Raw genomic sequence first — 136,268 nt, forward strand, 5'->3', positions numbered from 1 at the left:
TGTATTGGTACCAACACAATTATCGAGCATCAACATATGCATCATCCTCTTTCTCCTTTCCCTTTGCCTCACCTCTCGTTGTTACTCTTCCTCTTCATTCACAACAACTACTCACGACCCCCAACAACATCACTATCTACCACTATCGAAAACGTAATTGAGACATTACAATTATTATTTTGCTCATCATTTTCATACTTCCATCAGTAAAATCAAGAATAAATAAAATTAGATATTTCACTTTGATAACTATAGATATTTTAATATAAAATTTTTAACTCCAGAAATTAATATACTAAACAAATCTAACTATAAAGAATAATATATAAGTAACCCCTCTTTGTACCATCACATTCACATGCTGCTCCAGCTGTGAACAACTCTCGCTTGTTATCCGCAAGTAGCATAGCAATTCTAAGTCGAGGAATCTTCAGCCAGGCCGACATGTTAACAGTCATAAGATCTCTCTCTCTCTCTCTCTCTGCATATATATGTCCACATGAAAACCACCTCCTGTTCCAATAGGTTTCGCAAACACCAAATGCCCCAATTCACCAGAACTTGTTAAGGATGACATGCAGGAAATAAGACCACGAATGGCTACACTGGTTACAGGAATAAGCTGTATACATCTAAATGTTACATTGGGTTTCAGATGGACTAGAAATATGAGAGCCAATGGCTGGGCAAAGAAAGAAACATTGGGTATGCATGTAAGAGGAAGAAAGTTGGGGTCCGGTACATATATACACATTTTTTATGTCAAAAGCCACTAGAATTAAGTTTAAAAAACAGTTGACGTATGCACCAAATTGCTGGTTAGGGTAGTCTTTGGACTCATGACAAACAGCAACCTGCACGAGAAAGGGAAATATCAAATTGGTGGCGAAAACTTGCTCAGATGGAAACAAGGAAGGCAGTCGAAATTACAAATCACAATAATTACTTGAACTCCTATCCTACCAAATTCTGTGGTTGCTGATACTGAAGTTGCATTTGAAGCGACTCTGGAAATGATAAGAGTTATAGTTCAAGTGACTGATGTAAGTGCTTAATCTAAGCTATCCTATTAAACCAGCGGTAATCCCATACTTCTAAGAAGGGATGACAGATTAGTGACAAACAGGAAACGATGCTAAGAAAAAATAACCTTATCAGTTCTCTTTTGGCATGACGCCTTAGGATCTGGCTAAGAAGCGATAAAATCGATGTATTTTTGCATCATGTACTTGTGAAGGTTGCACTTGATCACCAAAGATGGTCCCTCCACATGAACATCGCCTTTTCTTTTTCACTCGGAACAAGAAATCTTCAGTGTCTAGCACATAAGACACCTGAGAAGAAAACAATAAAATTATGTAAGATATACACAACTTACAAATCCAGAATTGAGCAAGGACTGGGACTTCTAGTAGAACTTTCAATCAAGCACCTTAGAAGAACTGCAAGATATCTTGCATTCTAAACCATTGATAACTTGAAACCCATTCATTGCCTTGCAAGTAGCAGAGTACTCATCAGCACCTCCATTTTTGCGTTTATTCCTACCGATCGTCAGCCATTTAAAACATTGAGTTCTGGAAGAACATATAATAAACCACCATGATCCTTACCTTCCAAGGAAGACGCCTTGTACTCCTTTCCTATCTGAGACACTTGACAAAAGATCATTGTATAGATATGCCGAAAAGTTGGGATCTATTGAGATAGCAGTGAGTTCGGGCTTTTCATGTCCATATTCCATGAGCTGAATTGATAGTCGGGCCACATGTGAAGACTGAGAAACCTGAAAAAGCCAAAATATTTGAGGACAGATAAACTATTTCAAATATCCATATTTCGTAAGTGTTTAATTACAGATATTACACTCAACAGGGTGGAATGATGGGAAAAAGGTCCATGTAGCAGACCCTGATTAGTTGGGACATTTATGACCTATTGCTGCATATTCTGTAAGTGCTAATCTATTTCTGCTCAGATATTTGAAACAGGACTTCCCTATTACATTTTTCTAATTGCATACCCCTTTTGGCCTGCTAAAGCAAGATCAATATATGGAATACTACAAAAAGTAGCTTCTAGTACTGACTCTTAGCAGCAATTCCTTGGCAATCAACTGTCCGATGGTGAATCCACATCAGAAAGACATGAATGATGCAACTGGAAATTTATTTCCCTAAACATGCAAGGGAGGAGGAAAGAAGATTGGGAAACTCACACATTCAAATCTGTATATGCTCTCATCATGTAAAAGCACTCGAGCATTCTCGTGATAAACTATATCAAAAGATCCGCCAGCTAGCCTTGATTTTTCATAAGAGTAGAGTTGGAGAATCTTATTATCCATCTCATCTGAGGCTATTGCTTGAAGCTAAAAAATTAAAGGTAAGTGCATGCTTACGGAAATAGGAGGATACAATTCTTCATGAACCATCTAATAGTTTATGTCCATAACTACCTGTTTAACAACTTTATAGATTAGCTTGTCCAATGTAAATAGTACGTAGGACTGAGTTCCAATTATAGCACGGCAATCATCTTCAAACTTCATATTGTCAGCAGAACCATCAAGTAGATTGTATAAAGCACTCATAAACCTGCAAAGTCATATTAGAGACTTTCACACATGGGAATACACAAAAAGGGAGATAAAAGGTCGGAGACATAATTGTCATTAAATGGTACTTGGCATATAAATCAGGAGGGCTTGTATCTTTGAAGCTTCTCTGTTTCTTTTCGGCAGCTAATGAATTTGTCTTGGCTGAGAGTATCCTTTCATACAAAGCCTGCAAAGAATATAACAAAGCTATAAACTACTTTTTTAAATATGGTCCAAAATTAACCAAATGGGAAAAAAAAAAAACAACTGACCTGATGGAGCCGTAACAGCACATAGAAGGAATCATTTCCATAGAAGACACGGGAAGAACTATCTTTTTTATCATGTAATGCTGCAGGCACGTGCCTTGCCAGAGGTTTCACTGTGTGAAGAAAACGTTCTGAGAAAGGTAATGACATAATTTCCCCTTCAACGTCCTGCACATCAGTCATTCCTTCAGCCTCACCCTCACTTTCAGCCTTTGCATCCTGATCATCATGCACAACATCATCTTCTTCCTGCTCATGAACATCATGGGAGCATTCCTCACCATTACCAGATTCACTGACAGAAACATCCTCACCAGCCTCCGATGCATTTTCACTCACCTCTGTAGACCGTTGAGCACTTTCTTCACCCTCATCATCATCATCAGCATCATTCTCTCCTGCAGCCTCACCACAGGAAACCTCAACTTCTCCAGGTTTGATTTGGTACTGTGTGCTGGCACAATTATCCCCCCCTTTAGGAGCTACACTTATAGCAGCATCTTCAAAAGCCGCAAAATTATCCTCTTCAGTATCTCCATTCGGCGACAATTCACCTTCTTCTCTTTCAACCTTGAGGTTGTTAAGGCAAGTGGAACCTTCATTAGGTCCGTCACCTTTGTTGCATTCAGCAGTGCCACCACAATTCACCGATATAATTGACCTTCCAGTTTGTCCAACCTGGATAGACATCAAGTTTTAGATGAGATTGTCAATTCTAAGATAAAACATAAAAATTTTCTTAAAGGGCAAACAGCAATTGGGTTCGTGTATGCATGTATATATATATATATATATATATATATATATATATATATATATATATATATATATATATATATATATATATATATATAATAGTCCTTGAACCTGTAGCCCTTGAACATTAATCATAAGCCATGTACCTGAGCTGGAAAACTCAAAACAAAACTTGCAAATTTATACCTCTAAATAAGCTCGAGGTTCAACCAGCATCTCTGTTCCACAGTGGCTGGTCTGTAAAGATGCACCACCAACCCCTTCCAAAGAAAGTAAAAGAAGTAAGCTTAAGGGGAAACAAAACGGTTATGAGTGTAAATTAAATTTAAAAAAACTGTAGCCCTTGAACCTGATACAGTCTCCAGGTTTGTTCTACTGTGACTTTCTTCAGCTCTGCCAACAAAAGAAGTGTTATCTGACAAATGTTCTGCAGACACATTTTGCACAGTTATTCCAGAGCTTTCATCAGCCTTGGGAGCACTACCCTGTACCCTTCTCTGAAGTGGATTGTTACAAAGATTTCCAACACGATGACTGGCTCGACCCACATCATGAAAACAATTCCCAGCAACTGTTGTGTCTCCATTTGCTAACTTGGTCCTGCATGAAGCCACTTGTTCAGATTGAATATTCTCACCACCATTACTTTGCTTGGTAGCACCTGTGCCATCAGCATCAGGACTCCCATTGCTTTTAACCAAACCAGCAATACTGGATTTGCCAGAATGACTATTAGGTTTTACATCTCGCATGCCTTCTGCACCTCGGTTTTGAGGTTGAAAACCCATTAGGGGCTCCAGAAATGTAGTCCAAAACTTAATGACTTTGTCCACCTGATCCAAAGATGTGCAAACTTCTCCACATGAATATCTAATGATCCGATATAGATCCTCATGGATATCTAGATCTATATACTCAAATTCCATATTGGGAACTATAGGCTGCCTATTTTTGGCTGCAATGGAAAGAACAATGTCATCTTCCTTCTTCATCTTGTCATTAATTTCTTTAATCTCAGCCAGCAAAGCTGCTCAGACAACATATGCAAGATATTATACAGGGCTACATCAATAGAATGAATTATAAAACCCAAATTTAGAACTTATCACCTTAAAAAAAATATTTTTATATTATACCAAAACAGTTATTAAAAGATAACATACATACCTTTTGTGCTCAAGCTCTTTGCATCCTGTTGCTTGAAATAGAAACTACGGTGGTCAAGTGATTTGTGATAGTTCTTAGCATATATTTCTGCCCAAACTTTATTAAAATCTGAACGGCACCTAGTCCATTCCTCTTGCTTTTGCTTCAGGCGTGTTAGTATGACTGGCAATGAAAGACTAGAATTCTTGCGAAGTACATCCATGACATCAAGACCATGGTCTCCATATAATCGTTCAATGCATCTCGAATTCAAAGCTATTTGAGGAGAGAAACAAACAAGAAAATCCAAAACAAAGTGATTAAAAGCAGAAAATTCAGAACAACATAACTATATGTTGAAAGAAACCTAATACACTTGACAAGAAATACGTCATCAATTAAATATCAAATATACTAACAAGTAAGAGTGTCTTCAATGTGAATTGGATTCTCTGATTTTACTGGGTCTTGCATCATCTCTAGCAATTCCTCCACTTGTTTAGTTGTCGCATTCACCGATTCCAACAACATATCCAGCTCAAATCTGAAAACATCTCATGGAGAAAATGGAAGTCATTGATAGGTGACGTAGTCGTTAACTATCACAAGACTGGTATGAAGTAAACCAGCTGAAATAAAGAACAATATACAGTAAAATAGCAAATCATCAACAAACATTTGGTAAAAAGCATTCTTGTCATGAATGACTGAACTCTTGTCTATCAATATTTGGCTGCGAAAGAAGGGACAATAGATTTGAAGTGTCTAAGCTAGTACCTATCATCTTCGCATCTAAATAAGCTTTCTTCATATTGGTTTTTGCGCATGTGCTTAAAAGAGTAGTCCTCACTTCCTGAAGTCACTGATACCCATACATCATTTAATACTGACTCTCCAAGTTCAGTCCTTTGGCTAGCAGGAGGTATTGAATACTGACAAGCAACAATCAAAACAATGAACATGAAAAGTGAAGACAAGTGAAACATATAAAATTGCAAAAGAAAAATAAAGTGCAACAATTACATTTTTTGGCAGAAGACAGTAACTTGGGCTACAACGTTGACAATTTGAAAGGTCAAGCTCTGAAATAGGTTTCCATAAATTATATTTTTCTTTGTTTGAAATTAAAGGAGCCTTGTGAGCGGCACCTTTATCACCTCTTTCTCTTTCAAAGTTTCTCTCTCTTTCAAGATCTTTCTCCCGATCATTTATTTCATGGTCCCTTTCTCTGTCTCTATCCTCTATCTTAATCGGCGTAGCCATGTGTCCTTCATTGCACAGGAATTCTGTTAGTATTAAGCAACAACATACTATTTAATGAACTGAACAGAAATCATATATTTAAAATTCTTGAACTTCTTAAGTAGACAGAGAACAGCTTTCTTCTCCAGAAAAAAGAAGTCAACCAACTTTAACTACAAACATAAGGGAGAAATAAGTTCTGCAGACATACTTTTGTTGATTACACCTTTAAGAAATCCATCTGCAGAAAAGGTTTCATTTAGAAAACTATGAAGGCCTACAATGACTAACAATATCATAAAAAAACATGTAAAAAATAGATGGACTCCCAACAACAGGAAGATGTATAAACCCACCTATATTCTCACAATGGGCCAAAAATTCATTGAAACCTTCCATGAGATCTGGATACTTTCCAAGGATGTCACTTACCTGTAACAGAAGGCATGAAATTTCAGAAGCAATAAAAAATCCTACATTTTCAAGTGCTAAGGGTCTATGATAAAGAAGTTAACACAGAAAGGCACAATTTAAGCAGAACTTTTTAAAGCATTAAATATTAATGGCAATCATCATCAGATTCTCTCATTTTAAAAACAGAAACTATCAGGTGCGGCTACAATTATTGCATTTCACAGAGAAAAGAAATTGAGTCTTATGTATGCATATCTTAATGTCTGTATATATATAACACTAGTTAAAGTTTGTGTCTAACACTATGCATATATGCGATCCATTAATAAAATGACAGAACTAACAGAAGCTTCATTCATGATTTTTAATATACCCTGTTATCAAAATTTTAAGAATTGCAACTGATTATAACATGTCATGATACAGTATACACAATTGATTTTTACACAAAAATGTATCTCAAAAAGTTTAGTCGTATGCAAAAACAGAATGTAGGTATGAAAGAGTTACTAGCTTCACAGCCAAAGATACATACAATTAGAGATAAAATGATAAAAGAACCAATAGAAACTTGACTATATCTCTACAGATACATGGAGTTTATCATAAACACAAAAAGTACGTCAAAAGTATATCTTTCATGAAAAAGAAATTGCACCTGATTCAGCCACCATTATCAAAATGTCACAAATATCAAGTAAATGATGCAATGAATTGTAAGCAGTTAGACAAGCCTTGTGTTGCTAGGTCAGGTATGTACTAAATTAACCTCTAGATGCTATCATCTCATCTCATGTAGCAGCTTAAGAAAATACTTCTAAATTTCCACTGAACATATGCAATAGCTCATCCCAGAATAAGACCATCATTTGTGATCAATATTTTTAACATAAGACAACCTAAAGTATCCTCTGTACATCTAATCATAATGTGCTTCGAATATGAGGCCTCAACATATGTTTCTGTCAGGCATGCCAACAGGGTCCGTGTTGTCTGTCTAATTTTTCCTACTACAGTATTGCTCCACATTCAACCTTGAGTCCAATAAGGGTGTTGTAAGATAGTTCAGCAGACAGTTCTACTTGGAATGCTACAAATGTTCATGGGCATATTTACATATTTTCTATGGTCATTCAACATACTATCTCTGAAAAATATTCTGGGGCAGTCTCTTCGGGATCAGTAATCACATTTTGTAATACATGCACAGCATTGAGAAAGTGCATACACTGGCCTTATTAGAAAACAGTTGCTTGAATTGTTGCTTAAAAGATTAATTTTATGGTTTTGTTTGTTTCACATCTTAATCATCATTTTCATGGTGATAAATTTTAGCCGTTTGTTTGTTTCACATCTTAATCATCAATTTTATGGTCATTAAGCATGTTTCAAGCAGAAAGGAACTCCGTGTAACAAAGGCACATCAACCACTGGGCCATGAGCCACACATATTGCCCACCATGGAATGACTCTATACAGTTCTGGCTCTTGACGAGGGCATTAAAGTTTTTCATGGGGGTGATTGTGATACCCAATAGTCCACATTGAGAGTTGATAATGAGTTGGAGTTTGTAAGCCTATCAGGACAAGTTGTGACAACTTTCCTTGCACTAATCAAGGAATGGCAATAGTAGGCCCAAAAATCTTATTTTGGGAAGAAAATGGCAAGTTGATGTACAATATGTGGATTCTATTTCCTATGGTAAATACAATGTCCTTTGACTTTTATCCAGCTAACATGGATAATCTACAATCTCTAAGAAATCATGATTCATTCATTCAAATGAGCACACTTTATAAGCTCATTTCATAGTAGACCCTGTGGTATGTATTTCTCAGCCATCACATATCTTTATGCATTATTATGTCAAACTTAGGTAGCAGATTTAATACATTAGATACTGAGTCATTCAAAACATCAAGTTATTTAAAATTGAAGGTGAAAAATATAAAGGAGTAAAAATATAAAGATACTTCAAGAGATCAATTATCACAAGTAGAAATTGTTGGGCTTCAAAGTAAGAAGTTACAAGACCAGCACAGTCACCATAGTTATGGATGCCTCAAGAATCAAAAAGCGTACCAGATTCTTTAGTTCTGTTCTGTTTATTATTTCTTTGCTGTATATGTGAAGGCATTGCAAAAATTCCTGGTATGTATCACGGTGCAACTTCTCCTTGACTTTCTCACAAAAGTTAAATTCTCGGGTATATACACCTGTCACATTGAAATCGACAGAAGATAAAGTATTACAAGAACAAAACATTTGTCTTAGAGAATCATTAATTGCTTGTATGAGCTTTAAATAGACAACCGAAATGTACCCAGCTAATGATAAAGCTAACCAAGTAATTTTAACAATCACACTCTAGGACCTAACTGCACGAACACTGCAACTTCACTAGACAACCTTCCGGCCTCTCTCCCAATGTAGATATCTATTACTAGAATCAATTTCATGGGAGTTCAGTGAAGTGTATATTTACACTTCATCAAGCCCACAGCAAGCACTAATCAAAAAATGAGCCCAGAGAATCATCAAAAAGTGTTGAGAATTGATGTGATGATATAGAATCCATAGTAACAGTCAACAACTATAGCAGAGATGGAAACATACAATGCTCAGGGTTAAATTATAATACAGCATCCGCCGATAAGTGAACACAGAAACATAACTCTTTTATTTTTTTAGTAAATACATCACACTTGTAAACAATATGGTATGATATTGATACCACAACCAGAGATGCATTCAAAACTGACATCTAAAACAAACAACAAACGGTAGAAGACTCACTCTTCAAAGCATTTTTATCATCAAATTGTGAAGCTGAAATGCTATTCATGGCAATATTACCGCCTTGATGCATCGGCTCAGCAGTAGGGTCATCCACCCTTCTAGATGGAAGTTTACGCCTACACTGTTCATTGTCTAAATCTCCACTATCATGCTCCAATTCCTTTTCATCACGTTCATGATATCTTTTGTCCCTATCTTCTTTCCTATCCTTTTCCTTCTCTGCATGCCTTCTCTGACTATCATGCTCCATATCAAGACGATCAATGCTTAAGTCACGGTTGGCATGTGACGTATAAGCTTTCTCTCGCTATAGAACCAAAAAGCAAGAATCATATTATTTCAAAACACAAAGATCAGATATTGAATTTTAAATTGTCTTATTAACATATGCACACAAAAAAATAGAAGCACAAAACATCTGGGTTGAAACATGAACCATAAAAACTCTATAGAGAAGTAGGATATGACATCTTCCTTCAGTAGAGACCAGAAGTGAATGCATTTTCAACACTCAATGGTCAAAGGTGTCTCTGTTTAATAGAACCATTGTCTTTAATTGCAACCAGTAACTTGTGAAAAAAAAAAGTGTACCTTATCTTCCCTTGCTAAAGGCATCACAGGGCTCCTCTCATCTCGGTGTGCAAAGGATCGATCAGGATATCCAAGATGTGGAGCATATGTTGCTGAGGCATCAGGCAAAAAGTGTGTGAATTCCTCAAGCAAATCTTGATGATTCTGAAAGAGGGCTGCTACCTATAAACATATACAATCAGGCGGTTCAAATCACGCATACTTGTTAGCATAAACCACAGCATAGAAATTGGGAGCAAAATACCTCTTCGTAGACCTCACGGATTGGCTTATTCTCCCTTCGATACATATTCAGAATATCTAAGAATGACTTGTAAACATGTTCATCATTCTGAAAACGACTCTGCATCAGAAAATACATATCACGTGAGTAGCTATTGAGGTGCTAGCAAAACAATTCTAGGACTAAGATAACTTTTTGCTGCATGTATACCTTGATTTTGTTAACAAAAACGATTGCTTCCTCAAATTCGACTGGTTTCTTTTCTTCCGGTAGCTTAATCTCATATCCCTTTGGCAAGAAGGTGTTGAAGCCTAGGATTAGATCCCGGTGCCCCTTAAATAATTCCTTCACCCTCATGATAACCCCATTCGTGTCAATCCTGCAAGGTATTCACAACAAAATAGACAGATAAACAGAACAAAGAAGCATTAAACACGAGTCTAACGGGAAACAGAAGAAAGGAAAAGTTGGAAAAATAATGATAGAGATGAAATTGAGCTGAACCTCTGGCTCTTGAAGTCCTTCATGACCTCAAGGAATTCATCATATTTCTCCCTTTTGTCATGAAATATATCCTTCACAGCCTTCAAATAGGCTAGGGCATCATTAGTCGTCAGCTTGGAAGTACTACCAGCTGCTGCTGCCGGCGCCATATGGGTTTGCCAAGACCTGTACAAACGCCACCAGGATTCATGAATCACAACAGATCCAAGCACGTATCAAAATTTTCCTAATAAAGGATGAGAATGACCAAAACTAGCAAGACTGGTCGAAGGGGAAGGATCAATTTTTCGTCCCTCCTCCAAATTCTGCTCACATGAAATTTTATTTTTATGTTTACCTCTTATATCTCAGACAAGAAGGGCCACCAAAGTCAAGTACTGCATAAATCGAAATAATCGGAGAAAAAAATCGCATTCATCAGTAACAATACCGCCCATCAAACCGACAACACCACCCAAACAAACCAGAGTGAAGTCCGCTCCTTTAAAGAAAGAAAAGTCTCGAAAAGCGAATCGATAAACGAACCAACTGATACGATGGGCCGAGGAGGAAGAAGAAGGAACCTACGGATCCGCTCGAGGAACGTTAGGCCACTTGAGCTGAGAACCCATCAAAGCCTCCTTCCGTGCCCCTTCCGACCATCCATTAAACAACCAAGGTCAGCTTTAACCCACACCAAAATCCTCTTTTTACCCTATTTACACCGACAAGCTGCGAATCAAACCCCGAAACGAGGCGAGTCCTCGATATTTCTCCTCTCTGCACCTCCTTTCTCGGCTCAAATTCCGATCAAACTCATACGAAAGAGGCAATTCTCCGGGATCAAGGTGAAGAAAGCTCGCGGTAGAAAAGAAGGCGGCGCTGACGAGATAGGAAAGGGAGAGTAGTGCGAGCTCTTCTTTGCCCCTTTCCACGGATTAAAGGAGCAGGAGGAGGCGGACGCGAGCGGGGCAGAGAAGAGAAAGCTGAACTAAAATCATACAACAGAGACGAGGTGAGAGCTCCCTTATATATATCCGTGAAGTTACCGAAACAACCTCGGTCCGGAGACGGCCCTCTCACCCGAAAGGCCGCTGATGAGCCCGTCTTCCCCGTCCGATCAAGTGACTTGCAGCGATCGGACGGCAGAGATGTGATATACTCTAGGGTGGGCGGGGTGGTGTCACCGACAGCTGCGATGAGGTGAGGTTACCCTCCGGGTCTGGTTGCGGTGGGGAGCCAAATGTGGGGGCTTCTAGTTTAGTTTGGGACAATCTATCAGGCCTTTTAGCCCACGTCGATGGATGCTGATTTGTGCATTAGGGAATAGATGACAATATAATGAGTTAAATCATTGAATTTACCATGTTATGTATCGAGATAATTCATATCAATTCTTGTTCTCATTCTCCTACCCAAATAAATGTTGGGTGTATCACAATTACATGAATCCAAACAATTTTCTAAGGAACAAACATGGCAAAAGAGAGTGAATCATTTTGATTCGTTTCCTTCTCATATCAGTTCCAACTCCGAATCGAATGCCCAAATTAACTCAGATATGCTACAGATTTTAATAGTGTCATAGGTGCAATAAGCCAAAAGGGGGTACAAAGGGCCACACGCATCGATATGCATCCTAAATGTATCCTTTCTTGTGGTTATAGCCACAGCATCAGCAGCTACTCTGGAGATGCTCTTCCCTGCAACTTCAACGCTTTGTTGATACCTCTTTTAAACCATGGCCTATACTCTTTGACATCACAGTTTCATGTACACAAATGGGTTGAAGCATTTGCCGACCACACAAAATTGTAATATATCTACATCATTTACAAGCTGCTCATGTTTAAGGAACCTCTCCCAGCACAAAGATAGTTTGGAAGTATGGAATAATGCTACCTTGATTGGTAGCTTCTAATGTTCAAAGTCACAATCAGCAGCATATCAGCCAAAATTCTTCTTTAATTGAATTTTGAACATCTGTAAATTTCTCACCAAAGAAGTCAACATTCGGTGGTCTTCGAGAAACTGGTTCGACCAAGAAAAAAAAAGTTTTTATTTCCAGGAGAAAGTCAACTGTACATGCGCCATAAGCACCAGTTAGAAAGGCTAGGTTCCAAAAGCTTGTTGAACAACATATCTCAGAGGTTGCTCAAACATTAAGAACAAACTCAAAAGAAATACAGACATGAGCAAAAGCGACATTCCGAATGAGTTGTGCTTGTTAATCCTTCTTTCTCGGACATGAGGTTTGAAACGCATTAGCTCCTTGCACAGATCATCATGATCCTGAAAGAGAAATAGCAACTTGGAAACCACGAGAGGTAAGTGCGATTAAGTCTTCGGCGAGGAAGAAAAATTTGTAATTAACAAGGCATCTAATGTCACGATACTCTTACATTATGGTAAATTTCTGGGCGTGTCTGCTCCTTCTGGCTGAGAATGTCAGACAATGACAGGTATAACTGGTAATCACGAGCCTGAAAAAGCAAGACCTACTGATCATAAAAGATGGAATGAAGTGGCATTTTGCTGAACCATTTGAAGTATGGTTGTACTTTAAGATGCTATCACTTTCTACATCCCCTTAGAATTTCTTGTATATGTAAATATCAACACTTCTACCAAAGCTAGTAGTATTCCCACTCCAATAGGATTACACTTTTATTCAAGCCACAAATTGTCTATTTAAAAAATATCAATTTATTTATGCCATTAAATTAATATTGGTTAGAGATACAGAGCTGCTTGACCAATTCACTAGCGATCAAAAAAGTTGTTGATGTCAAGGCAAAGTAGGTATGTCCAGTTAAGATGTCCGGAAATGATAGTCTACTGTTCCCATTCCCCACTGTGATCCGACTGACAAAAAGAATCTAGATCAAAGATTCTTTTGAAGTGATCTCTCTTTTTGACTTAAGATTCTAGTAATTCATTTCTTATGCAAAACAAGAAACTCTCTGTGAAACTGTCATAGTCATGCTGGCCATGATACATAATAATCTTTATTCACTTCCTCTTTCAAAATTTATACCGTAACTGTAATGCAGAAATACCTTCTTGAACTTTATTCTGAAAGGTTTTCATCGTGACTAATGATTTATTAACCCAAACCAAAATGTGACACAACACAATGACAAACACACAATCCTTGGTGGGAAACAATTAAACATCACTTTTCAGTCCATAATGTGCTTCAGGATTTTGCAACATCACTCAAATTCTTCTAAATGTTAAATAGAAACAAAAATCAAACAACAAGCAACTAAAATAGACCATCTAAATTATCTGTTGAAACATAAGATTCATGCGAGCAAATTTAAAAAAATTATGTATGCCGTAAAATTATTGCTGGTCCTCATCCTCTAGATGAACTAAAATCATTGGTACCATAGAACTGCCACTTACACAATTAGTAGCGCTGAATGGGCGAGTGGAAGCAGAAAGATCATTAGGTTAAAGTAATCCTTACAAAGAATTTCTTTCTAGCATGATGGGTACATTAATTATCAAAGATGGCTTTTTTGTGATCAAAAGTGCCTAATGCAACGTTCTTTAAATTTTACGTGCTTGAAAGAAGTGCCTAATGCAATGTGCTTTATGTTCCGAGTCCTCAATATCATGAAGACAGAATAAAACTACTTTTTTTTTCGACTCACCTTTACTTTCTTCACAAAGTCGAGAGATTCTTCAAACGTAACAGGGTTCCATCTCGACAGGAAGGAATTGAAGTCAAACATCAGATTTGGATTTCCTGTGAACACAATTTTCATCCCGGACATCTAAATGGTGCAAACAGCATAAAATTTGACGGTTAAGAATCGATGTGGATAACTTAAACTGTACAAATTAACCAAAAATGATGATGAACAAAGTTTATATTGGCAGCAAAAGCAGAAATGGCATCGATTACTATAATCTTATTATTAATCGAGTGAACAAATGGGGCAAGCCAAATCACTTGTGGTCAAATAGGCTAGAAGTAACATCCATATTTGATCTTCGTTTTATTCAAACATAACAAATGAGTGAGCGAACTACATTCCCTCAGAAGAAGAACAAAACGTATTGCATCCTCTGGCCAAATCGGGACTTTATCCCGGAGGAATTTTGATCTTCGAACAAAAATTAAAAAGTGACAGCTCCTCCCTTCAATCAGAAGAAATAGCCTTGAGTCCTCTCCTACCATAAAAATCAAATATTTCTTTTCTTAAAATAAAATATAAACTGTACATGTATTCCTAAAAATTGAGAAAAGGGGACAGAACAAGCCCCGAGTTCTACGACAAAAAAAAAACGATATTTAAGTCAAATGGGATGAAAACTAGAGAAGAACAACGATCATTGCAGAAAAAGAACACCAAAAATGCAACATTTACGCCCAGAAATGATGGTAAGAAAAACACAAAAATTAAAGGTTTTCCTCCAAAAGAAAAGAAAAGCTCATCATTCTCAATGAAACTGCCAGAAATTTGTGCGCGATCGGGAGATGGGGAGGGGAAGGGTATAGAACTTACAAAAGCAGAGGATTGAAGAGGTGGGTAGGGAGAACCCCAGCAAAATGGGTAGCGGAGGGGTGGGAGGAGACGAACGGGGGCAAGACTTTGATTGTCAGTCTAGTCACCGCCGTGTAGTTACCGCAAGCCAAGCCAAGCCACGGCCGGGAATCGTGCGCTTTTGCAGCCGTACGCCGGTGGAGCCCAATCGAGAAAACAAAGTAGAGGTGATGGGCCCACATAGCTGGCAACAGAGAGGAGTTTGGACCTTTCTTCCACGTTGTATAATTGCTGCAGGGGTTGGGTTGGCTTCTCTTTTTCTTTTTCCTTAATAAACTCATTTTTTTTACTTATCAAATTAATATATATAATAAATATCAAATTGGAATTTTCTTTTTTCCTTTTTCCTTACATTTATATCTTGTAAAGTATATAGAATTAATTATATGTTTAGTCATTTAAAAATGGATTTTGTTTTGTTCACTTTTCTTTCTCTCTCTCTCCAGAAACAACAAGACGAGAGATTGAAACAAAAAAATCAAATAATTGAGATTTATTATAATTTTATTTGGTTTGAACCAAATTAGCACAAATCATGAGTTTGTTTGGTATTAAAAACTCCATGTCTTCTAATGCAGATGACAATACAAACGATTGGTGGCTTAATCTTGACCAAGTTTATAATATAATATAAATAAATAAATAAATGATAGAAGTCACCGACCACCTAATTTTGCGTTATTTTTTATTCTGGAAAGGTGGCATCAGACGGCTCGTTCTTATGGGTTGTAGTTCTGCTGTCATGGTAAATGATCAGCTTGTCTTCCCATAACCCTAAGCAAACCAATCAGGATTGGATGAGACTTACTTATCCAACACGTTCAAAATCGATTATAGTTAATTAATTTATAAATTCGATTTAATTCAATTGAATCGAATTAGAATTTTGGTCCAATTAGATTGATATAATAAGATTTATGAATTTAACCTTAAAATTTTAGAGTTTTTGAGATTTCTGGGCCAGTATGATTGACTAGTTTGAATCAATCAAGAGCTTAAAATAATGAAGTTGGTCAGATTAATATTTTTTTAAAAATTAAAGTTGATTTGTTTTGATCCGAATTGATCAATTAAATTAAATAAAAATACTAGTTTGATTGAGATGATTCAATTTTAGTTTGGTCAATTCACTTTGAATTAAGATATAATGAGTCTGGTTTCGATTAAGATAGACGTTATTAACATACAACATATTAGATATTAATTTAATATAAAAATATATAATTATCAAATCATGTGTTTATGTGTGTAAATGTATGTATGTATGTATGTAAGGTATGTTATCATTGAATTCGGCATTCGGATGAGCCAACTCATGTTAGAAAATACGATCATTCATCTCAAAGTCACACGCGATCGTGTTTGTAACTCATAAATCAAATTCGGCTTTAAACATAATTTGTTCGGCCAAAATAATTCTAATTAAGTTGTTGTGATCTCTCCGATTTCGTGCCCACTCATGTTGTTGTAATGTCCCAAGTCACGTCGTCAGAGAATAGCCACCCATTTCTTTTCGCATTACAAATCCAACACACCTTTATAATGAATAAACATCGTTTGCATAAAAATGATGGAAATAACTCTTCCAACAACAAAAAATAATAATAATAATATACCCAAAAAGAGTCACGTCGTATGTCGAATCGCAAGCCTCAGTAGTAACTCCATGACAGCACCAGAATCGCGAGTACGGTTCTCGCCCACCATCCCACCTCAGATATGACACTGCTCCTATTCTGCATTTACCGGAGTGATATAGAGGTGAATAAAATCTTATTATCACAAGGAGGAAAAGACATTTCATATATAGTAAGGATAGATAATGAAGACGAGTTTTGATCTCAATCACCAAGTCATCCGGTTGTGGCGCCGGGCTGGGAACGTTCTCCTCTGGGGGTGTTGGTACAGCCGGTGCCGGCGGGCTGTGCAATGTAGGAGCGGGTGCTTGTGCATGCTTCTTCTTATGCCTCCTCCTCCTCCGGTGCTTCTTCTTACTCTTTGCAGGAGCAGGTGCAGGGCTGAGCTCGGGCGGTGCCGATACTGGCACGAGCGCAGCTGGAGCCGGGGTTGGCACTTGCGGCGATGGCGGTGGAACGGGTGGCAGAGTCGGTGGAGGCACAGCCGGTGACGGCGATGTTGGCGGCGGTGAAGTAGGCGCTGGTGGTAAAGGTGCCAATGCCGGGGGAGGCGTTAGCGGTGGAGGTGTGGCTGGTGGTGGTGGCAGCACCGGTGGGCTGGGTGAAGAAGCCGGAGGTACTTGCGGGCTTGTTTGGCTGGACGTAGGTGGCGACGTGACCGGAGCTGTAGCAGCGGTGGGTGGTGGTTGTTGAGATGGTGCAGCAGCCGGTGCTTGGGCTCCGGCGATGCCGATTCCAATGCATGCAAGCGACATGAAACAAAGAGTAGTGCACCACAAGGACTCCATCGATAGATGAGGGTCGAGGTGTGTGTGTGTGTGAGGGATGCACGTCCATCTGGTGCCGCATATAAAGAGATCTGACAGCAGCTCGATGGTTTGCAGGGGGAAGAAAGCAAGGAAGGTGGTTGCGTTGGAGGAGTAATTAAAAGGACAGCAGAACAACTTGATGGAATGATTTGGGTTGGAGACAACACATCATTACCTCCGATCTGGTTTGAGAGCTACAAGCAAGTTAGAACAATTTGAATTTGCTCTTCATGTATTAATACCACAAACACAGCATCATCCAGTTGGGCCTTTCAGGAGTTACAGGTACTTGTTGATGGATCTTTTCTTGCTGGAAGATGAAGTGTCAGCATCTGAAGGAAGATGCTTACCACCAACAGGTTTGCTAGTTTCTGAAGAAACCTTCACTCCAAATCTTTTACCACCTAACCTTCCCAAGAGATTGATGAATAAAAATTGTATAACTTATTTATTTATTTATTTATTTATTTATTATTATTATTATTATTATACTTGCTCCAACTGTGTAGGTGTAATCACTGTACATGTCATATATCCTAGTAAAAAAGACCTTCAAAACTCCTATTTGCTTATGAATATTTCTTTTATTTTTCCCCTTGAAAAAACAAACATTACAATTGTAAAACAATAAAATTTTATTGTTTGTGATCATTGGTCATATTTTTAAGATGGTATCAGATGAGATCAGTGTATATTTTTTTCGATGTTTAATTAAAAATATTATGTAGTATCATTTTTCATTTGAACTTGTATCATACATTCATATTTCGTTCATGCAATATCTCAGTACCAAATTACTAACCTTCTTTTGAATTTAGTTATCCGCTTCGAACTCCCTTCTAAAGAATTCCGAGAACTAATTCTTTTTTTTGTCTTTGATTGTTAATAACCTTTTTTTGTGATTCATCTGTCCTAATATAGTTTGGCCATCAAATGCATGGATTAGTGAGGAAACGTCAACTTCTTACGAAACATTTTCATGCCAAGACCAAGATTCTATACAACATAGACAACAACTGGAGTATGGAACGTAGTCTTGAGAGGAAGTAGGGAGGAGTTGAAAGAATCATCATCTTCAAGTTTCCTATGATCCATCAAAGAAGCCATTAGGTTTTAGGAACACCGGGATACATTGCTAATTGATACGACAGTGTTATGTGTTCAATGCAAGAGCGGTTCAAAATCATGCTTCCGAAATGCCAGAAAAATAAATGAAAATTTGGATCCGATCCTGTTTGAATTTAATGGGTACAAATATAAGTTTGACCAAAAGTCAACTGCTGTTCTTGGGGTCCAATTGGATCACAGATCTGATTGACGACTCCAATTGGACTGGCTATACTCCGAACTGAATTCTTGGCTCCCAAATGCCAACCGCTGAAACAATCTGATATCTGCCGTCTGTCCCACGTTGAACACCTCGCTTTGACCCGGTTTGACACCGTTGTGGAGGTCAACGTCGCTCAAACTATCGAGAACTCTGACCACCTGCAACCAAGAACACATGAACATGGCCACACCAGAAATCCAGAACTACCCAGGATGTGATGATCGGGTGATACCTTTCCCATTCGAGGCCTCATTGCTGCGGAGTGACGGGTACATGCGGCAGCTGCTTCGATCATCCGAAACATTTCGGTGTCGTCGTAGGCATCTTCCAGCCTCGAATCGGGTAGTTCTCCGAACTCTCCAGTTTCGATGGCATGGGCCAGCAATGGTCGAGCCTGGAAGATCACAGTTCCAGCTGACGTCTGAAGAGGTATAATAGCAACATGTTGATTGTATCTTACTCACCCACTCAACGAGGCTTTCATCGCCCAAAGGACGAGTGCCATCAACAGGCTTTCTTCCGGTGATGAGCTCCAGAAGCACGACTCCAAAGGAAAACACGTCAGATCTCTCGGTCAGCTTGCCACTGGATGCATATTCTGGGGCTAAATATCTGGAAACACCAAACCCTATCATCAGATCGTTTAACATGCTGGGTTGTATGCATGCATGCATATGTTTCACATACCCAAAAGTCCCCATTACACGTGTGGTCACATGTGTGCAGGCATCCATAGCCAACCTTGCAAGCCCAAAGTCAGAAACCTGGGAAATGAATCAACACGAGTTACTAACACGACCAAAATAAACACTAACACAACCCCTGTATTGAGGATAACCTGAGCTTCAAACTTGTTGTCCAATAGAATGTTCGAAGTCTTTATATCTCTGTGAATAATCCTTGGATGACCTGGTCAAAATCCCAACAAGATGAAGAGAGAAACAGTCAAAGCAGACGTGAGAACCAAGTTTTAGTGAGGAATTCATACAATCCTCATGCAGGTAAGCTATGCCACGAGCTGCACCAGCTGCGACTTTAACCCTCGTTGCCCAATCCATGGCCGGACCTCCTTTCCCTGCAGATGCTAATAAGCTATTTTTGACATCAATGACATGAGTAAAAGGAAACCTTACCGTGAAGATGAGATTCGAGTGTTCCATTGGGGACGTAGTCATACACGAGCAGTCTTTGGTTGTCCGAGATGCAGTATCCAACGAGCGAGACCAAATGGCGATGGTGGACACGGCTGATGATCTCAACTTCGGCTTTGAATTCGCGCTCTCCCTGGCCACTGCCCACCTTCAATTGCTTCACAGCCACTTCTCTTCCGTCGGATAAGCACCCTTTGTAGACACAACCAAATCCTCCTTCCCCCAAAATATTCTGAGGTGAGAAGCCATTGGTTATCTCGTACAGCTCTTCGTAGGAAAACCACGACGTTGCGCTACCTATCGTGCTGGCTACCATCGACTCAGATGCCAGACTTCCAGACTTGTGGTGGTTGTGGTGGTGTACAAGAGGAGCCGATGGAGACCTCTGGTGGGACGACTCTGATAAGTAGAACAATGTAAAGGAGGTCAACTATGGCCAAAGTGTTGTCTGCTATTGTCGATGGGAATTACCTGACATTACTGAGGACTGGTATGGTGAAGACATGGCAAAGCCTGATTCATAGTTAGCAGGTGGCTTCCTTCGCTTTCTCCTTACGATCCACGTGATGGCTCCTAGCAGGCCAAGTAACACAACAGCAGTTACCAGCGCAACAGCTACAGCAGGTCCAGCCTTCATGCCGCCATCTCCTGAGGATTGGCCACTCTTCTGTCCCACATCTGAAGTAGGAATTCCCGACCCGTTGGAACTTGGGCTGATCGGATCAGCTGGAGCTCGATGTGAGGCAGAGGGAGAGGGTGAAGGAGGAGAAGGGGGTTTGGGTGGAGCAGGAGGTGAACCGCCCGTAGAATTACTGGGAGCAGGGGCAGGAGGTGATTGGCTGCCAGGCGGCGGGGGAGAAATAGTAGGCGGCGGTGTAGCCGATGGTGGAGGCGGTGGTGAGTTAGTGGGCGGTGGTGTAGCTGATGGTGGTGGAGGAGGAGGAGCAGCTGCAGGAGGAGTGGAGGCAGAAGGTGGTGGAGGCGGAGTTGAAGCCGGTGGAGGAGACAATGCCGGCGGTGGAGGAGAAACAGATGGTGGTGGAGGGGCCGGTGGCGGCGGAGAAGTGACAACAGGTGGAGGAGGAACATCCGCAGGGGGTGGTGGTGTTGGCGGCGGTGGTGATGCTGGTGGTGGAGAGGGCGGGGTAGGAGGAGGGGCATTGGGAGCAGGGGGTGGTGAGTTGGAGGCGGGAGGCGGGGAGAGGGAAGTAGGTGGAGGCGGGGAAGTTGAAGGTGGTGTCGCTGACGGAGAGGGTGGAGGGGAGGACATGCCTTTATATTTTTCAAGACAAACAAATCTTCTTTCCGCCGCCGGAAGAGGAGGAGGAGGAGAGCGTCAGACTAGTTTGAGCTCCTCCCCTTACATTAACATTCTCCAAGATTGCAATGCCATCGAACTCACAGATCGATACCCATCGAACTCCAAGATTGCAATGCCAAAACCCCAGTAGTAAATTTAGCACACAGCCACAGGCAAATCCATCCAGAACTCACGACTTTCTCTGCACAAGAGTTGAAAGATCCCACCTTTCTCAAAATTTGCCCGACACAAGGACCGACCAAGAGCGTTCCCGATCCCAAAGCGCCAAGCTCCACAGTCCAAAACGAGCACTGCATTCCGCAGCGAATGCCCAACCCCAAAAACGCGACCTTTTCCCGAACAAGCTCCGCCGAGTCCCACCTTACCTTTATCAAAAGATTCCACACCGGAAGGGCGAACCATGAGGAGGAACACAACTCGCACAAAGTCTCGGCCGACCTCCTAAGCCTGCCAGCTCAAGTCGAGCACGTCGCCAAAAACAAATCTCCCATAAAACTAAAGAATGCCCCGAGCTGTAAACAGAGCAGACCACACCTCCTCGCCTCTTTCTCCGCAGACGTGCCGACAACTCAGTCTTCGCCCCCTCTTGCGTGTGTGTGTGTGTATAGAAATATACAGAGACAGAGAGAGAGAGAGAAGACTTTGCTTGAACACACTATCTTCTCCGAAATAGCCTGGAAGAAGTTAGTGACCTTCCTCCAAAGGAAGAGAAATCCTAATTAATGTGGTTTATACGCTCAATATTTTCTATTTAGCAACATAAATGTGGTTGGAGTTGTAATGACTCAAAGGTTGGCAAATCAAAATATCATCATTATTTAACTGTGCTACTTTGTCAACCTAACATGCAAATTCCAACAACTCACATTGCTTGCTTAGTGGACCCGTTAAACATGGAACTCGAACATGCATCACTGGGTGTCGTCAATGCAGAGCATTCAGGCTTTGACCTTAACGATTTATATTGTACCCAGGTTGTGCTAAGTTACAATGAATCAAAAATGATTCATACAGTTCCTTATAATAATCACAGAACAATTTATAATGAGTAATGGTTCAATCTATTAAACCAAATCGAGTGCAAAATCATGTGAAAGAGATCATACTTCACTGGTTTATCGTTCCATAGAAAATGCTTCCGTAATCTCCTCACGTTCGTCTGCATCCTCACGTATCGCCTGCCACTAATTCCCAGTAGAATCTGCTTCAGCTTTGGTATATCCTTCTCTGCTACCACTACAGAGAACGCACCCCAGTCGAGCACTTCTTCGAATGGGAGCACGAAATTATTTGCTATGATCACCGGCACACAGTCGTAATAGATGGCCTCCACAATCCTTGGGCTATTCACTTCATACCCCATTGGGCAGATGCAGAACTTGCTCGATTTCATGTGTTCGATGTATGACATTTTGGCTGCGATCTCATCCGGCAGCACTTCGTATATCCTCATGTCTCTGTCTCTGCCTCTCCAGTACCGAAGAAGGATGGGCCTAACACGGCCGTGCATTTGTCCGGCAAAGAAGGCCAGAATAGATCTCCTGGAAGCAGGTCTTCCTCCTATGGCCTTCCGGGGACTGTTGGGTGTTCTTACGTATGTCTCCGCAAGGGAGACATCTTTTCCACGGACGAAAACTCCTTCAGAAACATCTGCGTTGCATACCACTTTGATCGTGTTCTTCCGCAGATCCTCATGCAGGTTGGTCGTGTATGTTGCCTGGACGAGAAGAAGTCATAGTTGTGATACGAGTAGTAATTGAAAGATTAGCGGGAGCTTACCCAATCATGGCAAGCAACCAAAAAATGATCTGCTCCTCTTGTCCTGTTCCAGAAAGGATACTTGGCGGAGATGGAGTTGACATAGTCCCTCAGAAAGATTGATAGTGGCTGCATACTACGCGAACCAGCAACATAAAGATGGGTTCTCAGCTGCCGCGAACTATATGGTAGGTAGAACAAGTGGGCCTTGTTTGGATCTTTCACGACAAACTGTGTGTTTTCCTCCATTAATTTCATGAACCATCCTTCGGAAGCGTAAATGCCATCAAGATGTGGTGTGTGGCAGAGTGGTTTGGGTCCATCCTCGTAGATGTAGACCTTCAGAATTCTTTCCATCATCTTATAGCTCCTGAAAGCATTTGATTCTTTGAACTTTTTAGTTTTTTGTGACCTCTAAGAAGCGAATCGAACAAGGCAAGTGGGACTCAACTAAAGATAAGAAGCAGAAACTAGAACAGTCAAGAAGAGAATTCTTCATATAATGAATGATCAGATATAAGAAGAACTCTTCCTCACTTCTTGAAAACTGAAACATTCCGGAACAACGGAGCATAAAGATCCGGGTCGTGCAGAACAACAGGTGCACCAGCGATCTCCTTCTTTGCGTGTATAAGCTGCAGATCCGTCTGCATTAGCATGATAGGCGCTCAAAAAGTCAAGTAGGGTTCAATCTTACCACCGAACGAACTCTTTTTTGGATCGTAAATGAAGGAATTGCAAGCTTACGCGTCTACCTCTCGCCAGTGATTTGGGACCTCTGCCACTCCTGTAGCATTCACTTCTGCCGCATTAGAGACTCCAGTCGAAGGTGTCTTAGTGGCAAAGGCCGCCTTGGTGATGTTCTTCGAAGTGGAAACAGACTGTGCAAACCAACGCAAGAAACCAAACTCTCAGTCTCTGACACCATTCCTACTTCACTGTAATACAAACAAAAAGCATCAGCGTTTGTAGGATTCACCATGGCATCATCGCCGACTCGAGGAGGAGGAAGTGGTGCAACGGAAGGAGGCGTCACGGTCGAAACAGGGAGAAAACCGGGGCTTGAAGTGAAACCGGGCTACGGAACGTCAACAAGAAGTCAGTGGCCTGTTGGTAAACGCTTCAACGTTTGACTTAAAGCCATGCAAGAAAGTAGTTTTGCTTTACCCACCCCATCGGGCACCAAAGGCGGCGTCTTTGGATCATATGCACCCTCGGCCGGAGAAGGAGAAGGCGCAATGAGAGACGGTGATGCGGTTGAAACAGGGACTTCGGTTGGGGGCGGAGTAGAAGCAGGAGGGCAGCCAAGCGGCGGACGAGTGTGACGGTGAGTAGGAGGAGGCGACGGTAGGAGAACGAACTCCTCGGGGGAAGAATTGGAGGGAAGAGGAACCAAGAACCAGGCGGAGACGCGGAGGGTGGAGGAGAAGGACGCGTAGAGCGCCGCCGTCGACGCGACGAGGGCGACGAGAAGTAATAGACTCCTCCAACCTCCGGCGCCGGCACCGCCCCCCCATCCCAGGCAGCGGTCCACTGCCTTCTCATAGTCGATCATGGCCGTGGGCCGGAGATGTTTGGTTCGCGTCGTCCGCCGGCGCCAGAGATGGAAGGCAGACATCTGCGACATGGGCTTGCGATGGACAGTGAACCCAAAAAAAAGGCAAGAAGGCGGGGGAAAATTGGCGACAGCGAGGGCGACAAATCCGCTGTGTAGTCGTAATTTGGAGCGTAAAATGACGTTCTTATCCCTGATCATTATCACTGAACTCTAATTTAAACTTACCGGTGACGGAGTAATCGGTAATTGTAACTTTGTTGGTAGTTGTTGCCTCCATGGGTTTCATTCGATGGTAAGATATCTCAAGATATGGTTACTAATTAGAACAGTATCTCCACTTTCCAATTTATATTATTACATATATACAAGTAAAAAGCTCAAAATCTAAATACATATTTGGATTTATTCTCAATATTAGGGGAAAAAAGGAAAAATCAAACACTGGATTCATCACGGAATAAAGAGTTGAGCCATGAAAGGAGGCAAAGAACTGAATGCTTTCATCGTTTCCTTGATTCCACGGTTCTTCGAGATGTATCTTTATTCTTGTTCTCTTCACGATCTTCTGTTTCCTCCTTACGATCCTTCGAAAAAGTCAAAGAGGTCAGCGACTGTCTGTCTCTACACCCTTCCCTCCGTAGATTTTTATATTTGTCAAACCCTTTTAAGAAGGCCAGGAAGAGGCCTCATGTTCCCAGCCAGCGCGGTGCCCCTCCTCCTCAGGTTCGCCGCCGCTGCGATCACCGGAGTGGCGGCGTTCGTCGCCCTCAGGAGCGTCCACCGGGAGGAGGCCGTCGCTGCGCTGCGCCGTGACGTTCGCGACGCCCTCCGCCGCCTCGATGAGCCTCCCGCGGTCCTGGTCACGGGGTTCAGGGCCCATGGGAAGAGCGCCCTCATCAACACCGCTTGCCGTGCCCTCGCCGCTGATGCCGGGCCGGTGCTCCTCCGGACTGAGACGGCCCCGCGGGGCCCTGGAGGCGCTACACTCGCCCGCCTAGTCGTCCGTGCTGCGGTGGCGAGGGGCAGCAGCCAGGAGGAGGAGGAGGAGGGAGGGGGGTCGGAGGACGAGGAAGAGGAGGACGCGGTGGTGGAGATGGTGGACGCCCCGGCCCTGCCGGAGCCGGGAATTCTAACGAGGTCGGACGTGGAAGCCGCCGTCTGCGGCAGCCCTGGCAACCCTCCGCCGGACTGCGTGATCCTGGTGCTCCGCTGCGGCGGACCATCGAAGGAAAGTCGCGTGGCGGTCAAAAAGCTGGCCGACATCGCTACCGTGGTCCGTGAAAGAGGTATCTCATTGCACCCCTAAGATGAATCGTTCGGTTCCCACGTCGCGACTCCCTTCACTTTCTCTCCCGACATGGATCTCCTTCTTGGCATGTATAGCTCAGTGGCACCTCTACGCAGGCCTACGGCCGTTGTCTAACATAACACACGGCTGTTGTTGCTCGTAGGCCTGCAATTTGTGGTCGTGCTAACCCACAAGAAGCACATAAAGAGTAAGAGGCAAGCCGAGGAACTCCGGCGGGAGATCGCCCTCCGAGCCCGAACAGACTGCGTCTACTTCATCGAAAACTACACCGCCGGCAACATGCTCCATCTCCGGCGTCCCTGGACGTCAAAGAACAACTTCGAGACGCATTTCACGGTGCTAACGATGATGAGGCAGTGCATCGAGTTCACCAAGTTGCACCGCAGCAATTTGGCGCGGAAAGCCAATGACAACGCCAACAGCAGTAGGCTACTATAGGGAACATGGAAACTTATGTTCTATCAGAAGGTTATCCCAATGTATTTGTTCTCCTGTGAGACGATGTTGCCATCCTCGTATTCTGACATACTAATGTGAAGATAAGAGTTGACTGTGGTCATTTGTGAGCGTGTATTATTACGTTAAGATATAACTTATTTAAAAATCACACAAAATAATTTATAAAACTAATAAAAATATAATACTTGGTCATTAAAAAAAGATAAATAATCATGCACGTGACGATGACCATACAAGTGCGTCATACCGACCATTAACCAATCACATTAACTACTAGCACATCAATCATAGAATTAAATGTGAAGGCGGGGCCCAGGTCGCTGGCTGCCAACCTCTCGACTCCGGGAGCAGCCGCCGGTAAGCCTTCCCTACCTTCGCTTTCCTTTGTTCCCATCACCTCCCCTTCCTACTTCCCTCTACGTCGACGGCCAAACCACCCACTCTTTCTCTGCTTTCCATGCTTCCTTCCTTGGGAGTAAAGAATCAAAAGCACTCGAACCAACAACACATCGGGGAATAGCCTGCACCCAATCCAAGCCACCCAGGTTTCAATTGATTCGATTTATTGTTCCATCATCACTTCACCACTCTCCAATCATCCCTCTGTACACACCCACTCATTTACATGCATATTGATGCCATCCGCACGTCTTGCGACGGTCTTACATCAACATATCTAGTGGTAAGATTGATAAGACAGACCATCTTTATGATCGCGACACGTGGTGGTCCACCCACCTTACCTTTCTTGTACCCTAATCTGAGCCTGCTCGATCACCGATGACGGGATAATACCCTCTTCCCGTCGGTCGATGTACATGTCCCCGTTAGATCACCAACCAATCACCATCTCCAGCTTTTCCCTTTGTCTTTATCCGAGGAGGGGGGCGCGTCTACTGAGATACCAATCCCGGCCGTCCGTAGATCCAACGGGTGATGCGCTGATGGATGGGCAAATCCGTCACGTTAAGGAGGGAAGAGCTCCCCCCGGGAATCGGCCTGGGCGGGAGAGGAGTCGCCTTCTCTCTCTCCCTCTCCCAACCTCCTTCTTTTGCTTCCCTATCCCGTCGCCTCCCGTCCCACCTAATCCCCCATCTTTTCACGATGCATCCCAGTCTTATATAGCACGATCTTTTCCGTGAAATGGGAGTGCTCAACGACGACCCTCGCTCCGAAAAATTGGACAAGATGGGGGGATTTTAGGTATGGAATGCGTTCTCTATGTCCGGCGATCTTGGATCATATCGAGGACGAGACTTCTCGTATAGCCGGTGCAAATTACAATGCGTCGATTTATTCGTGTGTTTATGATTTGGTTTTGGTGTTGAGTGATGGAATCCGAGGTGATCTATATGTCATCCCGTGATATCCGTGGAGAATTCCTCGATTTCTCGTTTGTGAATCTCAAATGCGTGTCGATCGTCTAATTGTTTTTCTTTTAGGGACGGATGGTTGCTGTTTCTAATGTTTTACGTTCTTCCATTTGTTCGTTCATTTGAAAGATCACATCTTGTGCCTTCCATGATCCAGTATAGCAAGCTTTCTCTGTTCTTTGTTTGTTTAGCCTGGTTACTTTCGTTCTTTATTTGATCCGTTCTACAACATGATGATTCAATTTGTTGTTTAAGAAAAATCGTTATTAGATTTGATTTCATGACCATATATATCGCGAGCTCTTCTTTCCTTCGTTGAAAGAGAATTTTCCGTTTCCTGTGCTAGCGAATAGTTTGCAGGGTTGCTGTTGTTGATCTGGGGTTCCGCCTGCTATTCTGACGACGTCAACATGCCGGGAATCGAAATGGATGGAGTCGGTACGAACGTGACGGCAAATGGATTGAATTCTTCAGATATCAAAGAGAACCAAACCACATCAAGATCACCGATTTCTCCAAGCCTGAAGAGTGCGCCGAGTGAGGCTCTGGAACTTGTTCTTGACGGTTGCAAGGACCTCTCGATCGAGCAGCTGTATCATAACGTGTGTGAGATGGAGAGCTCCAGCAACGAATCACTGTCTCAACAGAGCTTTGGCTCGGACGGTGAGGAGTCAAGAATCGACTCGGAGCTGTGTCATCTGGCAGGTGGGGAAGGGGACTCCGTGAAATCAATAAACCAGAGAGAGGAAAATGGGATGGCTGCACAGAAACAAGAGAATACCTCAAAGACCCAGTCCCCTAATATCTCGTCGAAGAAGTCGAGAAGGCCTCCTGGATTGCGACTGAAGTCTGATGCCTCCATGAATTCCAGCACTAGGGCCAAAAGCTCCCCTGAGAAAGACGATAAAAGTGTGGCGAAGCTTGGCTCTGCGGTGGGGCGTCTGAAGAAACAGAACAAGTACCCTAGAGGAGAGCCAAATTGGGAGAACGGAACCCAGGATCCATCGGAAGCAGGGCTGGAGAACCCAGACCTGGGGCCTTTCCTTCTTAAGCATGCGAGGGATTTGATTGCTTCCAATAATGCAAAAAGAGCTCTCAAGTATGCCCTCCGAGCAGCCAATTCATTCGAGAAATGCGCCGGCGGGATGCCCAGCTTGGACTTGGTCATGAGCCTCCACGTCGTAGCAGCGATCTACTGCAACCTAGGACAGTATGCGGAGGCTGTCCCGGTTCTTCACCGCTCGATTGAGATTCCAGCCCTTGAGGAAGGCCTAGAGCATGCACTTGCCAAGTTTTCTGGTTATATGCTGCTAGGTGACACATACGCCATGCTGGGGCACCTGGGGAGCTCCCTGCAGTGCTACACGGAAGGATTGGCGATTCAGAGTCGTGCGCTGGGTGATCTGGATCCACGAGTCGGTGAAACTTGCCGCTACGTCGCCGAAGCTCATGTCCAAGCCCTCCAGTTTGATGAGGCCGAGAGGTTGTGCCGGAAGGCTCTTGACATACACAGAGAGAAGGGCGAAACCGCGTCTTTGGAAGAAGCAGCAGATAGGAGGCTCATGGCTCTCATTTGTGATGCCAAGGGAGATCATGAAGCGGCCCTGGAGCATCTAGTCTCGGTGAGCATGGCTTTGGTGGCCAATGGCCAGGAAACAGAGGTGGCTTCCGTTGACTGCAGCATCGGAGACATCTACCTCACGTTGGGACGATACGAGGAGGCGGTGTTTGCATACCGGAAGTCTCTGACCGTGTTTAAGGCCACCAAAGGGGAGAACCATCCAACAGTCGCGTCGGTCTTTGTTCGTCTTGCTGATTTATACAACAGGATCGGAAAGTTCAGGGAATCCAAGTCCCACTGCGAAAACGCTCTTCGAATCTACGGCAAGCCAATTCCCGGTGTATCCTCGGAGGAAGTCGCCGCCGGTCTGACCAATGTCTCTTCCATATTCGAGTCGATGAACGAGCATGAGCAGGCACTGAAGCTACTACAGAAGGCCTCGAAGATGTACAGTAACTCTCCTGGCCATCAAAACACCATCGCGGGCATCGAGGCACAGATGGGGGTGCTACACTACATCAGAGGCGACTACGACGAGTCCTATATTTCCTTCAAGAATGCCATCACCAAGCTGCGGGCATGCGGGGAGAAGAAGTCGGCTTTCTTTGGAGTTGCGTTGAACCAGATGGGCCTTGTTTGCGTTCAGAGGTTCGCAATCATCGAGGCCGCGGAGCTGTTCGAGGAAGCCAGGAGCATTCTTGAACAAGAGTATGGACCATTTCATCCGGACACATTAGGTGTGTACAGCAATCTCGCCGGAACTTACGATGCTATGGGAAGGTATGCACTCAGAAACGGCTATGTATGTGCCTTCTCGTCTATTTTGCAATCTCATGCTTACTCCCTGGTTCCAGGTTGGACGAAGCCATTGAGATCCTGGAGTATGTTGTCGGGATAAGGGAGGAAAATTTGGGAACGGCCAACCCAGAGGTAGATGATGAGAAGAGGAGGTTGGCCGAGTTGCTGAAGGAGGCTGGCAGAGTGAGGAACAGGAAACCCAGGTCTCTGGAAACTCTGCTCGACAAGAATCCGCATGCTATGAACAAAAACACTGTTACTGCAGTGGTATGAGAAGGGTATCGAGGGGTGAAGCACTCATATTATTATTATTATTATTATGTCGAATGCTTTGTTGTCGTTCCTTATGCTGCGATTCCAGGGACGAGGGAGGGGTTAATAATATTCAACTTTGGTTGTACACGGGTTCTCTTTCAGTGTATGAAGTTGAACAAGTGATTGCATGCTACGAACACCAGTGATGGAAGGCAATGCTAAGCATACAAAGAAAATGTCATGTCAACTGCAGTTCTTCTGAGAAGTGCAAAATGTTGGGAATGAGGTTAGCGAGATATGTCAACTGTAATTTTTTTTATCGAGTCGATAAAAAAATTGATAAAATATAAAATAAATACATATGATTTAACATGATTCGAATTACGATATAAATATCGAAAAAAAAATAAAGAATCTCTATAAAAAGCTTATTCGTACAGAGATAGAAGAGTCATAATATGATAATGATCTTCCTAGGAGAAAACTTACCCAAATCTAACAAAAACAGAAAATTATAGAATTACTCCGATTGACCAAAGTTGACCAGGGTTGACCAATCAACTTCGCTTCTTCCTCCTCACCACGGCTGCTGCAATGAGCGCAGTAATTGGCCGGTGACGGAGATAGGAGACCGAACGTCGGAGACAAGGACGAGAAGCCTTGGTCGCCCACGCTATTGCCTGCGGCCAGCGTCGCCGCCCGCGTGCCTGCTGCCCTCGCGCACCACCACACGCGGGTCGTGTTTCACGGCTGTCGCCCACGCTGTTGATCGCAGCCAGCGTCCAAGTCTTCATTGCTGCCTCCCTTCCCCGTGGGCCCTCACCACCTGCTGTAGTCGCGGTGGCCGGGATTACCGCAGAAGCTGATCAGAGTGCCATGGCAACCTTGCTCATGTGCATATCTAATGAAGCACTTCAAGAGGCTGCCGTAGAACTCATAGAAGCAAAGGCCAAGATGGGAGGGGCGTGGAAGACACAGTGAAGGTTTGAGAAAAAAGAGGGAAGAGGTGAGGGTGAGGGAGGAGGACGAAGAGAGAAAGAGGAAAGAGCCCAAATTCGGCCAAACCTCTTCTCCAGCGACAAGTCCGGTCGCCGATCGCGATGGCCGGTCGGTTACTGTGCTCGTTGTAGCAACTGCGGAAGCGAAAATTGACTGGTCAACCCTGATAGATTATGGTCAAATTTGGTCAACAGAGGTAATTTTATAAGCCTTTTGCTATATTTGGATAAGTATTTGGGTTTTCATTGAGGGAGACCATCATCTGTGTTGTGCCTCCCCTGTATAGCCTTTTATCTCGTGATGACTGTATCGTAATCCGAACCATGCTATCGCTTGCATTTATTGCATGTTTTTCTGTCTATTCAATGTTTTCGCGGACTCATCTTTATCTCGTGATCCTGCAACTTACTAATCGCTTTCCAACCAAAACAAATCCCAACGTAAACCTCACCAACGGAGGCCATTGGCTGCAAACGTCGTCGTCGACAACGAGAACCTCACCAACGTAAACCTCACCTATCTCTGCACCGCCGGCGTCGACAACGTCGTCGACTGGCTCAAGTCCGCCATCCTCACCAACGTTGACCCCAGCCAGGTCCGCTACCTGGGTGTCGGGAACGAGGTCGTCCGCAAGGACCCTTTGTACATCTCCAACCTCGTGCCCGCCATGCGCAACCTTCAGAAGGCCTTGCAGAATCCGGGCCTCGAGAAACAGATCAAGCTCTAGGCCCCCTCAGGCCGCCTCGTCCATTCTCGGCGTCACCTTCACTCCCTCTTCCGGCAAGTTCGAGATGCGCCTGCTCCCCGTCATGAAGCAGTTGCTGCAGTTCTTGTCGGAGACCGAGTCGCCGCTCATGGTGAACACGAACCCATTCGACACCTACGTCGACAACCCTCTCAAGGTGGCACTCAACTACGTGCTTTTCGGCGTGAACAAGGCGTTGTTCCATGACGACTGCAAGGCGTACTCCAATCTGTTCGACGCCACCGTGGATGCGCTGGTGGCGGCAATGCAGAAGCAGGGGTTTCCCAAGATACCGGTGATGGTGACGGCCACGGGATGGCCGACCAAGAGGAAAACCGCTGCCACGCCGGAAAAGGCAGCGGCTTACGCCCAAGGAATCATCGACAAGGTGGTGAAGGGGGTCGGCACCCCGATGAGGCCACGTGACACGGTGGAGGTGTTCTCGTCCAATCTGTTCGACCAGAACAAGAAGGAGGGCAAAGAGTACGAGAATCATTTCGGCATCTTCAATGTCGATGGAAACCGCATCCTCAAGATCAGCTTCGTGCCGTAGAATGAGATGGGTTTGGCGTCTCGATGGTATGGTTCCGCCGCAGGGGTGTCTCGGTCGCAGGGGATCTCATCTCCTACATCTCTCCTCATTTAGTTTTGGTTCTCAGTTGGTCGTTCTGAGTTCCCGCCACTGTTGGTGACGCCTCTCTCACCTGGGATGGGAGCAGCTCTGTTAAGGAGAGCTACAACAACTAGCAGTGCAACTCATGGAATGACATGATAGTAAAAAATCACTTTGATTTTAATGAAAATAATAAAAGATAAAAATAATTATTAAAAAAAATTTATTGAAGAAGTGAAATAGCTTCATTCTTGACGGATCAACGAAAACTATTACGATGAGGAAAATGTGAATTGGTCATGGAGCCTTTTGGTCGTTGGTCGAAGGCAAAGCTTTTTTTAGTGGCATTGGTCGCTGGCTGAATGCGAGCGAATTTTTGCTTTTCTCATTGCTCTAATACCGAAAATAATAAAAGATAAGAATAATTATTAAAGAAGCTTTATTAAAGAAATAAAACACCTTAAATACATTAAGTTGTCCTTCTCCTATTTACAGAGGAAGTATTTCCCTCATGATTTTCCTCACGAGAGATTTCCTGAAAAATCTTATCTCTATCACGTTTGTCTTCTTCACTACCCTCGCTGCGATTTAACTCACTCATCAAGTAAATTGCATCGAACCATCCCAAAATCCATCTTATAGAATTATAAATCATTTATAATATATAATCCTCGGGGAATGTATATTATAAAAAGAATCATCAAACTGACCACCAAGCCATCTACTCTTTAATTTATGTAACTCTCAAATCATCATGTCAGCCCAATTTCCAAAAGAAATACCATGGAAAAATAACAAATAACATCATCATTCATGTACCATTATTATACACATACTTCATCGATGATATTTGGACGTTCGAGATACGCTTTCCAACAGTAAACAGATGTATTTTACTTATCAAGATGACTCATAATGAGAAATCATGTTGCACTGTCGATAGTTAATGAAGTGATATTTCACCCGATCATGATCATAAAATTTGTCTCCGACAAAGATATTTATATACGTCTCATGTAACTATATATATATATCGGTCTTTCCACGAGAAATCAAAGTGGTGGGCGGCACGCGTTCAGACTATTGTATCGGTCTTTCCATTCGCATGCTCATATATATATATATATATATATATATATATATATATATATATATATATATATATATATATATATATATATAAATTCAATTCACTATGTATTTTACGTCCAAATGAAGCAGTAGTCTACATCATGAATACAACACAGTATAAGTATGAATTAAGAAAGCGGCCACTGTTCATATGTATGTCTGATAAGAATTAAACGACATCGTCTGACATGATCGTCAACTCTCTCAAATAAAATATCGATAGACAAAGACTACATCGTGCGTAGTCTTTGGCACTTGATAGTGTGGGGGTTTGACCTGATCCGTTTATTATGTTTTGTGGGTGGATCCCAACCAGGCACAGCCAACAACTTCACCTTCAACATTCCTTTTCAGGTACATTAATTATTATCCGAGTTAGACATTAATTCGAAGTTAATAATAATAATAATAATTATTTTTTATTTTCATCACGAAAAAGTCAATGGCTAATTTGTCATCACCTGCTTCGCTTCCGAGCGATCCCAAAACCTGTAAAACTACGTCGAATATTTTTAGTTTACTTGGCTTCCTATATATGCACGCATATACACATTATTCATTTATTTTGCATTCCTCTTCTAGTTGTTTGTACGACTGTCGGAAGTCAATGCGACGAATTCACTCAACGATCTATTCTTGGTCATTCGAAACCAAAAGGAGAGCGAACTAAGAGCAGATCGTTCGTCAGTCAACCCTATCATTTGTTTCACGTAATCATCACCAATGCAAGATTCATAAGACGACAAATAGTGCAAATCACTAATTTTTCTTTTAGGTAGATATACTGATTTCTGCAGAATTATAATGAAACAAGCTTACCTCCAAAGAAGATTGACAAGAAGAAATGTTTTTATTTATTATTATTTTGTGAACTTCTTTCTCTCGATCTTCTCGAAGATGCAATCGAAGTCAAAACGCAATCGAGCAGTTGGCTTATAAGCAAGTCGAATTTTGACCGCAGCAAATTTAGGGCCAAGTCAAAAGCGCAACAGTCAACACGGCTTGAGTGCAGCCAGGCTCATTGGCCTACGTGGCTATTATATATTTGATGCATAACGGTGTCCCGTGTTTTCTGTAAAGAGGGCGGTTTCTTTCCCTTTGCTATCCGGCTTCCGCTTTCTGAAGGAAAGCCACCGGATAGTTCTTCGACTTGGCTTCCACCTCCACAACTCCGCTGTTTGGTCCCTCGTTTCGTGGTGCTTCTGTCTGCTCTTCCTCCGATCTGCTTTGTATTATCCTCTCTCTCTCTCTCGACATACAGCCAACTTCCCCTTTCCCCTCTTCTCTTCCCTATCTTTGTCATCCGAAGCAATCCCCTCTTTCCTTCTTCGGCCTCCCGCTTCCTCCGTCTTTTCGGGAAACCACGTGACCTTCGGTCGAGTTTTTTGGTACCGTTTTCTCCTCGCCATCTCGAGACAGTTCATGGATACTGATCCAATCTCCAAAAGAAGCTCTTTGGAGCGCGGAGGCTGTTCGATCACGAAGGGGTAGCGAAACTCCGGCTCGAAAGACTGATTCAGCAAGTCTTAGTTCTGGTTGTGCTGCTTCTTCGCTAGGAATATTGATAGTAAAGATTCGATCTTTGTTTGATGGGATGGAGGAGATTTTGCGTTGCGCCACGTGAAGAAGTCTCGATCTTGTGAAGATCTTATTTGGTCCGATATCTTTTGGTGAATTTATATGTTATAAGAGTTCAGCATATTTAAAGTCCTATTTTATTTGGTTTCTTTTCTTTTGCCAGCTAAATATGGTATTTTTTGAAAATTATTCTCCCATGTAATTTGGTTAATGGTTTCTTGTCTTGCTATAAGTTTGCACGATGAAGAAAATGGTCACCTCTTGACTTGGGTTAATCCATTTGAGATGTGTAGCTGCTATTTTCTTCTCTTGTTAAAATTGGATATCAACCTTAGTAAGGTAGTCAGGTTGTTCCCAAAGGGATTCATCTGGTTAGGTTTACGAGAGATATTAACTTGGGAAAATTACAAGCGAGAACATTAAAAGCTGGATTTATTTTTGCTTATATTTAAGGATGAAGACTCTGCTAGTATTACTGGATAGCATCAAGCAGCATAATAATAGCTAGTCACTCTTTGCATCATGAGGCGGATAGGGATGTAGACATGACATCTGATTTTTGGAACGACAAAGAGAGAAAGGAGTCTGTGTTTCTAGGAGTTACTGTTATTTGTTATACTATTAAATCTGGCTAACACGCTTGATATTGTTTTGTTGCCTGCTGGTGTCATACCTGCATTGGAAAATGAAAATTTCTTTCAAAAGCCTTGCTCTGCTTAAGTTCCTTTTCTCCCTTCTATCAGAAATCTTATTTTGAGTGGATTTTGAAATTATTATTATTATTTAAATATATCAACACCAATTGCTTGTGCAGTTTCCTTTTAGGTCAGCGTTTTATTTTAAGCAATTATCCAATTGTAAGTGAAGGTATCAGTGCAAAAGGGAAAAGCTTGGACATATACTATTCTTTTTCCGATATTCACACATTTGTTAATTGGCGTGTGACATATTCAATTTCTTGATATGATGTTCCTAATTTCACTCTGATTTTTGAATTTAAATTTTGATTAATCTGGGCTGTTCTACTTTTTGAGGAATCAAGTTGCCATACTTTTTTATTGTGCTTCGTAACGAGAAATTCAATTAAATGGAGATTTATTTATTTATTATTTGAGGTTGTTCTGTTTCTTCTCAGCTTTAGTTATTTATTTCTTGTAAGAAACTATCATAAATAATGGCTGGATGATGTGCATGCTACTGAATTATGTTTACTTATCTTAAGGTTCTTTGTCATCCTTCAGAATCAATGTTCCAAGTATTGCTTGGTGTCTAATGGATTACAAATAAGCCTATTTGATATTACTTGATCACGAAGGGGCTTATCATTTATTAATTTCTTTTATAGATTGATATCAGGTTCTTATTGGATGGGGAGTGATGTTACTCAAACTGTGAAAAAGCTACAAGATCATTGTGATGTCAAGGTATACAATTTCACCTTGTTGTAAACCTGGATATTAAGCTCCCTTAAACTATTAAGTAGCAGTCTTGTCCTCTGAATGCTCGGCAATTCCCTGGATTAACTTTATTGAGCGTACATGCTGTGTGAACTTTAACATTGGAATATGTTAGTGTTACCTTTGACAAGCACTTAATTTGAATTATCAGAATCATTTCTATAAGCTGATGTGATGACATTTTGTCGTATTCAATATGCATTGTATTGCAGATATATTGGAGTCTCTGTTGGAGTGGTATAATAAAAATATAATGAAATGGTAGATTAGGTAATTATTTGCCACTTGTGACAGTTTATGGCTCTCAACAAGACTTAAGCAATCCTAATCTTATTGAAATTTTGTCAAGGAAATTTGCAGTCGATAGGATGTTGTCTGCTCTCATGCTGTTTTCTCTACTTAGAGAACCCAGAATATCTGAAATACTAAATCCTGTAATTTGTACTTTTTTGTATTCATATATTAGTCTTCTATTTTTATCCAGGCCAACAGTTCAATATGTTTGGAGCTTACGAAGATATTGAACAGGATCAGTCTGATTCTACCTGCAATAGAATCATCTCGACCAGGAAGTACTTGTGGGATAGCGGAGCTATGCTCTTTAAACAATTCAATTGACAAAGCAAAGCTACTTCTTCAGCACTGTGCTGAATCCAGCAAGCTTTATTTGGTACTTCTAGAGTTTTGCTGATTTTCTATGGGGAACTTACTTCTTACAAACTTTGGATTATGGTTCTAAGACTAGTTATCTCAAATTTTCTTTTAGAACCCACACAGGAAACTTTTGAAGTATGTTATGCACTTTACAACTTGAAGCTAATTCCTCGGTATAATTAGTGATATAAGCATAAACATAATGCCATGCTTCATCCTATCGACTTGAGACTCATGAAGCATGAATCGTTACAGAGATTATGAACAGGGTTGAATTTTGATATATCTTATCTGTGTCATTGTATTTCCATGACAAAAAATTGGTTTCTGTTTTGTTGGTAGAAAATACATGGTTTTAACCGGATTCCGATGTAATAACTACCAGTTGCATGAAATCCCAAATGTGTTCTATGAGAACAAGTTTGTATTTGTGACAAAATCCTTGAGTTGTTTGTAAGTCTAAATTAGCATTTTATTTATAAGAAGAACGAAGATAAAAATACATCATGAAAACTAGAGACAAGGATATAATACGAGTAATTTCATCTGTATGCTCCTTATGGTGTAGAGCAGTGTGCATATTTATCTAGCTTCTTTGCCGGTTGCAGTGTTAGGGATAAATCAAGGTTGATGTAGTTGCTTGGCATGTAGAACATCATGCTAGAATCGGAAGAAGTTGCAAATTTTGTTTCATACTATGTTAATTAAAGGCAGTAGGTTCCATGAACAGTAGTTTATTTATTTGTTTATATTAAGCTTTTGAGATTCGGTTATGCTGTTTAAATATTCTTGTTCTACTTTAATTCTTCTTTTTGGTTCTAATTTTGGTGCCTTGTACATTCTTAATATTTTCTTGTACCTCGTTCACGAAGCTTGGACATAGCAAACTTTCCACCATTTAAGGGGAAAAAATACAATTTCTATAGTACGCCATCAATATTATAAATTATAAAGTTGAGGTTTTTTATTATTAATTGATCAGCATTTAAGAGGTTATTTTCCCAAGTGTCCAAAACAAGTATCCCAAAATTGTGTAAAATTTCCATTTATATATCATAATCGAGTACCCACTTTATAGATGGTGCACCTTCAGTTTGCCTACTTGAAAGACCAAAAGTGATGCCGAGCCCACGTAAGTTTGGTTCCATCTAACCTGTTACTGTTTTGTCATCCATTGTTCTAGGTGAAAGATAACTATGCCATCACAGTATACTGATGGTTTGTGGGAAAAAAGTTAACTGACACTTGAATTAGAAAAGGATCTTACTTTACCTAATTTGTACATTTCTCCATTCTAAGTACTCATTTTCCCATAGAAGTGCCTGCATATAACTAGGGCTTATCTTTTTTTTACCAAGGACTAACGAGTAACGACAGTGGGGAAAGATGACTTGTTGGATGGAACCACATTCAGGTAGATTGAGTGTCACTTTTGGTCTTTTAAGTGGGTAAACTAAAATTCAACCTCTCTCAGGTGGGTAATCCATAAGTTTTCCTATCTTGAGAAAAGGATACTTGAATAAACAATTGTATCTGAGGTCTACTCATTAGTGGCTATGTCGATGTTGACAAAAACATCATTTTGGAAGGATCCTTGTACCATAGAATTGCAGCTACTAAAGTAGTTGACTCGATCAAGTTAATCAAGTGGTATGATATCACTGTTCCAATTTTGTCCAATTTCTGATAAATAAGTTATTATCAAGCAGAATGCAGCCATCTGACTTGGAATATGTCTATTTGGTCATGTGAATAAATAGTGGTTCATCTATGCCACTATTTTTTTACTTTTGGCAGCAGAATTAGAATAATTTCTCTTTTAATTTTATAGAAATGACTGATTTTGTCTTCAACAAAAATACTGTATCATTTAGGAACTTTTTTTTTTTTCAATTTTATTGATAAAACACATGTAGGAGTAATCATATTATTTAACATGGCTTGAGAAATTTTGACTTGGAAATGAGAATTTAAGATATTTTAACTTGTTGAATTTGCCTAACGAAAATAGGTGTCTTTATTTTTTGTTATCTAAGATGTGTATAACCTTACCAAAGGCAACAAACCACATATTAGCCCAAGATGCTGATCTCATATGAGATGGAAAAGAAGCCTTGAACCGAGATGCACCTAATTTCACAAACACTTGAAGGGAGAAGAGGAATCAATGAACATATAGCTGAACACAACCAGTTGGGAGCAATACTATCAGGGTTGTACATAAAAGAAACAAAATTTCCCTTCTTTTTCCCCAAAAGAAAGTAAACTATATTACTTCAAAAGATGGTTACAACCCGTACCAATTCTATCAAAATCCAGCTGTGAGCCAAAACCATCCAGCCAATGACCGTCCTAGATTTTCCCTTTTGTTTGAGGCTGTTTATGCCACTGATCTACAAGTAGATGTAGATTTATGTGATGATAGATATTCTAACTAGAACTTATTATTGGTGCTATTCTTAGCTTTATATTGACATTCATTTTATTATTCTATAGCTCTATTAACTGTAATTTTACACTCATATTTGTGCCTCATAACTTTTCCATTGGTTTAATTTGTCCGTCCATTAAAAAAAAGAGCTACTTGCTTCCTTGTTTTTTAATTTCTGTAAATTCGCAGGCAATAACAGGACAAGCAACTTTATCCAGATGTGAAAGGATCAAGGTCTCATTAATTAATAGTTTATGTCAAATTCAAGATATGGTCCCGCCACTTTTAGCGTGTAAGGTTCGTCAGGCTTGCAGTTTAACTCCTTAGGCCTTTCATTTTATTACAATGAAATTATGCTGGTGGTCTATTTTATATTGAACTATTTTGAATAAACATTGCCATGTCGAGCAAGAGTTTGTCCTGGAGTTTTCATAAGATTATAGGGTTGACTGCTAAGAAGTTTTAAAAATTTGAAGTCCTTAGTCAAAGTCATGACACATCTGCAAGCCCTGACATGACCAGACCTATCTATTTTTATCTTTTCCTAGTAGACGTTTTTAAACTATTATATAGAGATTAAGAATTCTTCCTTTTAACAATCACCATTTTGGGGTTTCTAAGCTTTGTTCTGCAGAATAGTAACCTAAGATAAGAATGAATGAGTCGACTCATCATCTTTGTGAACCATGGGTTCAACAACAGTACAAAATGTGCATTTGAAGGAAGTGCAGGTTCTGTGCATGCTACTTTATAACAACTTTTGCTAACAGGATACTGTTTTCTAGGGTGAGAAGGACCTCATACATAAACAAGGTCTGAAACCTGCATTACTTATTATGCTTTGTTGTGCCTTCTAGACTATCTAACACTGTGTTATATTTGTTGAGTCTTAAAACATTTGCTTTTGAATACTTACCGAAGCTTAATCATGTACATTTGGACTGTTGAGGTAATTAATCTGCTTCTTGTACAAAGTAGACTGGTGTTTGTTGATTTTCACCATCTCTTATAATAATGATTTGTAGATTAAAACTGGTTAACATCTTTGCATTATTTGATATCAAATAAAATAATCATTTTTTATTTGACTGCACTAGGTGTGTTTTCTAAACGAGACTTAGATTTTGATTCTGGAATCTCATTTGTCTTACTTTGAGTGTCAGTATTTGTAGTATTAAGAATAATTCTGATTGAAATGTCTTACACCCAAATCTAAAAAGGAATTGCAAAAGCTAATAGTTTGAGGATTAGAAAATGTGAATTATTATTTTGAGTGGCTATGAGAGTCTCTGATTTCATGTGGTAGCATCCAACATGCTAGAAGATATAAGTAGTTTTGTGTCCTTTCCACCAGTACATGGTTTCAAGAAACCATCGGATGTGATGCTTTGCCTTTGCCATTCTTCTTAAGATAGGCAAATCAGCCATAAAAATATATATTTAATGTTTTCCATCTCACTATGTATTGTAAAACTAAGATCTGGTGTTTTACTGATCTAAACTGAAGTTAAATTTTTGTATAAGGTGTTTGATCAGTAGAAACAGATGCCAAGGATGAAACTGAGCTGAGGAGGAACGGGATTAGACAATACAAGTAGAAATTCTAGTCAAAACTTTCATAAAAGATTGCTTGATTTGGAGAACGACAAATTATCATAGTGCATAGAAATAAATCATGGTTCTCAAATGATGTGAACTCATCTAAAGGGTCTTCTGGATAAGCAAATTCTTTTTGGTTATTGGCTTAACTATCTTTCACTAAGAAGCATATTCCTTTTCACTTATTATTCTAATTTTAAATGCAGAAAACTGATACTTCAGAGGAAGGATGCTAAATATTATGTAGGAAGGTGCTTTTTATTAATCAAAGTAGATAAGTCTTGGTGCTCGGCGCTTGTTTATTACTAGGAACTATTTTCTCTTTTGTGGCTACTTGACCATTTGTTACTGAGAAAGTCCTTTGTTTTAAGATGGTATGGTCGTTTGAACTTATTTTCCTAGTTAACAAGTTGAGGGCTTGAGGTTTAAGGATTATAAATCTCTAATCATGTAGTCGTTGGTGGTGCGGTTATACAAATATGATAGTGTACTGGGTTCTAAAATCAGACTCATATAATAACATTGCAGTGAAAAATGGAAGTGACTGAATTTCTAACATCTGCGTTGGTTAACCAGACCGTTTAGTTTAGAGAAGGATAAGATGGCAGTAGACCATTTGACATAGCATTATGTATCTTCAGCACATTGAATTGTATTCCGTTACTTCTTTGACTCAGTATCAACCTTACACGGTATATTAGTATCTTGCAGGCTATATGTTGCTCAGAACTTTGTCTTTTTATGACTTCTGGGAAGAATTTTCTTCTTCATTTGCTTATAACCATGATTAGCATCAGTTCGGCTAGTTTTGAAAAATCTGTGAGTGTGCTGATAGCTTTATATCACCAATATAGATTGCTGAAGTTCTAGACTACCTCAGAGTCACAAAGTTTAAAGTGGATTCTCCAGAAGAGGAGGCTGGCAGAGCTTTGCTAGATCTGCTTCGTCGGACGGACTCCAGCGAAGATGTAGAGTTTAAGGCTTTTCATATTGCTGCTTCAAGGTTAAAGCTGACATCTTCTAAGGCCATTTTAATAGAGAGAAGATCCTTGAATAAACTACTAGATAAATTGAATGGATCTGATAAAAAAAAGGAGAAGATCCTGTATTATTTTATGTACCTCCTGAAGAAGCATGGTAAGAATGTCAGGCAGGATGGTAGTGAGTTTAAGGAGAATGGCAAAGCAGGTAGTGAGAGTATTATAATAGATACAAACCGTGCCAGAAGTACTAGTCGTTCTTCAAACAATGATGAGCCAAGTATTCGAGGTGAGGCTCCAATTGATATACGTCAAGCTGCTGTACCTCCTGAGGAATTTTGTTGTCCGATTTCATCCAGATTGATGTATGATCCTGTAGTTATAGCCTCTGGACAAACATATGAAAGAAAGTACATAGAAAAATGGTTTGATGAGGGACATGATACATGTCCAAGGACTCGAAGAAAGCTGGTAAACCTTGCTGTGGTTCCAAATTCTTGCATGAAGGATCTTATTGCCAACTGGTGCAGGAGACGTGGCATCAGTGTTCCGGAACCATGCTCTGATTGCAGTCCTGCAGATTTTTGCGGCTGGGAACCTTCACATAGTTACTCCATATCAAGTTTGAAAAATGTTTCTGCAGCTCTTTTAGATGGAAGTGTCAGGCATTATTTTCTTCAAAATGATCACAGCAATGTATCAGTTCTCTCATCTGATGCTAGCTACTGTTCAGATTCATCCCAAATTAGTGGCATCAAGAGCACACAGGATAACCAGACTCATTTGTTTTCGTGGAGTGATGATTATCAACAGCATCAGTCATTCTCCAATTTCAATCATGAAATGTTTCTGAGATTCTTTTATAGACTCTTGGAACTTCCAATTGATGTCCAAGACAAAGCAGTAAAAAAAGTGAAATTCCTTCTGGAAAGCGACGAGGAGATTTGTTGTGCTATGCTCGCTAATGGTTTTGCAGAAGCACTAATTAGCTTTCTGAAGAATGCACGTGAAGAGGCCAATGTACGAGCAATTAGAGCTGGAAATCAGCTATTTCTTGCTTTCCTGAATGAGAACTGGTGATTTCCTTTCTGTTGTACTCATTCTCATTTATCTTAAAAGTTTGTCTCCTGTTTTTGTTGTCACGGTTCCATATTCTACATTTTGTCCTGTTTTGTTTTAATATACGGTATTACTGAAGTCATTTTCATGCTTGCCCAGGGTTAAAATCTCGTCCTTGACTGAGGATGCATTGCAGTTATTGGTATCTTTTCTTGATTCTGATATCAGGATGGAAGTTTTAATGCTGATGCAGAAACTGGCTCAGAATCCAAGCTGTAGATCCAGCATTATGGCACCTGGTGTTGTGGCTCCAATTATAAAATCTTTAGATTCAGAAGACACCGGGTTACTTGAACTATCTCTGAAAATTCTTCTTGATTTATCAGCTGATGAGGATGTAAAATCTTCTATTCTATCCTCTGGATGCATAACAACTCTCGCTTCATTTCTGACGGATGGAAGACTAGCACATCTTTGCTTAAAGATCATCCAGAACATAAGTCACCATGAAGAGGGTGCAACTACGGTAGTCAAAGCCAAAGCCTGTCTTGCTGCGATTGTAGAACTGCTTGATACTGGCAGCAAAGAAGAACAAGAGCATGCAGTGGATATCCTCTATGCCATATGTTCTAAGAGTTACGAAAATTGTCTGCTGGTCATGGACGAGGGGGTGATTCCAGCTCTTGTTGATATTAATGTTAATGGGAATGTCAAGGGCCAGGAGATTGCTACAAGGCTGCTCCATCTTCTGAGAGACGTCAGGCGTAGCGATCGTTTTGTCAATTCATATATCAAGCCTGAATCCATACCTGAACCAACAGCGAACGTTGTCCAACATTCTGCGGACAGAGTGCCGCTTTCTAGATCTCTTGGTGTACTTGGGAAGAAACTAAGATTCTTCTCAAAATCAGGGTCCTCGACTCCTTGTTAATAAGTTCTTGGCAGGACTGTTCTTATACATATAGTCATTTAGCTGAAGTAGTGAATAAATTTTCTGTAAAGCTGATGCAATTTTGGAGGAACATTTGGGTGGGATGCTCTTCTCGTCCACATTTCTCTTTGTTCATTCTTGAATGTATAGACAAATAGATGTGGTGTTTGGAAATATGTCTCTTTTCGTTCTGTTGGTACCAGTTTTGTCAATCTTGCCTTTTGACTTGACAAAGAACTCATCCCGTATCGAAGAGACGAATGATTCATTTTCATCAGAACCGGATTTCCAAGGCATCCACCCATCTCTCTCTTGGCTGTTCTCTTTGCTCCACTCTAGTGACTTCATTGAAGCTATTTTGAGCAAGAATAGCATGCATGAGAAAATGGCTGTTTCCAGTAAATCTGTGTGGAGATTGTCCAAGAACAACTCAATCTGTGTCTTCTTACCATCGTCTTCTTCCACTTTCCCTTCAAGAGTCTTATCAAGTCAGTACAAAACATAAGCTTGTTTCTTCATCCCCTTCTTCCCCCCTAGCAAAGTCTCAGTCACCACCACTCCATTCTTTTCCTCCGATTTCCTCTCTTGCACATGCTCGACTCTCTCGTTCAGTCCTTGGACACTGCATCTATCTAGTTCATCGCAGCTGTCACCTTCCTCGACTGGGGAAAACCCCACCACAAATCATTTCATGCCAACTCATGTGATCGATCCAACCTCCTTCGGTAACCATCTTCTTCCCTTCAGCAGAAAACTCCCATGTTCTTTTCATGCACTTGCTTTCCAGTTGTGAGAGACTTCCAGAAAAGAAGGTGTCGGATAACACCCTCTCAGATGAGCTTTCGATGTCGACCGCTTACTTTACTCCACCCATCAACAACGATGCATTTATTTCCTAGAGAGAGAGAGAGAGAGAGAGAGAGATTAATCACACTCATGCTACTACACGAAATGGATCCAGAAAGAGCATTCTTGTCTGTAAGGAATCAATGGAGCTAAGTGCTCGTCTCAGAGCATTTGTGATAACCGAAAGTTTCCTCTGCATCATACTGTTAAGTTGGTCGTATGCTTCTGTCATACTCACGGAGAGGATGCTATGAACAAATCCTTTAATCTTTCAGTCGCTCTCCACATTTCAGAGAGATCAACTCGTGAAAAGCTGCGTGATGTGGTTATCTCTCAGTATCAGCAGGATGGCCTCCATGTCCGCAAAGGTGCGGGGACAAAGTCACATGGAAAGTGGGTAGACGAGGACTTCGCCACAACCCGATGATCTCTGGCCTGCTTTACCATTCTTATCTCCTGGAAAAAAGGGGGCCAAGTACAATCGACTGGCGCCACATATCTCCTCTTGTCCATCATTCATTCTCATGCTAATTCAACTGCCAGCCAAAAGGATTCATGAGAAGAAGAGATGGTTGCGCACTCAACCCTATTCTGAGAGGATGAAACCCCGCTTTCTCTACTACTAAATCCTGTGTCATAGTACGTCAGACGGCACGAATGATTTGAGTGCCAACGGAACCTCCTCGGAGCTCATCATGTCATTAGTTGTCATCCGAACGATCACAGTTTAGTTGATATTTCTGATACTTCCTTCTTTTCGTGTCACTCGATGAATCTAATAATCGTTTCTGTTATCTTTCTCTCGTTTGCGTCTTTCATGGCGTCAAAGCAATGAATCAGACTAAGCAAGACAGGATTACACGTCGAGTTTAGTTCTATCTACTCTCTCTCTCTCTCTCTCTCTCTCTCTGAGCAGCTGTGTTTGGTTCATCTCATACGGCCGCACACCAACTAGCTGGAAAGAGGCTGTGGATCGAATCAGAGAAGAAAGAGGGGCAAGTTGAGCGCAGTATGGAGGAAACGAGTGCTATGTGGCTCGATCCAACACCTCATAAACTAGTGTAGCTCAACCCTCCTAGAGGGTGAAATATCTGTGTTTGTGCTGGGATCTTCCTGGACACGAAAACCAATCATGCTCCATGGTACACTCCATTACAGATTAGGCAACAGTATGGTTACTGATGCGTCGCTGACTCCGTGGTCCTTGATGATCTAACCTAATCTGGCTTTTCTCATCACTGCTCCCATCGATTTTGGATCCAACAGTGTCTGGGATCTCATGCTGGATTCTTCGATTAATCGTTTCCATAGGATTTACCCTTTAATTTCCAACATCTCTGAAGGTTTCCAATGCTGGCGTGGTTGGAAACTTCACATCACAGTTAGAATCATAACAAAATAAGCGCTCACGGTTAGTAGTGTCACTCACAGCAAAGAACACGCCAGCCTTGGGTGTCACTCAAATCTTCCTTGTCTCCTGCACCTACTTGGTGTCATTCATGATTGATCATCTCTCGGATGCCATGAGTGCATTGCATCTGTTCCTTTGATAAGTTTGAATTGTAGTGATGAAAAGTACATATGAAATGACTGAATACAATGTCTTATTTATACACGTGGGAAGAGAGGATTTTCCTTAACTATCTTAAGAGATTTTCTTATGCAGTTGAGGAAATATTTATCTGCTATCATGCTCCCATAAGATTGAGCTCCTGTCAAGGATGTCAATCTTGAACCGATGTAATGAAAATAATTTATAGGCGAGAGGCTTCGTGAATGAATTTGCTAGTTGATCAGTCATATATACGTGAGAAACATGTAGTTGATGTCTAACAACTTGATCTCGCACGAAGTAGAAGTCAATGACAATATGTTATATGCGTGAATGAAAAATCGGATTGACACATAGATAAGTAGCTTCAATATCATCACAATATATTGTAGGAGGTACGATAGAGTTGACGTTGAGTTCCTTGAGTAGATTTGTGACCCAATTGATCTTAGCAACAGCAGTGGTGATGGTACGATATTCAGCTTCAATTGTAGTGGCGATGGTAGTAGTGCCGGATGATGTTCATATGGTGAATTCGACTGATTGTGGCCACTTCATTCACGAAGTCCTGGCTATTGCCTTTGATCTTCTCCAACACCTTGGTAGTCACCAGAAGTCCATTTGGGAGCTTCCCCTTCGCTTAGACTAGGCAAATTTCACTGTGGATTTTTGTCGTCTGGACGAGGCGACGTTTACTGCCACCTCCTCCCTCATTACTCTTCCTGCAGCAGAGGAGCTCTACAGTGACGCTCTCATTGGTCGCTTTCGTGCAGCCTTTAAGGAAAAAAGTGGCAAGCGCGACCTGCACACAACCAACTGATCTCTTATTTGGCTATGATTTACTAGGCTACATCGATATGTCTGATACCATGATAAGTTGAATTGTAGTGATGAAAAGTACTGACGAAATGGTTGAGTACAATGTCTTATTTATACATATGCGAAAGGAGAATTTTTCTTAATTATCCTATGAGATTTACTCGTACAATTGAGGAAATCTTTATCTGCTATCATTCCTTTCTGCTTATTATAGCCGAAGAAGATGATGGATGGCCAGGGGAGATGTACAGAGGAGACAAATAAGAGGTCCTACTTAACATTCTGGTTGTGGTGATACTGATCATTTCGATTCCTCTGATGATGTTGAGCGGTGAGAATGGTAGAAGTTAACAACGTTAGGCCATTGTGATAAATGCCATGCCCATCTCTGTGTTAAGGTCTCTCTCGTCACCTGTAGACCTGTCGAAGATCCATAGATAAGAGAAGACCATGCAGTGCCCAACAGCTCCTCCTTCCTCTAATAAGCTCTCCGCCGGTTTGCAGCATCAGCAACCACCACCGTCGGCTCACGACTTCACCAAAACTATCGTTCTGGCGTCGACGCCGTTTGGTATGGTTCCTGATGGGTGGACTGGTGTTGCTGATGGTGCCCAAATCCAGTACCCTGTTTTCGGTGCTGCTAACGTTGGACAGGAAAACGCCAGTGCCAATTCCTTCGAGAATAGCACGGAGAAGAGAAAAGCTCCTAAATCCAAGGTAAACATCGATCTCTTTTAGCTTCTGCCGATGGATATAACAGTAATGCGTTGTTGGACACGACTCACGATGAGCTGATTCGTCTTTCTAGCAGCAGGAAAGTCGCAGCAGTGGCGCAGAGGAAGAAGGAACAGCCAGAGGAGGTGCAACGTCCAAGAATAAGAAGAAAGCGTCAGGATCAGACGCTACGAAGGAGACCGATTACATCCATGTAAGAGCTCGCCGGGGACAAGCCACCGATAGCCATAGCTTAGCCGAAAGAGTACGTCACTTCCAAGTAGCCATGATTTCTTCTTGTGTCTCTCTGTCTCTCTCGGTTGACGGATCGATGGCGTAGGTGAGGAGGGAGAGGATCAGCGAAAGGATGAAGTACTTGCAGGAGTTGGTGCCTGGATGCAGTAAGATCATGGGGAAAGCCAGCACGCTTGATGAGATCATAAACTATGTGCAGTCTCTCCAAAGACAAGTCGAGGTTCTACTAAATCCCTTCATCCTTTGTAGATCTTCCGATGACATTTAACTCTTTTAACGGACAGAATGAGGAATTGCTTCTGTTTTCTTTGATTGCTGCCGATAGTTCCTGTCTATGAAGCTCGCTGCTGCAGAGCCCAGAATGCACCTCAGCAGTAGCAACTTCTTCGACAGAGAAGAGGTAAGTTCTCTCTAATTATTATGCCGCTGCGCGCGTCCCTCACTCACTCTACCAAGCGATGGAATGTGTCGTTACTGCAGCAGTTAAATGCACCCTGCAATTCCAGTAGTGTTCCGGTAATGGGGGTGTCATCAGATCAACTCAAGCACTCCGGCCTTCAGTTGGCCTCCCTGCAGCAGGATGCCTTGGCTTCATGCCTCGATGTAATGGATTCTAGACCATGTTCTTATGTTCTGCAATGCATACATGTATTGACGTGATGTTTCAGGTTCACGGATGCTCTACCTGGGACGCCGGTTTGCACGGCTTCCATGATGGGGAAATCCACCGAGGGAGTCATCTTTGTCCTGGCAATCAGTGCAAGGTAAATAATAATACTTCGATCGCTGTTTGCAACCAGGCAGAAACAGCACCTTTTGCTTTGTGGGAAGTCTCTTACCCCACAATCTAAAGATGGAGATGCGATTACAGTTGGATTTGATGGTCTCGGATGTTGGAGGTACCAATTGCCGAGGTCAGTGACTTAACGCAGAGGATGGGTTCAAGACTGGTGCTGGTAACAAGATCTTTGTGCACTGCGTTAAACATCGTCTTGCATCTCCCTACTCCTGTATTGTCCCTACTGTTTTATCGTTGAGGAGTACTGGGAATACTCGTCTCCTAAGGATCCATTGGAATTCTCTTAAACAAGAGAAGATATATATATATATATATATATATATATATATATATATATATATATATATATATATATATATATATATATATATATATATATATATATATACATGTGTGTACAACATTTCTTTTTATCATTATTATCTTAAGTTGTTCCGAAAATGAGTTTATTTAAAAAAATATATATAATTTCATTATATTAAATGATGCACATGACACTTATATGTGAATTCGAATATGAGACCTGTCACTTATATAATAATGTACTAATCAATCTAGATATGAGACATAAGAATAAACTTATGCTGGAGCAATAAATATTAAAAAAAAAATATATATATATAGAGAGAGAGAGAGAGAGAGAGTCTGCAATAATCTCGAGGAGAGTCCAAATCAAGAATTTATCATTTTTTATTTTTTTGAAAAAAAAAAACTTTGACACATCAAGAACAGATAACAAAATTACAACAAATGAAAGGTAGGATTATAGTTATAGCAGCTGTGGCTGTGAGAAAAAGTAAGGTTGTGGCAGAATTTTTGGAAAATTGTACATATGTGCTTGTGTAGAGGTTTTGTTATACATATGTAGCACACTCAGAATGTACTATAGTTGTCCATGTTGCTGTTGCTGATCTTTGACGGCTTGTTCTGCGTCGATTTTCCGAAGGGTTGAAGAACTTATCTTGGTTCCTGTTGATTCCTCTGGCAATAAATCCACCACTTCAATCTGTGTTCACGATACGATGAGAATCAGGTGACAGATCCTCTACAACATCAAACTTATCATTTATGGTTGACTTGTGAGGAAATAACAGTAGGTAGTGCTAGATTTTAAATGCTCACATACCTGTAATTGTGATAAGCCTCTCTCAGTCCTCTTCCTGTTAACAGCAATGCCTCCCGGCAATGTTTCCTTGCTGTTGGACAAACAAAGTTTTAGATGTGGTTTCTCATGATTGAATTTGGCACTTTTTTGAGCGCGACTTTGAATTTTCTTAAAGTTAAATCAATATAAATTAGAAGATAGGTATGAGACCTCACAACAATAGCATCCAAATCTTTATCTATAATTGATGGACCATATGGATCTGTGATCGGCTCAACTTGCACCATCAGCTCCGGCTTAATTGACTGAAGAATGTTCAGTAACCGGGAAAAAAAAGAGAAAATAATTATAACATATGAATCAGCAATGGTGCAGAATCAATTAAGTTAACATTTTTCAGATAAATGAGCAAAGTTACATGAATTCTTATTACAAGTTGTGTTTTCACAGAAAAAAGAAGAAGAAAATTGTGTGATCAAAGCCTCTGGATATTGTTGTGTAAACATCATATTCTAACTTCTCACTGAAGGACCCAATGATCACAATTTTCTTCATGATGCTGCCGGTCATCACTGTAAGAAAACCAGAGGAAGCCCCAGAAGAAAATTCATTTCAGATAGGTTCAAATGCACACTAGGAAAAACGAAGAAAGACAAACATAAATAAAATAATAAGGAGATGAAACAGGAAAGCCTTTTTCAAAAGTGAGATCAAATTAAACAGGACAAGAAAGACATCAGAAGATGTTCTATAAAGATGAAACACCAGAAGAAAATGAGAACTGAAAGAAAAACATTAGAAGAGGTTCTATAAAGAAGACTTGAAGAAAGTCCAATCAGCATGCAAAAGAATATATCAAAGCATCAATCTCCTCACCCATTGTTTTTATGCTTGTGAAAATCCTATAGTTTCTGTCTGACCAAACAGACAAACATAATGTGTACTATTTGAGTACTCCTTCCAATATCTATAGACAGAGGCATGCTGGGCATTTCAGCACTAACAAAGATAAAAACAGTTATAACATCTAGAGTTGAACTCAATACAAGAATGAGAGAGATGCTGCAAGGTCAAGTTAAAAAGACAAAAAAGAAGTGAAATGGGCTAGAAGCGTATGATACAAAGAATATTCTCAATAAAATACTTGGAAGAATTCAAAGGACTGTTTTTCAAAGACTCATCGCCTTAAACAGGTAAGTTTGTAAGAGAAAAAAAGTGAAACCTAAACAATCGCTATGAGTGGTCCTGGCATACGTGAATCCTGAAGAATCACTAAGAGCAATCCCGGCCATGCCTGGGTTATTACTAAAGCCTTGGCTCTAAACTGATTATTCTGGCCTACAAAGGAGAAGAATTTTCCTAAGATATCATACTTTATCTTCAGTAAGGTACTTCGCATAACAAAATAATGGAAGACAGATAAAAGGAAATTTACAACAGCAGACCAATTCACCATATATGTTACTCGGAACAGGATTTATGCAGTTTCAATCAGATGTGTCCTATCAGTAGATCAGAAATTGCAATTATTTAACTGCACATAACTTTTGGATTGGCCAATATGAGGCTCTAATTTATGTTAGATTTGACCAGATCCATCAACTCCAAGAATCATCACTAGTCACTTTACCTGATTGCATAACTACTGACATAAACTTACAAACCAGCATAAACTAAGAATCTTCAGGAACCAGCACGAAGGACTTGCTGCACTTACAAATAATCACTACAAAAATTGTTTCCTTGAACTACAATTGATAAGAGAAAGGAGCTATATTCAATAGAAATGAGCTCTCTATATAAAATGACATTACAAAATTACAACAATGCGAAAGTGAAATGTGAATTCAGATAAATTTCTGCAGCTCATAAATTATGGTTCCTTGACTACTAAAATGTAAACTAGATCAGGGCCATAATGAGTGGAAACTAACAAGATTCATTCAGCAATGAAGGATGCTTGATGCAACTATCAAAAGATTACCTTAATGAAGTCCTTCACACTTTGCATGCGCTTTTCAGGTGGTTCTATTAGGAAAGCATACTGCAATTTCATGGAGCAAGGAACAAGATTTTATATATTAAAGACCAATAGCAAAAGAAAACTATTTGTGGAACTGTATCTGCTAAAATGGATCAAACAACAATGATATACAGAACCAGAATGAAGAAATTATTCTGCACAAAAACTTGTAGCAACAGAAAACAGTAGAATAATCGATAAGAGACTCTAAGGCCATGACTGACAATGAAAATCTCGCCAAAGTAACTGACCTGATGCTAAATTTTGGTAACACTGCAGTGCAACGAACTACATCTAAGCCTAAAATTATAACTACGTTCAAGCAAAGGAATGCACATGGTTTTACTTAGCGTCAGCGGCTAAAAATAAGAATACTGTTCCACTGATCTAAACGGGGAGTCCTATCGAAGACAATTAATTAAATGGAAGACTCTCACTTGATAGCCTGTCAAATGACAAACCAAAATGGCTGGCATAAGAATACATTAATAGAGTATGAACGAGAAAGTTTGTTTCAGATTTGTTGTTGCACAGCAAGTTTTTCCTCTTCGATTATTGATAAAGAAACTAAATTGTGAATAATGCCAAGAGTAACAGCAACAAGGGAGACGAGAAATACGAAGAAGAGAGAGGAGGAGGAACCTCTTTCTTGCTCAACATAGGTCCATTGCAAACCCCTACGACGATCCGCTCCCTCGCAAGCTCCGCGGACGCCTACAAGCGAGCAAGAAAATTAAAGGAAACAAAATCTCGAGCCTTTGAGAAAAGCGCTATATGCAAACCGATCACAAGGTAGACAAGACGCGTACCAAACCCTGTAACAGCTATTACGGATAAAAAAAAAAAGAAACCAAGAACAGTGATCGAGAAGAGAGAGAGAGAGAGAGAGAGAGAGAGAGAGAGAGAGAGAGAGAGAGAGAGAGAGAGAGAGAGAGAGAGAGAGAGAGGGGAGAGATGGGACCTTGAGAAACAAGTGATGGCCTTGGTGCAGTCTGTCAAAGGTGCCTCCGATCACAACAGCCGCGTACGAATTCGAAGGAGAGGGATTGGGATTTACCGATGACATGCAGTCCGATCTGTCTCCCTCCCTCGCCGCCGAGGGAGGAGAGGCCGCCTTCAGATCATCCATCCAAAGGACAAAGAGATGCTTGCAAGAGAGAGAGAGAATACAGGCGGAGGAGTAGGAGAGTAGAACAGAGGAGGCGACGAGCCGAGTCGAAACGAGAGGTAGGTGGCAAAAACTTATTTTTTGAGTTTTTTTGTCAGAAGCTTCTTTCATGGGTGAATTCGTTAAAAAAACTCTTGTTTTTTCAAATTTCTCGTCAAGTTTCCGTACTTCAAAAAATGTGTGAAACAATATATTTTTTTTAAATAATTATTTTACCTCGATGTCGATTGCTCCCTCAACCTAGCTTAACCCATCGATCATCGGTGCTTGCTCTGAACCGATAGAGGGTGGCCTTCCACATGATGGAGGAAGTCAACCCACCTTCGCGAGGGTTGTATCGAAGGAGGTGGTCTCGTACATGATGGAGAGGGGGGATCAGTCATCTTGCAAGGGTTGCAACAAAAGGGGCAACCTCGTGCGCGATAGAGGAAGGTGGTCAACTCTCGCGTGAGGGCTATAAGTGGAGGGGAGTGATTCCGCATGACAAAAGGGGGCTATGGGCAATGATAGATCAAACGAAAGAAGAGATAAAATGATCTTTTCATATATTATAGGTACTATTTTGAAAAATTTCAAAGTAGGAGCGAAAAATTTTGAAAAGTAAGTTTTTTTTTAATTCATCCTTTTAAAATTTTCAAACAGTGCACTTTTTAACCTAATATCTAAAATATTCTTTTTCTTATGTCTTAGACCATGGGGTGAATAATGTTTTTACGTGTTTTCAATAATATTAGAAAAATATTATAATGTAGTACAAAAATATTATAACATAATATTTTTATTTTTAGTAATATAAAAAATTATATAATATAAAAAAATATTATAACATAGTATTTTTGTGCTATGTTATAATATTTTTTGATATTATTAAAAAATATTATAATGTAGTATAAAAATATTATAATTGGATTGGTTCACCTTACTGTTATGAACAAAATTATAAATATCGATGCAATGTTTATTTTGTTCATGTTTTTCATAACATGTAGGGCTTATAATAAGTTTGGTAACCTCATTTTAATTGGCTTTTATGGTCATTTTAAGCTTGTAAACGTAGGTTGTGTGCAGTCATCATACATAGGTAAAATTATCCAAAAATAAACTATATAAATAGTTATTTTGAGGGTTTTTTTTAGCTCTATAGTGTTATATGGGTACTTGTGAAAAGTTTTGGCTATGACAGACCACCTTGGATCCTTTATTGTGCGATCGTTTAAATTTTACAAAGTTTATATTTGTAATTTATATTGTTTATCAAGTGCCTTTTCTTTAGGTTTCAAGAAGGTTGACCCTTTGTGAACGGATGCACAAGGGTACCAAATGACTTAGGTAAAATCAACTAAGTTCATGACTAATGGTATCATAGCAGGACAAGCATACTTATAAATACTTGACATTTAAACATGAGAAACTTAGCGGGGCTGCGTTAAGGGCAGTCAGCACATGCGATAGTATGAAGGAAATGAGCATTGAGATGTAGGGAAAAGAGTCGCTCAGAAAAGTGAGCATATGAGATTGTCATTCAGAGGAATGACCAACCTTTCACATAAGAGACACCACGAGGACAAGTGAGATAGGAAGAATATGTAATACACAAAAGTTGGGATAGCTGAGTTCAAGTTACGGCTTGACATTAGCAACCAAACTTGATGGTGCTCAAGGTAAGCAAGACCCTTGGTAAAGAATGAGACCATGTAAGAAGAAATAAGTTACTCAGTGATCAAAAGAGTTGTGTAAAGCTCATAAAGGTAAAGAAAATTGCTAACTCAAAGAATTCGATACTTATGCAAGAGCTTATACATGGATGATGAATTATCTGTGGTCATTCCAAAGCAATTGAAACTTGGCACCATGAAACATTGAAACTATCTTTTCAACATGAGAATGATACGTCTATAGATAGCTAAAGTGTGTAGTAAATTCAATATGTTATTAGGCCTTGACGGACATAATAAGAGTTATATTAGTGAAGAGTTATAATCTAACAAGTGTGTTCGAGGGGGTGGAATAATATACAATTTGTTTAGCAAGGTAGAGTAGTCCAAGGGAATAGTGGTCTTCAAAATTTCTAGAGAGAATGATGTGAAGAGAAAAATTACTCTAACAAAATAAATATCTATGAGAGATAAGTCTCGATTCTCCAAAGCGAGAATCATATACAATGAACTGCTTATGTTATAATGTACTTTAAGACAACAACTCTATAAAGCTCAATGGATTAAGCAAGTGATGAGGAGTCATCACATGATTTTACATAAGGTGATGCGTCGATGGACACATTACGAGATCAAGTGGGGGAGCGATCGAAGGTAATACCAAATGAAGACACACTTAGAGTTGATGTGAATATTAGACTAAACGAAGGGTTGACTAGTGGAATGGTGTCAACATCAACTCAACGTAAACCGAAGAGTGGAATAGCTTAAGTAAAACTTGGTGAAATACTCAAGCCATATGAAGGGAGTCGATATAGAAGACGAAACATGAAGTAGAGGCATAAAGATTTCTTTAGATAGAGAGGCCAAGAACATGAACTCTTGCAGTGGCAACAATGAGATCATGTCATTCTATGAGTCACTCGTTCTAATGGAATAGACTCATCTTATATGGGGCCAAAGTCGAAGGGAGCTTCCAGGCACATGCATATTATCTTAACAAAGCATTTGATGGAGGAACTAAGACGACTTAACTTGCAGAGAGAAAGTTAGAGTTAGAAGGCATGGGGCAATAAGATGCGAAGTGGATACTCTTGAAGAATATATCATAATATTGTCATTCGAGTTACGCAAAAGAAGCTGTATGCGGTAAGATTATGCTGGTGGCAGAGGTACATGATCCAAATAATGACACACTAATTTCAGTAAAGTTGATAGACTTTGAGAGCTGTTAGGTGATAGACTATCATAGAGCTGTGCTTCATTAGGGTGTGACCCGAGAGTCGGTAGATGAAGGTTGATTACTAAAGGAGCGAACACAATCAGAGGTGTTGGAGGCCTTGCGATGTATTGGCAGAAGCCACACATAGAGAGATTGTAGTCTAAGTTCATCCAATAAAAATCAAAATACAATGGAGATGTAAGTAATAGGCAATATAGTGCAGCAAGAGGCAATACAATGGAGATGTCAGCAAGAGATAATATAGGCAAAATGACACACACGAGGGACTCGATCATATCGAGGTATGATAAGGAGCTCCACTTCGATGAATAATACAATGACAAGAAGGACAATAGTTTCAAGGAGCGATTGTCATAATACATTAAAGGTGGGTTTCCGTGTGTGCATCAAATTTTGTATTAAATAAAAACCTTGATCATCAATATATGGGGGCTATGTACCACTGAAGGAGAATTTCAAGTATAAATAATAGTGAATCCCATGAAGGATACTTGAACATATAGAGATATAATTAGAGTAGTTAGAGAGTTAGATTACTCTAGAGCTCATTTTTGTTTAAGGAAGCCCGACAAGTCAAAGGACAAGCTGAGTAAGCGAATATTTCTACTAAGGATACAAAAGAAAATAGAATTGGCGTGAGCCCTGTAATATGATGGTAGAGGTCATGCATAAGAGTTGTAGTCTATCTTTCCAACCACCAAGGGGAACTGCTCGAAGGATATAGTGGTGTTGAAGCAGATAATCGAAAGAGTCGAAGAAGTGATGACGAGTCTAGAGAGATTTAGCTATCCAAAACTTAAAGTGTCGATTAGAATGGAGGTGGACTTGGAGTGCCACAGTGTTACATAGCTGAATCTACCATTGTGAAGAAAGGGACACAGATATGAGGTGACAGAGAGTAGAGCCATGGGCTTGGAAACACTATGGTATTATAAAGGCAGAACTTTCATGGAGTCATTATTCTCTTGCTCTCACGGAGGAAGAGCGCATGATCATGTGAAGGGGCCGAGGAGGTAGAAAATATAAAGGCAAACTCCAAGTACCAAGATAAGACTGAATGACAGAGACCATAGAACTTCATAAGACTAGTGTCAATAGGCTTCTCATCAAAATAGCTAAAATGAGGGACTTTAGGTTAATGTAGGAGTACTCGACTAAGGAATGAAATAGGTGTTACACGATACAATAACTTTTCTACTTAAACAAGTAAGTGATATAAATGATGGAGAAGATAGTACAATCATAGAGGTGATCAAAACTATTAGAGACTAGCTTTAAGTTAGAGTAAAATTTCACTCTTTTCAAAGAAAACTTCTTGCATTCCAAAAGTTTGATATCAATGAGAAGACGAATTACAATAGATAACTTAACACAAGGAGTGCAAATACCTCGAGTACTTCAGAAGTGTGAGCAAAGAATAGGGAAAGACTAGTAACCAACTTGATGGATGGAATGTAACCCTCGATGAGGTTAGGAAAGTTGAGTAATTTTTGCTTTCTCAACTCTTAAGAGAATGGGTAAAATCAAGTACCCCAGTTCTCTTATTTATTTAGAGTCATGTATATATTCAAAGACCCTAAGAAAGTGAAAAGATAATAGTTATTAAATCATCACTAATAGTGATTGGTTCTATCAAGAGTAGACTATTCATTTCATTTCCCAACAGAATACTAATAAAAAATAAAAATGATGCGAATCTATTTGGAAGTGACAACTAAGTAAAATAAAATTTGTTGGGCAAATTTTATAGAGGAAAGACTTCAAAAACTTTAAAGTTTGTGAGGTGATACTCATTAAAGACCCAATAAGCATCCACCCAATTCAAGTAGAATGAGTCATTTGAAGGACTTAAGTATAATAAGTAAGGTCTTTTCCTTTATTTGAAGGATCCGTAGAAACCAACAAAGATCAACATAACTCGATGAACCCAATATCAAAGTCTGAGTCATTGTTGAGTTGATGCAGCATGATAGATTAAAGTTCAACTACTCAACAAGAATGATGGAGAGCAATTGGGAGCCAAGAGGTACATTGCAACTAGGACAACAGATTGAAGATTCAACAAAGGCGAGGAGATACAACGTCTGTAAAGGCTTCGACGATGATGTCGAAGGAATAAATAAGAGAGAATGTCATAGATAAATTAATAAATATGACATTCGATATAATACTTACGTGTGTTTGTTGTTTTTGGCTTTGTTTATACTTTGCACAACATGTAAAGGGTTTGTAGTAGGTTTGACAGCCCCATTTTAGTTGCCTTTTATGATCATTTCATATTCGTAAATGTATGTTATGTATAGTCATCCCATAAAGATAAAACTATAAAAAATATGCTATCTAAACAGTCATTTTAGGGGGTTTTAAGCTTTACAAAATGGTGTTGAGTATAAGCCAACACAACATCCAAGAGCTACCCGAGTGACTCATGGCTGGATGGGCCTTCGGGATAGTGTCTAGGGTTGGTTCATTGTCTTATTCCGCAGCAGTATTATATGGGGACTTTTGATTGTTGTAGACTACCTTGGACCCTTTATCGTGCGATCATTCACGGCTTGCAAAGTCTATGTTTATAATTTATATTACCTATCAAGTTTTTGTTGAAATAATTACTTATGGAATCTCGAGTTAAATGCTTATTCTAACATATCTTCTCTTTTATACGTCCTTAAGGAACATAAGAGATTTTGGAGAGGCTAAGTCTTTGCCAACAAACACATAAAAGGTGTTGCATGACTTAGACAAAACTAACTAAGTATATAATACTATGAATCGATCTATAAAAAAAGGAGAAAAATGATTAAAATTTTGATAAGTAGGTGAGAGTATTTAAGGCATTAGGGGAAAAAAATTGTTTAGGACTTCTAAAAATAATAAAGGAAAAAATCTAATTTTTTTTAAGAATTCACTCTATTATATATATATATGAATTAATCATGTAATTATAAAATAAAAAAAGGAGAGTTTTTTTCATCAAAATCAAAGGGTTATATATATATATATATATATATATATATATATATATATATATATATATATATATATAATTATAAAAATAAAATAAATAAATAAAGGAGAGTGTTTGATGTCAATATTCCCCTCCGACATCCCAATATTGCAACAAACCGAAGCGTCCGAGGTCGAAGCGTCCCACATCTCACGTGTAATAATACAAGAGTAGGTGAGTGAGAGCCTTTCGCTTCAACCGACCACAGACTCCGCACCCTCTTCCATTTCTCCCCTTCCTCATCTCTCGAATCGGTCGGAAGAGGCAATCCGATCTCGAGAGCAACCTTCTTCCTTCGCCTTCTCTTCCTTCTCCTTCGCGTCTTTCTTTCATCACACACACCCTTTCCCAAGCCCCAGAAAGAAACAAGGGTGAGATATCGATCGCGACATGGCGAAGATCTTGCATGTCTTCTGCATTGGGACTGCCGATACCAAACTGGAGGAGCTCCGTTTCCTCGCGGACGTTCTGCGATCCCGTCTCGCCACCTTCTCCAACGATTCACCGACTTTCAAGGTACTCGGATACGTGGATCTTCCTGCTTTTGCGCCCGTTACCTTCTGATTCTTGATCGTTCTTGACCTCCTGGTTCAAGGTTCTCCGATCTGCGATGAGTGTGCGTTTTTCTGGTCTTCGGAGCGGGGAGTCGTCCGTATTTAGAATCTTGATCTCGCTCATCGATTTTGGTACAATACTATCGTAGCAATGAGGTGATTCTAGTGGTTTACTTTCTTGCAAGAAAATCTTGCATATGGTAGCCTGGCGCTCCTCTTTCTTGGGAAATTGTTCGGGGGTTTGAAGTGCTTGTCTTTGAAGCGGACAATCCTAATTGTGTTCTTGCTTATTGATTTTTTTCGTTACGGTCGTATCGAATGATGCGATTACAGTGGTTGACTTTCTTGAGAGAACATTGGGGATATGGTAGCTGGCGCTCCAATTTCTTGGAAGTTGTCCGATCGGGTACCTGGGTTTGACGAATAAGACATCTCTTCTCCTTAATTGAAGATCTGAATCTGATGGTTGATACCATTATCCACACGTTTCAGTCTTCTTGACGCGGGAAACTTTGTCCCATATGGTCAGTTGGACTCGAAGCTTCCATGTTGTTGAGTTAATTATACCTCAATGAGCCATGATCATCAGTCTGAGATCTAGTACTTGCCGGACGACCCAAATGACTAGAAATTTTCTATGGGAAAGGAGACCTCTGCTTATGGGAATTCATTTTATTTGCTGGTATCATCTTCCGGTCCTATGGGAACTCAACTTCTTTGACTTGGTTGGTTTTAATATTCCTATATAAGTACGGTTCTATTGACCTAGGGACATCAAGATTAAACATATAAATGCACGGTTAAAATATGAGCAGTCTGAAGCTAAGAATGAAATGATTTGCCACTTAATAGTAGTTGTCCTTATAATCTTGATCAACCATGGGTATTTTGGTGCTAGCATTATATCATAACAGTGGGTCTCATATTGAATAGCGCATAACTGGTGAATGATGATTACCGGTTTTCATTCATTTTATTAGTTTAAAGCTCATAACCTGATTGTTGATATCAATATATGCCATTGTCATAGGTCTGAGATCTAGTACTTAGATCTAGCACTTGCCAGACAACCCAAATGACTAGAAATTTTCTATGGGAAAGGAGACCTCTGCTTATGGGAATTCATTTTATTTGCTGGTATCATGTTCTGATCCTATGGGAACTCAACTTCTTTGACTTGCTTGGTTTTAATATTCCTATATAAGTATGGTTCCATTGGCCTTGGGACCAATAAATGCACGGTTAAAATATGAGCAGTCTGAAGCTAATAATGAAATGATTTGTCACTTAATAGTAGTTGTCGTTATAATCTTGATCGGCGATGGGTACTTTGGTGCTAGGAATGGAATTGATATGCCTCAAAGCAAGAAGCATATTTTTGTGAACATGGATGTTGTTGGCAGCGTCAGTAACATGACTGCTTTCATATGCACTAACAGCTCAAATGCTATGATATTAAACTGGTTTTTTTTATGATAATGTAGCTCATAAAATAGTTGTGATGCAAACCAATAATAGAGATAAAGATGAATGTAAATGATGAAAACACTGCATTTATAAGCCTGTCACTAGGAATATTCACCATTTGGCTCTTCTTAATAGGTATGTTTTTGTTGTACATATTTCTCTTGACTGTTTGTGTGAAAGAGGCAATGATCCATTGTAGTCAATTTTCTTAGTGATTTACTATTCTACTAAATGTTCATTTTTGTTTCATGGAGTGGCAGATACAGGCTAGTCTGGTCGATGTTTCCACCAGTAATAAGAAAATAGAATGCTTGGAAGACATTCCTTTTATCTCTAGAGATGCTATCCTTTCTTGCTACATGGGTGTTGAAGAGCACCCATCCTATAAACTCCCTGATGACAGGGGTAAAGCAATTGCGGTTATGGGTAATGCTCTAGGATGTTTTCTTCAAAAAGCTTATGAAGATGGCAACCTTGTTGGAGCTATAGGCCTTGGAGGCAGTGGTGGAACTTCATTAATTGCTCCTGCATTGAGATCTCTCCCTCTAGGAGTGCCTAAGATCATAGTATCAACTGTGGCTAGTGGTCAAACAGATCCTTACATTGGAACATCCGATTTGATTTTATTTCCGTCTGTTGTTGACATATGTGGTATCAACAGTGTTAGCAGGCTTGTGTTATCTAATGCTGGGGCAGCTGCTGCTGGGATGATCATTGGAAAATTTTTTATCTCTGACATGTCCGGTCAAATGGCTAAGAAACCAACTATTGGCATGACTATGTTTGGAGTTACAACTCCATGTGTAAATTATGCGAAAGAAAGACTGGAGAAGGAAGGCTTTGAGACACTTGTATTTCATGCAACAGGCATTGGGGGCAAAGCTATGGAGGAACTTGTAAGAGCAGGTTTAATACAGGTACCTTGCCTTCAACACCAAATTTAGAAGTTAAGAGAAGAGTGTAGAGGATAATGCTTTCTAGGAACATTTACAATAAATTTTATATGATTATCAAATATCAGAGATTTCTTGTTTTCTACATAGTTCAGAACATTACATCACTTTTTTGCTTTGCTACATACCCAAATCTTGGTATATATTTGCTAACTCTCAATCAACTTATATTTCAATTCAAAATATGCCCATGAGCTATATTTGCTTGTCAAAGTTGAAAGAAATTGGTCAATTTATCTTTTCTTTTTTTGAAAATTCTGGTTTGCTTACTTTGTTTCTCTTGGATGGATGTAGGGTGTCTTGGACATCACAACAACAGAAGTTGCTGATTATATAGTTGGGGGAGTTATGGCCTGTGATAACACAAGATTTGATGCCATTATGGAGAAAAATGTTCCTTCGGTTCTCAGTGTGGGGGCCTTGGATATGGTTAACTTTGGAGCTAAACATACAGTACCTTCTTTATTTCAGCACAGAAATATTTATGTACATAACGACCAGGTTAGTTCTGAGTGATTAATCATGTTTATCACCTTAGCCACTCTTTGGTACCCAAGCTTCTTAACTGCTTGATTTGCACAAGTTTTATTCTTTAACATCTGTCAGTGCAGATGAAAAGAAACTTCAGGGGTAATTTTTTTGTTTTTTTAATCTGAAATTATCTGAGAAAGATATTTTTCTATGTCAATATTCTTTATAAGATGAATTGTCAAAATAACTGATCGTCTATTTTCCCTCTTCAAGCATTGCATGAGAGGAAAGGACAGATGAAGGCTTTCTTTTTCTTTCGTCGAGGAGCGTCTTATGACTGGTATTGTTTGTTTGTGTGTGAGATTTTATAAAAAATAAACAGAGAATAATATAACGAGTAAATTATGTTTGAAGTATTGAAAGGTTATCTTATTGTAAACATAAATTTTTTGAAATATTGAACATTTATCTTATTGAAACAAGTGTTTATTCTCTCTCCAGGCTTTTAATAAACAATGCTCATATAATAACAAACTAAACTGGTGTTAATGATATATTATTTTTGTTAATTGTTTCATTTTTTTTTTACCTCTCTCCTTCCTGAACCTGAAGTCATGATGAATAGAGTAGAACAATTATGTTAAAAATTAAGTAACCTTGATGATTGTTGCTTGTGTTCGTTCTCATCATATTCTTTTTCTGTTATCAAAGATTTTAAATCATGAATTCTTATTTAGACGAGTGGTTGAAATGTCAACAACTTGCAGGTTTCAGTAATGCGAACAAATATGGATGAGAACAAGAAATTTGCTAAGTTTATAGCTGAGAAAATGAACAAGTCATCATCAAGCATCCGTATTTGCTTGCCACAGAAGGGAGTGTCTGCTCTAGATGCACTTGGGAAGCCATTTTATGATCCAGAGGCCACATCTGTTCTGATAAATGAATTAGATAAACTTATTGAGAAAAATGAAGATCGACAGGTACTACTGACTTGTAGAAAATTTTATAGTTCACTCACCCAATTATCACTTTTTGAATAACTTTTATGATAAATTATCAGAAATATAAAACTGCTTACTTTCTTCTAGGTGATGATATTCCCAAACCATATTAATGATCCTGAATTCGCAGAAGCATTGGTTGACTCATTTCTTGAGATATTTAAATTCTCTAGAAGTGGAACTCCTCAACAAACTGTTAGGACACCAGAAAGCCAAAGTTTGGTAAATGATATATTAAAAGGGAATTATTCAGATGGCACAGCCATTTGGCGGGCTCCAATTGATTTTCCTGATGCAAAACCAGGTTTCACACTCTTTCTGTCAAATCAATAATACTGTCTGTTTTAGTACCTGATATTGCCATTTTGCCTCGCAGTTTTGAGCCTTGTAGCAAACCAGTTAGTATACTAGAGTATTTTGTTACACAGTTTTGAACCTCATTAACTGGGATCATCAATATACTTAAAGAAGTTTGCTCAATAATTAATCGCATCATTCTTATTATTGTTCATTGACTTCATTCAGTGATCTTCAAAATATTAGCGGATTATACAGATTGTGGTTTGCTGAAACCTTGAAAATGCTAATTGAGGTACTTCCATATAGCTTACAGAATAGATCAATTTATAACTTTTGCTTAAACAAATGCAGTTTTCCTTATTTCTTTGAGGACCAAAAATAATTTACAAGGAATAGTTTCAGAGTTTTCATTCGAGCAAGAATTAGTGTCCACCTTATTCAATAGCAAGCATTAACACAGTTCCACAGCCTAAAAGATGCTTGGCTGCCGACTAGTGATCTTGTTCAACTTTTGTTGTCACGAACCCCAATCTGATGGGATATAACTGGTCTACTAACTTCATTAACCCTGAACCACTGGCATTTAAGTCGAAGTTAACAGTAGTAGATCCACGATCAATTTCAGTCTTCGTCCACTTCTGATGTTTGACTAAACTGGGGTATTACATTTGTTGTGATGATGATTACAGAAGTGTGATGATGTTACATGATTCTAATCAAGACTGATGCCTTTTGCTCCTGTATTCCTAGATATTTCGGGTGTTTTAGTTAGGGCTACACTACCCGAGCAAAGTATTTAGCAATATATAAATATATAACTGCAGACATACTCTAGGTATAGTTTGTGGAATATCAATAATTTCATCGTGTTTCTCTCTTTGATTGTGTAAAATACATGAATATTTAGAATAAAGTTTCATTAAAAATGGAAGTATACTATCTCCTATCTTTGTGGAATAAAATGATCTAGCTTAGAATTTTTTTATTGGTTGTGTTGATTATCATAAATGTTACACTTTGATTAGTCCCACATTAGAAGCAGGAGCATGACTATGGTGGTATATAAAGCTAGATAGGCCTACTAATAATTTAGTAGGTAAAATATAATGCTCTCTATCAGGTAGCAAATACATATTTATTTAAGAAAACAAATAAGCTTGTGGAATCAAGAACATGCATTTGCATGGCTATTATTTGCTTGATGTAGTCATGCATTTGTGCTGCTTAAATTCTTAAATACAAAAGCTGGATAGTTCTTCTAACAGACATTGCCTGTATATGTGACATAAGTTGTATATATCTCACTAAAACCAGAAATCTTTGTCACCAGATGAGAATGACAGGAGTCATTTAACATTAAGGAAAATATTTTGGTTATTGTCTTGCATATCTTGATTCATCTTACATATCAAGATGGTTTGCCATCTTGACCACCTTTGGATTGCATGTTGAAGTTGTGAAATGTCTTTGCATGTTCTGGTTTGCCTTAAATGCCTCAAAATATGGTTTCCTTCTGTAACATGCCTTTTGTGTATATTAGCAATAATCTATTTCTCATTAATATTACAGAAACGTTGCAAAGAACACGTAAAATACTGGACCATTTGAGGCAGCAGATAAATAAGGGTGTACCCATTATAGGGGCGGGTGCAGGGACAGGTATATCTGCAAAATTTGAAGAAGCTGGTGGCGTTGATTTAATAATCGTGTACAACTCGGGTCGATTTCGGATGGCGGGAAGGGGGTCATTGGCTGGATTGCTGCCATTTGCAGATGCAAATGCAGTTGTTCTTGACATGGCCAATGAAGTACTTCCAGTGAGTTATCTAGTTCTTTGAGAAAGTTAATAACACAGATCACGGTTTCTGCTTGTTTAATGTATTTAGTGCATCTTCAGATCTGTTTAGTAGATTCTAATTTGGTCATGAGTCTCATGACTTGATAAGCAAAAAAAGGAAGAGTTAGGTTTTCTGTGGAAAACAAGTACTGTTGATTTTCATAGTTATCCTGTCATAATGTCATGACTGTTAGCATATGTAGGTGGTGAAAAGAGTACCAGTTCTTGCTGGAGTGTGTGCTACTGATCCATTTCGCAGAATGGATTATTTCATAAAGCAGGTGGAAGCAACTGGATATTGTGGGGTTCAGAATTTTCCAACAGTTGGACTCTTTGATGGTAACTTCCGCCAAAACTTGGAAGAGACAGGAATGGGCTATGGGTATGTCTATAGATGCTTTGCAATTGGTTAACTTCTTCTATTCATGTTGTTTGACTAGTTTTAGTAGCCAGTCCTAGGAGATCGCATGTCTCACCAATTCTGTCATGGAAGACATGATTTTGCCTATGATTAGCTTCTCCTGATCAGTTTTCAATTAATAATAGCAGATATATTGAAGACGGATCACATCTTTTTTCTTGTTTCCTTTGGTTATATAATATTTCTAATGGTATCACCCTATTGTTTCTCTAACATGAACCAACTTGTTGCTTTGCCAGGTTGGAGGTTGAGATGATTCATAAAGCTCATGAACTAGGATTATTAACGACTCCATATGCGTTCAATGAAGATGAAGCCATTGCTATGACTAAAGCTGGTGCCAGTATCATAGTGGCACATATGGGTCTAACAACATCAGGATCTATTGGTGCAAAGACAGCAGTAACTCTGGATGACAGTGTTGGCCGTGTTCAAGCGATTGCAGATGCAGCAGTTGGAATTAATCCTGAAGTTATCGTTCTCTGCCATGGAGGTACATTTGCATGAAATTAAAATAAAAAATCCATTATAGCAACATATCCCTGTTTACTCTTTGCAAATTATATGTTGTGGGAATTAGTTCTCTTCCAAAAATAGAAAAGAGGGTACATCATTCTAGTAAACCTTCCATCTTTACTCAAAACTTACTCAAAATCTCCCTTGAGAAACAAATTATGTTGCATTTGCTGACTTCCCATTTAGCAGCATCACAATGATGGATGGTAATTGGTGTTTGGTTTATTCTTAAGTGCATAGGCATCATAACATGTATATTGTTTGCACGAGACTATTTAACATGTATATTGTTGGTATCATGAGCCTTAATTTTTGTAGAATTCCTATAAATTGTGTAGGGACTATCTTATATGGGACACTTTAAGCTGTTGTAGGAGACATATAATAGATATTTTTGTATAAACAATAAACATGTAATAGATATTGGACAATGTCTTGGCCCTCATGATCTTTGGCAAGCTAGTGTCGTGAGATCCGTAGATGAAGTATGTATGTATATATATGTATATACACAAGGGAGTATTGAGACCCTACCTTTGTTTATTACAAGACAAGATGATTACAAAAAAAATAAAAAGAAGTCAACTGTCAGAATACTAGATAGTTAAGAGAAGATAAATCTCGCACTGTACTCGGATGGTGTTGCAGTGATGACAATATCGAGAAGTTGCAGTGAGAGATAGGGGGACATCACCCTTCACAAATGCTCAAAGATGGAATAGGATTGGATTTCCACTGTTTGTTGCTGTTCTTGTAGGGTTGTTTTGTTATTGCAAGAAGTACACTACTAATACATTACACCGTTGTGTTAGGATTGTAAAAACTTTCTAAGAAAAAGTGTTTATGCAGGTCCTATTTCAGGTCCTCGAGAAACTGAGTACATTCTTAAGAGTACCAAGGGAGTTCATGGGTTTTATGGTGCATCGAGCTTGGAAAGGCTTCCAGTTGAACTGGCAATTACAAACACTGTAAAGGAATACAAAAGCATTTCCATAAAGAGAGATTAAAAATCCATCCAAAGCTTTCTTGAACGTGAATGTTGTAAATATCAGCTGAAAAACTTGCAAGAAGCATCCTATAACTATTTTTGTATTCGAGCAGAACATTTGTAAGTAGTTTTTATGTATTTGAAAATAGTTTAAGAAATTCTAAAATTAAAACTCATGGAAGTTGTTTCAAATGGGAACCACCTCCAACACATGCCCTATGCATTTTAGATTTTCCACATGCTGCTGCAAAACAGAGGCAGCTTGGAATCAACAGCCGACAGATGAGCCAGCTTCATTTCAATTCCTGCTAACATATACCTAAGAACAACGAAGTTCTGCATACCTATACTAATATGAACGAGGCATGAAACAGAACAAGAAATCCACAGCTCCGACAATCCCGAAAATTAAATAAATAATAAAAGACGAGCATCACAGTAGTACCATTGACTTGTTGGTTTAAACATCCTTCTGTCTTCTTCCCCTTTATTTTTTTACTTTCTAACTTACTACAGGCGACAAAGATATCTCACTTCATTGCAAGAATTTCCAAATCTTCATGATAGAATGCTTAGTTGATTTGCTATGAACAAAAATGAACTCTCCTGGGATTCTCAGGTCCCTTGTCATATAGGACCATCACAACTTCCCAATAGAAGCTTTTATTGATACATCCCTCAATCACTACTTACTCTTCTTATTGTAGTTTTATCATATACATCCATTCTCAACTTGCATTGCCATTTCTATCACATTCATATTTTTGCTGGGTTTTCTATTGACTAAAACCTTAGAAGGTAACGTTTTGGGGGCCTGATGTCATTTTTCTCTTACTTGATTCAAGAAGGTGGATGACATTTAGGTAACATCCTCTGAGCACCTCTTACACAATCTTATATTGCATCTAGAACTAACACGTGTCCATATCTATCCCAATAAGTACATAGCTCATTCAAGTTCTATAAATTTGCATCTCTTAATAATCATCAGTGTTGACAAAATCATCATCCAATTGATTTCTGTTGCAAAGATTTTTAATATAATCTCTTCGTATAATACCTTATTCAAGTTCCATATATTTGCATCTCTTAATATCATCAGCATTGACAAAGTCACTGATCAAATGGTTTGATCAAATGGTCACTTCCTTCCTATTGAACAATGCCCCTAATATCTGTCCAACTCTATGCCAAATGTAAATAAAGATCTGAAATCATCAACTAAGATTTGAGATTAGCTTGAAGAAAAAGAATAGCTTGTATCCTGAAGTTCTCTCCCCATTGATTCGGTAGCATGTACTCTTTTCTGGCATTAAAATAAAGAAAATAGGATAAAGACAAGAAAAATCTATAAAACAGTATCAATCTGAAAATAGATAATTTCCACTTTATCAGAAAATTTTGTTAGGTATCAACCATGCAGGCTTTGCTAACCTACATCAACACCCTGTTTGCCATCTGACCTAATATAAAAGTATATCTTTAACTTGTGCAGTTCACTGAAAACGTTAAACAGCTTGGCCTATTAATTTGTTCAGCTAAGAAAGATTTGTTCTTAAACCAGGTAATATAGTAGCAAAAGTTGAAATTATTTTGTATTTCCCCAACCCAAAAACTCCATTCCTTCTACTTCTAATGTATTTAATAAATTCAGAATGTTCATATCAATCGAGGCCCTATGTAATATTATTAACATGCAACTAGTACATGTTGCTTATACTTCAGCGCAAAACACATATGTCCATAAAATATAAGCATGATTTTTCACATATAATTTGTATGGAGTTGAGGATTTTGAGTACATACTTAGGCTAACAAGATAACATTACTAAACAGATGATCAAAAAAGATATAACAACAAAAACAACAACAGCAACAGCAATAAGCCATAGATCCAACTATTTTCAGGCAGGTACAAAATCCTTTCCTGCCTTGACCACTACTTTACTAGTCAAACTAAACAACATAAATCCTCTTTTACTGATATAGCATGCCATATGAACCTATAATCTGCAGAGGAAAAGGGGGAGACAGACAGAAAAAGATAAAAAAAGAAAAGCAGAGGAAAAGTATGTATCTTCAAGTTGGGATGGATTCTTATTTGATTGCCCCATGTGATTGATTCCCCCAGATGAAGGCTTGATTTCATGAACTGGTGGACCATTCCAATTTTTTAAACTGATCTGATACTTTCTATAGCGCTTCAAAGTTGTGATGACAGGTGATAGGGATAAAAATGGCGATGTGACACACCATGACAGCATCCCCCTGAGCGACACACTGCCCGATGCTCGTCATACCCTGCAGCAGCTCGGTCTTCCACGCAGCCCCAGTGGCAATGTCAGACGCCACCAAAGGTACAGTCCTACCCCGCAGACAACCACGTCAGGTAAAATCAAACTTCATCTATAAATACCCCCAAACTCTAAAGAGAAAAGGGGGGGGGGAGGAGGAACTCACTCAGACACAAAACACTCAGAGGCTCTTTTTCTGCCTCATCCACAATCCCCTCCACATCTTTCTCTAATTTGATCGTCGGAGAGGTCGGGCCGAGCTCCCGGCCCGACCTGTGTGCAGGTGCGAGATGGTGTCGCCTCTTCCCGAAGCTGCAGCGGAGCTGCCTCCCGACCCGAACCGTCGACCCGAATCGCCAACCCGACCTGCCGAACCGACCTCCCGACCCGAACCACCGTGCTCGGCCGCCGGGAGACCCCGAGGGACGGCGTCAGAGATCCCCGACATCCGGACCCCGAACCGAGCCGCGACGGCCCTGAGGCCACGGCTTAAAAAGTTACTTACCGTAACAACAGGTTTGTTAAATCTTGAAATAAATAGACCAAAATTCAATATTTCTAATAGAAATAGATTGAGATTTAATAAGTTCAGACAGTTCACTCAAAAAGGAAGTAATTTCACTTGAAACCATACAAAACATCATGTGCACAAATCTCTGCATAACGCAAGCCATGGCTATCTTCATCTTATCTCTAATAAGAAATATTGAAAAATGTTCAAAAATGCAAGCTTCTTTATTATTTTTTTTTCTTTTTTAGTAAACAAATCGATTACAAAATTTCTTGTTTGAACAGCATTAACTTCTTCAATATGTTGTTTCTTGGAGTTTCAATATTTAGATCCATAAAATATAGCACACTTTCCAACTAATTCCTCGAGTTTCAATATTTAGATCCATAAAATATAGCACACTTTCCAACCATCTTATAAGAGTCATGGATTAAAATACCGCCCTTACCAATTGATCCAATCAATGCAGGCCACTATTTACCAATTCGATTGCCAACCAGGACAAGGAACAAGCAATTTTGCACAGTTCAATCTAGTAGAGGAGGATGCACCACCTAGTAGCTGCCATAGCTATATTGTTTTTTTTACTTCTCTATTTCTCTCATTCTATCTGCCTCTCCTCTTCCGCCTCTCCTCGTGGTGTCGCTGCCACCTATCCTTTCCTTCCCCCTCCCCCCAAACCCCATCCCCAATCTTCTCTCTCATGCGCCTCAGACTGACCAACACCAAAAGTTAGTGTGTGATCCTGCTCCAGTACTATACTGGTCCGGTTGCCGACCAGTATCAGTACATGATTGAGAATTTGCTTATTAATGAGAAAACCTTAATCTGGTTAAATCAGATGGTAGACGTAATGGACAATGGCAGAAGAATGATATCCTAAAGGAATCAGATTATTGGAAACAATATCAACAAACGTAATACTTAATGAACCATAATAAATAATGGGAATACAATAAAAAGAAACCCGTGTCAACATCTGGATTTAAGACTAACCCCGATCAGGAGATTCCATGTTGCTATGCTAAGAAACGTAAAGAACCATAAGATTGATGTAACACCAAGAACAATAAAATTTAGGTATGATGCGCCCTGGTATTTAGGATCAATGAAATTTCGGTGCCATATAAGAGCAGCACTCATGCTTCACAGAAATTCGGTGCCATTTCTGCGAAGCCAGAAATGGAAAGCGATCATGACGGAATTGCAAGAGAATCGCGTCTGGAAAGGAATTATCTACGAATTAAAGATAAGGAAGGAAAGGAATGAAAGAATTCTTTTTCGAAAAAAAAAAAAGAAACCCGCCAAATCGTACATAAAATTAAAAGCAGAATCCCAAAATCACCCAGAATCTCGAAAAAAAAAAGCAGAGCAAAAAAAAATAAAAAAGGGAAACTGGATCAAGATTTTAATGACGCTAATCAAGACAGTTCGTTTCGTAGGATTAAACCCCAAAAAATCTGCAAAGACGTTCCAAATATCAATTAAGACAGGAAAAAGAATTTCGATTGATTGTTCTATTTTATTTTTGTTCTTGACAGATCCATCTAGCACAAACCTGAGATCCAACGCAAGATGAGAGGCGGGAGACAACCCTTGGGGCGGGACTTGGGGATTCCGATCGCCATCCCACGACTAAGGCGCACGATCTCCTTTGCTTTGGCATCTACACCTTGTGGAAGAGATGAGAGGAGGAAGACAACCCTTGGGGCGGGACTAGGGGATTCCGATCGCCATGCCACGACTGAGGCGAGAGAGAGAGAGAGATAGACGACCAAGGACGGCCAAGAATCGGGTAAGGAGAGACGGAGACCCATGCAACTACCTAAGCACCCCCTAGTCATGGCAGCACATAGCGTGCACGATGAGCTGGATTTCCCAATTTGGCGCTGCGTCCCTCGTGCAGGGCTTTTACATTTTAAGCGCGGCGGTATACAGGACAAATGTCGAATGAAAACACATACGTCAAGATCTCTCGGACGTGATTGGAGCCGGAATCGGCCTGTCACGTGGGTCCCGCATGGGGCAGATCATTTTTTATTAGGCCTTCCTTCCCCATAGGAAATTAATCAAAAGAAATCTTATAAAAAAGGTGGAAGATATGTTCTTCACTGGTTGGTTATCCCAATAGTCAAATCTGATAGGGCTCTGACACGAACGTGCCCTCCCTCCTTCCAGTGTTGGTCTGACGCATGCAATAATCTGTCCGTGGATCTGTCGAACCAATCACAACATCTAGTAATTGTTAAAGAGATAAAAAAAGCGATCTTACAATTTAGTAATGACCAGGAAACTGCCGGCATTGCATGAGGAGAAGGTGCACACAATAGCTTGCAAAGATCAGGATAGCCGATAACAATAACTAGAAAGCTCATATAAAAATATCTCAAGGGCATTATTTATTTGCTTCTCAGACTGTCCATATTCATTCGTCAATTCACATCAAGATCATGTTTCATCTTAGGAGCAGCAGAAAGAACAAGTTCGTTGTGGAAAGAGATATATGATAGCCAATAACCATACCTAGAAAGCTTACATAGAAAGGTCAAAGGTATTATTTACTTCTCGACTGTCCATCATCTTCGTTGTCAAATAAGTTATTTCACTGTCTTTGTCAGCAGCCGGTGCGTTTCCATCGATTGGCACCGAAATCATGCTTCATTGAGCAGCAAAAGCAACGAATTTGATGTTGTGAAAGCCATCTATGTGCCCTCTTGGTTCAAAAGCAAAATTTCTTTTTCTGCACAAGTGTAAAAGAGAAGTTTCGTCATCTGATCAAACAACATCATAATCAAAACTAAAGAAATAAATCATCTTAACTAACCCGCATCTTAGCCTCCTCTTGACGGTCGATATATGCAAGAAGTTCATCCTGCCTCATAAGAGCTTCATGCAAAGCCTACAACCAACATAAAAACCCATTTCATTGATGCATGAAAGGAGATGCATCACTAAACATAGATAAACTAAAAGATATTGCAGATGTGCAAAGATAAAGGTTAAGTATAGGCTAGCTAATTGCATGACTGCAAGTATTTTGGCAAAAAGAGCAGATACACTCACCAAGATATATTGGCGATGAGGACCTCTAATTTATGAATAGAAAGATTTAGGACAGGTTGAGAACAGTTTAATTGTATCAAAGAATCCATATGTTGACAAAACAATGTTTTCGCTTAACATAATGACTCCATTTAACTGCCGCTTCCTAAAGCATACTCATTTGAATTATAAAAAATAAAGATTTGTAGAATAGATAGATAGGACACAAAGCACACCTTTTTGGTAGCAATAAGCTCAGCCTCCAATGCATCCACACGGCAAACAGCTGCATTGAGCAATTCATCTTTCTCTGAAGGCATTTCAGATGGTTTTGCTTGAAGTATGTTCACCTTTTCTTCCAGCTCTCCCAACCTTACTAGAAGGCGTGAAAGAAGGTCAGCCTCGGTAAATGCAGGAGCAGGTGAAGGATGACTATATTCCTCCTTGACCATGGGGTCCACATAAAACATAGGATCATGTTGATCTCTTTCAGAGACTTCATTGTGTAGCCTCTTTGACACACAACTGCTGACTGAACAAACCAGTGTAAAGAGGTACACGATGATGGTCACAAGGAATTGGATTATTTGAGCCCGAACTCCTTGCGGAGATTTATGTGTCTCAGGGTTAGAGCATTGTCCTGCAATGAAGTTCAAATGATCCAAGTTTTATTAGACAACAATGATTTAATTTGTTAACAGGGTCAAAGACTCAAAAGTACATAACATCCCAAATGCAGCAAAAATACATGTTTCAAGGAATTAATGTCTTTCAATTGCTAAAATATTTTGCTTAAGAGGATCCAAAAATAGCCCAACATAATTGCTATCAGATAAGCCTACATATCTCCCAGGTACTTCAATTAACAGATATAAGCGTAAATCTGAACTTTACCAAGTCAATGCAGATGGCATGAAATTGCAAGATTTTGGACTTTCATATTAGATGTTCAGAAGATCTCTAGAACATGGGAGAAAAACAAAAAAAGCTTGGTCCTCGGAGTTTGGTGATCAAACAATTAACCTAACTCAAACTTGTTGAATGTGGTAGGTCTGTCTGTTCTGAACCAATTTCTTGGAACCATGATCTGAGTGGCAATCAACACGTGTTGGATAATAGAGCCATTTGAAAAACCATATTCCTAACAGCTCCAAACTATTGGTAATGCAAAAAGAGTTACTTAAAGAAAGCAAACATGCTAACAAAGAGTTGATCATTCATCAAATTATTCATTTCCCTTCCCTTTTATTTAGAAATTATAACTGGTAGAAAATGGAAATAAACTTGGCTTGCATAACTACTATTTCAAAAACATTAGACTCATCGACCTTTGGATGCATATAGCCTTTTATTAGAGATCTCTTTCTTCCATCCGCCATCCACAGCCTTGTCTACCATGGGAACATATTCATCATACTCTGGAAAACCAGAAGAAAAACTAGCTGCCTTAACCATTTTTGCCTGCAGGAAGACAAACGAGGATATGAAAAGATGTTAATATTGACTTTTTATAACCTCTATCAACATTCATATCTAACATGCATAGATATTAATATTCATAAAATATTATCACAAAACGACAAACTTCAGAGGCAACCTCCATGTAATAAATTATAATTAAAATTCATATCATTTATGCTTATTGTGATAACTTGATATAGAAATCTGAGAGATCCTTTTTTTCAGAATTTCAACCAGATGCATAAGGACCTCTTTTTCATTTTTGCGAAAACACAATAATTAAGACAAATGAAATTTCATTAAATTTCTTTTATGAAGTAGTAATCATAATGCCTTTAGATCAACAGATGCATATTGTTAGATTTGTTAGATATGATATATTAGTGTCATATGTTATGCATGAATCATTAGTTACTTAATTCGATTAGTTAAAAACCCGTACTTCAAAACAATGATGGCAATGCAAACTCCTAAAATGACTTAAATGCTGCAAGAGATAACATTGTCATTTCATTGAAAATATAAATAATAAAACAGGTATACTTGAACAGTGAAAACCATAACTAAATTCTGGTTTGAGTTGTCTCTTTAGGAATCAGACAGTCAAAGGATGACAATGCATCAAAAGGGCGATCAACTTTCTATCCTAGGATGGTACAGAAGAAACAATTTTGGTTGAAGAAAAGACCAAATGAATTGTTCTTGATTAGTCATTAATTCTATATTTATATTAAAAGACCAATATGTGATCAAAATTTTCCATTTATCTTGGTCATTGGATATAGATTGACAATGGAAAAACTAAACCAGTGCTCTTCTTTTAGATTCTCTCTATCGTGGGTGATGATGATAAGTCCCGTCACCAAGATGATCAAACCAAAACTCATATTTGTTATTTTATACCAAGACATAAGCATATCAAATAAATGTGTCAAAAGATGAATTTTGATGTGATCTATTCTGAAGTCAAATATAAAAGAAAGGCATCTTTATTTATTTCCTTCCACAGAGTCTCGAGTGAAAAATAAGAGAATTTGAATTCCATTGAACAACAATTTATAAAAACCTGCAGATATAAAGAATTGCTTTTTGGTGATTAGGTACCACTAATGTAAAGGATTTGCATATATAATGACCTAAAATTGGCACCAGGAAACTAGCATCAATTATCAAAATGCCAAGTAACATATAATTTTCGAGGGATTGTCAGATACAAATAATGTGTGAGGAGGGTGGTACAGGAACTACAATAAGTATATCAAAAGATCCCTTGAGACCATATAAAAATCAAAAAGTTATTCTATATTTACTGCTATTGACAATGGATGTAAATGTTACAAAGACAAAGGTTAAGATCATAACTAAAATACGGCCAAAAGACCCCAACTAGAAGAAAAACAAAAAAAAGAATGAATTTTATCATAAAATAAAATACATTGAAAAATTAAGCAGGTTACAATACAAAGTGGGCCAAATGTAAGAGGATGAGCAGTGCCATAAAAGCATACTAGAGAAATTTGCAACAGCAAAACTTGAACTTCAGCATAATTTTCAAAGAGACAGGAAATGAAAACCAATCATATACCTACAACACAACCAGAAGACACAAGCTTACCTCTTCATGTACTGGGGTCAAGCGAGGATGTGATATATGATTCCTCACTGCTCTAGGAGAAGTGATGTCTTCAGCTTCTGATCCAGACTCAGCAGTAGACGTATCACTACCCCTTATCTGTTTCAGCAATAGAGAACTCAGTACTCTACAAAGTGGATTTTAGTCTAAGAACTGAGATCAAATGAGAAGACTCAACTCAGTACTCTACAAAATGGATTTTACTCTAGGAACTGAGATCAAATGAGAAGACTCACTGTTGGGTACTGTGGCTTAGCATAAGCAATAATCTTTTTTTCACCATTTGAAACGGTGACAATCTGCCGGGCACATTGTGCTTCACCATTGAGGACCATCTGTTTGACAACAAGAACCATGATAAACACTACATAAGAAAATGAAAGAAAAAGGTTGAAAAAAGTGAGATATTAAACAGAAACCTTCAGTATATTTGGGTCCTTCCATGGACCTTTTTCAGATCTTAGGCAGCCTCCTTGTTCTGCACAGGTACAGCAGCCACCAAGGAACTCTGGCAACTCACTGGAGATAATCCAAAGTGATATATTAGAATATTAAATACCTGTCTCTCTAGTCGTTAAACATCATATGAAATAAGTCAGATTCAAAAATTCTGTTTCCTTGGAGGTTAAATATAATATAAAATAATAGCAAAGCACAAACCTGGGTTCAATTATTTCTAACAACTTATTCTGATACCTTGCTCCAAGAACCTGATAGCAGTTGGAAAAACAATTTTAGTATGCATCTTCTCATGTCAGGGTAAAGATCCATTTCAACAAAGTAGGAGAAGAAACACACATGAATTTTGGAAGTAGTCTTTGGATCAAGAAAGGATTTTACAGTGTTCCACAGCAACCTGAATCCCGAGCCAGCATTGACAATAAACATTCGGTGCAAGGTCTACAGTCATTATTTCACCAGATAGGAACATTGTAGTCAGAGGAATATTACTCCAAAAATACAAAAGACACTCGAAGTGAAGAAAAGGAGTATCTTGTCTACCTCAGGGTAGTTGTCATTGTCAATCTTCTGTAATCGCTGAATTAGTTCTCTGGCAGTCTTGCTGAAGTTTTTCAAACTCTACAAATCACACCAATCATGGCAAGAATAAGATTGATGTGTCAGACCATTAGATGTTCTAACCAATTAATAGTGATGGTTTTTCCATGATACTGAGTCTGTGACAACATACCACGCCTTGAACATCAAGGATAGTTGTACTTGAATCAATGTGCTTCTTTGCAGCAATTGAACAAGCTGGGAATTTAATTAAAAAGCTCCTCTCAAACTCCTTCACATGATACCTTAAATAACGCTCCATAGTTGTCACCTGCATTAGTTTGCTAGGATCAACTTTTCCAAGCCTTTCAATATAAACAGGTCTTCCCTCCTTGTCTACCCCATGATAACCATGAGGATAGTATTGTAGAACTTCATTTAACTCAGAATACTCAAAGTCCTGATGAAAGATCAAATCCAGTTAGATTTTTAAGGTAAACACAATGGGAATAAAAGATGAACTTATGATGTATAAGATAAGGGGAAAAGGATGTCCAATATCTGCAAGTAGAATTCTGCAGTTCATAGTTTGCAAGGAGGTTTCTTTCATGGTTTCAAATATTGATCTGGTATCAGTTGGTATTACTTTTAAACATTTTTCAGGGTGGGAGTAAGGGTTTCTATACCACACAATATATCAGATTATCAGTACTGTAGCAGTCCAGCAGATTACCAATATGATATTGGACCAAATCTTTAATTTTTAATTTCTTTTCTATCCAGCATAAATCCCATAATCATTTAGAGGAATCATTCACATAAAAATTAAGATAATTGAAAGTTTAGCCACAGATATAGCAACCTACAGTATATTGAAAATAATACATAAAAGGTTTCCATGTTTCCATTGAATTATTAGCAATTTCTGCTAGGTCCTTTATGTTAGAGTTGGCAGTAATAGGAAAAAAAAGTCATGCATAATGTATCATGTTATATATAATATTCATAGAATCGAAGAACACATCAAAACTTATATATAAGTCAGTTCTCAAAATATTAAGTTAAGATGTGCCTAAAATCAGTGTTCATGCAATAGGTTCAACAGAAGTATTCTATTTGTACACTGAATAATTGCGATTTGGTTTCTGAGATTCTACAGTCAATAACCTCTATGATAGTGTCAGTGCCATAATCCTTTCTCCACTGAAGCATTTCAGCCCACATATGCTTTGCTTTCTCAACATCAAATTTCCTTGCCTTAAGAAACCTACGAGTAAACAAGTTTTCAAGATATTAAGCAGGAAAAGTTAGCTGCAAAGCAAAAAGTAAAAAATGAACTCATAAAGAAAAGTCACATTAGAATAAGCCACTGAGCAAGCAACAACAATTCAGGCAACTTACCGAAAAAAAAAAACAAAAACAAAAGATTGGAACCTTTTTCATGCTAGAAGGGAAATTTTAATCCCTATAACTAAGAAACAGAAAGGCTAACTACGAATTACCAGAAGGATACATGGAGAAGCAAAACTTATAAAACATAGTTAAGCTAAAAATATCAAAGCACAGGTCAACCTCCAAACTCCAAAGTGCTAAGCAGTCAATAACAACAAGCCAAAATAGATCTTTTTCTATCTTTTCTAGTAATTCTGCACATCCATCACAATATTTTCATCTCAATTACACATTTTTTGGACATAAATGTTTTTTATTCTTCAAACTAGGATCCGTAAAGCATGACTAAGCCCATAACTAACTTGTAGAGCATAGTTGATTTAGGTCCTCCATTCTGGACTAATGATGTTCCAAATGAGGAACTAAATCAACTAATCCTTTTAGTGCTAAAAGAATATAACATCTCTAAGGGCAAACTAAAAAGGAAAATCACATAATAATATTTGGTTATCTTGAAAACAGACAAATTAAAGCACCAATTCTAGTTGATTTAAAATAAAGGGGCAAGAAAAGAAAGATAATTTGTGGGATACAAATAACAACACCATAGCCTATGTATCTAGCCTACCCTGGTTGATTGCAAGAATCAAGAGAAAGAAAAGGTGCCATCGACAAATGTAAAATGGATTAGTATATCTATTCAAAAATTATAATATAAATCCTCTAGATATTTTGCAAAAACATATATAAGTATATAAAGCCAAAATGATAGTAGACAAGACATAGCTTACCTCAGCATCATATGATAATCATCATGCTTTGCAGGCAACAATTCATCTAAAATTAGAGATTGACGGAATGCATCAACAGCCTCCAACTCCTCAATATTTCTTATATCCTCAATTGAAACAGAAATGACTCGGCTATCACTCTTCCTCCTGTTCTTTTTCCTTAAAGAATGCCTAAATCTAGTAGATGCATTTATAGCTTTTTTCTTCAAGGATCCAATTCGTGTCCTTCTCTCATCTTCTGAATTTTCAATATCTGATCTCCGTTCCTTTCGTTCATCATGGCTTGAAAAACCCTCAAAACCTTTGACAAGTCAAAGAAGTTATATGTTATTCATTAATGAAGAAAGATATGTTATGGAGTATGCATAACACAAGAAAAAAGCTCCGTTGCCAAATGGATTAGTATGCCACTTAATAAAAGGAAATAAAAGCAGTGAGAAAGATGTTAAAGCTTTCAGAGTAAAAAGATATAAAATATTCAGTAAGAACTTGCCAAATAAATGACTTACAAATTTCCACATTACTACTAAATTACTCTGAATCAAAATAAAAAAAAATGCTAGTATCCAATAATCTGGGTTTTGAATACCGGACAAGAAAAAACTAAAGCCAGATAAGCTAATATTCAATTCAAAATTTTGGTTAAAGCCCTGATCCTGAGGAGGAAGAGACAAGTTTATGTCTGGTAAAATCTTTCGGTGGAATAAATTATCCCCAAAAATGTTTAATGGTGATGTGGTCTCTCAGATCTGATGTGTGAGATCCACACTCATCAATTCTGTAAGAGTAGCCACCTAGCAGCATCCCAATGTTTATTGGCCTGCCGCAACTTTGCAAAATGAAGAATAAGTTAAATGGATAACTTCAAATGCATGAACATATTTTATCAAACCTGGCTGCCTATCTTTGAACGTGGCGATACCTTATGATTTATGAAGAGACTGCAATATTAATCATCGATTAGAAAGCAATGAAGTATTTAGCCTTCATTTAATTTCCTTGTTTGCTGCATTCTAGCTCGGATGTGAATAGAAGCTAACAAGATATAGGTAAGAAAATCAGAAATATATTCAAATGGCTAGCCCCAAGTTGATTTAGTAGGAGAAAAGCGCATCGTGCTCTGCAAATCAATACCGCAAAAAAGGAAAAAGAAAAAACAAATGCAGAAAATTAATCGCTCAACTTTGTCTCGCTTGGAGAGACTGCAAAAATGGATCAGAGTGTCAATACATTATCTGCACGGTCAACAATTAGAAATCTTGGATTGTATCGATAAGAAATCGACTGCAGAAAAGTAAAGAGTGTGCATTTTGAACTTCGACGATGATTAAGTTCCTATTCTTAACAATCCCCCATCAGGACTAGCTGGGAGTGAAAAATAGGTACAATTTTGCAAAGAAATAATGCTATTGCTGCAGGGAGACAAAACATAACACGATTGTGAGGAAGTAGAAATCCAACAACAAATTCAATCAGCAACTTTAACTTGTAACCAGTATCAAAAAATATTCAAGAATTCCTTTTGCTTAGATATTATGCAAAATGATTGCATATCAGACTGATTTGAAACGAAAAATCCAAAGACCACACTTCCAAACCAGCCATTGTGATCAGACACGACGAAGAGGAGAAGGCAACTCACAAGGCCTGGCGAACCGATCCAGTGGCCCCGACATATCAGACGGCAAACAAACCAGCGCGATGAAGATATCACTGTGAGGAGGAGGCAGCCAAGACCCTAATCACTCCTGCAAAGAAGATACACTAAGGTCAGAAAACCACTGAAGACCCTAGAATGTCCGGATCTTCCCAAGAACCCAACCGGAACTGGATCGAAGTACCACGAAGCGATCGGGAGCCTTGAGATGCATCCAGATACCGTCAGCGATCGACGGATTTAGGCGCGAGATCGATCCCGGAGGTGGAAGCGGAGGAGCCGACAGAGCTGAGGTCGAGCCAAGTGGGTATGAGCGAGGAGAAAAAGGAAGATGAAGACGGAGAAGATAGAGAAAGGAATCGCCGATTCCTCGGCGGAGAAATCGGGGCATTTGAGACAACAAGCAGAACGGCAAAGTGGAAGCAGTCCCCAGTTTGTGGGCCCGACTGCCATGAGAATGACACGTGGTGGGGTCCTCCGCGGAGAATACTTCCCTCGTAGAACGCGCCGGTGCAGAGACGTCAGACGCTGCGTTCTTCTTAGGTGGGATTATAATAATATTAATAATAATTATTATTATAATTACTATTAGAGCGATGCCATGCAAACGCCGACTTCTCACCGTCGCTCTTACGCGATAAATCTTGCGGCCAGCAACGAAGGCCGCGGATGCGCGTCCCCGTCGCGGACAGAAGAAGAATCCGATGTTTGATGTTGGGGCCCAAATTGGCGACCGTTTGTATAATGCCACACGGAAAATACAAAACGAAATACGAGCAGCCTTTGCTGAAGGGAGCTGCGACGAGTCCAGTCCTCCCGGTGGCATTGACCATCACACGCCTTCAATTAATCTGATTACTTGTAGATGCAAGTCAAACGCCATCGGCGAATGGGGGGACTTGACAAGAGATGGCAGCCTGGCAAAGTTCGGTTGTGAAACTTGGGAATCACATATCATCTGATCATTATGCATGTCTCATGCAAAGGCATGTTTAGTACGTCAAAACATTCTCCACCTTCTTTAGGAAACCTGCGCGTCGTAGTTCACGACGAGCCTCGAGTCATTCGGCCTCGACGTGTTCTTCGGGGCACGTAGGAAAAAAATCTGCAGTCTTTTAAGTCGCGCTTCCTTTGCTATATTATATTATATGGCGGAGTCCGTCGACGGCGAAGACCTATCTTATCTTATCAGTAGGTATGTATGCCGGAACATGGGTCATGTATAAGGCTATTCCCGAAACCTATGCTGATGCATCTGCTCGCAATGCTCGTCTTCTTCTTCTTCTTCTTGTTCTTCATTTTTTCCCTATCTTTAGCTCATTTTGGCCAAATGGCATGGGATTTGCTAAAGCAGGGTGGACCTTTACCTTTTGATCAGAAAACATATAAAGAAGTTGATTCCTGTCAGCGAGCACCAGGAATAACAGCCCAGATCTGCGCTAGGAAAACCTGGAAACGATGCTCTTGTTAAATCGAGCCACAACGTACGGTCTCATTGCAAAAAGCATGAGCAGTCTTGGATTACTTTATTCTCCACTGCCGTGAAGAGATTGCCCTCGAGAACAGTGTTGCTCACATCTCGTTGTTAGAGTACTTTAATCGTTCTTAAATTTGAAGATAACATCGGTTCTGTAGGATCAGAGTGCACTCTGCTCTTTTTTCTCCGTGGTTTTCAGCTTGTAAGAACTTCCCAGCCCGCTTTGTTAGGTGGGTCATGCTTGCTGGAATCCTTGTTCTTCAATTGTTAGTTTTGTCTTTCTTTTTTTGGTTTTTTGTCCAAGTTTGATGTGCATATGTTTGGATGCTGTGTTGTTGGTACTAAAAAAGTAAGGGGTGACAGTCATATGATTCGAATTAGGAGAGAGTGAGAGCTGAAGTAGAGAACCAAGGATGCATAGTTTCTCTCCTCCAAGAAACTTTAGATTGAAAGCTGTAAAAGTCTTGGGAAATAATATGGATAACTTTGATCAGATGAAAAACGCAGCCACTGGAAAAAATCTATTTCCTTTGCATCTGAAACTTTAGATTGAAAGGAGCATAAGAATCTTGGGAAACGAACAATTCCTTCAAACAGATGAAAAATGCTGCTAGTTGCACAACTCCATTTCCTTTGCAATTGTACGTACATAAGTTTCAGCAATTGTTCACTAGATCAGCTGGATCCAGTTGCAACTGAGATCGGATCTCAGATAAAGTTCTTCAATAAAATGAGGCAAATACGCTGACAAAGCATTCGAGCGATTAACGATGTGTTGTCATAATTCATTCACCTCTTAGGGCTCCTTGGGTACTGAGTCCCAAGATTCCAGTATGTTCCGCAACCCCAACCTGTACATTGGGTACAGAAGACTGACACCGAGTTCCTTCTTTAGTCGAGCATTCGACACACGCTTCTCACATCCTGCAAGACTCTTATGGGGTTTCATATCATTGTTATCCAACTTGCACACTGTTCCTGCCCATCTTTCCTCAAGTAGACTCTGCGCAAAAGCAAATACTTCTTGTCGCGGTGCTGGATCATCATCTACGACATTATATATTCTCCTGAAGCAAATATTGATGTTGCTATTAGACACTGCACAACATGTTCAAATCAAGCAACGTGAGCGTATCTCATCCAAAATCAAGTGAAAAGTTTATCCAATAAAAAAAGGTACATGCAGGACATTTTGATTAATTCTTCCTGAACGAAATCCAGATATGTAAAAAACTAAAGTAGTATTTGATGTGCCACATGAATAGACTGTGCTGAATGAAGCCATAGATGCATTTTAATACATGTTCTTAGTCTTTAAATAGTTTGCTATATAGCAAATAAAGAATGAAGACAAAGAACATAATCAAACTGCTTCACCTATGTCCGTGGCTTATATAGCCATCCAAGAAGCTGGATTACTAGTTTTCCCACAGACAAGGGCTTGATCTCCAAGTAAAGCAGATTGCGTGCATGTATTACTTGCGTAAGTGGGGGACAAATGTTACATTCTTAGAGTCTAGAAGGCACATGAAAACACCGCTTGGATGTCATGATGCCACGTAAATAGCATATTCCAAGATGAAGGACTAAGTTATTTGGGCTCTCAACTGTAAATTCTTTTTCTATTTTATAACCTCTCCATGCTACAATTCCTAGTCAGTCTGTTTATAATAGGCTATTCCCTAGATAAGGCAATCAAATTCACCAGAGAAAGAAAGTGGGGTAAATAAAAGAACTGTGAAAAATCAATGGAAGTTACTTCTGTATCAGTCCCTCCCCATAACAATGAATGCCATAATCAACGATGCGATTGGAAACTGACAAGATAAAGTAATAGTTTTATGAATTATTTGCATAGATAGAAAAAGAAAAGCAAAATCCCAGCTGTTCACATAGAAGCACCAAAATATCCAAAGACACAAGCTCCAATATAATTGAAAGAGGAAAATAAAAGTTTATCAAGTCGAAAAGTGGTACACACCCTGAAGAGAGAATTTCCATACTGGCCTTTATTGCTTGGTATACGTCAGCAACATGAACTCTTGCTGTAAAGAGCCTAGATTCCCTCTTCTTCTGTGCTTCTGACAAACTTTGTCCTTTAATGATGGTGTCCAAAGCACTGGAATAATCATGATTAGTGATAATATCATGGAACTAGAGTCCAAAAAAATAATAATAATTATACAAAAAAGAGATTATCTGACTATGCTAGGTATCCTGCAAGGAAACCACATCTCCGAATAATTAACATAAAAAGACCCATGAATACTTCAACCTGAGAGTCAAATTTCAAGTTCACCTAAAAGCCCTTGAAGTCTCTCACCTATGCCGATAGATGTAACAAGTGCAGAATTACACAAACTGAACGCAAACCTTCTTCCAGGGCCATATATCCCTCCTAATCGAAACACATTAACAGTCACCCCAAGCTCATGGCCCAGATCCAGCCATCCTTTCTCTGCTGCAAGCCTTGACTTAGCAGACTCTGTTTCAGGATCTGGAGGGTAGCTGCATTAAAAAATAACTTATTTAAGATAGTCTTTTGAACCTAATTTTCTAAAAGCAAGCAAAAACATCAATAAAAAATAGCTGCTCACTCTTCGTCAACCCAGGCACCTCCACAATCTCCATAAACACCTGCAACAACACACGAATTAACTACATACTCACAAAAGCTTGCTTGATGATAGCATAGCGAATTTTCATCCATATAAACAGAGAAAGGGCAAGTTACATTAAGTTCCAAAGGATGATCCCATGGAGATGAATGATGTAGATGACCCTACGTTGAAATATACTTGATTGACATCATTTAACCTGTTTACATACTGAATTGTACCCTAGATTTTCATTAAGTCCTTATTGAATGCTCATGATTATATGTTTGGAACAGTTGGATGCACCATTTTGTCCAGCTCCTCTGCAGGATTTTTATGTTCAAGAAGACAGATCATTTCAATGCATAAAAACCAGCTAGACAAAGTTTCCTTGTTAACTACCTGGGACTTGTTCTTAGCAATAGACTGGTGCTAACCAGTGTCATATATATCACCATATAATATAGTGATGTTTTACTTCAGGATGAACGTGAAATTAAATGCCAATAAGAAATTTCATGCAAAATGCAGTCTTGAAGAAGATTTGGACTGAAAGAACGAGTGATCTGTGATTCTGCACGTAACAATAAGTAGACAAGTCTGGTGGTAAAAAAAAAAGCAAGAAATATTATCTTGCATCAAGGGTCCATCAGAACTGTCATTGCCTGTAAAACTTGGAAGAATCTTTAAGAATTATCTGTTTCCTGACATCATAAAGGATGCCAAATGGTTGGAAGGTGCTGGCTGCTGCTGCTTAGAACTAAATATGGGCACATGTAAAACACCTATACTTTCAGCAATTTATCCTGACATGCTGAGACCTGAAAAGCATCTTATCGAAAGACATTTAGTATTGCATCAAGTAACTTATTTACCATCATATGCTATGAAAGGTAATAAATCAGCACATGATAATTCCCCACTGCATGTTTCAAGAAGGATCAGAGACAGCAACCCCTTGACCCTGTAGTTCAGAGCTATGCCATTCAATTCATAGTCACTACTTGCGCTCATATTTGACCAATCAAAGCAACTCAAATTATTAATTTTTTTTTACTAAGTTTCTCTAAGTAGATTTTTTTTTAAAGGATATTTTTTTTCCGAAAAGAAATATATTTTAAAAAATTCTTTATTTTTCCAAAAGATAAAAAAAGTTTGTTAAATTCACTGAACTAGCCCTTTCAAGCTTATATGTGTACCCTGATCTTCTACAAAGTAAGTGGTCTGATACCAACTAAACAATCGGGATAAGTTTTTTTGCTTTTTGTTTTCTTTTTCTTTTTAATTTGATCAGCAAAATTCTACGATCAATCGCTAGTCCTTACTGCAATGCGGATTAGCAAGACAAATAAATACTTTGTTTCCCATATGTGATGCATATACCATCCTCTCTAATAACATATTCAAATTATATTTGACACCCACCAAATATTTTGAAGATAATTACCTTAAGTTGCTTAAACAGCACAAACTGGACAGACTCTTCTGAATTCTATTATATATAAGGTATCCGGTGTATAGAGCCGATAAGGAAGGTCCGAAAGCCTTCTCATGCTGACAGCATTCCACTATCAAACTAGAGTTGTGCATATAGGGCAGATACTTGCTTAACCAATGTATTCCAGCCATGGCATAGAAATCTACAGTATATTTATGATCTTTCTTTCATGTGGTAGAATTAAACCATGATAGAAAAAAAAAAGGTCACTTAACAACAATCATAAATCATACTGAATAAGAAAAAGAGCTTTAAAAATATCAAATCCAAAAAAAGAACATTAAGTTATAAATAATAAAACATACTTGTTGACGACAAGTACCCTAGCCACTGCAAATTTCCATCTCCTATTGCAGCTTGCAATTCCCCGTGAAGACACAACAACTGCATTTAAAATTATAGACATATATGCCTAGCTGGTAACCACTGAAATGTTAAAATTAGAAAACAACATAGTCGGCGGTGGGTACCAAAGAACAGATATCAACAAGATGATGATCAACTTACAGGATCACCGATGCCTACAATAGGAGGAATAGAGACCAGGAGATGGGTTGCACGTTGCAAGGTGTGGAGACTTCTCAGCCTATATTGTCAGATACAGAGCAAATGGATGTCAAGAACGAAGAACATGCAACATACAACAATCTATTGAATGTGAATCCATAAACACACATATAATCGATCAGCCTGCTAATTCAAATAGACTATCTATACATATATAATTGGTCATCCTGCTAATTCAAGTAGACTATATTTGCATAAATTGCATTGTCATTCTATTTGAGGGAAAGAAATCTTTTCTCAAAGCTTAACTGCTCTGTTTGAAATAACCAGAACCTAACAATCAACAAATTTACTCAAATTGAAAATTAAAAATAAGATAAATAAAATGAGAACCAAGCAAAATAGAAAAATAGAGAAAAAGAATGGACGGAAGTTATAAGTGTTGGAAAGAATAGAAGACTTGAAGAAGCTTTATTGAAAAAGCTTGAATGCATTAACGGAACAGAGAGATTTCCTCATATAGTTAGGGAAATCTTATTTGCTATCATAACCCCACAAGATGGTGCTTCTGTCAAGGATACCAATCTTGAATCGATACAAAACAAACAGTAGAAACCTGATCGGTGCAGGCAACGCCGGTGAAGAAGAAGACCGTATGGAAGAGAAGAGGGAAGGAGCGGGCAGGGGTTAGAGAGGCAAGAGATGTGGTGAATGGCAAGCTTCAATAGCCAGCCGTGGAGCCTCGCTCATCTCACCTGCTCTGATACCAATAGAAGACAAGAAGAATTATTGAAGAAGCTTGAATGTATTAACATGTTCCTCTCCTCATATAATTGGGAAAATCTTAACTGCTATCAATAAGAACAACATCCGGAGAGATATCCCAATGCTTCAATCGATCTAGCAAGATTTACAAATTCATGCTAATAATCTTGATCAAACACCCTTTTCTTTGTTGAATAGACCAGCAAAAGAGTAAACTGAGCACCATTATGATTGTGCTGAAATTGTTTCAACGTGACAAAACACGTACTGGTCGCTAACCGCATCAAAAACAAAGGCCTCCATTCCAATCTTCTCGAGCTCTGTCTTCATGGGAGCACTGGTGCAGGTGCCGGAGACATGCCTGAAATGATCCATCCGTGTCTCGTCAAATTACATATGGAAAACACCCTATCAAACAAAAGAACCAACTTGGTTGCTCGCGGCTACAAATTTCACATCGAAAGAAGGATAGTTGAGGCTAAAGGATAAAAAATAGCACTCCGATTCGAAGATCTAAATATGGGGAAGGCACTACCCCAAGGAGACAAACCCCAGCGGCCGCAGCTGAGCCCAACAATCGGAAGCAACAAATAGAAAAATCTAGACTTGAGAGATGAAAAAGATACGATTCACAAGAAAGGAAATCGATCAAATCATACCAGCCTTGACTTATGAATCGATCGGACACGTATCGGCCGACGAATCCTGTTCCAAAGACGAACAATCGATTGCCTCCCCCACCTGATTCGGACCTCGCCACCGCCACGGTCATCGGCGCGGATAACTGGCGGTGCGACCTTTCCGGAGGAGAACGCACGACCACTGTCCCCGCCCGAGAAAGTCGGCAAGAGGCCCCAAAAATCGCCGCCTCCATCCCGGTCCCGGAAACTCTTCGCCGACCTTACCTCAGTCCTCTGTTGCCTCCCTTAGGGCTCCTTATTCTTTTGAAAAATGAAAAACACTATATTATTCCATCGGAACAGTTATTACATCACACCAAAAAAAGTCAACCCGTTAGATCGAGTTTACATCGGCAAATCTCCGACGCATGAGTTTGCCATTTTTCGGGATGTAAGTCCAACGATAATATATATATAATTAATTAATTAATTATGTCAAAAATGTCTGAACCTCGACGCAACATAGAGAGCATCCTTTCCATCTTTCAGCAACATTTAAATGATGATTTTGAGGGTCTTGTCGATTTATGAAGATTGGTACCCTCAAATAGTCGATAATCGATGTTTCATTCGTCGAAGAATCAACATCACAAAGATAAAAATGCGAATTGATGAGTCAGCATCAAGATTACAAGCAGGACATGAAGAACGAACTTGGCCAGTGCACAGCTTCTTTGATCTGCAAAATAAGTGTAGAGTGGTACTCCGAGGATGACATGGGAAATTGGCCATCGAGTCATCATCACCAAACCGTCCCATCAAGAAGTGAGATCTCATTTTCCGTGGAGGATTCTGAGCACATGCTTAGTCCAATCTTTTCGTCGGACTCTTCCAAAGATGCTGCAGATCTAAGGAGCTGCCGACCGATGGAGATGAGGTGGGCTCGATCAGCAGCTGATTCATTGGGGTAAGGGTCGATCTTTGACAGTTCATGTCAATAATAGAATCTTTCGGTGTGATCTTCAATGTTTATCTACGCTGCTATTATTAGAAACCAAGTACGTAATAGGAACCACATCAGTTGATCGATCTGATTACGAACTATTCAAGCGAACTAATCCAGAGACAGTCGTCGCCTGCTACAAGACGAAACGCCATGCGGAACTATAATAGATCATGAATCCGCTCCCTACCGCCATCGAATCTGTGGGTTGGGTTTGAGATCGTTTCTGTGGTGTTCCCCATGGCAAATATTTTTAGAACGACTGTTAGGTAAAGTTGCATGATGATTGTCAAAGTATCTTTCTCCTTCTTTTAGCTTGCAAATGGACCATGCACTTCATGTTGTTCCAAGCCAAGCTCAGATGTAGTGCCGATAGACCAACAAGCTAACGCCACTGATATCGAACAGTGCCGGTCATTTTACTTTGTATACCATCCTGCGGTTGAAATCCTCGCCGGATACGAACTACTTTTCCCCACCTCGAGAAGATAGGGCGGGAAAGGAAGAGAGAGAGAGAGAGAGAGAGAGAGAGAGAGAGGGAGGGGGAAAAGAAAACCTTATCATAGGGTTCTTAACATCCTTGCCATGGCCTCTTCAGTCACATCCGACGCACGTACTTGTGAACTGTTGAAAGCTTCTGTGCCGCAGCTTTCTGTCCCATCCTCCAAAATTCCAAACTGGTGGGGGACTGCTCCCACTTCACTACCACCCCTACTTTTTGAAACCCTCATCCATGGCTGCTGTTCTGTTAAGCAACTAAAACTCCCAGCAGTCGTCAACTTCGTGAATCCACAAAGCTCGTTTGACCTTGAACACAACTTTGGACTTTGTAGGATAATTACTACCAGAGTTTCTTCTTCTTCTTCTTCTTCTTCTTCTTCTTCTTCTAATTCATCTAATGAGATCTTATTTTTATGTTTATCATTTTTGCCTCAGGAGCTACCTGCCCAATCGAACATGTCCATGGTGTCAGAGGCCTTGTGCCCCCTCTCCTCGTCTGGTTTTGCGTCCATGTATCCTTTGGAGAAGATGAGGCTCATCGGGTCAGTCTCCAGCTCCGCCAAGTCCGCGAAGAAGTCGTCGGGCTGGTCCGCTTCCGGGATCATCGGCTTGTAGCTTCGGTGCATATTCTGGTTGAAGTCGTCGTCTTCAGTTGGCTTATCCATCTCTTCTTCTTCTTGTTCTTGTTCTAGATCTAGATGAGCGTTCGAGGTTGTTGCCTCCCTGCGCTCTTCCTTGGGAGCCGTGGGCGACTTCAGAACATCGTCGCCGGGGATCTTTAAGGCGTTCTTGAATGGATGAGATCTCGTGGATCCTGCAAGGGCATTGCGTTGCGTAGGCCACGGATGGTTGTGCTCCGACGTGTATGTGATGACCAACATATTAGGATCGGTTCGGCTGCGCTCCACTTGCTTCCTCGCCGAGCATCCCTTGGAACTGCTACATCTGTAATAGCCCCTGATGTCCATGAAATCTCCATCAGTTTTTGGAAACCAAACATACAGGAAAATCTTGAGCCGAGAAAGAAGCCATGGCACGGATGATTGCAAGAAGAGAATGTACCATGAACGAAAACACGACCTTTTCTTTTCCCGGGAGACAAAAAAGCTTGTTCGATATGATCCAAACAAACAATAGAAAATAAGAAAACAGAGGAGGCGGCATAAAATTTCACTCACACAAGCTGGAAATAGAGATAAAGAAGAAAAATCTACACTCGATGTGCCCTGACAAGTCAAACGATGCTCACAGTTAAAGCTAACAAGGTTGTCAAGAGTTGAAATTCTCATTTAATGTAGGTCCAGATCTTCAAGAAGCAATATGACCTTCTAATATTGATCACCACTATTTTATTAGGTTTACGCATCATCCATGAAAGGAGTGATAGAGGCACGCACTTCATGTTCCTCATGCGAAATTGTGAGAGCAAGACCAAAGAAAAACTGATACACGAGGAGTGGTTCCTTGTTCTCTTCTTTTTTATTATATGATTTGATCTTTGCATTGGCAACTGATGTGCATCCACTAATCAAGAAAAGAAAGGAAGAAGAGAAAAGTTGATAAGATTCCCTGAAGACGAGGAATCGGAATACTGATGATGGGGGAAATTTACCTTGGATACGGAGAACCCTTGATCGGCTTCTGGCCATACTTCCTCCAAGCCCATAGATCAGATGGAACAACCTCACCGGTCGGTCTGCTGGTGGCCGCCGCTGGAGCCGGTATGCATACCACCTTCTTTGCCTGGCTTTTTCTGTGTCAAAAGTCCACTTAGAACTTTGAGATATTTCAACCCCATAGATAGGCAAAAAAAAATTACTGAGAGAGAAGAAGAACAAAAGAATTCCCAATATTCTAGAAGTCTTGGTTGATTCAAGCGGAGGCTTGTGGTTGCCACTACCAATCATAAACTCGGTTCTGGGAGTCCGTGGGTCTGTCTTTTTGAGCTCTTTTTAGCTAAGGCCTGTACTAGTCGAAGAACCAATTCTATGGCTGCCTGGTTTCACCAAGGAGAAAAAGATGCTTCCACTTTTGATGGCTCGAATCCTTAAAGAGTTCCATCAGTTCCTCCTGATGCATTCCCATCAAAAGCAACTGCCTTCTACGGGACACTTAACTTCCGCCTAGATTCAGTATCATTAAAACTATTCTAGCTAGATCGTCTCGATGGATCGTCCCAAGACAACTCACAGTAGGAAAAGCTCAGGGGGGAAACAAGAAAAAGGAATCTCTTTAGATGCTAGGAAGACTAGGGATTTTTCACAAGATGATCGAGATAATCTAATAGATTAGGTACTAAGATTCTTTCGACAAATGATCCGTCGATCTCGAACCTTCGTTTGACCCCTGGAGTCTGAGGACACAAGATCTGCACTCCACCACCATGATCCACCGGTCCGGCTGCGGAGCTGCTGCTCACATTCATCAGCTTCGTCATCATCATCTCCCTAGCCACTGCAGGCGACGGCTTCATCAGCCTCGGTGAGAGCGGGAAAGGCCTGCGGCTACCACCGGGCGAGATCTGAAGAACCCTCGAGAAGTTGTTACAAGGCCTGTCGTTCTCCTGCTCGCCTGATTGTAACTCGGGAGATACGAGAGGCCTCCTTCCCCCGCCATGGTCGCTGCTTCTATCTGTGTCGGTCTTGGCCGGTGCCACCATCGCTTCCGCGCCATAGAAGAACTCCACGCCTGTGTACTGATCCGGCAGAGGGTCACGGAGGTTAAGGAGATACTCACCCGAGTTGTTGGTAGGGGCTTCGGTTCTCTCAGGAAAGACCACAGGCTGTGAAGGAAGGTGACACCGAGAGACCACAGGATCAAAGTTGGCGTGTGGTGGTCCGCTACGGCTGCCTGCAGCTCGGACTATGTCGGCGAGGTCCCCTCGGTCATTCTCCATCCTTTGCGAGAAATAGTCACACACATCCCTTGCTCGTTAGCAGCAGACACATCTGGATAGAGGAAATCAGAGGTACTTGGGCCTGATGGTGTTGCACCAGCTGCCTGGTCTCGTCTTCTTGCTTCTGCCGAAGCATGGGAGAGAGATCAGTGGGGAGGAGGACTAAAAAACGAGCCTTCACCAAGAGAAAGAGAAAGAAACTGAAGGCTCTTCTTTAAACTTAAGAAAAGGCGTAGGAGACAATGAGAGGGAGACGGAGAGATAATCATATATATTATATGCAGAAGAAGCTGACTTTTTCATGGCAAGGGCTTCTCTACACGCAACAAGAGAGCCACACAGAGAGAAAGAGAGAGAGAGAGAAAGAGGGGGGAGAATATATTGGAAGAAGATGGTGGGTTAATCATGCTTCTGATTTTGGGTTCTTAAAATCTATTCAATGGGTGGATTTTGATTTTTGATTTTCTTGGGAGGAGGGAGTGTTGATGCAGGACGAGTAGCAGCTGTGAATTTCTTATGATGATAGATAAATAAAAAAAATACAATAAATAAAATATAATATATTTGGGTTGATGTTGAAAGCAATTCAATTCATTGATTCATCTTATTATTTATAGAATAAAAATAAAAATTAAATATATTGTAATTATATCAAACAAAATATATAATATGGTTTAATAATTCTGATTCAATTTGAAAATAATATTTATGTTCTTGATTGATTGAAGAATTTATTATATATATATATATATAATATTTGTAAACGATAACAAAAATTATTATTTACACAATGTTTTGATTTTGATTTTTCTTTTTTTCCTGGAGGGGAGGTGAGAGGGCATCTTCATGCATTTCTCCACCAGTAAGCTTATGTTTTTTTTATGACAGAGACCTGCACTGTTGAACCAATTAATGAGGTGGAAAGGGAGAGGTGGCAAGCAGCCGCAGTTTCCGGCTTTGATAAGCTCCCCTCTCGTCATGTTTCTGACACTGCCTCTGCCATGAGATCTTGCTGCGATGGCCAGTTAAAGACTCCTAAAGCTCGCTCGTTGCATGCAGTCACTTCTTGTAGTCATGGTTAATTATTGACGCAAAGCAACCGAGGCTCGTTTTCTGGATGTGGAAGAAGACCTTTGATGAATTCCAAAGCTACAGTGCAAATCCTCTTCATGGTTTGACCCTCCAAAAAATAATAATAATAATTGGATGATCTCTTTGCTCGAAAACCTTTGCCTGGGGAAGAACTCATTTGACGCTGAAACTCTAACATCACACGTGCAAGTCGGACAAAGAATGAGTAAGATCGACATGCAGTAGAAAACATATCTTAACCAAACAAATAATGAACTCACATAATACATTATCTTAAATGATTCAACGATCGAAGAAGAGGCAACCAGAGAGGAGAAAAGCTCGAACAACTTCTTTTGTACTATTTAACATGGATTTTTAGGCATTATAGTTTAGAGAATGATTTGTTTGCGAGTGTGTGTTTTGTTAAAACAATGTATACTTCAGATGAGTATGAGAAGAGAATTTGACCTTCAAGAAACCTCCTCGGGTGTGGCTTTCCATGTCGGAACTGTCACACAGTAAGATCCTTTGTCCTATTCGACATTGGTAGGGTTTCGGTGGGATTGGTAAAGTAGCAAGACGAAGCCGGTACTGTTTCATGATCCACATATCCTAAAGTCTAATAGTGCAGATTCTAATCATGCACAGACTTTTATTCTCGACTCTAACATATGCTATCAAGAAAGTTATTATTAGATACAAAATGACAAATTGAGATCAATGTTAAGAGTTTCCAACTCTAATCAATTTCTATTAGTTCAACTTTGATTTTAATTTTAGAATAGTAGTTTTTAATTATAAAATAATTGTTTAAAATATGAATAGTTGATTCGAATCCCTCAATTTTGGTTCCCAAAAAAATAAAAATCATATTAAAATCGAGATCTGATTTTTTATTTGATTTAAAATGAATAAAGATTCGATTTTGATTTAGTTTCGATTGGATTAGAACTGTGATCAAGACTAATGGTAAGACATAATCAAGAAGAAGCCATGAAGAATCTACTTGTACATTTCATTTAATGATGAAACCCTTATGCCAACTCATGCCATTAATGGTCAAAAGCATATATAGAGCCCACGTTGTTGCACGAATTGAATACTCTCACTGGGATTCGCTGGAATCATCAGAGGCATCTCACCATGTGATCCGAAACCTTATTCAATTAACCTATTACATTAATGCTTATCCGAGGAGCCATACGCCTACGTGTGTATTCTATGAGGCATAGACGTATATATCAATATACATCTATGACGACATGCATCGGAAGCTTAAACTACACTGAGATGACCCAGAATGGCTCGACCCTTTAACCATGCACGTTGATCGACACAGACGTCGCCTGCAAAGTCACGTCTCATCATAACATCAGCAGTACAAAGTAAGATGAGGATCTTCCTGTGATTCCCATACCAAAAAGTATTGGAATTCAGATATCCCATTTTGCTCAACATTGATGGCAACCATGCATTGTGTTTCTACTCCTAGCTTTTGCGAGAGAAGGAACATGACGACAATAGTTCAGAAATGTTCACTCAAACTTTGGTTGCTTTAGCAGTAGCAGAAGCTGCCGTCTCACCAACAATCTGCTCGTAGAGATCTCTTATATTCAACCCAGCGATCGCCCGGAAGAGACCAGTTCTGCATGCTTCACCATCTGTTGTGACACCTCCCCATAGAACTTGGTGGACAGGTTGCTCGGATGCCTCTCCACATATATCAGCTCGTCCAATCTATCGAATTCCCTATCCGTCTCCGACACTGATACCTAGCAAACAACGTTCACACGAAACAAAAAGTCAAGCAGTGTTCCAGCGATTGCAGATCGAAGACCCGGTGATCATCATCACCTCAATGGAGAAGCAAGTGTCCGGGGCATAAAAGAACTCGATGCCAGGGTACGAGCATGCCAGCTTCCTTCCGCATGGTATCCACGAAATGGTGGATTCTTCGTCGAACAGGGAAACTGGACTGAAGTACTTCAACCCTTCCTTCATGATCAATCTGACGCACAAAAATTTACCTTCACTGTCATCAGCAATCAATTGCGTCGGCAGAACTTGGATGGCAGCACCAGCATGTTGCTTCTGCGGATCTGCTGACCGCAATAAACATGGCATGAACTAAAATTTTCCTTTGCTGATTCCTGTATATTTTCTACTGCAAAATTAAACATCAGAGTCGGGCTTTCGAGCTGCGATGCTAGCTTCGATGCTCTCGAGGCTGTGCCCACCTTCCGCCATATCTCTCTGCGATCCACAAGTAAATGGAAATGGAATCAGAGGGTAATGTACTGACATTTACTGCATTACGGAATTAGGTGAGTTATAGTCACTGACCTGGATTTTCCATGCAAACTTGACCTTACTGTTAATATCCAAGTAGATGCTGAAGTCCAAGAGGCCCCTCGCACGGGGATCATACATACCTAAGGGATTGTCAACCAATTCTCATCAGATCGTTTGCTATGTTACGGAGGTAGAATATGAATCCTAGACTTGGTATGTTGCTCATGACCAAAACTGTTTGCTCACGATGAAGAGAATCATCAAAATGAACCAAGCGCTCTCCTTTCTAACAATGTCTCCAAAGGAAATACAATGGAAGCTCACATTGGGTGCAGTCCTTCTAAGACCAGGAGCTTGGGTGGTTGGCTTGGCTCGGGGGGTTCCGGCAAACCAGTAAGATGGTTGTAGATGGGCTTCTCCATGGCCACTCCTTCATCGAGAGCCTTCACTTGCTCATACATGAGGTCGAAGTTGTTGTCCCTTGGGTCCAATGCCGTGACTCCCTTCTGATTCCTTCCACTTCTATCCAACGAGTGGTAGTCATCCAGACATATGACGGTGGTGGTGTCACCGGTCAACGTGTTGGAGTCTGGGTTGCCACCCTTGGGTGGCGCTGCTGCACCTGCAGAGGTTGCCATTTCTTCTTTCCTCCAAGCTTTTGAAAGAGAACACCAGGGAGGAAGCATAAAGATGAAGCGAAGATGTGGTTCCAGTCTTCCCTTCTTTTCGATGATTTCAAGGGGCAGCCTTGGATTCCTTCTAATTTTTATTATTTGTGACAACAATTCAAGAAAAATGCATCGCCTGAGGTTCTTTGATCTGATGAAACTTCTCATGTGTCTCTCGTTTTGGAACTCGGCCGATGGCCATAGTTCTGGACAGAAACGAGGCAAACTTGTAGCTTCGATCGGGTTTCCAACAGTGTTTTGCGGGTTGTCTTGTAGCTTCATTCGGCTAAACAAGGGAAAGCACCTTTAGCCTATAACTCACTGTGTCAATGCTACGTGCGTGCATGCAGTCCGTTCTTTGGTCACTATATGATGATTTTGATGGTTACCTTAATGCACGTAATATTTCCATAAAGTTACCTCCCAAAATTGTACCGCCTATCCATACTTGCATCTCCTTGGCTTCTTTTTCTTGCGAAATTATTTTATTTTTTGAGGAGAATAATAATAATAATAATAATAATATCTTGCAGAAGTACATGTTAAGACTAATAATGGAGATGGGTTTGGGTGTATAGGAAGAATCGCTTGTGGTGGGGACAATTGCCAGGTGGCGCGGATGATGGTGCCTTATACGGCAAGAATACGGTCACATGTCCCAATTCAAAAGGCACAGCAGCGGGACCCATTCAAGCGTCTCAACATACGTGTCAGTTCCTTTTTCGCTCAAAGAGTTGTGGTGTGCTGGTTCCCCAACAGCTACTATTAGCCTCACCTTCCTCTATACCCGTACGGCTGGACCCATTAAGGGTCCAGATTTATCTGGAATCGTAGCGATGGCGATAAATCACGATCGATCCCGAATCTCAAGGCTTACAACACCGCCCTCATTTTCCTCTCGTGTCCTCGGCATCTCGGAGGGTTGGAAAATAAAGCCGGAAAAAAAAGCGGAGAAAAAGAACGAAGCGATCAGGGTGGAGTTAGGGCTTCGCGATTTCTTCCGGGGTCGCATCGATTTCTCCCTGCGGAAGAGGTCCACCGATCCATCAATGGCAGGGGCGCTACAGTACCTGGAATCCCAGCAGAACGCGCAGCCCGAGCTGGCGGACTGGTACGGCGCCTTGGCGGATCTGTACCAACGGAAGCTGTGGCACCAGCTCACCATCAAGCTCGAGCAGTTCGTTGCCCTGGCCGTATTCCGGGTAGATTTCTTCTCCATTTCCTCTGCCCTTCCTCGTTTCCTGCTAGGGTTTAAAGTCATCAGTTTGACAATTGGTCTAGTCTTCTGTTTGGTATGTCCTGGTTACTGGATCTTCACAGGAATTTGCGCTTTTCCTTCTTTTCTTTCTTTTCTCTTTTGACACGCGTGTTTGGATCTTTGGCGGAATCGATATTTAGATGCGTGAAGATAACAGATCTTGAAGGTAGAATTCTTGGTTCAGTGTTCCTTCTTCTTTCTGAGCCGGAAGATACACACAACAGCAATGAATCTTACAGAATATGGTTCTCTAGGAGCACTGATGCACGGAAGATAAATTTTTTAAAGTTGATTGCTTCTTCTACCTTCATGGGAAAACCTCAATAAACGATACCTTTGAGGTGGCAAAGCCACAACAAATTTGCTTAGTTAGTTTTGTTCTGTTTTTTTGTGCTTGCCTCTCTGTTCTTCCTTGGATGGTTCACAGAAACTATTGGTGCCTCAGATTAAATATCTTTACGTTAGCAGAATGTTCAAGTTCCATCAGTGACCTTATAATTTGCAATTCCAGATATTTAGTTGAAGAAATCGTCTACTAAAGTTATTCTTAGTATATACATATGAGTGTGTATACATATATGTGTATAAACACATTTATAATATATTTTTTACAAGAACAACAATGAAAAAATCTTCTACTTTTATTCTGCAGTTGTTCAAGCGTTATTTTAGACCTCTATCTTTTTGGCTATCAAGCGAAACTCTTTTTGCATTCTTCTTGATCCTGCATAGGTTTGGTCCAGCTAGGTTTCTTATTGCACTAAAGTTCCAGTTTTGAAGGTTGAGGCACTTTCTGATAACAAAAAGAAGGTAGGTAGTTTAGTTACTTTAGTAACATTTAAAGAATAATTTCTGTTAAACATGCCAGTTTACTCATGTTTGCACTTTAGATTTTTCTAGCCAGGTTCCATACGGCAGTGTTATGAAGATAAAACAGAACAGTGATTCTACTTTGATATTATTTGGATTCTTGATTTTGGTTAACTAGTGATGTTTTATTCATTAATTGGTTTGCTCAATCACCTAAGAATATTGGTGATCATTTCAGCTAAAAGAAATTACTTGACGTATTTCATGATTCTATTTGTTGACAGCATTATAAAGTTTAATGTGGCATTATTTGTGTCAGGTATATAAGCAAGAAAGTTTTCTTAGTTTCATCCTGTTTAATTCCCTGCATTTTTCATGGCAAATGAATTATTTTCAGAAAGCAATGTAGGTAAGCTCCAGTGGATCTAGTTTGTTTGTTATGATAAGTTCTCTATATTTGTATCCTCATTCTCCTTGTTATGCATGTTAACTCTTGTGACATGTAATTGAGAATGCATGCTTCTTTTTTATTCTCACCTTTCTGCTACTCTTTGTAGGCGGGCGACACTCTTATACAACTGTATCATAACTTCATTACAGACTTTGAGACAAAAATCAATCTCTTGAAGCTTGCTCACTTTGCTACAGTAATTTCACGACAGTATTCAGAAAAAGAAGCTGCAATTAGCTATCTTGAAGGAATAATTGAAAAACTGAATGCTACTAGAGAGTTGCGGATTGAGGAGCCTATCCTATATGCGAAGATGCAAATAGCTGCATTTTATCTAGAAAAAGGCAGTCAAAAGGAGTGCAAAAAGCTTCTTGAAGAGGGAGAGAGAACGCTAAGTAGCATGACTGATATTGATCCTTCTGTTCATGCTAGTTATTATTGGATTACCTCTCAGTATCATAAATCACGACAAGAATTTGCAGAGTTCTACAAGAGTGCCCTACTTTATTTGGCTTATACTTCAGTAGAATCTCTTTCAGCTTCATTCAAGTTGGTAAATGATTTACTTATTACATATGTATATCATATTTGATGAAGGATTTGTTTTCAATCTTGCCAAATTTTCTAATAATCATTATTGTTTTTAATACCATTACAGTTTGAGGTTTTGAAATTACAATCAAGGGTAATAATTTGATCATGTTGATGACATGATTGGGCTTTGAGATTTTTGCCTTCTTCTGTTGTTGGAGATTCATTGAGGTCTCTTGTCGTAAGTTATTGTATCTTAAAAGGATGTTTGACCTTATTACTAATTCGAGATGAAGTTGGTGAGAATCTTGAATACAGATGCATAAGTGCTCAGATACTGAATGCAAATTTCCCTTTCCCTTAAATCTTTTTACATTGCTTACAATTCGATGATTTACATTTTTTTACTGAAAAGTCCTTCATGGAAGGTCCTACTGTACTAGGATTATTATGTGACTTCTATGCATGAGAGATGATTTGTGACTATTATGTCTTCCAGGGCAAGTTTCTGTGTTTTCACACAGTTGCATTTCAAAGTCTCTTATGGGTTATCTGGTAAAATATGTTCCATATGGGTTGTATATATAGTAGTTCTTTAATTTTCATCCTCTAGTTATTCATAGTGGTTGGAAGACATTGCACAAACACTTCTATTAGTCCTTCAGAATCTCTTCTAAGTTTTGGGTTTTGCTGGTGGTGGCAAAAGATCTGTGGAGCTGACCCCAAATAGTTGTGATTTCACAGCTTTGTTATCATTGTTGTTGTACTGTTAATGTAGTAGTTTCTCTTATTATATTTTGTGATACTTCATTCACTCAGTCTGACCTATATCTTGTTTCCAGGATTTGGCCTTTGACCTTTCCCTTTCGGCACTTCTAGGGGATAACATATACAACTTTGGGGAATTGCTTGCGCATCCAATTGTAAGAAAAAGTTCTAGGCAAAATTCTATGATATACTTTCTTTTTCCTATAGAACTAATTACATTTTGTATTATTAAGTCAAAGAATTGTGATCTTCATTTTCTAATGTGTTGATGATTTGCGATTTGTTGATATACCTCTTCTATCTTGGTGTGTGATTTAATTGCTGACATGCTTCATCACTCCTTAACTGTTTGTTTCCTTTCTCACATCTTTTTCTTCCATTTGTGGACGATTATCATCATGATATGTGACCACAGAGCATAAAGTTGGAGCCATCTGACTGCCATGTTGGTTATCTCATGATTTTCTTTCTATCCAAGTTCTACTTTCATTTAAATATACCAACTCTCGTTACATATTGAACTCTCAGAATGTTTTGCAGATCAATAGTCTCACGGGAACAAAGATGGAGTGGCTATACCATATTCTTCAAGCATTTAACGTTGGACACCTGATTCGCTATCAAGAACTATGTCGGATTCATAATGCTGCTTTGAATGCACAACCTGCATTAGTAGAAAATGAGAAGAAGTTACTTGAAAAAATTAATATTCTGTGCTTGATGGAAATAATTTTCAGGTAAGATTTTCAAGTGTCAATTAATTTCCAGATTAACGTTAAGTACATATTTCTGCTCTTTCATTTTTAGTGTGATTGAGACTTTTAACCATTTCCAAACTGATACATTCAATTCCTTGCAGTCGGCCATCTGAGGATCGAACCATTCCATTGAATATTATAGCTGAGCGAACTAAACTTTCTATTCAAGATGTGGAATATCTTCTTATGAAAGCGCTTTCTGTAAGTCTAACCTTGCATTTTTTACCCATAGTTCTGATTCTGCTGAAGGGATACATAAAATGTCAATAACTTGGGAATTAATTTAATCACTGAATGTTACTCCAGCCTTTGTTGTGTTTTGCCCCCTTCCCTTTCATGCCTTTTTTGTCATGTAATATTTACAATACTTTAAGCGATGTAATTGTTACTTTTTATGTTTACCCTTGGTACCTTAGCTTTTCATTCGACTCCCCTAGCTTCTTAGTTGTTATTGGTATTCTTTCATTCTGGATTATCTGGATTTGTATAGAAATTTAAGTTATGCTCGATGATTTGACACTTTTCATTGTTCTCTTAATTAGTAATATAGGCGGATATGTTTCACACTTTTGCTTATAATATTCTCTGCTTGTTAGCCTTCCACATTGTATGCATCTTACATATATAGTTTTGTGAGCATTGCTTTTATTTTGTGACAAGTAGTTGTAAATAGTGCTATGCATCACTGGGCATGTTTGTCAACAAAATGTAGTTCCAGCAAGATGGCTTGAACCTTATTGTTGCAGATCCTTCTGTGCGTTTGTAAGTATGGATTCCTTGTAAAAATGTATCCAACTATTAGGGAAAAAGAAAATCATTTGCATATTGCAGGGCATGTAGGCCTTCCTGTTAGGAACTTTCTTGCCTACATGGCACAAAATACAAACACACTGCTGGTAATGCCGTAAACTCATTTTTTATGATTTTTCTCTATATGTTGGGATCTGTGCACCGGAAATGAATCTATTTCAAGTAGTTGTGAAAATCTGACAATCAGTTGTAACTACAATGAAATATGCTTTGATTTCTTAGGTATGTTGTTCTAATATTCTCAGTTGAATTGTTGAAGAAAGCTGGGAATTGAATCGGAGCTAAAGCCCCAGTGTCTTAAACAGATGGAGGCAGATCAATCTCCACCCTCTGCCTAGATAGCTGAGACTAGTGTTTTTTGTTGTACTATAGGTCTTAGGCATCTTAATATGCCGCTGAAAAGTTGCATCTTTTTTGAAAACATTCAGTTGGAATGCTGAACTCTTTTTTTCTAGCCATATTATTTCTTGCATCAAATTACATATAGCCTTAAAGAGTAAATTCTTGGGCTGCAATGACTTGCAGGTTCATCTTATTGAAGGCATAATAGATCAGGTTGAGGGTACAGTACATGTCTCGTGGGTGCAGCCAAGAGTTTTGGGAATTCCACAGATCAAATCATTGCGTGATCATCTTGATGCCTGGGTGGGCAAAGTGCGGACAGCCTTATCGACGGTTGAAGCAGAAACCCCCGATCTGATTGCTACATGATGTGCGTTTGTCACCTGCTCATTTTCCATTCCTCTGTTAACAGTTCCCCGCTCAGGAGAATTCGGAAAACCAAACATTGGGAATGCTCTTTAATTGAGGTTCTTCGACCCCTTTAGAAGATTTTGCATTGAGGCTTGGTGGGCGAATGCTGAGCATGTATTTTTTTTCTTGATTTTTTGTTTTCAGAAATGAATTTTAAGCATGCATTGCAATCATAAACATCATAGTTTCTCCTAACTATTTGAGTGGTTTCAAATTCAAAAGTTATCCAGAAAACGACGATTCGTGAATTCTCATGCTGTCATATTTTACTGAATGTTTTTGTATTTCTGGATGGAAAGATGGAGAGTAAAATGTCACTTGATATTATTTAAAAAGGTTTATGGATGATTCAAGCGTATTTAGGTCAAACATGCCACGTTGTTGGTGTTAATCATATGCATGGTATGATGCACAGCGTTGTTCAATATAAGCACACAAAATTATTGTACTACAAAGAGGGTGCGAGAAAAAGGAAAATTTTGATCGGACTTTCATGATCATCGTCTTACTGTCTTAATAGCTCAACACCCTTTACGGTGTTTAGTTGCGCATCTTATCTTGCGATTCATTTTACATTGTTAGTATTGCTTATCAAAAATAGTCTAAGAGTTCATTTTACATTGTTAGTATTGCGTATAAAAATGAGTTAGGTGGTGTGAAAAATAATCTACTTCAAACTCTCTAACTCTTCATTATGTGGTGTGATAAGATGGGTTTGAGAGTAGGATAGTAGGTCGAGGGCGTTGCATCTTCGATGTCTCTAATCATTGGCTGTAGGTCGAGGGCGTTGCATCTTCTATGTCTATTATCATTGGTTTACTAGGAAGGAATGGATTATATATAAATTATCTAGTTTTTAAAATTTTGTTCATAAAAAAAATAAGGTGAATAAAAAAGTATTTTTTTTTCTCGAGTTTTAACGAATTTTCTTCTTCTTAGAAAAAGAAATGGAGAACCCCTCCGGAGTTACTGTGTTCTCAGTTCCTGTGCAATGGAAGCTTAGTACTACTGCAGTGGCTGTCGGACTTGCTCTCCGAAGTCACGGAGGTTTGGGCTTGAACCCTAAAGCCACCATTCTTAAACCCCTTAGTGTTCTATGTTCATTCCTTTGAATCCTCTCTTAAATGCTTGTTTTCGATCTCCGTCGTCGAAAATTTTGGCTCAAAATTCTCTCTTTTCCCCCGCTCCCTCCCTCCCTTCTCGATTGCAGAGAAGGGCTGGCTCAATTTCTTGCCCGAGACCCTAAATGATACTGAGGGCGAGAGGGTTGTGCCGCCTGACCCCCCACCGAGCGTTCGAGTCCCCAAGAGCCTTCAGCATACAGTCGCCTAACAGCTCCAGGCTCCAGCTTTGCCCTGAGATCGTGGAGTCTACCGTCTCCACATGCCCGTCGGATACGATCGCATTGAGCTTCTTCCTCTGGTGCGCCCGCCAGCCGAATTACTTCCACGATTCATGTTCTTTTGACCGAATGATCCCTGTGGTCTTACGGCTCACCGACCGATTTGGGTCTGTTAGGGAGATTGTCAGGGAACAGCAGGCTGTTGGGTGCTCCGTAAAGGCGCAAACTTTCATGGTTTTGATCAGAGTTTATTGGCGAGGGAACTTCTATGGACGTGCATTAGAGGCGTTTGATGAAATGATTAAGCAAAATTACGTTCCCAACACCTACGCCAGGAACATGGTCCTTGATATCTTATTCAAGGTGCATTATTTTGACATGGCATTGAAGTTCTTCAGGGACACCAGGTTTCCAAACTTCATTAGTTACAATATAGTGCTATCCAATCTTTGCAAGTCAAGTGATTGGCTGGGAGCCAGAGATGTTATAAGAGAGATGGTAAAGAAGAGATTCCACCTTAACACTGGCAGTTTTTCTGTGGTCTTGGACTGTTTTTGCAAGGCTGGGAGGCTCATGGAATTGCTACAGTTACTAGCGCTCATGATTGTATCCGGTAAACAGCTAACGGTAGCAATCTGGACGATTTTGATTGAGAGTCTCTGTCAGGCTGGTCAAGTGGATAGAGCAAGTACATTGTTGGGAAAGATGGTAGAGCATGGGTGTTCACCTACTGTGATGACGTACACTTCTCTAATTAGAGGTCTCTTTCAAGCTCAGAAGTTTAATGAGGTCTCCATGCTCTTAGAAACCATGATATCTAATAAGTGCAGTCCTGATCTGGTTTTTTATAATGTCCTGATTGATTGCTTTTCAAAAGCGAGAAGGTTTGATGATGCAATTGATGTTTTCCTTTGTCTAGGGGACAGTAGATTACATCCTGACGCTTATACTATGTCTTCTTTAATATGCACACTATGTTCATCCGGGAAATTGAGATTGCTTCCTAAATTAATAGCAGGATCGGATGTTACTGCTGATCTGGTTGCCTGTAACTCATTAATAAATACTCTCTGCAAGGCCGGTTTTCCATTTCAAGCAGTAGAGGCTTTCGTCAATATGGTCAATAGGGGTTTTTCTCCAGACGATTATAGTTATGCTGGGTTGTTAAATGGATTATGCATGTCTGGAAGTATTGAGAATGCAGTCAATGTTTATAATGCCATTGTTGTGAATAATCCCAATGTTGATGCATATGTGCATACAGTCATCCTCAATGGGCTTGTAAAAAGAAGAAAATATCATATGGCAATTAGACTCTTCAGGAAAGCTGTCCTTCAAAATTACTGCCTTGATGTTGTGTCCTATACAATTGCTATTAATGGGCTTTTTAGAGGTCATAGGTTTGACGAGGCTTGGCATTTGTTTGAACGGATGAAGCATTTTGATATTGTTCCCAATCTTTACACATACAATGTGATGCTTTCTGGCTCTTGTTTGGCTAGAAACATGGGTGCGGTTAAGCAATTGCTAAAAGAAATGGAGATTGCCGGAGTTGACATGGACCATACCTCATTCAATGTCATAATTTGTCTTCTGATTAAGTTGCATCGTTATAATTCAGCACTCCTTTTATGTAGGAGAATGTGTGATCTGGGAATGGTACCTAATAGGATCACTTGCTCGTTACTTTTGGATGGTCTTGTTAATATCTCTGTTGAAGAATTATATGATCTTTACCCAAAACTGGCATATGACTTTAAGAATCCTTATTTTATGGACAATTCCCCATCTGATTTGCAGAGTGATCTTCTTGTATGCTCTGCAAATTAGATCATTTTTGGATGTTCAGCGGGAAAACATGAACACAGGCATTACCATAAGTGCGTGGGTGAAGCAACTTGGACTTCTGAATAGAGTCATGAGAAAATGGATAAAGTTGCTACTGCTATGACTTATGAGCTTGGTACTCCATTAGCTTCTGAAGTGCCCTCTGATGCTTCATTGCTCAAGAAACTTGTTGGCATCACTCTGGGTACTATAGATGTCGTCTGTAATTGTCCTACGTAAGGACAGAAAGCATGTGCAGAAAGGAAGCGTTTGATGATTACTTAATTTTTTTGGAGGAATGGCACAGATCTCATGTACAGTGGCAGAGAATTAGATGTAAAGCAAGCATGAAATATAGAACAGATCATGGGGATTTAATATGAGCACAATGTATTCTTCACTGGTGCATGGCGTTGGCATCACTTCTACTTAAAACTCATTATAATTGCTAGATCAGTGGTGGGTGCTTGACAACTTCACTGAACAGTGTCCTTTCGGACAGGTATAGTTATTTTCTTCTTAGTTGTTAGGACTTAGTGTAGCTAATGACTATTGCAAAATTGGAAATGGACTTTAAAGATCCTTGGGCTGTTTTGGATGGTAACATGTGTTTCAACTTTTAATTGCTCGTCAGTGTTATTTTTTCTGGTTGAAATATGGGAGTTAGCCAGTGGTGGAATTAAAAAGAAAATGCTTGCTGTGTAGTTTATATAGAGAAAAAAAGACATGTTATGAATTGTGGTAGTTCTAAGTTTAGAACATGTTATGAATTCTTGGTAGCATCCAAGAGGAGAAAAGACGTGTGATAATAATTCTTGGTATTTCTAAAGTTTCCATGACCGTCCCCATCATGCAGTTTTCTTCTCCTTCTTGTGTTTGTTGCCTTTGTCTATGGCGTTTTGAAAGTTTCCATGACTCTCTCATTATGTGGAATTAATTTCTCGCTCCTTTCTGTGTTCCTTTCAAGATGATCATCTTCTGTATTTTTTCTGACAGGGTGCTGACAACTGAGTCTTGAAAAGAGAAATGGAGTCCAGTTATGATCCTGGGTCTTCTCTGCAACTGAATTACAGAAATGTTGATCACTTCTTTCACCATTTATGGTTAGACTTTAATACCATATGAATCAACTTTTTTCATGATCAGAGGGTGAGTCCCCACCAAAGAAATTGCTCCATCAGAACAGCAGCAGCATTTGAGCTCTTTATTTGCTCATCTGGAAGGTGTTGCTGCAGAATCCTTTAGGAAAAAGAAAACTACTGGCACCAGAGTTGTTCATTGCTGTGAAGCCTACGGATCGGCTTGCTGTATGATTGTGATAGCATGTAACAAAATAGCACATTATGAAATACATGTACATATACATGGTTATCATTATTACAAAAGCTATAGGCTACATGAAAATGGAGACCTGTAAAAGGCATTTTTGGAGGAAGCATCGCAGCCACTAGTCCATGCAATCACGGTTGTTTCTTCGTGACCAAAGCTTTCTTGCTTCTTTTACCGAAAGATTACTACCCGAGTCCTGAAGATAAATTGTTTTTTACCGAAAGATTACTACCCGAGTCCTGAAGATAAATTGTTCCAACAGATCAGAAAGGATCGATTTCATGGATAACTTATTGATCTCTCGTGCGTATGTCCCCTCCAACACTCTTAAACTCTAAATATTAGAATTGCCTTTATTATTTTCAAATTCTCTACTATGCATCTATGCAAAATTTTAGATCGCAAAGATAATTAATTAATTTTGCGACTTTGAAAGAGAAGTTTTAAGAGGGGCATACAAAGCCGAAAGAGAAAACAAACCGAGTCCCAAACATCGATCATCTTTAGCACCTAAATATGATACTGGAGAACCAAACGTGTATCATATAACCTCAAACTTTAATCGCTTATCCCGAATAAAAACTCCATATCAAAGAGATCAATTTTGATAATGCTTACAGGTTCAAGCTTCCATATGGATGAAAGGAAATGATTGTTGTGTTGACTCTTGTTCAAGACGATGATGCGAAAAAACATCAGAATAACAGATTCCGTAAGTAACAAAAGTCTGAGCTTAATAAGAAGAAATTGGATTGCAGCACCTCAATACAAGCAGCAAAAATTGCCCAGTATGATGCATGGGCAAATACAGAGTACATTTGTACAAAAGGAGCTTGACCACGATGGATTTAGTAATATGTGTCAGGTATTTGAATTGTTGTAATAGTTCATGCCTTTGAAGTTCCGAATCTCCTGACGTCTGAAACAAGAGGCATGTCTCTGCTGTAATTGTTTTCTTACAGAATAGGTTAGTGCCGAGGATAGGGTTGTTGGGAAGAAAGGGAAGCAGGGCACCAGCTAGACTTATAATGTCTTTTGTTGCTGGAGCTACCAAAAGGAGACGGCACCTCCTCTGCAGGTAACCTGACTACAATATGCATCCAAGTATGATCCGGCAGTTTGATGTAAATTGCAATCTAATAGGGAAAAGAAAAATGACCCCTTGCTCCTCGTCAATGCATCACAGCTTATTTGCCTATAGATGCAGTCCCCTTGAGTTGTTTGTGAAAGCAAGTTCATCATGAGTTAACTTGAGAACAACAAAGCCCTTACCTTTACTGCAATAGGAAAATTTGTGCTCCCATCCAAAAAGCTGTAGATGTCTGAAGCATCTCAGTATTTATGCTATCCAATAGCTTAAAAAGAAGAGATCCATCAGCAGAATTTATGCAAAAATAAAGGAGACAAACAAACGGCAAATTAACCAAAAGTGAGAAGTATAAATTAGTCCCAAACTATCGTAGACAATGAAATCAAAATGAGTTTCTAGACAAATAGGCATGTCATAATAAATACTATAAACTTAATGGAAGTTAAAAAATCAGATGCTAATTATACATGGAAGGAATAACCCTGAGGTCAATCAGAAATTTGTGACTACTTCCAGAAACTCACATCATGATTCCTTTCAGTCATACTAGGTGTAAGTTTTTGTCAAAAGAAGCTAGCCAGCAATCGGGGTCTTGTATGGGGTTTGTGATGTGCCAAGACTGTGCCAGCATATGCGGCAATGTGATTAACTTGTACCAGTCATCACAATGCCCATCTTACCATACCAACCAGCACGTATTGGTCCACCCAAGGGCTGGCATGATGCTTTTATATGAAATGTGACCCATACTATGAAAACTGATAATTAAGGAGGATAAACTTTTAACAATTTATGAAGCAGAAAGTTGTGTATCATTAACTTATGTATGAAAACTAGGATGATCAAATTGGATACCAACATGCTCACATGATTATATATCCTCTTTTCATTCATCAAGCAAGCCTCTCACAAATTCCAATTAAAGCCTGAATGTGAAAACTCCATGTATTCTTAGGATGGAAAGAACATGTAAAAATAACAGCTAAGGATTCTAATAAAATAATCAAGGCTGATAGGATGGAAAGAACATGTAAAAATAATAGCTAAGGATTCTAATAAAAATAATCAAGGCAGATAAAAAGGTTCAGTTTCTTGAAAAACATGAACTTTGAAATTTTTTAGCAATTAAAGCAAAGAAAAGAATGATTCAATAATGAGACAACCTCCAAACAATAGATTCATGACCACGGCCGTGAAAGTGAGATGATGGAGTTTGATGCATTAAGACCTTGATATCCAAATATAGCAGACTCAAGCACACTGTATTGTTCAATTACAGAACCATACAATGCCCAAACAAAAGCCTTCTTAGCCTGCAAAACAAATCTTTAAACATGGAATCCAACATAAAAAATAAAGATCAATAGATTGCTTATTTTCGATTGAGAAATTGCATTCATACAAAGGACTATTACTTTATTCTTCTTTAAAGAGATACTAGTGTTCACAGATGATAACAAGTATCTAGAATAGAAAGGATCATATACATTCTTTTAGCATGTATACATGAGAATATTGCTATATGAGAATAGATGGGATGATGTAAAACACTCTCAGGAGGACAAGAAACTTGGGCACAGCATTAAATGTATATTTGACTACCATGAAAATCTTCATATGCACTAAAAACTACTTGGGAATTAATTTATAGATCCTATTCTGCCATCTAGCTAAATCAAGTATGAACCTTTCCTTCATCAGAAGGCAAAGATCTTTATTGAATTTGTTATCTTCTTTGGTCTTACTCCTCTTTTATGGTGTTTTATCTTCGGCTCAACCTCAAGAAACTTGTATTGGACTAACTTCTTTCCACATGCCACAAATACCTCAAAAGTGGCCAGTCTGGAAACATCATTATAACCATGAATTTAAATAAGAGTCAATACCAATCATATTAAACCAGTCCAAAGCAAAACCACTAAGAGGTGTGCTGCCAGCACTGCCATAAAGAGAAACTTCAAATTCTTTTTTTCTGCAGAAGAATATATTAAATTATACCATGTCAGATGGATAATCCTTTTAAGAGCCAGCATCAGTAAACTTAATTCAGACAATATAGCCTCATCTCCCAAGTATTCAGAAATTATTTCTAGCATCCTTTTCCTGCCTCATAGATCTATAAAGTATGAAACTATGAATCTTCTATGATCTTCCTCACACCCACAGGAAACAGGATTATCTAGAATAAACTTCTTTCCAAAAGTCAAAATCAGTACCACCTTAAATGTGATCTCCATATGCCTGGAATTCTATTTTTTAACCCCAGAGAGATCCAATAGAAGGAAATGAGCACAGAAGACCATGGGAGTTGGATAAATTGTGCAGTAGAAAGAAATACGCACAGAAGTATGAGAGTTGGATTAATTGCGCAAATAGATTAATTTCCGAAAAGGAATCACAAATTTGTACCAACGAAGACTTGGTATGATCTGCAAATTCTTTTTTAGGATATCCTATGTTTGCAAGATATTGCTACTAGCATGTGTGTTGTATTATCCTATCAGAATGTGTTTTTCTCCGATGGTAAGCCATCTTTAGAAACTTCAACTAATTCTAGTAACTTTCATATAGAATTTTAATTGTCTGAAGTAAATTACAACACTACACACCATCTGAAGTTCAGAAAAACCCAGATTCTATTCCTCTGCGATGCCTCTTTTGTGAAAGCAGGAAGATCCAGGTACCTGAGTTCAAATCTTCTCAACTTTCATTACAACATGGTGTACCCAACTCTCCTCTTCTCAACTAATGTGTTCCAACTTGAAAATTGCATCTTTATATATGAGGCTGGATATGGCCAATGTGTATCCACCATCTTGCTTGTCACATGGTCTTTACTAACAGACAAGGCAAAAAGTCTGACAAGTTTGGCTGACAGTAGAATTGATCTGCTTGTAAAATTAACAAAATAACCATGATACAATCCCAAGCACCTGCACATGCTTCTTTATGACCATTTGAGTTACCACCTATTGTAGTAATTTCTTCAGATACACTTATATTTCTTAGTTCACCTTCTTCAAGACTTTCTCTTGATCCACCTCAAAGCAAATTGTCGCACATGAAGAATAATTATGTCCATACTTGCTTCCAAGAATCATGGGCTTAGTTTTATTGTTTTACACCCGAGAGCCTTTTTCCCGGACAAATCTAAATAAGGCAATCACCAATTGTAAAAGAGAAATCTACCTTGTGATTCGCTTCTACAAATTAATATATTTCTCACCAATATTATCATTAAGGGCATCAATGATTTAAATCAGACACAAGCATATCAACACAGATAATAAAAAATATAAAATTACATAACATTTGTCTCTTAAAATGTGGATGGTTAAATTAAATGTCAATAACTGACCTCTTCAGCATTCTCACAACCACTAGCAATGTCATCAAAGTTAATTTCTGGAGCCACAGATAACCCAATTCCATGAAAAGAAAATTTTCTCCTCTCACCAATTTGCTTTTCTACCTATGGAAAATATTCATATAAAAACATAATACAATGTACCAAGCCTAGACTGCAACAATTAGGTAAAGCATACCTCGGGTGGTGGAGGCATGACCTCATAACACAGCAACGCTAGGGGATACATATGCCCCATTACACCAGAATGGTCCACAAGCCTCCTCATATTGTCCACTGAAGATTCATCAAATGATGCCTGTACTCATTACTGTCAGCACAAATAGTGTAATGATAATGAAGTGAAAAAACAATCAGTTGTGAAGGAGAATGGTCTTCCAAAGTATCTCATAAATTGAGAATCATTTTAAATCGCTGGTATAGACCAAAAGAAAATGCTAAAACAAAAAATGCTTTGGTTAACCCATGATTTGAAGTTTCTGGTATACCAATCTGTACGGACTGGTATTCACTGGTCCAACAGCCAACCAATGCACACACCAGGCAATTTCATCTGGTCCAGTCCAAACCAAGTTTATCATTTGATAAGCTCACCATGCTGGAGTTACTGGGTAGTAGGTTGACCAGTACTAATGTGACCAGTAAATCTCTGTTTATTGTTTTCTCCTATTTTTACAAGCTGTTGACAGCTACATTATCTGTTTTTTATGTTTTTCTCCTTTTTTTTTCTCTTCTCCACTGCCACCTCGCTGTAACTCTGACTCTGCTTGTCCAGTTGCTACCAATTAATACCGTCCAAACAACAATTGGTAAACTATATGGTACTATCATAGAACCAATCAATCTTCAATCATTATCAGTAGTAAACTGAGATTTTAATCCTTTTCTGAAGTCATAAATCTTTTTTTTTTGTTACAAGAATCCCTTTTTACTTTGATCATGCACTCGATGAGGATTTACAATATTCAAAGTTCTTTCAAGTTTCAAGTAACTTTTCAGTCAAATTCACCAAATATAACACAATTTCCACCAGATACTTGACCCAATATCTGATTGCAACATAGCAGGCTGGCACAGGGACATATATCTTGGAACTCTATGTTGTTATTAAAATCCAATTGAAACAAAATGTTCCAGCAGAAATGTCTGGAATTAAAATCTTCAGCTACCATAAATAAAAAAAAGCTGCATTGAAGACCTTGTAGAAGATTTAGAAAGATTTAAACACGTCACTCATTAACTAAATGTCTCAGGTTTAGGCCTTAATCATGACAAAAAAAAAAGTGGAGAATTATAAAGAAAATCTTCCACCCAGTTTTATTTCCAAACAATAAAGTCCAAGCACATAAAAAACAAAGGAAAAGAGCACGAGGCACTTCCTGCTCGTTCATAAGTAGCAGGATACAGTAGAGCAGCAAAAGTTCTATTGACATAAGCATGGGAGTGAAACAACTGTAGATAGAAGCAAGGATTTAAATACTGGTAACCTAACAAACCATTATGTAACAATTACAGGGTGGTATACTGACTGTTACCACCCAACATTATTGACTACAATAGAGAGAAAAACAAAAAGAATAATATGTACCAGTATCAAGCTATAGGTATTGAGACCAATACTTGGTCGGACTGCTATTTACAACCTTGGTTAGAAGGATAGATTTAAAGGACCTGGCAGAAACAAAGTAGAAGTTGACAGAAAACATAGGAACAAAGACTAAGAGGACCTGGCAGCTCCACCCTCAAAATTTCACATAAAGCCCCTTCCTTTATTTTCCCTACCAAGCTTAAAATTTGCAATAAATAAGACTGTTGACAGACAAATAGAGTAATTAATAAGTTCGGATTAGCTATTTCATACACAAAGCCTCCATAAAGCAGAAAAAGTAAATGAAATATAAACAATTGTTGGCAAAAAATGATCATAGATATAGAAATGTTTGGCACATGCAGGATATCATGATTTTCACCCGAAATTGACCCTTCAAGTCCACCACCTCACACCACCAGCATCACATAACATTCCTACCACCAACACAACCTGCTTCAGACCCCATCTTGCCTGCGGCTCTGCACCACCATTTGCCCGACCATGGGTGCTACTTCTCACCACACAGCCTATGTTACCATTTGTGCATCTTAGCAGTGCTCACATCACCAGCAGTCCTCCATTACATCACAACACACTCCTGCTCACTGTCCAATGTCACACCATGTGTATCCACAGTGCCCCCCTCTTCCAGTCTCCTGGATTGGCATCAAGGCCAACCTCAGTAGGTCAGCCATAGATATAGTTGCCAGCACATAGTTACCCATCTGAATCATTCCCAACCCCAGCTTATAGTGTACTAAGTGTTAGCTATTTCCTTGTGCTGCTATTTGTAGGTAAATGAAACTTCTCAAATTTGATAAGGCCTCAACAAAGCTAGTCCCAGGAGGTACCACATGGTCTACACCTTGATGTCCTCTCTCTATCTCCTGCAATAGAAGATGAAGCAAGAATGCAGCCATAACTTTCAAAGAAATTGAAGATAATGTATCCATCAGATTTTCAATATAGTGTCTCCTCACATCACAGGATAGATGAATATATACAAAGAGCCACAATTGAATGGAGGTTAAAATGGTGACATCAATAACAAAAATCTGTTTTTTAAGGAAAACCAATTTAAAGTGTAGTTTAACTCTCGAGAGAGGCCTAAAATTACATCAAAGCTGATAGAAATAGGCTGAACAAGGAAAATAAAAAAATGTTTTTTTATTATGAAAAGGAAGAAATACTGTGCAGCCCATTAAAAGCTTAAAAATTATGAAAGAATAATAGAAGAATTAGATTGAAGAATTAAAGAACAATTGTGTTCAAGGGTACGTACCGGATGCCATTTCCCTGTGAGTGGATCTGGCCGGTCCCTACCACCACTTGGTGCAATCCATATTATCTGTGATCCACCCCTATATTTGATAATTTTGAGTCAACATACAGCAAGTAGAAAATCATAAGACAGTCGATTGAATTTTAAAAGATGGACATATAGAGATAAGTATGAAATGTATCTAGAAAATTTTGTCTTTTAAATAAACTAGAAGATGCTTCATGATTGAAAATTATGACTCATCTTTAGAGAAAAACTGCTTATGCAGAGCTGTCAAGAAACCATCAAACACTCAGGAGAATTCAAGAACTTTAGAGATTGCAGATATAGCCACTGTGCAAATGCACATGCAAATTCAAATACTTTTTATGGGAAATTGGTCAACAAGTAACAAAAAAAGAAAAGGAAAGAAGCATCAATATAATGGTCAAGCTAGCTTTTCGACTAGGGTCATCAGTAATGCAATAATGCATCTTCAAAGTAAGCAGCATTTACTAAAACAAACAGTTATAAGCATCAGCATCTGTAGAGTGAATGATAACTCAATGTCAATCTTGGCTTTCGAATAGAGTGCAGCTCCTTTAGCAAGGATTGTCAAAATATGCAAGTAGGCACTGTTGATGTGGTTCAGTGGTAACTGTGCTTTTTTTTAATGTTACAAATTGATTGATTGGAATGCATGGTTACCATGTAGAGCTAAGACAAATCAACCACACCTACTTTGCATGATTTTCATCTTTTATGGACTTTTCTTTTTAATATGCTCTCACTGGCTCCTTAATTATTCAATGCTATCATGAATTACCTGGAAACATTACTTGCTTCATTAATATGTATTAAATAGACATGGCTTTGTGGGCTATTTAGTTTACATGACAAGCAGCCATGACTCTAGCTTTTGTACCAAACCTACATGCTCTGCTGTGGTAGGTGCATACACAAGTTTGTTCGAGTCAATTATTTCATGTTAGCTTCCTGGTAGCTCGATACCTTTCATTAGCTTCTTGATATTTTGATGTCATATGATTGTTCTTTAATTCATTCTATTGGAATATGGTTTTGATGTAAATTAATTTTCTATTTTGGTGCTCACAAGAAATTGGATGACTTATGCATTTCTTCTAGGAACATGCGTCGAAGCCATTACTTCACATTTGGAAAGAGATATGGCATTTCCCATGGCCATAATATTGTAATTTATTATTATCTTAAAAGGAAAAAGAATTTTCTTTTTACACTTCCATCCACCCTTACGAATGAGTAATGAGCAGACAAAGCTTGCTTAATATAACAGCAAACAACCTAAACTAGCTTTATCTGAACCAACCATACATGGATCAGGTAGAACCTCTGCCAAAGAATCTGTATGTATACTTTTCAAAATCAGCTTATTTCCATATGAACTGCCAATTCCAAATCCAAGCCACTGGCCGAATCAGTCAAAACCAGACAGAAATTGGTCAAAATAGGATGAAAAACATCATTTATAAAATCAGCCAAATTTGACAATCTGATGCCAATACCTGCAAATTCTACCTTCGAATGTAAACCTTGTGTCAGATTTCGACCAAGATGTTAAGATGGGAAAAGAGAGGAGGAAAGATAGAAGAGGTGGAAGAATGATGTAAGAATCTCAGAAACACTGTGTGATCAGATGTAAGTAACTCTTTTGGAGCTAATACTTAGCTGTGGAAGAAAAATGCCCAATAAACCTAAAAGTTCAAAATTTGAAAAATAAAAATAATATGTGAAATCTGAAAGCGTTTGTTACCTGAGACATAAAGTTATACACCACTTTTTTTAAAGAGTATAAGAATGTGAGCACACCTTAAAAGCAAAGCCATCTCCTTGAGGCTTCGAGTATTTGCTCTCCTTTTCATTTCAACGAGCTCAGGAACATCATGCATGTGCTTCTTTGAGTACACACAAATAAGATTTCTGGCAGACAAGAGTGCATTTCAATAATTACAAGAACCTCATGTTAGCTGAAATATTTTATTACAATTATTTAGTGTGTTGGACTAAAAGAAATGACAAGAACCTTCCCATGCTGAAGGGCTTGGAAAGTGGGTCGGTAATAACCCTGTCTCCTGCCACAAAAACCTGAGGTATAAAACATGACACTTAAATACCACTAAAATGCTTACAGCAGAAAATGAGACTACTACTAGCCTGACCAGTTTTTCAGCAAGATATGGATTTGTTCTTTCAAGCAATAATGCGATCAGTGGTGGATCTGCTTCTGTCTGATGATTGGAGAACAAAACAATGTTATGGCCCTACACAAGAAAACAATGTTATGAGTTACGACAAAATATCAAGATATATATCAGAATTAGAAGTAAAAGCATGAATAGCTTAAGGATGTGACACAGAAGTACCATTCATATTCTAACTAGGAGAACAATAAAAAAAAATTAAATAAGCTCTTCATTGTCGTCTTTGAGATCAGAGTCAATGGGTACTCTCCAGACCAGTCATTCAATCCTAGCCACACTGTTGGAACGTGGGCACAGTGGAGGATACTTATTGTTAAGATTGCTAGGAATATATAACATTCAACAGTATACTGAAAAAGATAATGTATTCTTAGGGCAATTATCTCCTAACCTGACTGAAAAACTGATAGAAACATAGATATTATGGATGTTGGTTCTAACAGAGCTAATTGCCAGCAAAAGACATACAAATTGATCTCAATTAACGGTTGTTACAGGATAAAATTAACAAAAGACAGTGACATGCCAATTTTAATAGACTTAATTGTTGACCTTAATATAAAAAAACACAGCATCAATTTCGCTAGTTTACTGCAGCTCCGACGAATGATATGGCAATGTGATTGAGCATGTACTTAACATAGAAAATCTCGATACAACCTTTGCTATAAATGCCAAGTAACCAAACCTATTTCCATGTTAATTTGCAATCATATCTTATACGAAAAGGAATAATCCAAATTCCTAAGCTATTGAAAATAGAAGAAAGATAACCTCCCAATAAATATAGGTTCAATGAAGTGACAAACGGCCGGAGCACCTTCTAATTCATCTTCTTTTTTAATGCAAATATTAACTGATAACCAAAGCTTACATGATTTTGTCATTGCATATAATAAAACAAATAAAATCAAAATATTTATTCTACTAAATAGACGATCAGCTTCAGCAATTAAACAACAAAACTTTATTATTAACAGTAATAAATTATCAATGGTACTGAGGCACCTGCTTAAGCTTCTTTTCCATGTCAAAGAAAAGGGAGAGGTTGCCAATATATGATTTCCTGAGGATAAACGAAAAAACTTCATTAGTATATTGAAGAAAATACATTTTCACAACCAGAATTTGATCCACAATTTGAATGCTTGTTTTATGCAATTCTCATGTCTCCTATGATGCATGCCATATATGCTGTGACAAAACAACTATCATATTTGGAACTTAAAGCTGTATAACTGGCAATCTCATCAGTTTCATTCAAATTGTTCAAAATGAATGGCAACAGAAAGAATATGATAATCGTTGCTCGGATGGTCAAACATCAAATGCTATGTTAATCTCTGAACCAAGGTTTTTAATTTCGAATAATACCACCAGGTATGGGCGGTACGTACCAGTTCGATAGCATACCGGTACGTGGACCGGCCGCTATCGGACGGAATGCTCAATATCGCCCCGTATCGGACGATACAGCGGTATATCGGACAGAAGAGCAATCATTGAACTTAAACAATACCGGGTAGATATTTCAATTTTTACAAAAGAGCAATCTGTAACGGACTGAAATACGAACATTGCACAAGACTATTCCTCAAAGTCCGAAAAAGATATGTGATACTATTCTTACCTAATTTACATTGGTTTTGCTAAACTTATACTATTACTATATTTATTTCTAACTTAAAACCCTATCCTAATTTTTTTTTCAGGTATTTTCGGAGGATTTTATGCCTAAATTGGGTATATTGCTTGGTACACAGTACTGTATCGTACCGAGCGAAGCTCGAAACTCTAGTACAGTACAAAATTTCAATCCTTGCTCTAAACAATATTTGGAAACATAATGAAACAAAAAGGAGTATTTCTTATTTTATTTGAAATCATTAGTTTGACACTGCAATTGCCCAGCACAAGTGTCCTTGCCAAGTCAGTTTCAGGCAAGAAATGGACCTGCTGATAGAAGTAGAAGACCAATGTCATTGAGGAGATTCAACCATGTTGGTTGCTCAGTTTAGGGACATGCAATTAACCAAGAAAAAAAACCTCAATGAGTGTCACTGGGTAAAAAATAGCAAACTGCCATACTTGTTCAAGTTGCAGCAGAGACATTGCACTTGTCATCACCGTTAGAAAAAAAAACTATCAGATCAAGAACCACACACTTGTCCTTAAACATTGTTCTATGTTGCTTCAGAAACGGAAACAGCATAATCACATATGGCATTCTCACGCTGAGGAGATAAGATTGTTCCTTTTGGCGTTCGAGGAGCAAGCCTTGACACAATAATAATCTCTTTTGAAACCTGTGAGACCAGAATTGAAGTCCCAAAAACAACCTCCTCACTTACAAAAGGCAGTGCTCATAATCTCATACATTAACCATCTTTAGATCTTGCATTGTCGAAAGCCTCATGCACAAAGGCCATTTTTTTCTTTTGGCATTGAGGTACTTAAAAATCCTTAACACTTAAAGACAGTTGCATCCTTTACTCCCCACAAGAAAAATAAGATTTCAATCTTCATTTTCTTAACTAAGGTCAAGTTAACTTTCATGGAAAAAGCAAGCTAATACAAATATGTGCATCTTGCACAACACTTGAATCATTACAGAATTGGCTAAAGAATCAAGATGACAATAGTGGAATATCATGAATGAGAACATAAAAAAACTGAAAACAAAATTGATCACCATGAAGTATTAATGCCACAATATACTAAAAATAAAGACTGATAAAACTTATCTAGAATATGTGCACAGTGATTTAGATGCTAAAATTAACATTTAGCAACCATATCCAACCACATATACAATCATGATAGAAAAACAATTAGTGACTAATCAATCAATTACAACTTAGTGAACTAAAAGGCAGCTGCTGATCCCAATCAGGATGTAACACATCAAATGAGAAACGGATAGGCCAAAGGAACCACAAATATTGAACTACCTGAAATCTACCAACGGATGGAAGTAATTTTGACCAAACATATAGTAGTCAAAAGGCTCTCGTACTGCCTTATGATAAGGTGAAAAGTTAAAGGGATTCTGCAAGAGATACAAAGAGTCATTATTACCAAAATCTTCATTTAGAACAGTGACAACATACACCAGGTTAAACAATTTGATATTGCTAAAGTTGAATGTGAAAACCTCAACATCCAAGAGAATACGATCAAATGCAACAGCCATATTTGACAGTATGATCTCGCTTGCACTAGAATCTCCGCTTTGCATGACCTGACAAGTTTCAAAGATAAAGATTTTCATTAAATTACCTTTTTGAACAAAAAGATGGGAATGCATCAATGAAGAAGATGGAAAATAGAACAAATTCTTCCAGTACACAGCAAAAGAATTGAGAAAAACAGTCATCCACTCATCTAAATAACTTACTTAGAAATGATTCCATATTAATATTAAAAACCATCTCATACCATACATTTGATAACAATTTTGACCTCAAAAATAGGGCAGGCAAATATTTTTTCTGTGAGAACTAAAATACTGAAAGGCCCAAATGCAAACATAGGCCTAACTAGTTGAGCTTATTTTGGGGAGAATCTACAATAGGAGACAGAAACAAATGCTGCCTAGAACCAGAAACTGCTAGGATAGTTATTACCGTAAGAAGCAAAGTGACCTCCAAAAGGATTAGTGGCAGTCGAATATTGGAAAGAAAGGAACGGTAGAAAGATCAAAAGGATATTCTGACAACATGCCTTATCAAGTAGTTGATAAGCTCATCTGCAGTATATCTCCTCCTGAATCAGGCTAGTGTACGGTCTAGTTCTCCATTATCCTGATATTTACCATCCGATCCAAACCAATCCAGACAATTTTTCAAACCCTGGTATCGATTATCAATTGATACTAACTGTTCAATCAGGTATCGGTATCAAAACATAAAGCTTGATTATGGTACATTAAGTGCATTTTTATTTTTTATATTTTATTCAAAGATATCAACCAATACATATCGGTATACCACCCGACATGATTCCAAAATAGAAAGATGCCTCCCTTGATAGGGATTGGACTAAAAAAATTCAAGGTCTTGTAATTTCACTTTGAATGTGACATAACCAGGCCATTCATCTTTTGCATCAACCAAAATATAATGCAATAAAATAAAATATAGTTGCCTGTAATAACTAATGAACAAGCCTTATAGTGCAACTAACAGCTGAAATGATAGAACACAAGAAAATGTCAAGAGTTTAAGAAAGCAACTTACTCATTGTGCCACCTAACTAAACATAAAACGATAATTATATGAAATCCATGCATGAGGAGTATCTGCATTTTGGGCTGGACTTACAGCATTGCGGTAGTTGTAAAATAGCTCCTCTAGTCTGGTAGCAATATCTGAAGAAAGCTTTCCAGCTTCAACTTTCTTCCTTATGCAAGAAAGCAGCTCTAAGGATAAAAAGATAAATGGAATAAATAGTTTTAAAAAAATCACGTGGTCGTTTTCAGTGGACTAAAACTATTTCCAAGAGGCTTAAGTCCAAAAAATTTTCAACATGCCTGTAATTTATAAAAATAATTGAAGACTTCTGCTAGGCAGGGACAACTATTAGCTGAATTTGAACAAGCTTCTATCATGCAAATATTTTCAACATGTCAATGATTTACAAAACAATGTCACAAACAATTTATGTGACATTATGGCAGCTTAGTGATAATAGTTAAACCAGAAATATTTTAGTTGATGAGAAATTTGACAGTATCCAAGATCATAAATTTATGATGCTATGAATCACGTTCCACAGACTGCTCATCGCCTAAAGCACACTGGAGAGGTAAAGAGGTGCTTAACTAAATCTGGCTTTGGAAGTTTATGATGTCATGCAGACCAACCATCATGAAAGCGTAGCATGGATGACGCAACATGCCAACTTGTGCAAACCAATTCAAGGGTCGGATGTAATTTCAGCATTTGAAATAGCACACAGAGTAACAATTGTCTTCGCATAAACAACACACATTTCAAAATTATAGCATTCCAAAATACCACCAAAATTTTCAAATCTTCTCAAACGCAATTGAATGCCGTTCATCGAATTAAACACGAATTCGAACAAAAATTTAGTAACACGACCGCACCTTCTTCGTTCCGCCTAAGAAAACACCTGGAATGCCCGACCTCCACCTCCGCCCCCATATCCGAGGCAAGAACCGCTCTCCTCGTCACGCTCCTCCAACCCCTCCCAACGGGGTCCACCACCGCCCGAGCCTTCGAACCGCAGACCCAGCGCGGGCGCTGCCCCAGCCTCCACGGAATCAAACAATTTAACGAAATGCCGCCACCTGAACTCGAAGCACCAAAAGCCCCACGAGTCGTTGGAACCCTACGCGCTCCAGCGAACGAGCCAGAAGTCCGAGGAGGGGCAGCAAGCGTCATCTGGTTCGGCGACCAAGAAGTCGAAGAAGCGACCGAAGAACTCATCGACGGCCCAGAAGATGGAATCCCGCCTCAAGAAATGTCTCGAGAAAGCCCTAGAATGGCTTCGGGACCTCCCTCGAGCTCCGAGCCGATCTCTCCTCTCTTTGTGTTGGCAAGGTGGGATGCAGCGGAGATGGAGGTGGGGGACGGAGAGCATGTATATGGCGCGGCTATCGAGTGTTCATTGGTTGAAGAAGGGGTTCGATTCCCTGGTGGATATTTAAAATAAAATAAACTCGAAAAATAGAGGAAGAAGAAGAAGAAAATATACATTATATATAATATTGTTTTAATTTGTGAAAGGAAGGAACGAGAGGCAGCCGATGAGGCGAGGAAAATAAAAATAAAATAGAGGAAAATACTTTTGCGGTTTATCAGTTGGAAGTGCACGCGCTTGGTGTGGATGCCACGCGGGCTAACGGACGCGGATCCCTGGTAGATACAGATGACCATGGTTAAAGGCGCACGTGGCACGTGCGAGCTGAAGCAGTACACGAAAGTTGTTGCAGCACAGCATCCGGCGACGTGGGGAAATAGGAGGGGTCCTATCTGGCGTGACACGTGGTGGTCAAACAGCCACCGACACAGGGTGGATAACCTCGAGGAATTCGATGCTCTCGACTGTCTGATGAGGATCTTTGCTGATGCATGTTGACGGTAGAAGAGAAGTTTCCGAGTTGATGTAGCACGTAAGTGCCGAGTTCGTCTCAAGTCCTCGTGTCGAAATATATTGTGTTTGCACGCCAAATTAAAGATCAGATCATAGGTGGAATTGAGCGTGATCCCAAGAGCTGGTCCTGCTACTCGAGGGAATCAAACCAGCAGCAGAAAGAGTACAAACCGATAGCTCCATCGACTCCTTCACCAAAGAAAACCAATTTTCTTGGACCGAGCAACTGTGCCTTACCTTAAGCTGATTAAGAAAAAGAAAGCCGCTAGCTACAGCCAGACCGACCGGGAGAAAGAAGGTTTTCTCGAGTCATCAAACAACAACTCGGGACCCCTTCGGTATCGTATGCATTCGACAAGCTAGCTTGCTACAGCTCGGACTGCATCCTCCATGTACGTCGTATCCAAGCTTGTGTGTTATGCCGAATTGGAGGCTTCCCCGCTGCTTTGCATGCGGACAGCTCCTCTCGAGCTACCATTCTTTACGGCCACCTGTATATGTTAATTTTTCTGAGTTCCAATAATAATAACGATGGCAATTACGATAACAAAGTCTCCGTCTCCGTAGGTAGGACGTCGATGTGTCGACGTCCATTCCATCCACGTGGATCTCCATTCCTATCGGCGCAAGACAAGTGTCATATGCCACTTTGGTCAACTCTTCTTAGGAAAGAGAGGGACGTGGAATCTCCGGTGACACAGGTCGGTGGCGCGTCACCATCCCGGCATCCAGCTTCCTCGTCGCCCGCTTACGCTTCTGCTTATCTCCGAAGAAAACAATAATAATAATTTATACAAGCACGAAAGGAAAAGTTAATTTGCATCAAGCATATGAAATTATATATTCTGGCGTTATCTCATGAGGACCGAATAGAACAGAATAAGTTGCCGTAGCCATGAGAACGATGAGCTACTGAACGGATGGTAGGACATTATGTTGGCGTAGTAGGAGAAACAAACTTCTATTTCTTCATTGACAAGGTCCCTTAATAATTTTCACACATTCGTCCGTATCATTGATCGAGTTGGCGTGATAAAATGGTTGACCCAAAAAGATGATCATGCATACGTATATATATGTATATAAATATATGAGGATTACTTTTTGATAAATATATACCACGATGGAGTAGGTCGAAGTCTTTTTCCTCACGAGTAAAGACTGTGACTAGCCAACAAAGTCGCACCAAAAGTTCCCACGCCTTTCTGGTGAATTCATTTTCTAGATGCATAAAGAAGAGGTCCAACCAACCCAACTGCGTCCCACCACGTCATGGGAAGACTAGCCTATTCAAACCCAATCTCGTTCTTCAGCTTTCTTCGATGATGGCTTAATGCAGATTTGAACTGAACCAAATTAAAACCACTGTAGTCCTTACGAGGGAGAGCGTTGGAGTCGATTGTACGCAGTCGTTGGGTGACTTGAACCGATGTATGCTTGCTAACTGGCAATGCGGTCATTTAGTGAGAGAAGAAACGCAAAATATTTGGACAATTACAAACATTTGGTGGCCAAGAATCTGGTCCCCATCTTCCATACAGTAATTTAACTATCCAATCAAAGCTAATGATCATATAAAAACCTTGTCTCCCTCCTTTATAAGTGATGAAGAGGAAGCACAAAAAGGGGTGAGAGAGAAGAAGAGAACAAAAGGATCGTAGGAAACTAGAGGAGATATACCGTCATGGCGGCAACTCCGAGGAGTATGCCGACGGCGTTCATCTTCCTCCTGTGTATCACCACTGCGGCGGTGGGCTTCGACGTGCCATCCTTAACCTTCAGCGAGGGCTTCTCCCATCTCTTCGGCAACGACAACCTCATCCGCTCCGCCGACGGCCGGAGTGCCCGTCTCAGCCTCAACCGCTACTCCGGTAACCCTCAGCCCCGTCACCCTCTCGCCTCGCTGTGGCCTTCATCCTTGTCTTTCTGCGTTGAGCGTATCTGCATATGCATACATGTGTCAGCCAGGCTCGGGCTTTATCTCTTCGGACCTGTATGATCACGGATTTTTCAGCGCGTCCATTAAGTTGCCATCGGATTACACCGCCGGCGTCGTCGTCGCCTTCTATGTGAGTCAACGGCGTTGAATTCTTCTGTTTGCTTCAGCTTTGTCTTGCTGTCGTTTTTGTTCACCGTAGCATATCGCACGCTTCTCTTCCAAAACTCTTCCTATTCATGTAATGTGATGAAGCGCTGCATCTAGTCAAATGTGATGGCTTGAACGTTTGGCAATTGGAATGGGTCTCCTGCATGGTGAGTGTTGGTAAGCTCTGTGGCTCCCGATTGATGTTGCAGACTTCCAATGGAGATATTCATCCCTGGACGCATGATGAGCTGGACTTCGAGTTCTTGGGCAACGTAAGAGAGAAAGACTGGAGGATCCAGACCAATGTGTTTGGGAATGGGAGCAACACCCGAGGCCGGGAGGAGCGCTACCTCGTCCCTTTCGATCCCACCCAGGAAGCGCACCGCTACTCCATCTTGTGGACCCCTGACACCATCATGTATGTAATTTACTTCCCTGCCTCCCTCCTCTTATCCATCTACTGGTTGATCAATTCGGACCATCAAACCACTATATTCCTTCGCGATGATTCCAGTCCTCGCTGTTATCTGATGACATCCGAATTATAAGTTAATCTATATCTTTATGGCTGCTTCATTCTTGAGCTCTCGGTTCTTGCGAGGATGAATGCGTTTGACCATGCAACTCTTACGTCTACGCTTAGTCAATCGGCATGCATGCAATTGAAGTGATCGTTGCTTCCTCCCTGCTTCGTGCAGATTCTACATCGACGACATCCCCATCAGGGAAGTTGTCCGGACGGACGACATGGGTGGCGAGTTCCCGGCGAAGCCCATGTCGGTGTACGCCACCATCTGGGACGGCTCCGCCTGGGCCACCTCCTACGGCAGGATCAAGATCGACTACAAGTACGAGCCATACGTCGCCCACTTTTCCGATCTCGCCCTCCTCGGCTGCCGCGTCGACCCCATCCAACAGGTGGACTCCGCCGACCGTTGCGCGGAGGCCGTCGAGGAGCTCATGTCCGCCGACTACGCCATCCTCACCCCCATGAAGCGTGCCGCCATGCGCCGGTTCCGCGAGCGCTACATGATCTACTCCTTCTGCTACGACCAGCATCGGTACGGGAACGTCACCTTCCCCGACTGCGACTACGTCTCCTCGGAGCACACCAGGTTCGGGGAATGGGGAGACAACAAGATTCCGCCCAAGGAGGTGCGCGGGTCGAAGCGGCGGAGCCTGAAGACGAGCGCCGTGGAGGACGTTCGACCACCGGAGTAGATTTGATCTTCTTGTTCATATGCAGTACATGCCTTCGATCTCCACACGATCTTTAGATAGAATTGTGTTAATTCTTTGGGTTCGGTGGCAAAGTTAGATGAAACATTGTAATCAAAGTGGGTTGGTGTTTGATCCTTTGTCAAAATCATGGGGTTGGTTGGCGCTACAAAGAAAAGGCAGTATTCGTTATTGGGCCAGAAAAGAAAGAATCCAGCCAACGATCCATGTCCCAGCCCAACCCATCCCAGCCATTACTTCCAACGGCTAGTTTTTACCAAATAAAGAAAGGGTTTACTTCTTCTGGCGTCGTTCTACAACGGTCATATTGCCGTTGCATTCCTCCCAATTCGAATCCTTTAAAAGCACTGCTCCTCTACTTCCCCACACACACCCCTCACTCATCTCTCTCATCTCCGCAAGATCCGCAAGAGGAACCTGTAGTAGTCGTTGTTGTGTCCGGTGGTGTGCTATTCTTCTTCTTGGCAATGGAAACTCCATCCTCCACGAGAAGGGTCACAAGATCTCAGGCCGCCGCCGCAGCCGCCAACTCCCGTGAGCAAACTCCACCTCTCTCTATCTATGTATCAACGAATAAGGAGATATGTAGTTCCTGTTACTTAGAAAATTCTAGACCGCACAGAGAAGAGCAAGCATGAGGAGTGGCACCCGAGACCAAGAAACGGAGGGGATCGCGCAGCGCTTCTTGACATCACCAATGACTCGCCCGTGGTAGGGCTCGCGACCGGGTGCTTCCTGGTCGAGAAGACGCCCTCCTCGTCGGCGGTCAAGAGCCGGGTCATAGCCAGGAGGACCCCCGGGTCGGGCGAGGAGGTGCTCCGGGGCCAGGTGCGGACGCTGCTGCAGAAGGTTGAGGAAGACACAGAACTCGTGAATAAGCTTCCTTTTGGACATCCGCCACCACCACCCCCGCAGCGCTTCCCTTCCCTCCTGGGACTCTCAAGATCTCCGATTCATCTTCTCGCCCCGACGCCAGCCAATACGCCACAAATCCCCAACATGAACTGCTCGAAAGAAGGCTATACTTCGACGGGGTTTGCATCACCCTGTGTTGTGCCTGTAGAAGACGACCATCCGAAGGTACTATAAGAAATCCTGTAAGATTATGGATTCCCACTTTGATTAGAGTTCCTTGTGCTATCATTTCTAATGTTGCCCAGTTAATCATTTACCAATTCTATATTTGTCGATAGAACTCACGATTTCTGATCTGTCCATGTTCGTGTCTTTACTTGTCATCATCGATTTCTTCATGAGAGGCGACGCTCTGGGGTAAATTTACTTACGTTGTTTGGGCTCCAATTCGTTCAGGTTGTGGCAGCACTCAATCGAGAGGAAGCCCACCCTCAAGAATGCCTGATCAACCGGGCACTGATGTTCGACTCGCCTGAGAAATCAGACATGTCAGACATCTCGACGATCTCTTCGTCGCTGACATTCCAATGCAGCAGCCAAAGCAGTCGCCAGGAGGCGTCTCCCGACGATGATGACAACTCCATCTGGTCCGTTCAGGTTCATGCGAGTGCCAACTCCGACCGCGACCACCACGAGCTGCTTGAAGAAGAAGAAGAAGAAGAAGAAGGCATCGATTCCAAAGTAACGGAAGCAGCAGAAGAAGAAGAGGAAGAGGGCGAAGCAAACGACGAAGAGTTGCTGGGCGACTTGTGCGAAGGTATGAAGAAGATGTCGATGCTGGATGACGAGCCAAGGTTGCTCGAGTTCACAGGGAAGCACACGAGATTCATCTACAACAGCGACGATGAGATGGAAGGAGAAGAGGAAGCGATGGGTGGAGCGGCGGTGTCACCGAGCGTGTTGGTGTTGAAGGGCCTCCCTGCGCCGCAGGGGAAGCACCTGCGGTTCAAGGAGGAAGACGACTAAGGGCAGTGCTGCCGTTGCATTTTGGTTGTCTTTCTGTGACACCATTTTTCTGTCTGTTTCTCTACGATGTCACCATCTTCATCTTCTTTTCTGTCATGAAAAATCTGGATGGAGAACGATGTCATATTTTCTGAATAAATCAACTCAGAATTTGCAAGAACTACCGTTTCTTCTTCTTCTTTTTTTCTTTTGGATTATTTACTGCCATTATGCTCATCATGTTTTCATCATGCAAGTTCGGAACCGACAGTGGCACGATGGATTCCAGATCTGATTTTTGATCCAATTTTTGGGTGGCAACACAAGCCGACTCCGGCAGGCTACATATCTGGATTTCAAGTAATCGCATCAACTCCGATAGGCAACACAAACCGAGATTGACTCACCTTTAATATCTATCTATCACTATCCTTATCTTTCACGACCATTTTCTCGATGAATCCGATAACATTGTTATCGGATTCATCGAGAAAATGGTTGATAGATAGATATTAAAACTTTGTTGTTATCACTATTGATGGTAAAACTTCGATCCTTGATCTTACCCCTTTTTATTGTGCCCACTACATCCACACGATCATCAACTTCCAGGGGCATTTTCTATAGTACCACTTTGAGAACCGCAAACTTTGACTCACCTCTAACATCTATGTCTCTTTCTTGACTCTCTTTCTTAATTACACTAGATCTTCTTCATATAAATTTTTCAGCTTCTTAACCATCGAGGATCGCATCATCTGCACGGGTGACGACCTAATCCTTTGCCCAATGTTGACAATGGCACGATGGATTCCAGATCTGATTTTTGATCCAATTTTTTGGTGGCAACACAAGCCGACTCCGGCAGGCTACATATCTGGACTTCAAGTAATCGCATCCCCGACTCCAGCAGACAACACAAATCGAGATTGACTCACCTCTAACATCTATCTATCACTATCCTTATCTTTCGCGACCATCTATATTTTCTCGATGACTCCAATAACTTTGTTGTGATCACTATTGATGGTGAAACTTCGATCCTTGATCTCACTCCTCTTTATTGTGCCCACCACATCTACAAGATCGTCAGCTTTGAGGGGTATTTTCGATAGTACCACTTCAAGAACCGCGAAATGTGACTCACCTCTAACATCTATGTCTCTTTCTTGACTCTCTTTCTTAATTACACTAGATCTTATTCACATAAATTCTCAGCTTCTTAACCATCGAGGATCGCATCCTCTGAACTGGTGATGACCTAATCCTCTGCCCAATGTTGACGCCCTATGAAAAATCATTATTATCGAGATAGTGTCAATGCTAGAGAACCAATTCTCCCATATGCAAATGAATAACCACTTCCTTTGACTCCACTACTATTACTATATGATTGATCCCTACTTGACGTCCTCTCTAAACAGCATGGGAAATACCATAATATCATCTCTGACTAACAAGACATAGTGACGGTAGAGTTGAAGCGAATTTTTTTTAAATATTTTATTAAAGTATTTATTGATTTTAACCTTTTTATTAGTAAAATTAATTTTTATCCCTATCCTATATATGAAAACATTTGTTGTATCTTTCATCGGTAAAATCGATGATATAAAAAAAATAGAATTAAATATTTTACTTTATAATTATAAAAATACTGATATAATTTTTTTAATTAAAAATAAAAAATATTAAATATAATTAAATATAAAGAATAACATGTAATTAGTCGCAGAGTTTTTTTTATCTTGTTTTATAATAAATAATAATAAACGGGAAGATCCTTTTCGGTGCCCTGCCGTACACCCACAGCTGTTGTCACCTCACGCTCTGCCCGCCGCAACACACGCACAACAACAAGACAGATGGGTCACCCGCCTCCCTTCCTCCCATCCTCGTCTTCCGCCTCTGCTTCTCCGAACCCTATCGGACCCTACCGCCTTCTCTCCCTCCGGCCCAATACCCTCGCCCTTCCCTCACGCTCCTCCTCTGCCGCCTCAATAATCCGTATATCTTCCTTCTCGGCCGCCTCCGTCCCAGGCGAAGGCCGTGACCCGAGAATCTCCGATGAGTGGGGGGAGAAGCCCGAGCCAGAGGCCGATCCGCCGTCGGCACCTGATCCCCCTATAGACGAGGACGAATGGGGCAACTAACCGGGAGACGCGGCGAGCATCACCAACGAGTGGGGAGAAAAAGCGGAGCCGGAAGTCGAGGCGTCATCGCAGGCGGATCCTCCCAAGGATGAAGACGAATGGGGTGAGGGCCGGGGGGAGCGGAATATCTGTCAAGGAACGGAACCCCGGTGCCGTCCGATGATAAGCTTGAGGAGTTGAAGCGGTGCCTAGTGGACTCGTTGTATGCGACGGAGTTGGGGCTGAGATCGTCGGTTCAAGAAGATAGGGCCGAGATCCTGGAGCTGATCAACCAACTGGAGGCGTCGAATCCTACTCCGGCACCGACCGAGGCGCCGGAGCTTCTCGATGGAAATTGGATCCTACTGTGAGTTGTTCGGATTTCTGACCTTTGTTCTCCTGTTCCGAGATTCAGATTCCTGGCATTCTGTGGTTTGTGAGTACGTACAAAATAAGTTTTACATTGAAATCGTGCTCCAAATATCAAATTTTAATAACGAATCCTTGGTATCCTAACTAACTCCATTGCAACATCCTGTAAACTCGTCTCATCACCAACAGTATGATCATGCATGCATGGGGCATTCTACTGATTTGACCCGTGTGATGTGTGTGATTCGCACAAATATTGATTGGATTGGCTTTGTAAAGCGTGCACTTACCTTCTATAATCTTATAATTATAGAAGGGCAGAGGGGTGAGCCTTCGATCGTCATCAGACACCTTCCAACCATCCCGGTCAATAATCAACGGACGCGTGCAAGAGGGAAGAGACGACATCATCACGTGTATCAGCAGAACCCACCCCTACACGTGCGACGCGCCAATCCCCCCTTTCTCCGTCTCTTCGCATGCCCCGAGTCCCCATGTCTATCTTCACAAGCTGACTGTCCGATCGGCATCAGACGGGCACAGCTCGTTCGATGCACGATAACGAGCAAACAAAATATACAATGAATGATAAAAAGTATTTTTCCGAAGCAATCCAGACTCATTTTATCTCCCCAACGTGTGTTGGAATTCGGAGATTTCAGATTTATGGAGTGATTGTTAGTTGCTTAATAATTACGACAGTAGTCGCGAAGATACCGACAAGGGGCGAAAAATCGTCCATTCTTCTCACCCGCGCCACAGCGGCGACCGCTCCTGCACCACCTTCGTCGTCCGCTCCTGCACCACCTTCGTCGTCGATTTCCGGTGCCGGAATGCCTTGATCGGGTTCCGGAAGTGCCACCTCCACCCTTTCCCCCTTCCCCCATACTCCCCACTGCCTGCGTCTTGCGAGCGTCCCGCCGCCACCGACCTCGATCTGCACAGCTTCCCGTCCGCCGGTTCTTCCCTCGCCGAAACCCTCGAGAATGCCCGTAGTAGCGCCGACCGCTTGCCTCCTCCCGGCCTTGGCAGCGGCGCCACGTCGCTGACGGAAGAGGCCACGGATCTGGACCTGAGAAACTGTAAGGCGACCGATCGGGACCGCCGGAAGGCCGGTTCGCTCTCGATGAGTTGCGACACGGGTCCCACCGCCCCGACCCCCGCGCCGTCGCCTCCTCGTCCTCTGGATCTGGAGGGCTCGGTGGAGGAGAGGGAGGAGAAGGACGAGGGGGAGAAGGAGGAGGGGAAGCAGCGGCAGGGGCGGACGTTGGCGCAATCCGGGCAGAGGCGGAGGAGACGGTCACGTAAACAGTCGGGGCATACGCCGTCGCAGGGCTGGGAGGGATGTTTCCAGCACTTCCAGCCGGTGGTCTCGTCCTCCCCCACTCCATTAACATCATTTGAAAAATTGACAGCTACTGAATGATGAGAAGGCTGACTTTGATTCATAATGTATGAAACTTTCGAGTCATGATTTATTCGAGTGCGTTGGTCAGTAGGATCATTTGGAAACTTACTGATAGGATCACTAGTTTTTTGAATTTGCTTCATTCGCTTCATTACACCTGTAATAAATAAAATATAATTATCAAAATCAATCACGATCCAAACATCCATAGATTCTAAATCATGTTCATATCATAAAAAGATGCCATATTTTATTTAATATCATAATATTTTTTTTTCACAAATACATCTAGAATCAAATAAATAAATATTATTTTATTAATATACATAACTTATAAATGTTTATTATAACTTAATTATTTATCAAATCATAAATAAAAAATTAATTCTAAGCATTATTAAGAAAATATAATGATGATAATTCAAAAATAAATTTAATTGATTTTAGTTAGAGGTAGAGGAAGATATGCTCTTCATTCGAATTCAATCGAATGTTACTAAGAGTCTTCTCCGAAAATCAAAAATAAAAAAAATAAAAAAAAAATAAGTCAATTGTAAAATAAATATTTGACCAAAAATCAATCATCCACTAATTTATATTAGACATTGAAAGAAGCACTCCCTTAATATCGGATAAAAAGATAGTTTATCCTACAAATGAAGACAAACTAATATTGCACTCATAATAGCGGATGAAGTTATATTCCTCATCCGTCAAAGTAGGAATATGTTTCTTCCAATAACGAATGGTGGAAGCGTTCATCGTCTCGATAGGAAAATAATATTATCTTATATTGATCATATCTATATCGAGAAAAAAAAAATATATCAAAATATTTCTTTCAAACATCATTGATGTCAAATAATATCAATTAACTCTCAATTGATTTGAATCTTAGTTCAATCGATCAAATTAGATTCAATTTAACTAAAGCATAGCTAAATCGATCTCTAATCATTATTTAATTAGTATTGAATTATCATAGATTAGTATAATTTGGGTTAGATTGGGTTCAATCTAGGTTAAACATATTTAAATAAGTTAAACCAATTTGAAATTACCCTAAATCGATTTAAACTGATCAAATTTAGTTTGGTCCTTGGAGCACAAATCAAACGAAATAAGGCTAATGAGCTATATTATATAGTATTAAGCTAGGTTAGGCTAGCCTAGGTCATGTATGCATGCACCACAGTAGATTAGGTTAACTTATGGAATGGTTATGTGCATTATATATAATTGCTTATGATGAACTCGATTAAGCAAGAATATGGGTTAGAGCCTGACTTGCGAGTTATGATTAGCCTATTGACAAAGCCTAGCCTATGGGTTGTGACCTGATTTATAGGTTGGGCCTTGCGTGCTAGGTTTGACCTATTGATTAGACTTAGCCTATGGCCTGTGACTTGATCTATTAGTTGGGCTTAGCCTATAGGCTATAGTTTGACCTACGAGTTAGGCTTGGTCAACTGGCTGATTTCAACATAAATTTTAACCAATTCTTTTAATTTCGAATTACGACATAAAACTATAATCAAATATTTATTCATTAACAATAAGTTATTAAAACATAAAGAATAATAATAAATTAAAAAGAAAACTACAAATATTATGCATTCAATATAAAATTTAAAAAATACATATGATAGAAATAATTTTAATATATTTTAAACCTTAAAAGTATAAGAGAAGATTTTAGAAACTTCATATAATATGTCTTGATCTAATAATAAGATTTTTGATATTTAAAGGAATAAAAAGAATATTTTAGAAGTGTATATAATATATTTTGATTCAAGAATAAGATTTTAAATATTTAAAGGAATACAAAATATTTTTCAAGAAAATCAAGAGAACATACCTCTCCGTAGTACGATGCAACTCCTCGTTCCTCTTGTTGCTAAGATTGATTTAATAAGAAACGAATGAGAGGAATCCCTCCTCTTAAATAGGAGGAGATGAGCCCTCCAAGAATTTTTTTTTATTTTTATATTTATTTAATATTTAATATTTATTTAATTTACTAACAAAAAATGATATCATTTTATTTGGAATGTTAGATAACTATTTCCTAAATTTCATTAGTAATAAAGAAAATAAAAAAAATCATACCTAAATTTGGGAGTTAATTATATAATTTTTCTTTTAAAGAAAATTTGGTTCTCAAATTTAGCTTACCTAAAAAAAAGGGTAATAATATTGCTCTCTCATAATTTTTTATTTTTCCCAAGTATAGAGATGTCAAATAAATTATGTAAAATCTCAACCTTTTATAAAATCTCAAAGGCCAATGAATCTAAGGGCTAATTTCCTGCTTTGGCTAAACCTCATAACTTTTTTGGTTGGCGACACATTAAAAAAAAAAATATGATCACTAACTTTGAACTCCAAATCTCTTTGTCTTAAATTTGTAGACTTCCCCAAAATTTAGAGGTAAACATTGGATCTCTATCTAGGAAAATACTAACTAGCACTTTATGATACCGAATAATCTCCTTAATGTATAAGCTTGTTAGTTTATCTAATGAATATTTCTTATTAACATGGAGGAAGTGTGCAAATTTAATAAGTCTGACAACTACTACATAAATTTTATCATATCCTTTCGTATATTTAGGGAGTCTTATCATAAAATTTATTATGATCTTCTTTCACTATCATTTAGAAATTAGAATCCGTTGCAATCTTCTTATAGGTACTTGATATTCTATCTTCACTTGCTACTAGATTAGACATTCAAGGACAAACTCTACTAATCTTTCTTTGTACCATGCCATCAATAGTCTTGGAGCAAATCCTGATACATTTTGATAGTCCCAAGATAAATATTAAATTTTAATCTATGGGCTTTGTCTAATAATTATATTTTTACAAAATAACTTTCGAGAATATAAAGTTAAAGTGAAATCTAA

General features: G+C 39.6%; 21 protein-coding genes and 1 pseudogene across 48 annotated transcripts; 10 read left to right on the plus strand and 12 right to left on the minus strand.

Moving 5' to 3' along the window:
• Positions 1-576: 576 nt before the first annotated feature.
• LOC103975938 (paired amphipathic helix protein Sin3-like 3) lies at positions 577-11,541 on the minus strand. 11 transcript variants are annotated; one of them, XM_065094237.1, is made up of 24 exons: positions 11,112-11,541; positions 10,545-10,709; positions 10,251-10,419; positions 10,062-10,160; positions 9,818-9,979; positions 9,224-9,533; positions 8,510-8,643; positions 6,369-6,444; positions 6,224-6,253; positions 5,794-6,038; positions 5,548-5,702; positions 5,190-5,314; positions 4,792-5,046; positions 3,974-4,651; positions 3,811-3,884; positions 2,872-3,546; positions 2,686-2,786; positions 2,459-2,597; positions 2,219-2,371; positions 1,614-1,786; positions 1,433-1,544; positions 1,151-1,334; positions 964-1,007; positions 577-854 (listed from the first exon to the last, which is right to left on the minus strand). In XM_065094237.1, exons 1-22 carry the CDS (start codon positions 11,153-11,155, stop codon positions 1,179-1,181), a joined length of 4,230 nt encoding a protein of 1,409 aa, XP_064950309.1. In that variant the 5' UTR covers positions 11,156-11,541; the 3' UTR covers positions 577-854; positions 964-1,007; positions 1,151-1,178. The 11 variants fall into 11 exon arrangements, with proteins under 11 accessions (XP_064950309.1, XP_064950306.1, XP_064950311.1 ...); XM_065094234.1 differs by having other exon boundaries at positions 5,794-6,056; positions 11,112-11,520; XM_065094239.1 differs by having other exon boundaries at positions 5,794-6,056; positions 11,070-11,520.
• Positions 11,542-12,558: 1,017 nt separating this feature from the next.
• LOC103975937 (paired amphipathic helix protein Sin3-like 4) lies at positions 12,559-15,183 on the minus strand. Its single transcript, XM_065094243.1, has 4 exons — positions 15,044-15,183; positions 14,186-14,708; positions 12,926-13,006; positions 12,559-12,815 (listed from the first exon to the last, which is right to left on the minus strand). Exons 2-4 carry the CDS (start codon positions 14,306-14,308, stop codon positions 12,636-12,638), a joined length of 384 nt encoding a protein of 127 aa, XP_064950315.1. The 5' UTR covers positions 14,309-14,708; positions 15,044-15,183; the 3' UTR covers positions 12,559-12,635.
• Positions 15,184-16,567: 1,384 nt separating this feature from the next.
• LOC135602238 (lysine-rich arabinogalactan protein 19-like) lies at positions 16,568-17,556 on the minus strand. 2 transcript variants are annotated; one of them, XM_065094247.1, is made up of 3 exons: positions 16,932-17,556; positions 16,699-16,818; positions 16,568-16,617 (listed from the first exon to the last, which is right to left on the minus strand). In XM_065094247.1, exons 1-2 carry the CDS (start codon positions 17,505-17,507, stop codon positions 16,735-16,737), a joined length of 660 nt encoding a protein of 219 aa, XP_064950319.1. In that variant the 5' UTR covers positions 17,508-17,556; the 3' UTR covers positions 16,568-16,617; positions 16,699-16,734. The 2 variants fall into 2 exon arrangements, with proteins under 2 accessions (XP_064950319.1, XP_064950318.1); XM_065094246.1 differs by having other exon boundaries at positions 16,568-16,818.
• A 1,180-nt stretch (positions 17,557-18,736) lies between these two features.
• Positions 18,737-21,881, minus strand: LOC103975934 (proline-rich receptor-like protein kinase PERK9). Its single transcript, XM_009391078.3, has 8 exons — positions 20,481-21,881; positions 19,992-20,408; positions 19,847-19,933; positions 19,697-19,767; positions 19,546-19,622; positions 19,323-19,470; positions 19,091-19,252; positions 18,737-19,016 (listed from the first exon to the last, which is right to left on the minus strand). The coding sequence occupies exons 1-8, from the start codon at positions 21,277-21,279 to the stop codon at positions 18,831-18,833; spliced, it is 1,947 nt and encodes a 648-aa protein (XP_009389353.2). The 5' UTR covers positions 21,280-21,881; the 3' UTR covers positions 18,737-18,830.
• A 488-nt stretch (positions 21,882-22,369) lies between these two features.
• On the minus strand, positions 22,370-24,706 carry LOC135602222 (probable glycosyltransferase At5g25310). The gene is made up of 5 exons (XM_065094245.1): positions 24,260-24,706; positions 23,993-24,166; positions 23,626-23,735; positions 23,110-23,458; positions 22,370-23,047 (listed from the first exon to the last, which is right to left on the minus strand). Exons 1-5 carry the CDS (start codon positions 24,704-24,706, stop codon positions 22,370-22,372), a joined length of 1,758 nt encoding a protein of 585 aa, XP_064950317.1.
• A 598-nt stretch (positions 24,707-25,304) lies between these two features.
• LOC135611722 (uncharacterized) lies at positions 25,305-26,393 on the plus strand. Its single transcript, XM_065107378.1, has 2 exons — positions 25,305-25,932; positions 26,098-26,393. Exons 1-2 carry the CDS (start codon positions 25,335-25,337, stop codon positions 26,391-26,393), a joined length of 894 nt encoding a protein of 297 aa, XP_064963450.1. The 5' UTR covers positions 25,305-25,334.
• Positions 26,394-27,388: 995 nt separating this feature from the next.
• On the plus strand, positions 27,389-30,594 carry LOC103975932 (protein KINESIN LIGHT CHAIN-RELATED 2). Of its 2 annotated transcripts, none has more exons than XM_009391076.3 (3): positions 27,389-27,617; positions 28,134-30,128; positions 30,203-30,594. In XM_009391076.3, exons 2-3 carry the CDS (start codon positions 28,198-28,200, stop codon positions 30,417-30,419), a joined length of 2,148 nt encoding a protein of 715 aa, XP_009389351.2. In that variant the 5' UTR covers positions 27,389-27,617; positions 28,134-28,197; the 3' UTR covers positions 30,420-30,594. The 2 variants fall into 2 exon arrangements, with proteins under 2 accessions (XP_009389351.2, XP_009389350.2); XM_009391075.3 differs by having other exon boundaries at positions 27,390-27,617; positions 28,141-30,128.
• Positions 30,595-31,897: 1,303 nt separating this feature from the next.
• On the plus strand, positions 31,898-32,810 carry LOC135612775 (glucan endo-1,3-beta-glucosidase, acidic-like). The gene has a single exon (XM_065109436.1). It carries the CDS (start codon positions 32,192-32,194, stop codon positions 32,696-32,698), a length of 507 nt encoding a protein of 168 aa, XP_064965508.1. The 5' UTR covers positions 31,898-32,191; the 3' UTR covers positions 32,699-32,810.
• Positions 32,811-34,980: 2,170 nt separating this feature from the next.
• LOC103975931 (U-box domain-containing protein 5) lies at positions 34,981-44,780 on the plus strand. Of its 4 annotated transcripts, none has more exons than XM_018822481.2 (6): positions 34,981-35,559; positions 36,813-36,891; positions 37,409-37,594; positions 40,199-40,306; positions 42,463-43,664; positions 43,807-44,780. In XM_018822481.2, the coding sequence occupies exons 2-6, from the start codon at positions 36,835-36,837 to the stop codon at positions 44,576-44,578; spliced, it is 2,325 nt and encodes a 774-aa protein (XP_018678026.2). In that variant the 5' UTR covers positions 34,981-35,559; positions 36,813-36,834; the 3' UTR covers positions 44,579-44,780. The 4 variants fall into 4 exon arrangements, with proteins under 4 accessions (XP_018678026.2, XP_009389348.2, XP_009389349.2 ...); XM_009391073.3 differs by having other exon boundaries at positions 34,981-35,544; XM_009391074.3 differs by having other exon boundaries at positions 34,981-35,544; positions 36,824-36,891.
• A 3,218-nt stretch (positions 44,781-47,998) lies between these two features.
• LOC135602289 (basic helix-loop-helix protein 79-like) lies at positions 47,999-50,046 on the plus strand. Of its 4 annotated transcripts, XM_065094251.1 has the most exons (7): positions 48,001-48,512; positions 48,604-48,774; positions 48,850-48,984; positions 49,090-49,164; positions 49,245-49,367; positions 49,433-49,528; positions 49,636-50,046. In XM_065094251.1, the coding sequence occupies exons 1-7, from the start codon at positions 48,246-48,248 to the stop codon at positions 49,684-49,686; spliced, it is 918 nt and encodes a 305-aa protein (XP_064950323.1). In that variant the 5' UTR covers positions 48,001-48,245; the 3' UTR covers positions 49,687-50,046. The 4 variants fall into 4 exon arrangements, with proteins under 4 accessions (XP_064950322.1, XP_064950323.1, XP_064950321.1 ...); XM_065094250.1 differs by having other exon boundaries at positions 47,999-48,512; positions 49,248-49,367; positions 49,433-50,046; XM_065094249.1 differs by having other exon boundaries at positions 48,003-48,512; positions 48,607-48,774; positions 49,433-50,046.
• A 257-nt stretch (positions 50,047-50,303) lies between these two features.
• LOC135602380 (phosphopantetheine adenylyltransferase-like) lies at positions 50,304-53,937 on the minus strand. Its single transcript, XM_065094254.1, has 6 exons — positions 53,653-53,937; positions 53,334-53,405; positions 52,653-52,712; positions 50,879-50,973; positions 50,690-50,759; positions 50,304-50,569 (listed from the first exon to the last, which is right to left on the minus strand). The coding sequence occupies exons 1-6, from the start codon at positions 53,818-53,820 to the stop codon at positions 50,447-50,449; spliced, it is 588 nt and encodes a 195-aa protein (XP_064950326.1). The 5' UTR covers positions 53,821-53,937; the 3' UTR covers positions 50,304-50,446.
• A 5,959-nt stretch (positions 53,938-59,896) lies between these two features.
• On the plus strand, positions 59,897-68,451 carry LOC103975929 (toMV susceptible protein tm-1(GCR26)). Of its 2 annotated transcripts, none has more exons than XM_009391068.3 (9): positions 59,897-60,280; positions 62,040-62,702; positions 63,033-63,239; positions 63,977-64,192; positions 64,301-64,517; positions 66,083-66,330; positions 66,554-66,732; positions 67,011-67,264; positions 68,137-68,451. In XM_009391068.3, exons 1-9 carry the CDS (start codon positions 60,155-60,157, stop codon positions 68,292-68,294), a joined length of 2,268 nt encoding a protein of 755 aa, XP_009389343.2. In that variant the 5' UTR covers positions 59,897-60,154; the 3' UTR covers positions 68,295-68,451. The 2 variants fall into 2 exon arrangements, with proteins under 2 accessions (XP_009389343.2, XP_009389344.2); XM_009391069.3 differs by having other exon boundaries at positions 59,898-60,280; positions 62,046-62,702.
• A 5,003-nt stretch (positions 68,452-73,454) lies between these two features.
• LOC103975928 (phosphatidylinositol/phosphatidylcholine transfer protein SFH6) lies at positions 73,455-82,447 on the minus strand. The gene is made up of 15 exons (XM_009391067.3): positions 82,240-82,447; positions 82,041-82,146; positions 80,399-80,699; positions 79,383-79,482; positions 78,409-78,675; positions 78,219-78,296; positions 78,015-78,116; positions 77,877-77,926; positions 77,636-77,735; positions 77,453-77,551; positions 77,199-77,315; positions 75,451-75,583; positions 74,359-74,762; positions 73,905-73,979; positions 73,455-73,820 (listed from the first exon to the last, which is right to left on the minus strand). The coding sequence occupies exons 2-15, from the start codon at positions 82,072-82,074 to the stop codon at positions 73,800-73,802; spliced, it is 1,881 nt and encodes a 626-aa protein (XP_009389342.2). The 5' UTR covers positions 82,075-82,146; positions 82,240-82,447; the 3' UTR covers positions 73,455-73,799.
• A 1,683-nt stretch (positions 82,448-84,130) lies between these two features.
• Positions 84,131-89,851, minus strand: LOC135582626 (uncharacterized). Its single transcript, XM_065094256.1, has 8 exons — positions 89,559-89,851; positions 89,168-89,260; positions 88,135-88,213; positions 87,933-88,011; positions 86,130-86,169; positions 85,906-86,040; positions 85,514-85,651; positions 84,131-84,599 (listed from the first exon to the last, which is right to left on the minus strand). Exons 1-8 carry the CDS (start codon positions 89,771-89,773, stop codon positions 84,329-84,331), a joined length of 1,050 nt encoding a protein of 349 aa, XP_064950328.1. The 5' UTR covers positions 89,774-89,851; the 3' UTR covers positions 84,131-84,328.
• A 1,216-nt stretch (positions 89,852-91,067) lies between these two features.
• On the minus strand, positions 91,068-94,151 carry LOC135602437 (probable WRKY transcription factor 14). Its single transcript, XM_065094255.1, has 3 exons — positions 93,357-94,151; positions 92,636-92,776; positions 91,068-91,980 (listed from the first exon to the last, which is right to left on the minus strand). Exons 1-3 carry the CDS (start codon positions 93,917-93,919, stop codon positions 91,455-91,457), a joined length of 1,230 nt encoding a protein of 409 aa, XP_064950327.1. The 5' UTR covers positions 93,920-94,151; the 3' UTR covers positions 91,068-91,454.
• Positions 94,152-96,532: 2,381 nt separating this feature from the next.
• Positions 96,533-97,923, minus strand: LOC135611733 (phosphoribulokinase, chloroplastic-like; annotated as a pseudogene).
• An 846-nt stretch (positions 97,924-98,769) lies between these two features.
• On the plus strand, positions 98,770-104,340 carry LOC135602483 (26S proteasome non-ATPase regulatory subunit 13 homolog B-like). 2 transcript variants are annotated; one of them, XM_065094261.1, is made up of 7 exons: positions 98,770-99,155; positions 100,579-101,025; positions 101,846-101,926; positions 102,187-102,216; positions 102,312-102,508; positions 102,631-102,730; positions 103,865-104,340. In XM_065094261.1, the coding sequence occupies exons 1-7, from the start codon at positions 98,790-98,792 to the stop codon at positions 104,048-104,050; spliced, it is 1,407 nt and encodes a 468-aa protein (XP_064950333.1). In that variant the 5' UTR covers positions 98,770-98,789; the 3' UTR covers positions 104,051-104,340. The 2 variants fall into 2 exon arrangements, with proteins under 2 accessions (XP_064950333.1, XP_064950334.1); XM_065094262.1 differs by lacking the exon at positions 102,187-102,216.
• A 627-nt stretch (positions 104,341-104,967) lies between these two features.
• On the plus strand, positions 104,968-108,696 carry LOC108952105 (putative pentatricopeptide repeat-containing protein At1g16830). Its single transcript, XM_065094257.1, has 2 exons — positions 104,968-107,763; positions 108,258-108,696. The coding sequence occupies exon 1, from the start codon at positions 105,339-105,341 to the stop codon at positions 107,262-107,264; it is 1,926 nt and encodes a 641-aa protein (XP_064950329.1). The 5' UTR covers positions 104,968-105,338; the 3' UTR covers positions 107,265-107,763; positions 108,258-108,696.
• A 622-nt stretch (positions 108,697-109,318) lies between these two features.
• Positions 109,319-123,829, minus strand: LOC135602509 (glycerol-3-phosphate acyltransferase ATS12, chloroplastic-like). Of its 8 annotated transcripts, none has more exons than XM_065094267.1 (15): positions 123,250-123,829; positions 122,462-122,559; positions 121,294-121,380; positions 121,091-121,188; positions 119,148-119,205; positions 118,098-118,199; positions 117,962-118,023; positions 117,748-117,858; positions 115,921-115,999; positions 115,490-115,525; positions 113,226-113,345; positions 113,039-113,152; positions 110,844-110,993; positions 109,863-109,945; positions 109,319-109,673 (listed from the first exon to the last, which is right to left on the minus strand). In XM_065094267.1, exons 1-13 carry the CDS (start codon positions 123,590-123,592, stop codon positions 110,859-110,861), a joined length of 1,443 nt encoding a protein of 480 aa, XP_064950339.1. In that variant the 5' UTR covers positions 123,593-123,829; the 3' UTR covers positions 109,319-109,673; positions 109,863-109,945; positions 110,844-110,858. The 8 variants fall into 8 exon arrangements, with proteins under 8 accessions (XP_064950339.1, XP_064950338.1, XP_064950335.1 ...); XM_065094266.1 differs by having other exon boundaries at positions 109,319-109,677; XM_065094263.1 differs by having other exon boundaries at positions 109,319-109,785; positions 123,250-123,828.
• Positions 123,830-125,860: 2,031 nt separating this feature from the next.
• On the plus strand, positions 125,861-127,696 carry LOC135602611 (probable xyloglucan endotransglucosylase/hydrolase protein 30). Its single transcript, XM_065094271.1, has 4 exons — positions 125,861-126,130; positions 126,228-126,328; positions 126,555-126,763; positions 127,044-127,696. Exons 1-4 carry the CDS (start codon positions 125,944-125,946, stop codon positions 127,564-127,566), a joined length of 1,020 nt encoding a protein of 339 aa, XP_064950343.1. The 5' UTR covers positions 125,861-125,943; the 3' UTR covers positions 127,567-127,696.
• A 243-nt stretch (positions 127,697-127,939) lies between these two features.
• Positions 127,940-129,625, plus strand: LOC103975920 (uncharacterized). Its single transcript, XM_009391058.3, has 3 exons — positions 127,940-128,118; positions 128,207-128,664; positions 128,896-129,625. The coding sequence occupies exons 1-3, from the start codon at positions 128,052-128,054 to the stop codon at positions 129,463-129,465; spliced, it is 1,095 nt and encodes a 364-aa protein (XP_009389333.2). The 5' UTR covers positions 127,940-128,051; the 3' UTR covers positions 129,466-129,625.
• A 2,886-nt stretch (positions 129,626-132,511) lies between these two features.
• Positions 132,512-133,489, minus strand: LOC103976354 (uncharacterized). Its single transcript, XM_009391550.3, has one exon. The coding sequence runs from the start codon at positions 133,395-133,397 to the stop codon at positions 132,696-132,698; it is 702 nt and encodes a 233-aa protein (XP_009389825.3). The 5' UTR covers positions 133,398-133,489; the 3' UTR covers positions 132,512-132,695.
• Positions 133,490-136,268: the final 2,779 nt, after the last annotated feature.

The sequence above is a fragment of the Musa acuminata genome, chromosome BXJ1-2 (genome assembly GCF_036884655.1).
Source record: "Musa acuminata AAA Group cultivar baxijiao chromosome BXJ1-2, Cavendish_Baxijiao_AAA, whole genome shotgun sequence".
In the NCBI taxonomy this organism is placed as follows: Eukaryota; Viridiplantae; Streptophyta; class Magnoliopsida; order Zingiberales; family Musaceae; genus Musa; species Musa acuminata.

Bases quoted from the DNA above. Each gene is read 5' to 3' on its own strand.
- LOC103975937 (XM_065094243.1), bottom strand. From the start codon at position 14,308: ATGTCCGGGATGAAAATTGTGTTCACAGGAAATCCAAATCTGATGTTT. The intron at 13,007-14,185 runs GTGAGTCGAAAA...TTGCTTTTTCAG, and splicing joins ACTTTGTGAAGAAAGTAAAG to GCTCGTGATTACCAGTTATA. The intron at 12,816-12,925 runs GTAAGAGTATCG...TTTCTCTTTCAG, and splicing joins GCCCAGAAATTTACCATAAT to GATCATGATGATCTGTGCAA.
- LOC103976354 (XM_009391550.3), bottom strand. From the start codon at position 133,397: ATGAATCAAAGTCAGCCTTCTCATCATTCAGTAGCTGTCAATTTTTCA.
- LOC135602437 (XM_065094255.1), bottom strand. From the start codon at position 93,919: ATGGAGAATGACCGAGGGGACCTCGCCGACATAGTCCGAGCTGCAGGC. The intron at 92,777-93,356 runs GTTCGAGATCGA...CTTTTGACACAG, and splicing joins ACTCCAGGGGTCAAACGAAG to AAAAAGCCAGGCAAAGAAGG. The intron at 91,981-92,635 runs GTAAATTTCCCC...CATGGACATCAG, and splicing joins AAGGGTTCTCCGTATCCAAG to GGGCTATTACAGATGTAGCA.
- LOC135611722 (XM_065107378.1), top strand. From the start codon at position 25,335: ATGTTCCCAGCCAGCGCGGTGCCCCTCCTCCTCAGGTTCGCCGCCGCT. The intron at 25,933-26,097 runs GTATCTCATTGC...TGTTGCTCGTAG, and splicing joins TACCGTGGTCCGTGAAAGAG to GCCTGCAATTTGTGGTCGTG.
- LOC103975929 (XM_009391068.3), top strand. From the start codon at position 60,155: ATGGCGAAGATCTTGCATGTCTTCTGCATTGGGACTGCCGATACCAAA. The intron at 63,240-63,976 runs GTTAGTTCTGAG...AACAACTTGCAG, and splicing joins TTTATGTACATAACGACCAG to GTTTCAGTAATGCGAACAAA. The intron at 64,518-66,082 runs GTTTCACACTCT...TTAATATTACAG, and splicing joins TTTTCCTGATGCAAAACCAG to AAACGTTGCAAAGAACACGT.
- LOC135602509 (XM_065094267.1), bottom strand. From the start codon at position 123,592: ATGAGTTCTTCGGTCGCTTCTTCGACTTCTTGGTCGCCGAACCAGATG. The intron at 122,560-123,249 runs GTGCGGTCGTGT...TTTTATCCTTAG, and splicing joins TCTTAGGCGGAACGAAGAAG to AGCTGCTTTCTTGCATAAGG. The intron at 118,024-118,097 runs GTCAGGCTAGTA...TTTATACCTCAG, and splicing joins CATATCTTGCTGAAAAACTG to GTTTTTGTGGCAGGAGACAG.
- LOC135612775 (XM_065109436.1), top strand. From the start codon at position 32,192: ATGCGCCTGCTCCCCGTCATGAAGCAGTTGCTGCAGTTCTTGTCGGAG.
- LOC135602611 (XM_065094271.1), top strand. From the start codon at position 125,944: ATGGCGGCAACTCCGAGGAGTATGCCGACGGCGTTCATCTTCCTCCTG. The intron at 126,131-126,227 runs GTAACCCTCAGC...TGTGTCAGCCAG, and splicing joins CAGCCTCAACCGCTACTCCG to GCTCGGGCTTTATCTCTTCG. The intron at 126,764-127,043 runs GTATGTAATTTA...TGCTTCGTGCAG, and splicing joins TGGACCCCTGACACCATCAT to ATTCTACATCGACGACATCC.
- LOC135602289 (XM_065094248.1), top strand. From the start codon at position 48,246: ATGCAGTGCCCAACAGCTCCTCCTTCCTCTAATAAGCTCTCCGCCGGT. The intron at 48,513-48,603 runs GTAAACATCGAT...TCGTCTTTCTAG, and splicing joins GAAAAGCTCCTAAATCCAAG to CAGCAGGAAAGTCGCAGCAG. The intron at 49,368-49,432 runs GTAATGGATTCT...GTGATGTTTCAG, and splicing joins CCTTGGCTTCATGCCTCGAT to GTTCACGGATGCTCTACCTG.
- LOC103975938 (XM_065094232.1), bottom strand. From the start codon at position 10,958: ATGCGATTTTTTTCTCCGATTATTTCGATTTATGCAGTACTTGACTTT. The intron at 10,420-10,544 runs GTTCAGCTCAAT...AATACCTTGCAG, and splicing joins AAGGACTTCAAGAGCCAGAG to GATTGACACGAATGGGGTTA. The intron at 5,703-5,793 runs GTAATTGTTGCA...GTTGCTTGTCAG, and splicing joins ACTGTCTTCTGCCAAAAAAT to TATTCAATACCTCCTGCTAG.
- LOC135602238 (XM_065094247.1), bottom strand. From the start codon at position 17,507: ATGGAGTCCTTGTGGTGCACTACTCTTTGTTTCATGTCGCTTGCATGC. The intron at 16,819-16,931 runs GTGATTGAGATC...CGGTAAATGCAG, and splicing joins CGCCACAACCGGATGACTTG to AATAGGAGCAGTGTCATATC.
- LOC135582626 (XM_065094256.1), bottom strand. From the start codon at position 89,773: ATGGAGGCGGCGATTTTTGGGGCCTCTTGCCGACTTTCTCGGGCGGGG. The intron at 88,012-88,134 runs GTAAGTTGATCA...TTTTAAATGCAG, and splicing joins TTGTAGGCATCGGTGATCCT to TTGTTGTGTCTTCACGGGGA. The intron at 86,041-86,129 runs GTGAGCAGCTAT...TTTTTAATGCAG, and splicing joins GGTGCCTGGGTTGACGAAGA to CTACCCTCCAGATCCTGAAA.
- LOC108952105 (XM_065094257.1), top strand. From the start codon at position 105,339: ATGATACTGAGGGCGAGAGGGTTGTGCCGCCTGACCCCCCACCGAGCG.
- LOC103975920 (XM_009391058.3), top strand. From the start codon at position 128,052: ATGGAAACTCCATCCTCCACGAGAAGGGTCACAAGATCTCAGGCCGCC. The intron at 128,119-128,206 runs GTGAGCAAACTC...TAGACCGCACAG, and splicing joins CGCCGCAGCCGCCAACTCCC to AGAAGAGCAAGCATGAGGAG. The intron at 128,665-128,895 runs GTACTATAAGAA...CAATTCGTTCAG, and splicing joins TAGAAGACGACCATCCGAAG to GTTGTGGCAGCACTCAATCG.
- LOC103975928 (XM_009391067.3), bottom strand. From the start codon at position 82,074: ATGTCGGGGCCACTGGATCGGTTCGCCAGGCCTT. The intron at 77,316-77,452 runs GTGAGTCTTCTC...TTGCTGAAACAG, and splicing joins CTAAGCCACAGTACCCAACA to ATAAGGGGTAGTGATACGTC. The intron at 73,980-74,358 runs GTGTGCTTTGTG...TGTTGGTTGTAG, and splicing joins AGCTTATTGCTACCAAAAAG to GCTTTGCATGAAGCTCTTAT.
- LOC103975931 (XM_018822481.2), top strand. From the start codon at position 36,835: ATGGGGAGTGATGTTACTCAAACTGTGAAAAAGCTACAAGATCATTGT. The intron at 37,595-40,198 runs GTACTTCTAGAG...GTAAATTCGCAG, and splicing joins AATCCAGCAAGCTTTATTTG to GCAATAACAGGACAAGCAAC. The intron at 43,665-43,806 runs GTGATTTCCTTT...ATGCTTGCCCAG, and splicing joins GCTTTCCTGAATGAGAACTG to GGTTAAAATCTCGTCCTTGA.
- LOC135602483 (XM_065094261.1), top strand. From the start codon at position 98,790: ATGGCGATAAATCACGATCGATCCCGAATCTCAAGGCTTACAACACCG. The intron at 101,927-102,186 runs GTAAGAAAAAGT...ATGTGACCACAG, and splicing joins AATTGCTTGCGCATCCAATT to AGCATAAAGTTGGAGCCATC. The intron at 102,217-102,311 runs GTTGGTTATCTC...AATGTTTTGCAG, and splicing joins TGGAGCCATCTGACTGCCAT to ATCAATAGTCTCACGGGAAC.
- LOC103975934 (XM_009391078.3), bottom strand. From the start codon at position 21,279: ATGTCCTCCCCTCCACCCTCTCCGTCAGCGACACCACCTTCAACTTCC. The intron at 19,623-19,696 runs GTTATCCTCAAT...TTCATTTCCCAG, and splicing joins ACAACAAGTTTGAAGCTCAG to GTTTCTGACTTTGGGCTTGC. The intron at 19,017-19,090 runs GTATCACCCGAT...TCTTGGTTGCAG, and splicing joins TGAGGCCTCGAATGGGAAAG to GTGGTCAGAGTTCTCGATAG.
- LOC103975932 (XM_009391076.3), top strand. From the start codon at position 28,198: ATGCCGGGAATCGAAATGGATGGAGTCGGTACGAACGTGACGGCAAAT. The intron at 30,129-30,202 runs GTATGCACTCAG...CCCTGGTTCCAG, and splicing joins ACTTACGATGCTATGGGAAG to GTTGGACGAAGCCATTGAGA.
- LOC135602222 (XM_065094245.1), bottom strand. From the start codon at position 24,706: ATGTCTGCCTTCCATCTCTGGCGCCGGCGGACGACGCGAACCAAACAT. The intron at 24,167-24,259 runs GTGGGTAAAGCA...GACGTTCCGTAG, and splicing joins CGCCTTTGGTGCCCGATGGG to CCCGGTTTCACTTCAAGCCC. The intron at 23,459-23,625 runs GTGAGGAAGAGT...AAATGCTTTCAG, and splicing joins AATGTTTCAGTTTTCAAGAA to GAGCTATAAGATGATGGAAA.
- LOC135602380 (XM_065094254.1), bottom strand. From the start codon at position 53,820: ATGGATGATCTGAAGGCGGCCTCTCCTCCCTCGGCGGCGAGGGAGGGA. The intron at 50,760-50,878 runs GTCTCATACCTA...TTTGTCCAACAG, and splicing joins TTGGATGCTATTGTTGTGAG to CAAGGAAACATTGCCGGGAG. The intron at 50,570-50,689 runs GTATGTGAGCAT...TCGTGAACACAG, and splicing joins GAGGCTTATCACAATTACAG to ATTGAAGTGGTGGATTTATT.